General features: G+C 49.8%; 1 protein-coding gene and 1 long non-coding RNA gene across 6 annotated transcripts; one reads left to right on the forward strand and one right to left on the reverse strand.

Annotated features, from left to right (window-relative positions):
• Positions 1 to 884: 884 nt before the first annotated feature.
• On the reverse strand, positions 885 to 86,182 carry CHST15 (carbohydrate sulfotransferase 15). 4 transcript variants are annotated; one of them, XR_010382006.1, is made up of 9 exons: positions 84,312 to 84,904; positions 42,548 to 43,608; positions 41,524 to 41,863; positions 39,544 to 39,690; positions 36,308 to 36,464; positions 21,360 to 21,516; positions 16,314 to 16,461; positions 6,524 to 14,663; positions 885 to 1,405 (listed from the first exon to the last, which is right to left on the reverse strand). XR_010382006.1 is itself a non-coding variant. In XM_031461943.2 (8 exons), the coding sequence occupies exons 2-8, from the start codon at positions 43,091 to 43,093 to the stop codon at positions 14,473 to 14,475; spliced, it is 1,686 nt and encodes a 561-aa protein (XP_031317803.1). In that variant the 5' UTR covers positions 43,094 to 43,608; positions 86,065 to 86,182; the 3' UTR covers positions 12,232 to 14,472. The 4 variants fall into 4 exon arrangements, 3 of the variants coding, with proteins under 3 accessions (XP_031317803.1, XP_031317804.1, XP_031317806.1); XM_031461943.2 differs by lacking the exons at positions 885 to 1,405; positions 84,312 to 84,904 and adding an exon at positions 86,065 to 86,182 and having other exon boundaries at positions 12,232 to 14,663; XM_031461944.2 differs by lacking the exons at positions 885 to 1,405; positions 84,312 to 84,904 and adding an exon at positions 84,963 to 85,068 and having other exon boundaries at positions 12,232 to 14,663.
• A 17,487-nt stretch (positions 86,183 to 103,669) lies between these two features.
• Positions 103,670 to 113,613, forward strand: LOC135321849 (uncharacterized). Of its 2 annotated transcripts, none has more exons than XR_010382008.1 (3): positions 103,670 to 103,869; positions 110,059 to 110,172; positions 113,400 to 113,613. It is a non-coding gene; the product is annotated as an uncharacterized LOC135321849 (long non-coding RNA). The 2 variants fall into 2 exon arrangements; XR_010382007.1 differs by having other exon boundaries at positions 103,682 to 103,869; positions 113,403 to 113,613.
• Positions 113,614 to 143,345: the final 29,732 nt, after the last annotated feature.

Here is a 143,345-nt window from a genome sequence, read left to right on the forward strand (position 1 = left end):
ACCCACGGGATTTTAGCAAACATGACACAAGCAAAGGATTGAAGAAACGCTTGTACCTCTCCCTCACTCTCGTGCTCCTCATCCTTGGCCGTGAGAACACGCCTGGGACAACCCGCAGGAGGGTGAGTCGTGTGGAGTAGAGCTGAGTTCACCTGTGGTCCCAGCTGTGTCCATCCTGGGTCCATCCTGGGTCCACCCTGACTAGCAGACGTGGGTGAGCCCAGCCAAGATCAGAAGAACTGCCCAGCAGAGCCCAGCCCAAATCAGTGATCCTCAGACTCACCACCTGCTAAATCGATGCTGGTAGCATGACACTGAGGGTTTGGGGGAGATTTTTGTTATGCAGCATTCTTGTGGCAAGTGATGACAGATTCACTCCAACTCCAGCTGCTGGAGGAAGCTTTCGGTTTCTAGGAAGCCTTGGGATCCAGCAGGGTACCAGGTGGGATTTGAGGCTGAAGGTGCCGAAGGAAAAGAGCCTGGTGTCAGGCAGACCAGAGTGGGGACCTTGAGTGTGACTGTGGCCAGCTGGTCAACCCCTCTGTAGCTTAAGGGCGCTACTGATACTACTGTTCCTAAAATTCTACCAGCTACAATATTTTGAGCAATTATGTGTCTGGAATAATGTTAGGAGCTTTACATATAATAGCTCGTTAGATTTTCACCACAACCCTGTCACAATGTATCCGTTTTTCAGATGAAGATAGTGGGACCCTGTGTGATTAACTGGATGGGCCACAGGCACGCAGCATATGCTATATTAAGTTTTGTGTTATGTGTATTTTGCTTTGAGCAGCACATAGAATTTTCTAGATAATATGATCTCAACTAATCCAAAATATAGAGAAATAGGACTGGAAAAAAAATACAATTGCCTCAGAACGTAGGATCTTGACATTTTTTTTCTTTATTTTTGCATTAACTTAGAAATTTTTCTAATAAGACGCATCATTTTGAAACACTCCTCTTCACGCAGTATCTGACTACTTCTGTACCTTGTGATCACTGACAGTTTTAGAGTCGCTTCCTTTATATTTTCTAATTGTAGTCAACACTGAGCCAATTGTCTCAACCATCTGGAAGACTAATGATGGTGGATCATGTGCTCCTAAAACATATAGAAGTGCTGCTAAAGTTTGTGTGAGTTAGGATGGGCTAGGCTGGGGCCCCAGAATATAAAATGGCAGAAATGTAATGGAAAGAGACTTCTGTTTCCTGGAGAGCTTGCAGAGGGCCGACAGTCTTCCTGAGGATGTTTAGAAAGCTGATGACACACCAAAAAGCTTTTGTCTGAAGGTCCGGGAGAGATGCTGAGGCCAAGATGCTTGGACCCCCTAAGGGGCCAAGTCTCCAGAGAAGGAAAAACCAGGGGAAGATGCGTTTCTGCTCAGGGCACTTGGGAATCCTGGAGAGAGAGCAATAGGCAAGGGGCCCAGGTTGGAGCTACCAGGGGGACCAAGGAAACTGAAAAAGATGCTGAAAGGCTCATCAATCTGGAAAGATAAGAATGAGATTCCTGGGGGTGGGGGAGCCTGAACCCCACAAGATAGCACAGAGAGCTAAGCCCAGCTCTCAGCCAATTACCCCCTTAAGATATTTGAAGATTTCCGAAGCAGCCCAAGATGCAAACTAAAAAGGAACGCATGGAACCTGAGACAGTAAGTGACGTTTTTAATCATCTCACTGTGCTGAGGACACAAGATTAAAGTTCAGGACCTATCACAGGGCGAGGGCCCTGATGAACACACCAGCCTCTCAAAGGGAAACCCTTAAAACCACACTGTAAGAGTGGGTGTGAGCCCAGGGCAGGCAGGATGTTCCAATCCTGACCCCCAGCCCTGAGGATCAGTGCTCCACTAGCCTCCACGGAGTCCCTGACTGGATGCAGGTGACTGGCCCCCACAGTCTATTCCTGCATCAGAGAAAAGGAGGAACAATGCCCCGAATTCAGTGACAAAATGACTAGGGGGTAGGACGCAGACAACATAGAACACGTATAACAAATAGAAAGCAAATAGTAAAAGTGTAAGCTATGAATCCAATTATATTAATAATTATGTTAAATATAAATGGATTGAATACTTCAAATAAGACTAAAAGTGTCAGATCAGATTTTTTTAACCTTGATGATATGTTGGATACAAGAGACCCACCTCAAATATGAGCAAAAAGTGATGAAAGTGTAAGTTGGGGGAGAAAACTTTGCCAGGTAAGCACTAAACGAACAGGAGAAAGAGACAAATCTGTGAGAACGCTAGGATGCGTGAGCACGCTCCCCCGGACAGAAACAGAAGAGCAGTAAGGATGTAACCGTGACAGCACAATTAGCTTGAACTAATGAGCACTGCATCCAACGGGGCCAGAAAAGGCGTTCTTTTTAAATGCACAAACACTTAATAAAATGAACCACATGCTGGGTCATCCAGCCAGCCTCAACAACTTTTAAGAGAATTTGCATCATTCAGAGATAAGTCTTCTGACGGCCACAAAATTAACCTAGAGATTAATAACAAAAATTTAATGAGAAAATTCCCATCTCTGCCTCCTAAAATATGTCATTTCTTTGTAACTCATAGGCACGCTTGAAAGAAGGAAAGAGGGAAATTCTTGAGCCAGAAATAAAGTAGGAACTATAAGCCAGAGGATCTTTCTTGAGCCAACACCACAGAAGCCCAGGGAGCGGTCAAATGCAAGGATGTGCCCTAAGGGCTGGGGGCTGGGTTTTCATGCTCACAGAAGACAGGAAGCATGGCCCTGACATAGAAGAGGCAGAGGGAAACTGGAAACTCTGAATGAAGTCAGGTTCCTGGAAGACCAGTCTCTCCTTATAAGAGGGACTAGGAAAATCCAAGAGAAATTTCAGGAACAAAGCTTGACTCTGCTCAGAAAAGATGAAGGTGGATAAGGACTCCCATGAAAAACCAGAGCTCCAAGCCCACCGCACCCAATCAAATGGACAGTTTTAATTTATACTTCCCACAAAGCAAGGATCTCCCCAAACCAAAAAGTTACCACAAAATTTGTTTACAGAGAAGTGACCCTTTGGATCCAGACCAAAGCAAAGATAAATCCTTCCCTGGAAATACCTCCCCTCCCAGGGGAAAAAAAATGATAACACCATCCAAAAAAACTCAAAAAAAAAAAAAAAAAAGAAGAATTTTTAAAAATCACAAACTACACTGGGGAACAATTCACAAGGGAAAGTCAGCCAATTAAAAAAACACAAAATGATCAGATCCTTCAAGCACTTATAATAACAGATCAGTTCAAATGAATTTATAAATCATATTTAAATTTATGATTTATGTTCTATAATTTATGAGACTATAAAACATATTTGAATCACATATAAATTTAAATCATTTACAAATCACATTTAAATAACCGACCAGTTCAAATGAAATTATAGATCGTATTTCAAATGTTTAAAATGATCAAAGACATAAAGAAGGAATAAAAATCATTTTAAAAGAATAAGGCTCTAGGAAAAAATAACAGATAGACTTGAAAATGAACCACGTTGAAGTTCTATGACGAAAAATGACCCCCCAAAAAGTCATTTAAAAGCTAAAGACTTCGGAGAGCAGAATTGATGGTGTAGAGAAGCAGGGAGATTTGGTGAATGGAGACATAAATGTAAGGGGACCCCACAGAATGCAATGCAGCTGTAAAGAGGTGGCCAATCCAAATGAGCCTGAGAGATGGGAGACGGAGGGAAGAAGGGCCGGGCTGGGACCTAGCCGGGGTGCGGAGGGAGCAAGTGTTCCCGGACATCGGTTCTCCATCCAGCACGGGACAGACTGCCTAGCCCACGGCTGGAGGGGGCACGTGACAAGTTCTGGCCGCTGAAACATGAGCAGCCTGGACAACGGTCACCTCTCAGCTGAGGGGGGTGGGTTGAGATGGTGATGTGTCCCGGAAGGGGCAGTCCCCAGCTGGAGAAGGGGAAGACCCCAGGGAGCAGCTGGGATGGAGGAGCAGGGACCTAAGGAATGAGAGAGAGGGCGTGGGCGCGGAGGGTTACCAACAAGATCCTTTAAACCTGTCTCACAGCAGGGGCTAGCAAAGTGGGGTCATTTTCTTTAATCGTTAGGCAGTGTTTCTTTGAACGTCCCAGCAAGGTGGGCACAGGGATGTCTGGGTTACGCTAAGCTTGGCTTGTCATCGAGACCGTGAACATTCCCAAAGCTGCACTGTAGCATCTCCAGACTTGCCTGTTAGAACCCCAACCCCAGCCCAGCCATGTCCAGTCCAGTAAGCTCCTCACTGCTAGACGGAGAGCAAGCAGGGAGGAAGGAGAAACGCAGAGGGAGGAGAGAACAGAAGGAGCTCGAAGGCGAATGGGAGGCTGGCAGAGAGGGGAGGTCGGGTCTGCCCCTTAGACTAGGTCAAGCTGGAGGAGTTCCTGCCGCCACGTGGAGGTCCCAGACCTCAGCGCGTCTACACTGAGGCAGTTCAGGTGTCAGCACAGCGGGCCCTGGGGAAAGGGTCTGGGTGGGAGCCCAGCAGCCCCCTGGACCACTGAGCTCCTCCCCCACATCTAGGAAGGGATTGGCCTGAGGATGGGGTAGCAGACCCTGCCTGGGTAGGGCTAAGGGGCCACAGAACACCACTTATGGAGGTGGGGCTGGAGCCAGGAGGGCCATTTTGCAGGAAAGAGATAGGAGAGACCAGGGAGGAGGGGATGCTGGGCGGAGCGAAAGAGGCAGGATGCGGATGGCGAGGATGCAGCTCTGTAGGTCCGCAGGCCGATGCTGCAAGCCCCGGTCTTCTCCATCACCAGCACCGCCACCTCTGAGATGGGTGATGGCTCTCTCAGCCCTCTGGAGCCGTGCACAGTCCTAAGAGGGTGCCCAAGGCCAAAGTTCAGATCAACTCAGGGCAGAGTACTAGGAAGGGTGGGATGGGGGGTGAGGGTTGAGAAGGGGAGGCATCCATGTGAGAAGGACCAAGGTGGGGAGTGGCCACCGGTAGGGTCTGACTACTACCAGTACCAAAGGGGTGGACAGGTCTCAACGCAGCCCGTCAGGAGCTGAGTTCTGGCGGTACCGGATGGAGCGCAGGGAGCACCGGACAGGGAGTCAGGCTGGCCCTCTCCCAGCCTCCTTTTCCCTGTGGGCACTATGGGCATGATCCTGCCTGGCCTGCGGGCTGCTCAGCTGAGATGGGAGTGGGGGTGGGAAGAGCCTGGAGACCCTCTGGGGGCCCTACAATCACCCTTCTCTGCATATAGCTCACCTTCAGAACAACGCTCCTGATCAGCCGAGCTGAGAATTTAGTTCTTCCACCCTTGGACATCCTTTTACTGGGTTTACCCTTGGTCCCTGGGAGCAAACTGGCCCAAGTGAGAGGTGAGCAGGAAGACAATGGGAGGTCAAGTGCGCCGTCCAGGTTTGTGATGGGCACCTGCCCCCGCATCCCTGAGAAAGACTGGCTGAGAAAGGCTTCCTGATGCAGTGCCTGTTCTGGCCACATGGGGGCAGCGTGGGGCTGAGTTTCCGTGCCTTCAGCTTGCTGGGCAGCCATCCTGGAATCCTAAGAAGGGTAGGGAGGGCTTGCCACTCCTGCCCCAACCCCTTCTCCACTCACTTCCTCTGCAAACGCTTAGGGAAATTGATGAGCTTTCAAAACTCATTGAAGAGGTGGGCAGACCTGAAACAGCCCCTTGAAATCCTCCAGGCACCCAGCCTGCTCAGTAACTGGGGAAACTGAGGCTCAGAAAAGTTAAACCACTTGCCTAAGGTGGTCCAGTTGCCTAGCTCCCAGTTCAGTTGTCTCTCTGGGCACTCACTGCCTCGCTTTTAGGGTCATCACTCCACTGCTTGGTATCTGAGGGTGGGGTAAGAACAGCCCATGTGCCCCCAGGATTCCCTGTCTGGACGGGAGAAGAAAACACGCAAATGACTACAGTCACATAGAAAGCAATCAATGTCACACTAGACAGGAGAGAGACTAAGGGGAAGAGCCCTCACGCAGGTCAGGAGGTGGGAGGCAGGGTGGAATCCAGGAGGTAACACTTGAACTTGTGGCCTTGGGGTGGGGCAGGAAGCTGACTCAGTTGAACAGTGGGGAGGGTGGGCACTCCTGATGCTGTAATGGCTTGAGCAAAGGCAGAGAGGCAGAAAATCTGGAGCAGGGGTGAGACTTGTGCTCTCTTAGGGGAAGCAGGAGATTAGAAGCCAGACAGAGAAGTTTGCCCATATCCTGAGGTCTGTGCAGGCTGCCTGGGTCTCTGTCTTTAGAAATGGAGGCTGGCTTGGCTTTGGAATTTTCCTGAATTCCATTATGCTTAAAGTGCAGAAAATGGCAATCCTCCAGATTATCTCATGTGGAGGTGGGAGTAAACAAGTGATTTCCATGGTGACCATAAAGCCTAATTTGGGTTGTCCAGCTGCCCCTCTGAGATCTGGAGGCCAGTGCTGAGGAGGAAAGCGGCCGCTCCCCATTCCTTAAACATGACTTGAACCCACATTGGTGGCAGGAACTGCTGGCCACAGGGGGCCACAGAGGGCCCCTTACTAACCTCAGAACTGGCCGAAGCAGGGCAGTCTGAGAAAGCCCCAGAATGTGGAATGGAAGGGCCCACGGAGCAGCCGGTCCCTCCTGCCCGGCCTCCCCCGAAGTCACAGGCTTCTCTCAAGGGTCAGCAGACACTCAGTTCAGCTTCCTCTGTGCAGGTGGATGCAGTACACGGGAGCGACGCAGCAAGAGGGCGGCAGAAGCCAGGATGGAGTCTCTGCCCAAAGGCCCCTGCGAGGTAGGGTGCAGTGAAGTGTGAGGCACTGTCCTGGTCAGTCCGGCTGCTTCCACAAGGAAGTGACCTTGAAGATGCCACCTGGTCCTGGCCTCAGTGCCCAGTACCTGTGTTGGCCTCCCAGCCCAAACTGTCCAGAAGGTACCGGCACCCACCTAGCTTTACCTGGGCCTCTGCCTTCTCCACCTGCCTCCTTAGAAACTTGGAGACTTCAGGGACTCAGAGGTGAGAAGCACAGGGTAAGACTCGGGCTGTGGAGATCAGCAGACCCGAGACCACGGACCAGCTCTGCTCCTTGGTAGCTGGGGGATCCGGGGCTCATTGTTTGGCCCCTGTGATCCGCAGTTCCCCTACTTGTATGATGGTAGAACCAAACTATAGCCCCTCCTAGGGTGGTGGTGAGCATCCAAGGAGACACTCAAAACTGCACATAGCACAGGGCCTGGCACTCAGCATGTGCTCAGGAAATACCTGGCACCATTACTACGATGGTCGCCACCAGTTTCACCATAGATGCCCTCTTGTTCCGCCTCCCCACTGGCAGAGGTCTGTCTCCTGGTCCCCTAACAGCCCAGCCGAAGCTCAGGGCCTGCTCGGTGCCCTTGGCCATTCTGCAAAATGCCCTCTGGTCAGTTCTGTGTTTCCTACAAGTCAGTTACGTGTGTTTCCTACAAGTCAGTTACTTTTGTTCCCAAGCCTTTCTCGTGCCAGCTGAGCTTGATATTAGACATGTGGGATTTAATAACCATACAGAACCAGCAGCTCTCAAACTGTTTAGTATCAAGACCCCCATTATACTCTTAAAAATCATTGAAGATCCCAAAACGCTTTTGTTTATGTGGTTTACATCTGTCAGTATTCACTGTTAGAAATTAGAGCTGAGAGATTTTTCAAAGCACAGAAATGCACAAGCACATAGTCCCTCAGCCATCAGAGTGGGTCCTGGCCGCCTGTACATCTGTGAGGAAATGAGACACTAAAGGGCACATGATGTCTTGGTATGAAAACGAAGCATTTCGGCTCTGACCGGTCGAGCCCCTGAAAGGGTCTCGAGGGTCATCAGCATCCCGGGATCACACTTTGAGAACCAGTGACTTAAACAAATGAAATACGGGTGCCAGATATGAGCCGCTTTTTGAAAACCAGGTTGGAAACTCTGGGAAGTCCCAGCACAGATAGGGGAGATCGTTAGGGGAGGACAAGCACATAAAAGGTGGGAGACTGTGCCTTCCGATGTCCACCAGTGCCTCCCAGTTCACACGCCTCTTTAGAGAAGCCAAAACCAGAAACCAGCGCTGATTCAACGTGCCATGGTTCAGCAACCAAGATGACCCAGACCTGCCATCTGCAGACTCATGTTCGGGGAAAAGGCTCTGGCCCTTTTATCAATAGACAGACAAATTAATGCACTTTAAATATTTTAAGTAAAAATAAAGTATTTTAAAAGTGTATATGTGGCTAAGTAGGATTTCCCCACTTATCCAATTTGTCCAGTTAGCTCTATAATTATAGATGTTTCAGGAATATTGCCCCAGCCCAGCCCATCCTCCCCACGGTGGACACCAGCTCCACGTTCCAGCCTTCCCTCTGACCATCTAGCCTTTGGCCTCCCTCACTGCTTCACGCAGTCAGTGCTCCACAAACTCATGGTGAAGGAACCAGTGAAGGAAATCACTGAATGAGCAGATAAACGGCCCCCCACTCCATCCCAATGCCTGGCCCAGGGCCTCGGGCCAAGTAGATGTTCAGAGAATCCGTGCTAAAAAATTAAATGTTGATGCTTTGCACACTTTCTAGTTGGAGTGTGTCTCCTCGGTGCCTTTGAGGCCATCAGGTGGGGCTGAGCCCAGGGGCAGGCATCCACTTCTGATGTGACTCCACATGCCAGCCCCCTGGAGTCGGCCTGATCCTGCGAGTGGGAGGTTTAGCCTCCCCTCCCAGGGCGGGGAGGCCCCCTCTGCCAGCAGGAGTCAGCTGTGAGACCCTTTTGGCAGAACAGAATCATGTTTAGTTCCCTTTGTTTCCCCCTAGAAGCCCCAGTCACCACCTAGACCCCTAGATGGGCAGGTCTGCAGATGCCTCAGCCCAGAAGACCCAGAGTCTGCTGCCTCACTGACATTGATGGGGGGCTGACACAGGAAATGCAGACAGGCTGTGGGGGACAGGGAGCCTGTGGAGGGGTCGGGGATGTACACTGTGGCACCATGAATGAAAACATTGACTTTGAAGTTAAAAAGTAGAAAATCTGAGTTGACACCTTGCTCTTCCCGGAGACCAGAGCTGTGTGACCTCAGGCAGGTGTGCAGTCTCTCTGACCCTGTTTGTGCTTTCATGTGCTATTTCCTCATTAACTGCAACACCCACACACGAGGCCCACAGACCTGCAGATGCGGGAAGGGCCTGGCTGTCCCCAAGGTCAGGGGGTGGGCAGGACCCAGGCCTTGAACCCAGCTCATCTGGCCCCAGGCCCAGGGCTCACCCCTCCCCTCCCCACACTGACCTCTTGGGGGTCCGAGTTTGGTGGGGTGCGAGTCAGACTATCCCTTTCAGAGGAAGAAAGGGGAAGAAGGATGAGTCAACTCCAGAAGATACTGGAAGCTTTTCCCCCATGAGTCCCTGGACCCAGCCTTTCTCTGCTCTGGGAGAGGAAGGAAACTCCTCAGGGAGGTGGAGCGCTGGGTCCCCGCTGCCTCCTCCCTGTGTCACCTTGGGAAAGCCACAGGACTCAGAGAGGCCCAGGCTTCAGACCCACCGCTTCTAGATCTGACCAGAGACTGATCTTAAGGGGGCAGCTCAGAGCATGCAGAGCTGGGGGGTGCACCCAAAAGCCCCAGGAGCCCCCGGGGCCTCTGTGCTCCCCATGCTGCTGCCCCAAGCAAGGGGTCCTCCAACTATGGGAGAGGAGGGCCCGTGCTCTGCTCTGTGCTCCAGACTCCGAGCTGGGCGCCCACAGGGCAGGGCAGGGCAGGGCAGCGCAGTCACACGGAATGCACTAATCTTACTCCTTGCTTTGCCCCAAGTGCGCGGAGGATGAGTACGCGCAGACCTGAGGCGAGTCCCGGGGTCGCCTGGCAGGAGGACACAGCCACTCCCAGGTGGGCCTGCTGCAGTCACTGAGACGCTACCATTTCCACCTCTGCGGTGTCCTCGTGGCCTGCGGGCTCTCAGGGACAGCAACCCACAGGCCTAAGGGACCCAGGGACACCCAGTCTCTGCCCTGCCACCGGAGACCTGAGCAGAAGCAGGTTTGCAAAGGATGGAAAACGGACAGGGGGAGGAGCGAGAGGGCTGGGGACAGAGGCTGACGGGGCCGGGCTTCAGGAGCCGAGGCCAGCTGGGTGCCGTCAGGCCCGAGCACTAAATGTGAGTTTGGAGGCTGCCTTCCAGAGCCAGTCCCAGAGCATGAGGCCGGGGCCACTGGCCCCCAAGGCTCTCTCAGGGACCAGAAAACATTCTAACCATTTTTGTCATTTTCACAAGCTGCTCCTTTTGAAGCATGACTAACTCGAAAACAGCTGAACTTCAGAAACTCAAAACCGCCCATGTGGCTCGTATGGGTCTCCTGGGGGAACTGAGAAAGTAACTTAAAAAAAAAAATTTTTTTTTTGTAAGCACTCAAAAATCACTTCTACCCAAAGCTGTTGAAAGAATCCTATCTGGGGCTGGGGTACCTCTTGGCTCACCTGGGACATGTGTACGAAAGAGTGGCTGGTCATCCACTCTGTCCCACTGACTCCAGCCTCAGGGTCCTGCCTGGACAGAAAGTCTCAGCACCTCAGAAAGGACATGTGGGGGAGCCTGGCCCTCAGTAAGCACTCAGACCTGCTTGGGCCTCTCAGGGCACAGCCGAAAGGGACAGGCCAGTGGGCCCCCTCTCTATCCTTTGACTGCCCATCCAGCTCACTGGACCCACCCGTCTATTGCCGGCTGAATAACAGCCCCCCATGATGTCTGCATCCTAATTCCTGGAACCTATAAATACGTTACAATACACGGCAGAGGGGCTTTTGCAGCTGTGACCTTGCGATGGGGAGGTGATCCTGTAGGAGCATCCTGGGGGCCCGGAGTGATCATGAGGGTCCTTACAAGAGGCCAGAGTGGGAGGGTCAGAGGGAAGCAGGTCAGAGAGTCTGAAGATGGAGGAAAGGACCACAAGCCAAGAGTGTGGCAGCCTCCAGCAGCTGGGGAAGGCAAGGAGACAGATTCTCCCCAAGAGCCTCCAGAGAGGACCAGGCCCGCCCACATCCTGTTTCTCCCAGGGAGACTGAGTTTGGATTTCTGACCTGCAGACTGCGACGTGATGCACCGGAGTTGGCTTCAGCCGCTCAGTTTGGGTAGCTTGCTACAGTGGCCGTGGGACGTGAATGCAGCCCCCTGGGGCCTGTGGCCGGCTGCCCCCACTGCTGCTGCAGCCACCTCCCCGCGGGACCCGTTCTCTCTGGGCGGCTCTGCAGGGAGGCCTGCCGGGTGACGCTCTGGGGGAGTGATGTCGTCCTACGAGTCACAACAGGATCTGCCCACAGGATGAGGATTCTGGAGCAACAGAAAAACACCCGCCCACACATGATACCTCTCTCCCTGCTGGATGAGGCCTGAAATTCCTCTGCTAGAAGCCCGGCCTTTGCTTCAGTTGCCAAATAGAGTCAATCCAAGGGGAGGCTTCTAACATACCTGATCCTCATTAGAATGTTCCCCGAGAGCTGGTGCCTGTGTGGGTGAGGGGTGGCCGCAGGGCAGAGAGGGGTTTGGAGAGACCCCCAGGGGAAGGAGCTGTGTGATCCGCTCTCCAGGTTTGCCTGTCTGTGCTGCCCCCCCACCTCCTCACAGGCACAGCGTTTTCTCTGCTAAGCGGAGCTGTCCCCGGCTTTGCCATCAAGAAGGGGTCCTCGTCATTTCCAGGTCTGGACTCGCCAGCCCCTCTTCCCCCAACACCACTGTGAAGGGTAGTGCTGGGGAGAGGCTCACCCAGGGTGGGTCTTTCCAGAATTGTGGGACCAACTCAGGCTCCACACTGTGCCCGGGATGACTGAGGCTGCCAGAACCCCTAGCCTGAGACGCACATCTCCCCCGGGCTTGGTCTAGCTGCATCCAGGGGTCCTGAGTGTCCAGTGATGATGACATGCACCCAGTGACACCCGGGCTCTCACACGCCCAGCCCCCAGGGGCCAGGCAGCCGTGTAAACAAGGGAAGCAGTTACGTGACAGCAGCCTATCGGGAGCAGCAGGACTGCATCACCCGACCTTCAAATCTAAATGTCTGAAGACAACGTTCGGTCCGTCTGTGGGCAGGGACCTCGCTGCCCTCACATCCCAGCAGCCCCAGGAGGGCGTCTCTGGTAATGGCAGGCCCCCTGGTAGAGTGCAATGCTGGCAGGTGAGACACGGAACTACTGTGGTTCATTCGAGTGCAGGGGACCCGAGGGAGAGCCTTCCACGGGAGCCACGGCGACTTATGAGGAAGAGCGCGCACTCTGGGGTCCCGGTCACAGGGGTCCACATTTAATTATGTTAAATATTAATAAAAGTACAGCGTAACTGTGGTTCACTTAACATAACTTACACAACTAAGGGAGTACAATTTAATACAATCTGATACACAGCTTTGGGGACACAAAGGAACTTCAGTACCAGGTTGTGAGAAATGCTTCGTTTTGCTTTGGTTTGGGACGACAGGCTGGAGGTCGCCTGCTGGAAACGGCAGCTGCGCCGTCACTGGGAGTGGGGCCTCAAATGGGAGAGCGGAGGAACGCAAAGGCGACACACAGACAGACAGACAGCCCTTTGGAGAAAGGCCCCCGGAGAAACCGGGTCTGCATGGCACTGACTGGCACCAAGGGATGGGCCTGCGTCTATAAAAAGATTTGTATAATAAACCAAATAATATTGGAAATACGACTTCCAGTATCACTTCTGTAAGAAGCAGAATGACGCCGCATGTTGTTCACATGCCTAGGAGTGCGCGGGAAGAGCCCCGGTTGTGGTTACGGTCGGGGCGGAGGAGCAAACACGGGCTGCAAGTGACAAGCTACTTGGCAGAGAAGTAAATCCAGGAAGGGGCTGTGTCCCGAGCAGGGGAGGCCGTCAGCAACAGAACCGAAGGGGCCCGCTCGGAATCGCTCCCTCGCGCCGGCACACGCACCTGCCCTGCAAATAAATACGCACGCGCAAGCGATGCCTCCCCCCAGCACCCTGTGCTCAGGCCAGGGTTCCCTGCTGGCTGCTGCTCCGAGTGCCACAGCGGGAGGGAAGGCGGACTGTCCCTGAAAGCAGGTGTTCAGGACCACGGCTCCATCAGAAGCAGAAACAGCCTGGCCGTGCCAGGGAGAGCCCTCCGCTCGCTGTTGAATAGGCCGAGCACCGCACCTCTGACAGGGGAAAGACCACGGCGCCAGGGCCGGACAGCTGAGCAAACCCTCACGCCCATGAGCGGCGGCGGCTGGGCATGTAGGCATTGGCACTGTCTGACTGGTGCACCGCCAGGATCTCCACTTGAGCGCTCTGATCGGCAGGAAGCTTCCCTTGACAACGCTTGCACGCGAAGCTTGGTGGGGGTCCCGCCAGGGCCTCTGTGTGAGGAATGTGTTCACGCTTTCCCACCGTCTCCAGGAAATGGCAAGGCCTTTGGCCTGTTCGTCAGTAAACCAAGCAGCCAAGTGGCCCAGAAAGTTCTGTCAAGAACACAGCTCCTGGCATTCTCCTTCCGAATCCCAGCACACCCAAGCATACATAGCTTATGTGTTTCTGAATCAGGAAACCAGAATCTTGTAGTTCATCGAGTGAGGAATGACCTCTGGCCACACGTGGTGGAGAATGTGGGTAATAAGCTCGTTTGGGAAGAAGGCAGAGCAAACAGCCTGCTGCACCCACAGCTAAAACTTCCGAAGCCCTCAGTGTCTGAGGGCCTCAGGTGCGTGGCGCCTGGATGGTGCCTAGATTTCCCATCAACTCCTTCAAGTTGCTCAGTCTGGCATTAACAGCAAAGATTTCCCTTCCAATTTTAAACTGAATTTATATTCCAATTATAAACTGAAACAACTTTTGAGAAAACACCTAAAGGGGCAGAAAAGAGAGCTCTAGCTAGAGAAACACAGAAAGTGGTCTGTTTCAAACACGCTCGTCTTCTGTTAAACGTAAGTCAAGTCCACAAGGACAGACGGGGAGGAGGTCCAACCAAGACACAAACGTGCCGCCAAAATCTGACTTGGGTCTTTCTCCCTGGTTAAAGAGTGACATTAACAGGGTTTATATTTGAAGAGATGGAAGAGCTGACTTTGGGGTAAAAGGGAAAAAAAATAAAAGAGCTTCCATTCTCTGCCCAAATGAGGTTAGTGATCTGAACAGAGGGTTTCAAAACTCAGTGTGAAAAGTTCATCCCGGCCAGCCCCAGGGTGGGGCCTCCAGTGGATCCCAGACTCGGTGCTTCCCTCTCGGCACCGAGCCCAGTGCCTGCCGGCCTCATCCCAGAGCTCAGTCTCTCTTGGAGCAGAAGGGGACCCTTTCCTGAGTGGAATCTCCAACAGTCTCCATCTGAGACTCGGTGAAGGGACCATTGCTGGGCTGTTTAACATCACAAACGAGATTTTGAAACGGTTTCCATACACAGGTGCCTGGGGAGGGGATTTCTCCAAGCTCTAAGCAAAAAGGATCCCCACCAAGAGAGATTTCAAATCATGGAAATAACGGAAACCCGGCCTGAGCCGGCAGCGGGCCCTCGGCCCTCACGTCTTCTTCCACAAGAACGCCTCGTCGGCGAGAACCCGCGCCAGCTGTGTGTTGAAGGGCCCGTAGAAGTCCTGCAGGATCCTCTGTGTGACCGGCCACATGGGCCCCAGGTTCCGGTCCTCCGGACGCCGCGCGTTGGACGCGGGGCTCTTGGTCATCAAGGCCTCTTGCTTCTCACTTAAGGGCCCTGGAATACGAACAAAAGACCCCATGAGGCAGGAGGCAAAAGAAACTTTCAGAAAATCCCAGCCATGCTTTCTGTTGAGACAGGAGCTTCCTGAAGAATGTGTTCAGAGATCAAAATTCTTTGGCTGGAACCATTTCGGAGTTGCTGAGGGTGGAAGGTAGAAATTCCAGTAAGAAATGGCAGAGCTCCTGGGGCCTGAGGTTTTACATCCACCCTTGGGAGCACAGCTGGGACTTGGGACGCAGCCTCACCTGTGCCTCTCACCTCCTGGTTTCATTTCCAACTGCCTGTAAAGGGGGCCAGCCTGTCCTTGGATAACCGTGCGACCTGCCAGATAGTCCACGCACTTAGATTTTGCCTGCTAACCAGCCCACTAGAATTCTGCCATTTCTGCTGTGGGCCACTGATGCAAAGGGTCCCGATGCGGGGCCATATTTTACCGTGTTGTGCTGTGAGGTGGCCTGCGGGTGGGGAGTTCACCACTGGCTGAACCTCCACCTGCAGCAGGAAGATCAGTGGGGAGAGGCCTGGGAGAGGCTAGGTGCCACCCCGACCCTAGCCCTCACGACCACGAGCCTCTCATTGGCTTAACCCACAGGATCGCTGCCTCTTTGCCTATGGCCCCCAGAGTCAGGCTAAAGTCCTGTAAAACTATATCCCAGTTTCCTTGGGTTCTGTGAAATAGGACAGAGCTGGCCTTACTGTTCATCCTAGGGACTACAGACAAACTCATTAATGCCACAGCATCTACAGTGGCCAAATCAAAGAAAAATGGTTCTCAGCTTTAAAAGGCAAAAGTAATCATACTCCATCACATTGCCAGCTCTCCAAGAAAAGGAGAAAGAAAATCAAATGACAAAAGGGTCCTGATTCCTAGTGGTGAGCAAATAGATTTCAGGAAATATTCAATTAACAAAATTCCCAGGCGAGATCATCAGGCAGGGCGGCAGGAGGTGCCCCAGGAGGAAAGCAAATCCAGCTTCAGCCTCGCAAGCCGTCCCAGGTGCCGACCACGGGGCCGCACCCTGCACCTGAACGCACACCTCTACCAGCCGTCACCGTGGCCGGCAACTCGGCCTGTGGCCACAAAGTACCACTTGGGACTTGGGGGTGGCATCCTCTGGCTGGGGGCAGGCTCCCCCTCCCCAGAGGCCCCGGAGCCACAACCAGCAGCCCAAATCCAGCCACACGGCTCTGCCTCCAAAGGTCCCCAGCAAAGCACTGACCTGTCCATCCCCTCCTCCAGGCCCTGTGGTCTCTGCAAAACTGTTCCAGCTGCCCAGACCCCCTTTCCATCCTCAAGGCAGAGCTCACACCCTTCCTTCCACAATTCTTTCAGCAGCTGAGACCCGAAGTTGTGTGTATGGACCTCCTGTGAGGACGCTAACTTCCCCGCACGTCATTCTATCGGTTACTCAGTTCCTCAACCCTTGGCTTCCTCCGCTCCCAGACGAGAGGCTATCTCTTCCTCCCCCGAGACTCCTTGTCACACCGGGCACGAGGCCCTGTGCGCAGCTGGTGCTTGACAAATAGGCACTGAACTGGCCTCCCAGCTCGGCCCCACCCTCCCCAGCTCAGGGAGTCTGCGAGTGACTCAGTGTCCCCGCAGCTCCAGCCCTGCTCTGTGGGTCTCCAGTGAGACATTCATACCGAGGTTGAGAAACTGGAAGACTCTGTGCATGGTGTACTTGACGTTGGAGGCGTGGTCTTCCAGGCGAAGAATGAGGAACTGTTCTTTATTAAAAACAGTGAGCCAGTCCAGGAGATACACAGCATACAGCCCAACCTGGAGCCTCACCTAGGACCAAAGAAGAAGGCAGGCGTTATTTCAGAAGCAATTCCTCCAACACCTTAAGGCACTTTTCCAAAAGCGTCATGGCACATCATTATAAACCAACACTGAAGAGGTGTCCTCGCAAATAGCCTCCTTCAGAAGTTGGATTTTAAATGCTGTGCATTCCTCCTTCTACATGAACCCCTACAAAGGAGTCCCACACTCAGGGTCCCACCTAATCCTCAGGACAACCCTGCAGGTAGCTCCATGACACTTCACAGTGAGGGCTCAGGTGAAGGGAGAGGCCAGGTTACACCCACCAACGGTGCCAATGGTCTTTGCACAATATCCTGGCTGCCTCTGCTCCTAATGCCCAGCGCACAACAGCCGTGAGAAACAGCTACAAATGCCCTAGCAAAAAGCCACAAGAGGGAACCGCCAGTGCCTGGCGCCACACGGATGTCCGTGACCTTGAATGTGTATGCACATGCGAATACAAGCAGCATTGTATGAAGCCGCTCCCCCCACCTACATGTTGGGCGTCCTCATGTTCTCCAGGCTCCTTCTCTCATGTCAAACTGCGAGCTTGTGTGGTGAAGACTTATCCACACCCAGAGAGAGGTCTGGCCTTCGTCCCCAGCTCCTGGGAGGTGACCTCTAGGCCACCTGGAATGTCCTGCCTGACAACAGTGTCTTGCCTGCCCAGGGTGTCTGGCCACTGGACAGTCGAACAGTGTGAGCTACTCTGGGCCACGCAGTACCAGCCTGACCTCCAGGAGGACTGGACAGTAAAGGTCAGCCCAGGCGGCCAGCAGCTGATTGAGCCCCAAGAAACACTCCAGACACCGGCGGCCTGGGTGAGCTTCCCTGGGGGGGGAATATTCCAAGTGTATTGTCACGTGCACTGCTTCCCTCGGCTGATTCCCAGCTGCGCCCTTTCCCTGTTGTAAATCCTGACCCCGAGTGTAGCTGCTATCCGTGTGTTCTGTGATTCCTTCTAGTGAATTACTGCACCTGAGACTGGTTTGGGGGACGCCTCCCCAACTTGCAGATGGTGTCAGAAGGGAGAGCGGGCTTGGGGACTGTTCCCTGTAACATCACAGTTGGCTCTTAACTCTTGGCAAAGCTCCAAGATAAAACGGGCCCTTCCCCTTCCGTCCTGAGGCCCCCTTTCCCAGGGCCCCCACCCCCACGCGCTCAGGGCCCCTGCACTGTGTCCTGCCTCCGGCTCTGCCTTGCTGTGTCTTCCTGAAAGCTTCTCATCCCTTCTTTTCTCATCTCTTTGTTCAGGCCACATCAGCGCCTGCCTGGCACTGTCACAGCCTGACTAGTGCCCCCATCTCTAGTCCTGAGTGTGAGCTTCCCAAACCAATGGCCTGGTCACGGCCGGCCTGCGCTCCAGGCCTGACCCAGCTCTCCACGAGTGCAAAGTCCTTTGTCTGGCTTGACTCCCAGCCCACCCCTCCCACTAGAGCACCTCCCAGCGCCCAGTCTCAGTTCCTTAAGCAGACACTTTCACAATCTATTTCCTGCCCTTCCCAGTGTGACCTTGAGCTGCTCCAGGGCAGGGACCAGTCTCTCCCATCATCACAGCCACGCAAGGCTGTGCGCCCGGCACTTGTATTTTCTTGGGGGGAACCACTGAACACAGCAGTAACAATGGGACAGTGAAACGCTTGACAAATATGTACAGGCACTAACTAGTCTCGTCTTTTCGCTATTCTGTTTCCATTTCATTATTTTTCTAATCGTGTGGGAGGCTGTGGAGGAAGAAAAGTAGTTAAAGGGGAGAAGCTGTCTCCGAAATTCATTAGCTGCCTCCAGCCCCCAGGTTGTTGCCACCTTAGACACCAGCTCGGAAAGGGACCTCAAGCTGGGCCAAAGCTAGAGAGAAAATGAGTACCCGCCAGCCTCTAAAAAATTCATGTGCCACCTCCAACACAGACAAACCCCTGTGAGAACGTCTTCTTGTTAAGTCAGGGACCTCGCAGGGCTTTTTAATTCTCCATGAGCCTCGCAGGCCGGCCCCTCCCTGGGAGGACCAGCCTGATGAGGTTCATCTCTTTCAGAGAACCGCCTTTGCTACTGAGAACCTTCTAGAAGGCAAGGATCTGGGTGTCTGTGGCAGGATGAAGGGGTTTTGAAGTAGCCGCCGTCATCCCTGCACCTGGCCATGGGTGACAGTATTTCCCTGAAAGCGTGTCTGTGCCATCCTCGGAAGAGCCCCCTCCCCTGCCCAAGGGAGGACCAAGTCCTGCTGGCCCTGGCCTCCCCGTAGCAGAGCTGTCCCTCACAGAGGGGCTGGTCCAGGCAGGGAGGGGCCATCGGGGGCAGGGAACAAACCTGAGAGGGCTCTGCAGGGGAAGGCGGGGAGTCCTCCCAGGCACAGGCTGCTTCCCACAAGGGCGGGCTCTGCTGTCCCCCAGAACACTCCCTCCTCCGGCTCCCTCAACCCCCCCACCCCCACCCCAGTCAAGGGAAGTGCTGGTCACCTCCAGTGACAGTTTCTGGTGCATGCAGCATGACTACCACAACTGCACACCATTAAGACAAACCCAAGACAGGCCCACTCAACACTTTTTCCTCATATTTCCCCATATCAGCCGGAGAATCCAAGTGGAACAAGCATGAAGAGGGTATTTAGGGGAAGTGCCCAATACATTTAAAATGTAAAACCATCAGAGCTGAGAGAAGTCTTTGAGGTTATCGGCTCCAGCGAACTCTGAATGGAAAACCAGAGGCCCAGGGAGGGGCCGGAGCCTGCCCAGGGTCAGCTGAGAGCACCCGCCAGAGCCTGGTCCCGAAACCAGTGCCTTGCACTCGGGGCCCATCCCCCTACACTGGGAAACAAGCAAGAAGCCAGAACAGGATTCCCCCTGAAAGCACCTCACCAAACCTCTCTGCTCCCCATTAGGAATTCGGTTGGAGCCTCTCCACTAGTTCCACAAACTCCTCATTCATTCATTAATTCATTCATTCATTCTGCAAACAATCCAGTGCATCCTGCACGCCAGGTATCCTGCTAAGCAATGGAGATGCGTTGCTATGTAACAGACATGACCCCCGGCCACAGGGAGCCGGAGACAGAGCTAAACCGGTAAAGAAACAACGATCTGTAATCGCCAGTTGTGACGCACGCTGTGAAGATGGAGAGAGAACAGGTCAGATTAAAGCAAGCCTGGAAGGATGAGGGGCCCTGCAGCAACCGGGAGAAGCAGGTCCCAGGGAGGAGAGTGTGAAAGGCTCAGAACCGGGCTTCTCCAACCTGAGCACACAACACGCCCACACAACACACAAACCCGGTGGGCTTTTAAATAGACTGAGGGGTCCACCGACAAAGTTCCCGATTCTGGGGTCTGGGGCTGGACCTGAGAGTTAACATTCCTGACAAGTTCCGAGGGACGCTGATGCTCTTCGTCCAGGGACCACAGTTTGCAAACCTGTGCTCTGAGGCAAGAGGTGGTCCAGCTGAGGACCTACAGGACAGAGTGTGGCTGCAGAGCAGCGATGGGGAGGGAGGCAGGGGAGGCAGCTGAGAGGAGATGGAGAGGTGGGGGGGCTGGTCTGCACTCAGGTGCCGCAGAAGGCAGTGAGTGAACAGAAGGCAGAGAAGAAATCTACGGTTCTCCTGTTAAGACACCATGTAAGCTCAAGTCCTAACCACCCCTCTGAGTTACTCATCGCTGAGTGCTCCCGGGTGGGTGTGCATACACGTGTTCATAAACCTCTGTTTGCTTTTCTCGCGTTTATCTTTCATCAGTCTAATTTATGGGGCCCCAGCCAACGAACCTAAGATGGGTAGACGAAAGGATGATTTTCTCCTTCCCTACATGTGAATGAACTATCACTCACCTTACCATGGCCTGGTAAAGCCGTGTTATCACCGTTTTATAATAAGCAACTGAGTCTCAGAGAAACTAAGGTAACTACCCAGAGTCACCCAGCTAGTAGCTGCTGGAGTGGGAACTGAACCCACCACTGTCTGGCTCCAAAGGCCACTTCTTCCACCCCACACCCCGGGCCCGGATTCTGTGTTGATCTGTGCCTTTGTTTGCATCCTCCCTGCTAACTGTAAACTCCAGTAAGACAGCCTGGGATCCCACCTGCTGCCTCTGCACTTCCTGCCAGATTAGATGGCCTAGATGACAAGGAATAGGGAGTGAGCCCTCTTGACTTTGAACCCTACCGCACCTTGGGGGTCCCGAGCCTCCACCTCAGACAGATCTCACCACGTGGCATGCTCAGGAGAGCAAGGCTGTGAACCACACCTGGGGGCAGGTGACAGTATTAGCTTCGCTGAAGGTGGTTTACCCACTGCACAAACCTGCTGAAAAGGCACTTACGACAACCTCGGGCTCTGTGCAGCGGAAAACCATTCCTTAGCTAAACCGTGTTGAATTCATTAGTCACAGCTTCTTTTGCATAAAAAGAGGGCAAGAGATGTATAACTATATTCCTGAAGGCAAACGAGAGCAAAGAAAAAAAAGGATCAATGGAAAATATTTTTCCATTAAGACCCCATCAGAGAAGCACTGAAAGTCACTGGTGGGTAATTTTCCCACCATCGGAGAGAACGCTCTTAAGACAGGGAGTTGGGTCTTCACGCCTGCCAATCTTAATTGCAGGGTGTGTTTTCCAAGCCTCACTAAATAGTATCTTCCCAAATGCGCCCTCATTCTTTTGTGGAAGGAGGAGAGAGCGTAGTAACTGGGCAATCGACAGCGAAGAAAGCAGGGAGCTGGCTGAAAGGGCCCATCAGCTTTTAGAGTTTTTACATCCATGAATATTTGTTTTTCATTAGCCTTGGCACAAAGGCATGGGGAGAGGCATTTGCACATTAAAACGCTTCTCTGTTTATATGCTAAAATCCCGATCCACGATGCATAATAACCCCCAAGCGGGCGGGCCGGCGGGCTGCGCACCGGCATGGCGTTGTTGAGGGTGTTGTTGTAGACGCAGGCGCGCAGTGAATAATCCAGCATGCAATTTTCAAACAGCTGCAGAGCTTCTGTCACTTTTTCATGGAAGTCATCTGCAGATTTATTCGAACTTGCAAAGTAGAGATAGTCTGAGTACAACCTGTGAATAAAACAAATAGATATTTTTACCGCCGTGAATGTGAAATCACGCCCTTCGAGTGACGATGGAAATCAACAAGCAATTACGTTATCTAGTTTGGTTCATTAAAACACCACCATTCCTCTCGTTCCCTGGCAGACCAGCCACTTCCCCACCAACCCTGACACCTCCCCACCCTTCACAGGGCTACCCCTGCTCTCCTGGACTCAGATACGTCTACACTGGCCCCAGACAAGCCACTGGTAGTCCCTTTTTATTTTTTTAGTTCTTTTTGCTTTCATAGTAACAGTGAGCTTCAAAACAACACCAGATTACAAGGATCATACAACAGCAAAAAGAGACCATGAAAATTTTATGCTCCTTCCGGTTCCTTCCTGCTCTACTGGAGAGAAAATAACAATAACATCTGTCGCCCTCGCAGGGTTACGATCCTGCACGGATTTCCCAGCCCTTTCCACAGCCGTTCAGAACATTAAAACAAAATCATGAAATGTATCTGTCTAAAATGGTAAGGACCTACTTTTTAACACAACGTAAAAATACTCCCACATATGCAGGCAGACACCTGTAGGCCTTCATGTGTGTCCACACATGTAGATCCATTCACACAGACCCTACCACACGTATGCAACAGTGTTTTCACACAGTTGACAGCGTCTCTCTTTGACCAAACTGTACTCAGGCTTCTCTGAAATTTCTCCCCAACTCCACCTTGACTTTTAGACTTCCTTGTCTTTGTATCGCCCAGTTTTAGTAAGAATCCTGCTAGGTCGTTAGGCCAGAATCCCCCCTCACCCCTGATGTTTCCTCCTAGTAACTTTCCATCCACTGACCCACACTCTCCCTTGGCTATAAATTCCCCCTTTTCCTTGCTGTATTTGGAGCTGAACTCAGTCTCATTCCTCTACTGCAAGACCCCATCATAGTGGTCCTTACACCTACTGCTATATGTGGGGCCAACTGACATCCTTCAAAGTCCAATGAGCTCCATTCCTGGGCTCGCAGATGTCTGCCTGCCATCCCTCCACAAATAAAGTCCATTCTTTACGGCATGTTTGCCCGAACAAACTAATAGCCCTAGGGAATACCTAATCTCACAATAGCTCAGGCTGGCTTGGTTCAGCCACCTTATCAGAATCATAAACCCCACAGCCCTTTCGTGGACCCTAAACCTCTTCCTTTACCCACAACCAATCAAACACTTGCATGGTACCTGATGTGACCCTTCCTAATAAAAGACCCCAACAACCCACCCTTCGGGCTCACACAGGTGCCTCTTGTCCGTGTGGCCTGCTGTTGTCTGTGGCAGTGCACCTGTTAAACCCCTTTTCTATTTTCATCCTTTGTCTTTGGTAAATTCTTCTACTGCCCATAACACGGGCCATTTGTGTCTCACAACACTTTCTGAATAGTCTGCCTTTTACCACCCTTTAACACTTACCAGAATAATTTTCTTTCTCTTTTTCTAACAAATCCTCTGCAAATATATTTTATTGGACTTTCAACACTACAAGTCACTTTTTTACATGGGATAATTCTTTTCTTATACCACCAAAATAAACAAAAAGTAAATCAAAACAAGTTATAACATTGTAATAAGCACACTGTTCTTGTAAAGTCCACGGCCCCAATTTCCACCATGGTCCTAACTTACAGTTCTACTCCCCAGAGGTGACATTTGTTATCTATCTTTCTAGAAATTCTTGGTGCATACTTAAACATATCTGCATATTTTATATTTTTTTAAAAACATGGGTGTATCAGATTTTATCAGATAGGATAAGATAAAATATTATTGCAGGACCCTGTGCCCCACCCCCGCCAACCCCTGCGTCTTGCTTACAGAAATGCTGACGTCCCCCAGGTCTCCCTGAGTCACACAAGAGCAGGCTCAAGTAGCTGATGAGGACAAGCCTGCAGGCACTGGGGGATGGCGATGGCTCTGACCACCCATCTCAATGATGAACTGAGTTATCCCTTCCATTCCCTTTAAACCTTTCATGGCTGAACAGAATCTTCAGAGATGGGTTTTGGGGGGGGGGGGATGCTGGGTCCACCAGATTGCAGGCATTCTGATTAAAAGCAACTTTCCTGTTTTGGTACCAAGGCTGTTGCCCCCAGGATCATACCCCTGCCCCTCCCTCAAATAAAAACCAATTACTCTTATCTAAGTCTCAGGAGGCAGTGGCAGAGAAGAAACAAGAACTGGTTAGAACTGATGGAGCCCAAGATGGTGGAGGATTTGACTTCTAGTGGACTTGAGCCCCATTATATGCTCGTTGTAATGTATTAGCTGCTAATGACATGCCCACCAGCGCCATGACAGTTGACGGTTGCCATGACAACAACCGGAAAAGCCCATACAAGGACTGATTGGTTCCATAATACCCGGAAGGAGAACATGATGACAGAGCCTCTCTTAAAAACCCACGTGGCAGGACTGGGTCTGGAGCTATCTCTACTGCCCATCTTGGCTGACTGCTTCCTGCTCAAGTCCTTCTCCTTCCTTTTCCTCTTTTGAGAAATAAAGCAGCTTTTTTTTTTTTTTTTCCACTTTGTCTCTCTGTCTCTACTGAGAATTCTTTCACAGTCAGTGGCAAGGGCTCACACTTTGGTGGGCTTCCTAATTTGGAGGTCTCGCTATCCACTGACATTATCATGGCACTTTTCTAATTACTTGATTTGGGGGAATTTTGAGCATCCATAAAATGGATCAGGTAGTACACACACCGCAGCCTAATATAAACACTATTCCATTGTTACTCGTAATTTTTTTTCTTTAACAGAACTTACCCGTTTTGAGTTTCCTGCACCTTTTCCTCCTGTGTTTTTGCTGGCAGAGAAGATAAGCCTGTCTCTCCTTGGTTTTCAAAAATCCCCTTCTTCTTGTGCACATCTCCTGGGGACCCCCACTGCTCTGCCCAACACCCTTCCCTCACTCACAACACCCATTTGCCCCTGGAAACTGGGCTGATGCAGGCTGGCCCCCGGCTCTGTTTCTCTCTCCTCTCAGCTCCATCCTTATTCCCATCTGGCTTTCCTCTTTCCAGCAAAGTCAATTCAGCAAATTTTATTACGTATCCATATGTCTGGAGATTTTAGATATGCACCGCTGACTGCACCCAGGGTCCTGCCTGGGGCATTGGCCACACTCCCTCCTGCAGAGACCACAGTGACCTTGACGCCCAGGTCAACTGCAAACGCCCCTTCTCAGGCACCCCTCTCCTCTCATTATAGTAAGATATAATGTAGTAAGATCCAAAGATTTCCCAACAACAAGAGCAGTGCTGCTTAGGGACCAGATCTTCTTCCCCTCCAGCTCTTGGCATGGTGTCTTCTGCGCGGCCTTTTAAGAAACGACCCACTGCCAGCATCCACAGAGGAGCCAGCGTCCACAGAGGACACCTCTGAGAAGTCTTGAGATGTTTGGGATCTGCTCACAGATTGCCTAGAATCCGCACACACGCTGGAAAGGAATGTTCTGTACAACTCAGCCTGGCCAGCCAAACTCTGCAAAAGGACTTGCTTCAAGACTAGTCCTTACAGGTACTCAGGGACTGGCAAGTAGATCCTCCCCCGGAAACGTGGTCACCCGAATACAGGACCCGGGATGACGCTACATTTGTCTACTGCAGGCGTCCCCCCCCCCACATCAGCTGTGCCGTTTTCCCTCTTCAAACATAGGACATCGGTTGTGACTGAAACATGGCATCTATCACCACAGGGTCAGTCGTAGTACAATCTAAACGCTGATGGATAAACACCAAAATCAGATTTGCAGGGATCTCAAAGTGCAGTTGAGCCGGACGCAACAAGGGGCACCTTGTGGCAACGGGTCTGAAGGGGGCCCTTCCTGGCTCATACATCTTCTATGAGTGTTGGTGACACTACAGCTCTGCCCAGGAAAGATGTCCATAGAAAGTAACCGACGCCTCTGAAACTGTCATCAAAACCCGTACTTCAGTTAGCCCAAGTCCAGGGCCTTTACCAAGGACTGCAAAGAACTATGCACGTCCGTTGGTAGAACCGGAATTACATCACATGAACCACCACCTGAAAACCCAACCAGCAGCTCAAGCTTTCCATGCTGAGTTTATTTTGTGGTAATAACACCTCTTGTAAACGTTTGGCTCATAAATAAAACAAGAGCCTCTATAGCTGGCTTAATTTTAAATACAAAGCAACTTCACAGAGAACTTGCTGACGCCACGCGATTCTTTAGAGATCAAGAAGTAATTCCAGGGGACAAACTGACACGTGTCCAGTGGTCTAAACAGGCCAGCCCAGGTCTACCCAGGAGAAAATACTGATTTTCATCTTTTTGGGGTGCAAGGAAATGAACTCAGGACCCCACCTTCTATGAACCAGGTTCATGGCCTTTAGAACCAGGCCAGGCCCATCTCCTTGGCAGGGTGAGGATTTCCCTGGCCCCTCAGTCCCCTAGGGACATAGAACGGGTGGTGGGCTTCCCTAGAGCCCACACACATGCTGGGATGCAAACTCAGGATGCATTAATAGAGGTATGGCACTGAGGATGTGGAAGGGTGTTGCTCTGCTCCAGCCTGGGAGGTCAGAGCCCCACAGACCACTTGCCTTCAGTGCTGGATACCAAACAGTGAGGGAGAAGGAGCTGTTCCATCAGAAGAAGCAGGAAGGACACCAGCTTCAATGGCTACAAGGCTATTCAGAACTGGGAGAAGTCATGTCCCATACTCCCAAATGACTGGCCACTGGGCAGAAGGTTCAGGAAGAAAGACTGGTTTGATACAAGGGAAAATTTCTCCAGCTGGGGCAGTCCAGCATTGTGTGAGCAGCCCTGGTGGCAGGAGCAGTCAAGGCTGGAGGGGTTGAGGCCTCCTTGGCTGGGTGAGGACCAGCTGACCCTGACCCCCAGCCAGCCGAGTTTTGCTGCTGTCAAATCCCCTCCTACTGCACTACTTCATCTTCTGACTCTCAAACCATCCCAAACAGATGGGTGTTACATTTGGCTAGGATGGTTTCCAACAGCAATTCCAAATATAAGTCCAAATACATTCCTGGCCTTCTGCGCTGCAGTTACTTTAGAAGACTGCTGGGGCGGCCCCAGGACGGTGGGCTTGTGCTCAGGGAGGTAAGGAGGGGTCCCGGGACCCCAGCACTGCTGGGAAGGGGAGTGGGAGTAGATATGGTAGAGATCTCCCTCAACCTGGTGCCTCTGGAAGGGATCACGTCTCTTCCCATGGGGACAGAGGAGTGGCCATCAGTAAGCTTGAAGGTCTCACCATGTAAAATCTGGACGGTTACCCCAAGGTCACAGCTGAATTCACTCAACAAAGCTGGGTACCGCTCTGAGCCTCAGTGAGCAGTGGTCGGTGGACCAATCATCATGAAAACAGAGGCTGCCACCATCCTGTGAGCCTCTCCTCCAGGCCAGGCTCACCTGAGTGCTGCACAGGTCCAGCTCCCAGAATCCTCTCGGCAGCCACCCTGCGTGTGGCAGCTCGTGGCTACCAAGGGCTGCCCTCACCAGGCCTGGAGCAGGTACCGCACATATATTCTCTTTCCGTGTTCACAGCCACCCTTTGAGATGCACGCTGACTGTCATCACTGGTCTTCCGGAACTTTCCAAGATCATGTGGCCCAGGAGGCCTCAGGGTTGGCCCCAAACAAACCCAGGCCTGCCTGACCCCAAAGCCCACTGACCCAATAAAACATGACCCCTCGCCTCATCATTCCGGGATGGAGGCAAATCAGGAGCTGAAGAGAGTGGGGTACTACTAGCCATCGGAGCCGATGGTTTGGGAGTTTTGTTGGTTTTGAAGTTTTTATTATTTTAGCTGCAGAGAGATTTAGAAGCAAAAGTCAATTCTGTTACAGAGCAACTTACTAAGTTACGAGAGACTGAAAAGCAATTACACGTGCAACAGAGCAGCAAACACACATTCAGGGTAAACAGGAGGTGCTGCACTGGCACCATCAGGAAAAGCAGATGTGTTACGGAACGCGGTGCTGGACACCTCAAAATCACATCAACAACAAACAGGTGTTCGTTCAGGTGTCTGTCACAGTTTCAGTCCACACCGTGTGGTCTTTCATCACTTGAATAAGCTAATACGCACTGGTCGCTGCAAACAGCTCATTCGGTTTTACCAGCTCAGCTCTGAAATGACGGTGTATCTGTCGATTGGCCTTCCCACTCCGTGGGGGCTCTGGACGTTCTAGCTCAAACATCGCTAGTCTGGTGAGTCTGCCCCCTGTGGCTGGTTTCTCCTCCCTTTGTAACGTTTTTCTTCATACCATTTTTAAATCGAAATACAATCCACACATTGTAAAATTCACCAAACGTGAACAATTCGGTAGTTTTTGGTATACTCACAAAGTTGTGCCACCACCAGCACTATCTGATTCCAGAACATTTTCATTACGCCTAAGGGACTGATGGTTTTAACCTGTCAGTCCCCAGAGGGGCCGCATCAGAAGTCACTCAGGTCCCCCAGCCCGAAAGGCTCACGAAAGCAGGCGCCTCAGCGTCAGGCGCACCCAGTCACGTGTGGGCTGTCGGAGGCCTGGAGCTGCACTTCTCTGCCCGCTACTGCTCACCCATCGGACTGAGAGCCGTGCTTGGAGGAAAGACCCAGACAGACGACGAAGCTGAGGACGGCTGGGAGCGGCTGATCGCTCCTGGGCTGGCGCACCCCAGGCCACGCTGGTCCCAGCCTCACTGTGCTCCCAACGCTCCCGCCACTTGGCTTCTCGGTGACACGTGTAAACAGTCACATTCTATCAACCAGCAGCCCCCAAGAGCACAGGGTTCTGCGACACCTGGAGGGTTGCATGCATGTGATTACCAAAGTGACAGCCAGAGCAGAGCGTCACTACTCTCCATTTGCCGGCATCCAGACCCACGTCAGTGATCAGTAACTTCCCGACCTCTGATACGGTGTCATCAGTAATGATTATACACACACACACACACACACACACACGCACACGCACACACACATACACACATCTCTTCCTACAGGGCAAAAAGCCACGCAGTGCAGCTGGGAAGGAGGCCCTTCCGTCCACTGAACTACAAACCGTGACACATCAGCACAAGGAGCAATGAAGCAGGACTGGCCAGGCCTGCTTATTTGGAGGAAATATCTAGAGTCACCTCAGGCTGTACCTGTGGGTGACAATGACAAGGCTTACTTTCCACCAGAGAAGCCCACTCAGGTCTACGCCTAAAAGGGTCCACAGGGATGCAAAGCTCCTGGTTCTCTGGGGCCACCTGGGCTGGGTCTTCTCTCCCCCTTGAGCACGAGCAGCGTTCTGGGTCCATCTCCGTTTCTCCCTGAGCATCCAACCGTGGATCCTTGGTGAATGACCATGCATGGAGGCAATGCCAAGCACGCCCTCTAGCTACAGGCCCGGGATGGCTTACAAGGCACTTTCACATGAGGCCCCGGGGATCCCGGTACCAAGCGTCTCTACAGGTGAGAAGAGGCAGGCACGCATAGGGTGGGCGAGCTCTCCCTGATTAAGGCAGCAAAGCCAGGCCGAGATCTCCAGGTGGGCCCCACTGCAGAGCGATGGCCACTACCCTCCAGGCTGGCCAGTCTGTGACATCCTCCCTAGTCAGCCGCCGCACTCACAGGAGGCGAGGTCCCTGAACTCCCACTGGTGCTCAGGGCCCCATCCCTTCTCATCTCTGCAGGCTGAGAAACAGCAGCCTCTTCTTCCCCGTGTTCCTCACCACCCAGAACCGCCCTCTGCAAACAACCCCTGTGGGAATACTCAGGACTGCCAATGACTTTGTAAACATTTCCCAAAAAAATAAACAGTGTTAAACACAGGCGTTTTCAGCAGGATGGTTTTTCTCCCGCCAGTAACAAGATGTGCCTCCCTCAAAGCCGTCATTCCTGAGCGGCCTTCAGAGCACATGCTCAGACAGGCCCCCACTGCCCTGCCAGCTCCCCGCTGTCCTGGGCGGCTCACAGGGCAGCCCGATGAAGGTGACCGTGTGTCACTTTTAGGGCCCATACAAAGTGTGTCAGTGACACCCGGACTGGCAGCTTCTGAGAAGCAAAATGCCTGAATGCACCGGGAAGTTAACAAGCAGCTTCGGACATTCCGCTAAGTCTTCCTTGAGACCAATGCTTACACTTCTTCATCCCCCAAGGTCTTAAAGGGGAAAAAGTGAGAGCAAGAGCTGCAGGGAGGGCGGAGGGACCGGAGACAGACCCGCGGCTGTTGTCACGACCTTCATACTCCAACGGCCTTTCTCCCGCTCCATCTCTTGCCCACAGGGGAGCGCTCCCAACTTCCCTTTGAGATAGTTTACATTAATAATCCATCTGTCAACGCAGAGGAACAGCCTGCTTTTCAGTCCTTGTGCAAATCTGTTACAGAGAACACAAGGCACAGCCTTGGAGTGCCAGAGCGCCTCTCCTGCCTGAGAACATGTCTCTGGCACTGAATCGGAGCTTCCAGCAACCTGGAGAAGTTGGGCTTTTTCGAGATTTTCAGCGTTGGCTGAGCAGCAAGAGAGACTCTCATCTGGAGTCAGAGGTCCATGGCAATTCAAAAGCATCAATCCGGCTCACAAGCTGGTTACTGCCCCGGGTCAGTACCTGGCTCTCATTAACATGGGGATACGTGAATGAGCCAAGTCCAGGCTTAGGCACCTACACAAACCGACATCCTCACTGCTCACAGAACTCCGCAAACGTGGGGAGTCATCCTGCTGATGGCTCACAGTTCCATCCCACCACTGAAAAGACCCGCCCCACCCAAGGTTAACCCTCCCCAGGGCAGACACAGCCAGTGACTGGTGGGAGGGAGATGCCTCGCAGAAGGGCCATGCCAGCTGCACAGCTCCCGGTGAGGTTGGCTAAGACCTCCGCTGCGAAGTCATCACAGTGCTCTCCCTCTGTCTGTCCATCCCACCTGCTGCCCCTCACAAAGGTTGTCCTGAGAGCACTCCCTATAAACCTCCTGCATCAAAATGCTGCCTCAGAGTCTGCATCCCAGTAACTGACCTATGACAGAGGTGAACAGCTTGGATCCTCAGTCAGACCAGACTGAGACCAACAGAATCTCAGTGTGGCCACTCACCAGGTGATGGTGGCTAGGTGACTTAACCCCACTGAGCCCACACACCTCATCTGAGCCCACAGCCCTCTCACCTGCTTGCCAAGTTCAAAGGAGGCAATGCCTGAAAAAGGCTTAGCACAGAGTCAGGCTGGAGTACGTGCTCAATAAATATGAGGTCCTTTCCATAGACGGAGACTCCAGGAGGGCAGACAGGAGGGGCTCTGCTCTCTAACATGTGCACTGCCTCCAGCACATCAAGGGGGCTCGGTAAATGTTTCGTGAGTGAGCACGAGTGCTCTGTTTGGTTATTGTCATTATTATTTACGATTGTGGCCTAATAATAATAGCTAACAATCATATAATCTTTTCCATTTGTCCAGCACTGTTTAAACACACTACACACATTAAGTCATTTAATTCTTACAACCCTAGAGGTGGGACTATTTTCCCCCATTTAACTGATGAGGACATGAGGCACAGAGAGGTTGAGTAACTTGCCCAAGGTTGCACAGCCGGTGAGTGGCAGAGCTGGGGTTCAAATACAGACCATCTGGCCCCCGGAGGCTGGGTCTCTATCAACCACAATCCTGGTTGCCTGCTCACACCTACACTCCCACCACCCACTCTGGAGATGGAATGAAATTCATGAAAGGTTCAAGGTTCCAGTTCGAAGGTTCATCCCTGTTCATTACTCTGTCTGAATGACCAAATGCATATACGTGGATGCATTTCATTCCTTCCATCCCGAGTTCATAGTCATAAACAGGTTAATTATTTAACCAGTCCAGTGAGTTGTTTAAAAAGCCAGTTTATAAAAGCAGATAAAAAAATAACTCCCCAAGTTCCAAGGCTCAAGGCATTTGGGTCAAAATCAAGCTCTTCTCTTAACAGAGCTGAGTTCTCCTTCCCTTTTGACTCATCATCATAAAATGTGAAAACCAAATGCTCCTGACACGGTCACGTCTGTGCACTGAGGTACGACCACACGCAGATTTAAGACTAAGCTGCGGAGATGGCAAAGTCCTTGACAGATGGCGCATGAGCCTCCTCCAAAGGTCCCTTGAACGACCTATGTTGGAGGGGTTGGCCCCTTCAGCCGCTGTCCACATTTCTTGGGGGCTGTAACTGCCTCTGAGTTAAGAGTCAAACTCTAGCCACAACTGAAGAGGCAGGAGGCCAATGTAAGCTGCGTTGAAAAGAACAGTCCTTTCCACTTAAGAGTTGAAATAAGTGAAGAAAAACCCTGCTTGTAATCAGTGGCTTCCTTTTAATTAACTGGGCCAATTTAGTCTAGGAACTTGAATTTTAAATTGTCATTATCTCTTAGAAAAACTTTCAACAGAAATTCTTGGCTGGCCCTTCTGGCCCTAAGAACGACCTCAACCCCTTCTCACTGTTCTCTCTTCTCCTCCAGAAACACGAACGCACTTGCTGCTTTACACCCTTCTCTGGAAACCTAAAAGTGGTTGATTTGATTTTGCTTACGATTCCAACATTTGCAAACCGTCCACCTTTGATCAATTATAGAAATAAAGGCTCACTGTGAATCTAAAACTAGAATTGAAAGTTTCTCCGAACTCCTCTCCAAGCCAATTTGTAGAAGGAAGCAACAGCCTGGTCCAGTCCCACTGGCAGCAGGCAACCCAGGGAATCCCCCGCTTGCACTCGTGCAGCTCACGGAAAGACCGAGGTGGCTAACCGCCTGGGATCCAGTTAGACTGCTGGGAACTTGGGCCCTGAGAGTTTGTTTCTTCACGAGTGACCTCAGCACCCAGCATTTATCATCCTTTCTGGCTGGGATGGGAAGTGAGCCAGCCATTTCGGACAGGCCATGAGTCATGGGGTTCAAAAAAGAATAAATTCCTATTGTTACATATTTTTATAAATGTTTAGAAAGCAATGGAACAGCTGCTGCTGTCAGTCACCCATACAGAAAACCCACACACGCACACACACTCCCCTGTGTGGGTGGGGGCTCTGCCACCACACACGGTGCTGCGCTGGCACTGACTCTTCTGGCTGTAAGACCCCGGCTCCCCGGAGGAACAGACAACAGCAGGAGGAAGCAGGTGCGGTAGGTGACGTCTAAGATGGCCCCAAAGACCCCCACTTCTTGGCACTCACTCCCTGTGATCTCCTCCCCACGAACGTGGCCTGGACCTCATGACTTGTTTCTAATCAAGAGACCGTGGCAAAGGGGATGGGCTGTCACTCTTGTGATCAGATTACAAAAGATGGAGGCTTTCAAATTGGTAGCAGCTCTCCCCGTTGCTGGCTTTGATGAAGCAAGCAGCCTTTGATGTTAAGGCACTGAGGGCAGCCTCTAGCCAACAGCTGGTAACAACGGTGGTCCTCCAAAAGCCCTGGAGGAACTGAATTCTGCTAACAACCACGTGAGCTTGAAAACAGATCCTTTTCCGGTCAAGCTTTCAGATGAGATCCCACCCTGGTGATACCTTGACTGCAGCCTTGGGAAGACCCTGAAGTAGAAGACCCAGGAAAGCTGGGCCAGGTTCTGACCCACAGAAGACAGTGTCAGGCAGTGAGTGTGTTGTTTTAAGCTGCTAAGTTTCTGGGTGATTCGTTACGCAGGAGCAGATAACGAACACAGCAGGCAACCCCACAACTGGGTTAGCATCCTGATGAGGCTGTCGCCATGGCATCCTGCCCTTCTCCTTGGCACCATCACATTGATCATGAGAGTCAGTGCCTCACTTCCCTGACTAAGTGCAGCTGCTGGAGGGCAGGCACCTATGTGTCTGCCCAGCAACCAGCCCGGTGCCCAACATGTGATCAGGGATCAGTGAACATTTTCATTGATGAACTCTCTGTTAAGTGAGGACCAGGAAGGCAAGAACTTTCAGTTCCTAGTATAAATAGAGTATTTGTTCCTTAAAAAGAAAGGAAGCAGGACTCCTTGGGATGGCCATCTTGGGCCTGTGAGTTTTCTAAAAGGGAAACGTTGGGCTGGGGTCTGAGAGTAGAGTCAGGCAGATAGATCCTGCTTCTGGCTCAGCTGTCAGAATCTGGGCAGCACAACTACTCTCCTTGTAAAACACCGGCCTTTACAGTGCACATGTCCTCAGACGTGGAAACAGAACGAAAGGGAAGCTGGCTCCTCTCTCCAAGAGAACACGGTGACTTTGCCTTTGTGCTCTCCATTCTGCCTGCTCAGAAGGCATCTTCCCCTTGATCAACTTCTTTCTCTGTTTATTTGGCAAACTCTTACTCATCCCTCAAAACCCAGCCTGGCCTCAGCTCCTACAGAATAGCCTTTCTGCACCCCCTACTAGGAGCTCCTTCTCTCTTCTGCACCACACCTCACCCTCCCTCCCTGCTCTGGCTGAACCACAGATCATAAGGGCTGCAGCCATGCCTGTCTCGTAACTGAGACCAAGGCTGGCTCATGATCCAAGCCCAGACACGGATGGGCTCCCACCTCTGTGTCCAGGGAGTGACAAAGGCCGTGGTTTCATTCTCTTGGCCCTCTGCAGTGGAGGAAGTATGGCATTCCTCAGAATGGGGACCAGGGGGATGTGACAAGAAGATATTCGGTGAGCAGCAAGCACTCCTGGAAAATGTTCCAACCTTGGAAACTGCAGCTGGGGGCGGCCCAGGAGCGGGAGCAGAGCAGCTGTGAAAACACCTCGGGGGTGACGAGGGGTCATTTAGTTGCAAGGCCTTTCCTTTCAAGGCTGACAGTTATGTAATCCTGTCCACACAAGGGCACTGCTGGTGTGTGTCAACTGTTCTCAAGCCCAGGGAGACCCGCCCACTGCAGGAGCCAAGGGCCAAATGCCTGTGTCCTGAAGTGTGGGGACGAGTAGGTAGGACACGGCGAGCTGCTCGGAGGTCAGGGCTGCCTCAGAATCAGAGTGGATGCATTCCCAGGCTGCAGCGTGTGTAGAAGGCAGAGCAGAACCACCTGTGGCATAACAATGTGCCACGTGGCGTTGCACAGGAGGGCTGTGGGGTGGAGACAGAGCAGGGGTCACCCAGCTCTCCTCTGACCAGATCACATTTAGAGCACAGGGGCCACCACGGGGACGCGGAGGTAAACTCAGGGAGCAGTGACCAGGGCAGGACTCTAAGGTGTGGCCTTCTGCAGGCAGCGATGCGAAATGAAAGGAACGAGATGTAAGACTGTATATTCACACAGCTGTGTGTGCACACACACACACACACACATCTTTGCATAGAGAAGCAGCCTGGAAGAAACTACACCAAAATATAAATAGCGATTATCTGTGGGAATTACAAGCGCTTTTAAACATGGTTTTTGAATGCATTTTCTAACATGTCTATTTGTTATCAATGGCAAGAATACGGGCCAGGAGCGTATGTTACCCAAAGATGGACCCAGGGGCCTATCGGTGTCCTAGGGCCGCTGTAACACATCACCACCAACGTGTGGCTTATTACAGTAGGAATTTATTCTCTTGCAGCTCTGAAAGCCAGAAGTCTGAAACCCAGGTGTCAGCAGGGGCAGTCTGTGCCGGGGCTTCTGAGGGAGAGTCTGCTCGGGCCTCCCTCCCAGCTACTGGGGCTGCCAGCCGCTCCAGGCATTCCTCAGCTTCTGGCAGCATCACTCCAACCCCTGCCTCCAGCCTCACATGCATTCTCCCTGCGTCTGTGTGTCTGTGTCCAGATTTCCTCTTCTCATAAGGATACCCGCCACTGGATTAGGGCCCACCCTACTCCCGTGACCCCGTCTTAACCTGAGTCCATCAACAAAGACCGTGTTTCCAAACAAGGTCACATTCACATACATCTCTTGGGGGGATGTGCAGAATTCAGCCCATAGCAAAAGGCTGTTAACCCAAAAGAAGAGAAGACACAGGGCCATGGCTGTGTCTCCAGTATCCGGCAGGCTCTCCATTTGAGGATTAGACGTGGTCTACTTAGCTCTATGGAGAAGCAATGGGTTCAAAGTGGATGCTCCCAAAAGCCAGACGTGGTCTCAGAATAGGGAGAATGCTCACTCAGAGCTGTCTGAGCTGGACTGGCCATGCTGGGTGCGGAACTGCCACCCAAGAGTCCTAGACCTGACTGGAGTTCTCTTCTCTCTGGTGTAGGGGTACTGGTCGGGGTCGGGTGTTGGACTAAACAATTTTAAGGTCCTGGCAGCCCTAAGATTCTGCCATCCACACAGGCACCGTCAATGATTTAAGCACCACACAGTACTGGCCCGGCCACTCTCGACAGTCTGTTCAGTCTCATGCTAGCTTGGTGTCATCGGCACTGGGCAACTCCCACTCTTCACAACAAAGCAGCTCTGTCCGATATTTTCTGCCTTTTGGTCCCTCAAGGAAAGATGGAGTTTGCACAGTCAGAGTCAACGGGATAAAGACATCGATCAAGATAGGAGTCAAGGCATTCTAGGAGAACCCTGACACTCCTGATTCCAAGGGCCTTTCTCATGCCCAATAGAACCCAAGGGGCAGCCCCACTCCCCAGGTCAGACCGGCCAGAGGGTGAAGGCCCTTGGGCCAGAGGGTGAAGGCCCTTGGGCCAGGGTCAGAAAACAATCCACAGTTTGTTTAGACATAGTGAAGACTGCCCCAAGAATAACGTTTACATAAGAAATAGCAGTAACATCGCAAGTTGAGCTTGTTTATTTAAAAAAAAAAAAAAAAAAGGCAGCAAAATCTTGTTTGTGATGAGAAGGAAGACTGTTCTTCAAAACAGCCTTTTCTTTTCACCCCCAAAATGAAACATCTACACTGCTCACCTCTCCACGGGGTCCCTGAGCATGACGATCAGTTTCGCATCTGGCTGAAAGGCGTGGATGAAGTCCTGGGTCAGAAAGGGGGGCTCGCCATCCGTGCTGTTGTCATAGAAGAACATCCAGGCGTTGTTATCCCACATGGTGGAGGCGCTGGCCTCCCCTGGAAGGAGAGAACACCGGGAGTGAGCGAGGCTGAGTCAGAGGCTCCTGCAGAGCAGCCCGATTTAGGGGCTAAACCTGGCTGTGAGCAGGTGAGTGGGTCGCCATGCTGCCAGGCGGGACCCCAGGAAGGGGAGGCTGACGACCACCTCCTGCCGCAGTGACACCCCCCACTCCAAGGACCTCCACCTAGAAATCCAGGTGATCCAGGTGATCCAGGCAGCACGGAGCATCTCTACCTCCCAGCTCTTCTCATCAGGTGCAAAAAACTCTCTACTAGCATCTGGCCTCCCAATTTCACAATGTTTAACTTTGCTCACAGTGCACAGCTCTGTGGCATTTTAAGGGCCCACTGAGAATGTACTAGATGGTTCCCTTCAAAAAGCATCAAGGATGAAGGAGCACTTCGGGGAAGCTGATCCTCATGAGGAAACGGCATGCCACTTGCGTCAATCTTTCCTCGAAATCTCAAGGGTCAGTCCCAGTGCACACTCTAAGATCAAATGTGAGGAAGGCTTTGTGGGAAGGCTCACAGGACCTCAGGCCTGTGTTCCCATCCACCCAGTTGCCCTGCATGCAGCTGGCATTCCCTCAGGGCTGACTGGGTGAACAGGAAGTTGGTTCTAGCCCTTGTTTTATCGTGGTCTGCACGAATGAAGCATGATAGTGTTAAATATATATTTTAGGAGAGCGGTGAGGCCAGGACACAGACATTTCAACATTTCTATCCCAGATAACTGAACCAATCCCTGACTTTTTTTTTAAGGACAGTCTTCAGAGATTAGTAAGAAAGGCAAATCAAACAATTAATTATATATTCGATTTCCAGACACTTTACAGGGGACTACATGATACATCTCAAAGTCACTTGCTGGGAGAAAATCTGAGCCCAAAGACTAAGTTGCTTTGATCAGTGACGAGCACGTCACAGTACTGCAGAGAGCTAGCAGGGCCCTATTTATTCTGCTGGATGTGCAATCATGTCCAGGTGAGCATTTCTATTCTGATCTTTCTTTTTATTTTTTTTAAGAGATAATACCATAGCATACAGCGGGGGGAAAAAACAAGCCAATCAGAAGTCCTTTGAAAATTCTACTCACAATGAATAAGAGAATATTAGGACAAAGGAAGTATCTAAAATCAAGTTGATACAAATTCTGTCCAATGCCATAAATGAACTGGTTCTACATTTGTCCATCCACCTGTCCATCCATCCATCCATCCTCTATTCATCCTTCATCCATCCAGACAGAAAGCACTCATTTGGTGTCTGATATGTGCCTGGCACTGTGTTTGGCACTGGGGATAGATGTGAGAAACAAGACAGATAATCCCCTCCCCTCTCACACCTTACAATCTCAGGGAAGACCAATACTTCAATAAACAATCCGAGCCCCACGTGAGCACTTTGACAGGGCAGAGCAGGGGCCCATGACAGCAGAGGCAGGAGCCTTTCAACGTGTATCGATGCCCAGCCTAGAGAACCCAGTCACTTGAGTCCTTCATGACTCCAGCCATTAGCCCCAACCACTGAGAAAAGGCCCTCTCTAACTCACTGGCCAAGATGAAGAAAGACCCGTATGCTTCTACCAAGGATCTAACCAGAAGATGAAACTGGGTTGAATCACATTTCAGGGCTGGGAGGAGCCTAGAACTGATCTGGTCCAACAAGCCCATTTTACAGATGAGAAGACTGAGTTCAGGAACACAAAGATGGACTTGCCACACGGCACAGAGCTGGCTGGTGGTATGGTCAAGGGCTAGATGCCAGCTCTCCATTTGCCTCCCCACTACCACAAAACTCGCTGAATTCTGCTTCAGATAAACATCAGAGCAGTAAATTTATTCCTTATTTTCCATTTCTAAATCTAGAAATAAATAAAATTAGGAAACAAAAACTAAACCTTCCCTTTTCCCTTTATTACTTTAGGCTCTATTTCGTGACCCTAGGATGAATATTTTTAGCTCTTTCATAAGAACATGAGATATTCCCAGAGGCATACAGTACATGTGTCACAGACAAATACTAATCAGACTTGTAATATGGGGTGTTTGAACTCCAGGCTGCAAGGAAATAGCTAGTAGCCAATTCACACTGGGTGGGAGGGCATGATCTCATCTGGCTCCTGGGACTAGATTTCTTTGAGTTTAAAAATCAATCAATCAATCAATCAATTGGGACTAGATTTCTTTGAGTTTAAAAATCAATCAATCAATCAATCAATCAATCAGGGCTTAGGCATGTAAGCCTGTCCCCCTGGACACGGGAGTCAAAAGTAAAAAGACATCATTCAAATAGTTGATTACAATTCCTCTTAGTCACTAACAGTCACTGAATTTGGAGAATCAAAATATAATAAATTTAGGAGAATAAAAAAATAGATGGCTGCCTCAGGTAACCAATTTAAGCAAAATATGTGATTTGATTTCTCTCTTTCAGACGTATAAGTGAATGTCTTCTCAGCTGAATTCAATAAAGAGAGTGAATAGATATGTTTTTGATAAAACATCTTGTGAACTTAAAAAAATGATTATTAATCAAACTACCTCATTTTGAATGTCTACAGGCATTAGGCTGACAAGGACTAAGCTTTTTCAACAGTAATTAGTCACCCACGATGCACTAGAGCTGTGTCTATTTCAGGAGAGGCTGCCTCCATCTTCAGGGTCCCAGTGGCCAGAGAGTACAAAAGCCACAAGAATTAAACTGATGACTAACAAGTTAATTTTGCGTTCATGATGCCCCATCCAAACTTACTCAGATGGGTGTATCATGAAAAGAGATCATGCATGCAAGCGTAATTTACATAAAAGCAAAGAAATGGTTAACTTTTTTTAAAAAGCCATTTTCAGGTACACTTAAATCTCCATGGAACTAGAAAGTCCACTAAAGGTTTCTGCTTTATAGAAGTTGCACAAGCAATGTGAACATTTTACACAGGGGCAATAGTGACAGCCAGCAAGGAAATGCACACTCAGCAGCTGTGGTCAGGCATCACACAGATGTTCGCAGTGCAGTGAAGCTGGGCCTGGCCCAGGGCAGGAGCGGGGCCCTCGAGGGAGCTACACAGAAGCCATACCGATAATGATTCTATTTATCTTGCTCTGCTCCTTTGTGGAGCTGGCCTGCAGTCCTTGATGAATCTGGTGTGCGGCCAGATCAAAGAGGTCCAGATAATCTTCCACAGGATAGCGGTCCCGCAGCCCATCTCTTAGGCGGACGATCCCTACAGGAACCAAGAAGCAAAGGTTACTGAGGACAAAGTTGCCACTGCCGAGCTGCTGGCCTTTGGGGAGTAACCACCGAGGGATGGGAAGGTCCGAGGGCCTGGATGCAGCAGCCAAGGCTTGGCCCAATGAGTTGCAAGAGAGGGAGGGGTGTCTGTGAACTGGACACCCTCTTTTAACCCATGTGCACTTCGAGGGGGTAGAACGCACCACCATTAAGCTGCACAGCAGCAGCGTAAAGGATGGCATACCTGTTCAAGAACTATAAACCTGTCTGCTGGGAGGGCCAGAAAGTTCGGGGCTGGTTAACATGTACACCAGGCGAGGCCCTCAAGGGACTGGGCAGCAACGCCATCAGTGTACACACCCTGGATCAAAAGAAAAAGCAGCCCATCAGAGGGACAGTATCCTCTGAACCTCAGATGCATCTTCTTCGTCAGGGCACACCAGCAGCTTGTTGTGGTTCTACTGGATCAAGCAGCCTGTCCATCTGTCCAAACATGGGGAATTGATGGTCCCTAGACAGATACCTAGGCTACTCTGGCATCAGCCACAAGCAGCCTAAATTTGCCCCTTGCCTTAGAACTGGGTAAGTTTCACTTGATAATGTATTGAAAACACACCTCCCAAACCACAGCCACCAAGGTCAGTAGGAAGTGGAGAGAGAACATCCATGGGCAAAAGAGCAAGAGGTTCAAGGTGACACTGGACACCAGACTCCAGAGGCCCGCACGCCCCTGTGCTTCCCTGTCCTCTGCCAGCAGGAGCCTGGTTTCCAGTGGGGGAAATGGTGAACTGCATAGGGGAAAGCGCCCTACAGATGAGTACAGGAACCCTGGCACCCACAGCTGCCGCTGCCAAACCACAAAAGACACATTTACACTTCTGTTCACTCCAGGAGGAACATCAAAAGGATTAAGTCAAACGTTTGTCAGAAAACACATTCAGTGTTGGGTCTAAACTTAGATCCTACAAAGGAAAACTTTCAAAATTCCCTTCCAGGGACCCTAGGTCCTTCACATGGGAAAAACCCCTGAGGCCCGCCCAAACTTTGGCATTTGTCATCCCTTAGCCCCGGTGACCAAATGTCTCCTGGCAGAAGAGAAAAGTTTAAGGAGAGGAAACAGTGACCTGAGGGCTGCTGGGTGGCTCGGACTGGGCAGAGCAGAAACCAGCCTACAGGAGGGATGATGGGTGATGTCCGAGAACAACCCTGTGGGAAAGGGGTGCTGTGAGCAGGGTCGCCTAGAATTATCTCCGTGTGGTTTTCACTCTGACCCCATGATGTCAATGAGGTAGGTCAGAGAAAAGAGGCCCAAAGCAGCTCAGTGACGGGCTGACCATCCTGGACTGAACTGGCCTCTTTCTCCTGCCTCCTGCCGGTGTGGGCAGCTGGGAACAGCACTTCAGCCTGGCCAGCACTCACCATTCACGGATGGTGCCCAGGCCCGGGCCCTTCGGGACAAGAGCTGCGGATCCTGAACCCTTCCCCTGGCCCTGCACACAGCCGGCACTCAATCAGTGCTCACTGGGTGGTAGGGAGCTGGTGCCCGTCCTGTCGGTTGTCTGCCTGGCGGGCCCCAAACCAAAGAACTGTCTCATCTCCGTGTCTCGGCGTCTTTCCTCATCTCCCCGCCGTGCCCGACTCACGGGGCTTCACAGCGCCGGTCTGGGTCAGCCTCTTGGCTCCCACTCCAACCCTGGCCCTGACCCTGACCCAGACCCCAACCCTGACGTGGCAGAAGGAGCGACAGGACGAAGGAGGCAGGAGCCCCGCGCTCAGCGCGAGGCCCCCACGCCCCGCCTGCAATGGGGACTGCGCCTGCGCTCACCGAACCGCTTCCGGGTCCACCAGTGCGGCTCCTTGATGGCGGAGAACTTCACTTCCGGGTGCAGCCGCAGGCGGTCGTAGAGGTCGGTGGTGCCGCACTTGGGCTGCCCGATGATGTAGAAGTGCGGCAGGCAGCGGAGGCGGAAGTGCTTGCCGTTGGCGTGGGACAGGTGGCCCCAGAAGGCCTTGCGCAGGGCGTCGAAGGTGGAGCGGAAGCGCTTGGAGTAGAGCACGTACGAGTTGGTCAGGTAGGGGTCGGTGGTGTTCCTCCCCGTGAACTCCTCGTACCAACAGGGGCTCTTACTGTTGGGGAGAAATTTACTGGGGATCACTGAAAACATCTGCAACAAAAAAGAAAGAAAGGGAGAGACACACTAAGGGGAAGACATTAGCAAAAACACATTTGAACCAAGCGTGATCCTGCCCTGATACTTAGTACAGCATTCACATGGAGTGTTATGCGATGATGACTAAATACTGAAACAAAGCAAAACCTGGTAAACAGCCAATGACCATGCTTTTCCTTAACCCAGAATGAAAAATAAAATTTGGAGAAAATGAAGATAGAAGTTCAATCAAAATCCATTCTACCATGATTTATTTTACACACACACACACATACACACACAGAGGAATCTAAATTAAACAGTTGGAACTTTTTACTACGTAGTTGTATATTTAAATGGCCGTTACAGACAAACATAGTGATTAAGACAGACTAGAAACAGGATAACAGTAATCCTGTAAAAGCAACTTTAACTGCCATGACCACATTTCAAGCAAGAAGTCCTAGAAAGGAATTAACAGAAGGGGCATCCCATTCAGTACAGCATTGCCTTCTTGATGTTAACAGCATAAGTACAGCACTTCCAGTGAACTCTGATTCATAAGGCTGTAACAAATTACCCTTGTTACACTTGGGAAATTTTGGCTCATCTTCTTCCTGTGTTCCCAAAGATGGTGATAGGAAAGGAAGCAACTATATTTTAAAATCAGTCAACAGTGATGAGCACCAGGCTACTCACATGCAATTCCTGCTTCTTGAGATCTTCTACATCTGGGAGCTGTCTGGTAGTGAACTCAATCCTGGCTGTGATGCTGTTGATAATTAATTTAATGCTTGGATAGTCTTTCACGAGTGAAATATTATTTATAGAGGGTTGGTGATGATGCTCTTTCACGTCACTCGGATTTCCGCCATCCATCAAGCTGGGATTGCTGGGGAAGGCTCCGTAATGGAAAGGCGATGAGAGCAGAAGCTCTTGGTGGACCCCAGAAAGGATGTACGAAGCCATCACCAACGTCATTATTATCAATCCAAAAACAAGGCTGCATCGCTTTCCCTTCTTGAAGCGCAAAAACCCACCCCAGCTCTCATTCCCTTCAGCCCTCACTTCGAGAACAGCAAGCAAGTTCATCTGCTTACCGTCCACTCGAAACACAATTCTGTTTTCTCCTTTGCATGCAGGGCACTCCTGGTGACCGTGATGGGGGCCTCCTCGACAGCCAGCCTGCTGTGGGTGTGTGTCGTCGGGCGACAGCTGTATGCAGCAGTTAATGCAGTGCCTCATGGTAATGTCCTTGGACCGCTGGCCCACCGAGCCATGGGCGAGCCCCTGAGGAATCCAGACGCGTGCAAGTCGTACTGGAAAACTTCAAGGGCGTCTCGTGATCACATAAGATGATCGAAAGGCCCAAGCAACAGAAACAGACATAAAATGGAGCAAGCGCCCAAACACCAGTGACTGAGGAAGCACGTTCTTTGGCTCAATTCCAAAAGACAACACGAATGATCTCCAGTTGTCATGTTCTGTAAGAGCTACCGCAATCCTGAAAAAAGCCACAAGGTCGGGAGCAATTCTTCCTGTCCTTCAGGTTTTTCCCATGGCACAAAATGAAGTGGAAGAATTCTCACTGGAAAACATAGAAACACCCACAGGATTAGAAGAGTTCATGGCCGACGCAATGAGAGATGGATTGGCGTGCCATCCATGCAGAGTCCCTGAAGATTTCTTCTCTTACACCCTGTGTTCCTTTGAAATGTTTCCTCTTCGTGGGGAACAAAATCTTTTAGACATCAGATTACCTAAACAACAAAGAAAAGAGGTTTTATTACATTATGTGATTGAGACAGGAGGGCGGAGGGCAGGGCACAACCACTGGAGGAACGGCACAGCAGTTAAGGACAGGACAGACTAGTTAGAACCCCGATGGCGGAAGATTCGACTTCTAGTAGACTTTGAGCCTCAGGGCACACCCACAGGTGCCATGACAGTTCCCAGGCTGACAATAAAAGGTCAAAAAGTGGACCGGGGGTGGGGGGTGGGGGCGCCGAGTTCCCAGAAATCCTTGCCCCTTCCCCAACATAGTTAGAATAATCCTCCTACTCATTAGCATATGAAATGACCACGCCCATAAAAACTAACAACCCTGCACCTCGTGGTCGCTCTCCCTCTTGCCTTCTGAGAGGGCCAGCACTCTGTCTATGGAGTGTGTATCTACTTTTACTTCAAACTCAACACCCCCACACCTCTTGGCCTCTCTCTCGCCTTTGGAGATGGCCCACAATCTGCCTAGGGAACACGTATCTCTGAAGCCACTCTCCCTTCTGAGTGAGATGGACTACACTCCGTCTATGGGGGTGTGTATCTCTCTAAATAAATTTGCTTTCACTTTACTATGCCTCGTTCTTGAATTCTTTCCTGTGCAAGGCAAGAACCTACTCTCCAGAAACGTGATGACAGCACTAACCCTGGGGTCATCTTCCAAGGAGAGAAGTTCACAGTTCTTTTCCACTTCTAGGTTTCAGACAAACCTACTGGGTCACAAGCAAGTTACAGAAAGTCATACAGGAGAAAGGGAGAGGGTTCAGGCCCTTGGTACTCAGCTTTGGAGTTGAGTCTGTGCCACCGAATGCGGCCCCAGCACCGGCACCCCATCAGCACTGTGGCAAACACTTCTTCTTTTGCACAACCTACGTATTCTCTGATACCTCCATCTTGACTGGATCCCCCAGTCCTAGGACTTGCAGTCATTCTCAGATTCATGCATGGTCAGTAACTATGAATTGAGGGATGAACTGAAATATCGGTGCCTTTACGTCAACAAAAAAAATCCAAGAAGGAGGATAGTTCGGATGGGAGCAGGCAGAGAAAAAATTTCTTTCTTTTCCAGTAGAACCTGTAGTCTCTTAACCTAGAGCTAACGTTCATTATCAGTTTAGGATGCAAAAGTTAATGGAAGTTTAGAAACACTGAAATGATTCTCTCCTTCAGTAGAATGTACCGTATGAAAAAAAAATTTGACTTTAAGTTATTAAGCAATTAAATCCAACCTGCAGTATTCCCCTGAGTAACGGAACACTTCAGACCCCGAAACAATTTTTCACTTTCATCATCCTCGGAAAAACACGATTCTTAAAAATCCATTAATAGAATCCTGCAGTTTTAAAATGTATTGTTGCCCAAATGACACTTCTTTGTAGATGTTGTAAAAAACAGCAAAAAAAACAAACAAAAAAAAAAAAAAAAAAAAAAGAAGGACACCTGCTTAGTTGCTTAGTTTCCATCAGTGGTAGACCACTGCTGACTCGCTGGCTGTGTGACCTTGAACAAGCCATATAACCTCTCTGAGCTCTGGCTTCCTCACCAGTAAAATTAGGATAAGAGTACCCCTCTTCTAAGTGTGTAACAAGAACTAAATTAGTTAATGCATGTGAAGAGTTTGCATGATGCCTGCACATATTTAGCATCCCATGAAAGACGGATGACATGAATAACGATAGCATTATCAGTGACAATTAGTATTACGTTTTTTAGTTGTCAATGAATGCCAAGAACACCTGATGCAGAATCAAAAATGGGAGATTCCCATCACGTTATTCTTCCTTAGCATCCGAGAATTATCCAAGGGTGGCAGACTCACTTCTGACTCTGTACACACACCCACCAAACAATCCTTACTGTCCCCAGAAAAAGTGGTATTAACTAACCCTGCATAAAGCCCTCTCGTATTGGCTGAAGGGCTGAACGATCAGAACTCACCAGCAGAGATACCCACTTCCCTTTGACCGAAAGGCCCATGTTTTATCAAAACACGATGACCAAGAAATAGCCAAGCAGTTTCCCAAAATGTCTTCCACAAAATATTCTGCATGTTATGGATAGGTGTTCAGCGCTTAAGTTACCTGGAGAAAAGGTGAGGTTGACAAAATTACACAGACTTCTTTATAGCAGGACTCTTCAGGGACTTTAACATGCTAATAAGTCCTGTGAATCCACAGGAGAGGAATATATAATCTACACACTGTCCAAAACATATTTGGCCACGGGATTCTCACTGCTGTCTCAGGGAAGCAGTCTGAGGAATGCTAGTCAGTTAAGATTGTGATCCGGGTCAGAGCAGTTCTGACAAGAGCAGAGGAGTGGGAGCCGTGGGAGCAAACCACTCCAGAGCCAGGCCAACATCTCAGGCTCCCCCACCCCCCGCCATCCTTGAGAGCAGCTGGAGGGACGTGTCGGGAACCTCAAGGCTCAAGTCCCTGCCTCCAACTTGCTCAACCACCCCTGACCCATCACTTGGTACAAACAATTCTCCCAAACCAAAGAAACAAAAGGGCAAGCTCCCCTACTTGGAAGCCCCATCGCTAAGCCAAGAACATATTTTTTACATGTCGAAGACAAGGTCAAGTGGGGTTACAATGAGACTCCAACCAGGATCACCATGGGAAGCGAATTCGCACCCTCCTTTTCTCTGGCTGCAGGAAGCTTAATTAGATTTTTGTTTCCAAACATGGTCTTTGAAGCTCCAAGACAAGAATGTGCAGAATGGGCAAAACATTCCTCAACAAGAACAAAAGTTTCCGATTACAAGCAAAGTAAATAAGTAGACCTGGGTAGTCAGGGAAGCTGACGGTCTCAACAGAGAGGCCCCGGGACATGGTCAGTCAGAACATTTGTCCCCTGGGCAGGCTGTACCCTCCAGCCAGAGCTTCCACTCCACGGCTCACTTCTTAAACATAAAATGAGCTGCAGAGAACTGGGAAAACAATTCAGGATGCCCTAAGAGCCTTAAAAAAAAAAAAAAAACCACACTCAGATACAGTGTTATCTCCTATAACCATTCACTCATTCATTGCTTCCTTGTTTCACTCACCAGATCCCTTCTAAAGGCAGACTGTGTACTGGGCCCCGCAGAAGATACAAGTCCAGGTGTGGGGGCCTGAAACCAATACCTGATGGGGGGGTGTGATGTAATGAAAAAGAAACATTTGATCTTTGCCCCCAGTTCCTGGCACAGAGCTTCTAAAACCTTTGGAATTTCCTGAGTGGCAGGGGTGATAGGGTCCACAATGTTTCATTATTCATAACAAGCCCCTTTCAACCACACCTCAGTTTATGCCAGTGAGGTGACATCCCAGACAGCTTCAGGATGGGGCTGGTAGCCAGAAAGCCCCAGCCTGATTAGAAGCTTGAAACTTGCAGTGCTGACTCCCCAACCTCCAGGGAGGGGAAGGGACTGGAGACAGTTCATCACAAATGGCCAATGATTTAATCAATCTTGCCTACATAATGCCTCCCTAAAAACCCCGTAATGACAGGATTCACAGAGCTTTCTAATTGGCGAGCCCGTGGGGGTGATGGGAGGGCTGTGCACCCAGAGGGAGCATGGAAGGTCCACAAACCTCCTCCCCATTCTTGCCCCACGCATCTCTCCCATCTGCCTATTCTTGGATCCTTTATAATAAGTGGGTAATAGTAAGTAAGGCACTTTCCTGAGTTCTGTGCATCATTCTAGCAAATTATGGAACCTGAGGAGGGGGTTGTGGGAACTTCTGAATTTGCAGTCAGTTAGGACAGATGTGTGGGCAGCCTGGGGACCCAAGCCTTGTGGCTGGTGCCTGAAGCGGGGTAAGTCTCAGAGGACTGAGCCCTTAACTTGAGAAATCTGTGCTAATTTCAGGGAGTTACTGTAAGAATTCAGCTGAATTCCAGGATGCCCAGCTGGTGTCTGGGGAGTTGAAGATTTTGTCGGTGTGGGAAAACTCCCTATGGGGCTCTCTTTGAAAAAAAAAATGTGAAACTATCTTACATTTACAGATTTTACCAAAACATATGGCCAGTGCATAGTATGTAAAGTACTTGATTAAAAGTAACAGCCGTATGACCAGGTGAGCACATGGCTGTGAGCCCTTCTAAGTGCAGGGCCTGGAGCTTCAAGGCTTCTAGACCCATCCTGTCTACAGGGATGGCAGTGTGCGGGAGTGGCCGGGGCAGGGAGGCCTTTTCCCCACTTGGAGCTTGTGTTCCACCAGGAGTTGGGGACTGCAGGGCAACAGACAATAAAAAAAAAAAAATCACAAATAAATAGCATCATTTCGGACACTGATAAAGGCTAGGAAGACAATAAAAAGGGAGAATCCAGTGAAACCATTAGAACAGGGTCTCAATGCCACACAAGGGCCGGAGAGTTCTTTGTCGTCAGGGACCATTCTGTGCACTGTGGGAGGATGTTCAGCAGCATCCCTGGCCTCCATCCCCAGAGAGAACTGCCGCCTTAGAGGAAGGGAAGGTAGAGAGGGTGGCCAGGGAAGACCTGATTTAGGAGGGGACATCTGAATGATGCAAAGGAAGCCGGCCATGTGGGGGTCAGGGAAGTAAAGACCTTGTGAAGCTGGAGATCAAAGCCCATCGGGGCCAGCAGGAGGGCTGACCCCTGGGCTGTGAGGCAGGTGTGGGGCAGGAAGCAGGTGAGAGGAAAGGCAGGGACCGGACTCTGGAAAGCCGGGAGGGCCAGGTCAGGGCTGGGATTTGTCCAAGGGCAAAGAGGGAGGCACACTATGTATTCATTCAAAAGCATCTTTAAAATACTTACAACTCTTAACTAACATAACTCGGGGAAGAATACTCAAATTCATGTGACTGGATTGAAAGGAAAATGCATTGCTGCTTTGTTCCTGGACTGGCTTTTTCCATCTGCCACAAATTACCCCAAGAACAGTCATTCGGAAACCTAACACCCCACGTTGTTCTTTCTCAAGAAATAAGCAATGCCTATCCCCTGCACTTCATCTGTCTGGAATGTCCACATATTGGTGCCAGTGGACTCAGATTAGACAGGACCCTTGGCGCTCCCATTCAGGTATTAAACCAGAGTCCTCAGGTGTACATTTCAGTGAGATTGCTCCCCAGCCTGGGCTCAGCACTGTGCCCTGCGGATTCAGGCTGTAATGGTGGGAACCTGGTACCACAGTAAGAGATCAGATAACTGGCCCCAAAATAGAAAGCGTTCAATTACCCAGCCCCCGGCTAGGATGGCCCCTATTAACCTATGCACCCTAAACATCATTAGCAAGCCATTTATAACAAAATTGTAATCGAGAGACCTAGAAATACCACTTAAGATTAAGTAATTGAATGCCCCTTCAGTGTAAGATCGATAAAGGGCATCCAATTTCACCCTAGGAAAAACTTATTAAATTATTGTAGCTATAAGCTGATATAGCAGAAGAAAGATGTACAGAACTTCAAAAGAAATCTGGATGGATTTAAATAAATAGCTTCATTTAGGTAGAATATTTACATCTGCCCTCTGGGAGTAGAGAAGAAAAATTAGCTAAGTATATTATTTTACTTTAATGTTTTAAAGAAAAAAATTTGATGGGTTTTAATTAACCTTTACTAAAACACAAAACCTTCTTCTGATTAGTATGTCTGACTGCTGACATTTCCCCTTGGGCTATGATGCGTGTGGAAATACATTCTTTCGAGGAATATTAATCAACAAGTGGCAAAAGGAAAATTTTTCACATTTAGCTCAAAGGGATCCTCAGTTTGTCGCTGAGACTGGGAAGAAAGCTAACAAGGCTAGAGAGCTCTGTGCAAACAACAGATTATCAGCTTTACTCTCGTACCTGGATTTTATGCTGTTGATCACACCACAGTCAATAAACAGAATAAAGCCACGTTCCTCAATGAACACTCATTGGCCTACAGCCCAGTGGGAAGAATACAGTCAGTAGTCATGTGGGCCAGGATGCTGAAGTCCTGTCCACCTGGAGACTCGCACAAGTCACTCAAGTGGTCCGGGCCTCTGCATTCTCCAAAGAAGTCCTTGCCGGTAACAGATCACATACAGCACTGGAGCCTTGGTGCTAGAGCAGGGTTACCGAGCTTTGACCTTGAGCAAGTCACTAAACCTCTCTCCCCCAGCCCCACCCCCCTTTTCTTGGATGCAAACTGAGAATAATCACAGAGTCTATATCATAGCACTGCTGTGAGCATGAAGTAAGCCAATTCATGTCAAGTGCTTAGAGGGGTGTCTGGCCCACTGTAAATGCTAAATTAATGTTAGCTATTATTATCTATACATAGCCCTGACCCACAATAAGTATTTGATAAGTAGCAATTTGTTACTGTTTATGGCAGATTGCATTTTGGTACCAATTTATTATCTCTCCCTACATTCACACCCTCACCACATAAATGACTTTGTAGTTTGACTTCCCAATCAAACGAGTGGAATACATTTCTCCACCCATTGGCTTGAGTTTGGAGAATTGCTTTGGCCAACAGAACGAGGCAGCAGTGACAGCATGCCGGTCCCAAACCCAGGCCTTAGAACAGGTCAAATGTGTCCACCTGCCCCCTGCACCTCTACCATCACTGTGGGGAGAACATGGCGGCTCCAGGAGGAGGATGAGAGACACATGGACCAGAGCTACCCGGCTGAGCCCAACCAGGAGCAGCCATCACCCTGCTGGCCCCCAGCCAATCTCTGCAGACGCATGAGAAATAATAAATGGCTGCTGTTTCAAGTCACTGAGTTTTGAGGTGTTTTACTATGTGATAAAAACTAACCAATATCTTCCTCTACAGGTTACCAACAATAGATGTTACTAAGTTAAACCAGTATAATAGCACATTTAAGAATTCCAAAAAGTGTGTTTATATGACTAAAGTGAATCATGAGCAATTCAGGCCAAAGCAACTCATCCAAAGACCTAGGGATTCATTGAATCGATGCTTTTTCCTTAAAGAACCCCTTGGCTCACACCATAAGCAGATATGCCAAAATAATGCTGGAAACCCAGAGGAAGCTGCTCCCAAATCAAGACAAAACTATCCAAATGTCACACACCAGGTTATTTTCTGGTAAAAATGTGTATTTATGACAACCACAGCTGTTATGTTTCAGTTATCTGACGACTGACGCCACTCTCCCTACTCCCTGATGAAGAACCTTCCTCCTTGCCTATTTTTAGAGTCACTAAAATTTCTTTCTTGCTCCCTCTCCTTGAGCAAGCCCTTCCTGCAGCCTGATCTTACGGTTTCCTTGCCAGATTTCATCTTCCCTTTTGACAAAGACATCTCATCCCTGCTTTGTCTGAAACAGAGATTCTCAAACTGTGGCCTGCAGGATCTTCTTGGCTCACCCAAAACATACGTCACACAAAACACAGGCAGTTTTTAAAAGTGATTTTTTAAAGCATACTTGACTCTATGTTAAGTTCTTCATCAACATATTTGTTAATAATGGCCACTTCTCGTGCTTTACACTATAGAAATATTCTAAACTACATATATTCATTACATAGAATATGTCCACAGGAAACAGGCATTTTCTCTGAGATCAGATCTCGACAATATGCAGCCAGCTCCTCCTCTGCATCTGGTCTAAGGAACCAAATGATGTGCAACTTGGTGGGAAGTTGGGATGTAGCAAAAATGTTCTCTGAGCAGGCACAGTAAAGCCTTGCAGCCTTCGGCGTGAGGCAGACCAGTATTTCAACCCCACTTTCACTCTGTGCCAGCTTTATGATCTCAGGTAACTAACTTCACCATTCTGTGACTTTACTTTCTCATCTGTAAATGGGAATAAAACCATCTCCTCCCATCATGGATGTGAAGAGGAAATGAGATACTATACATAAAATGCTTAACGTGGCATCTGGCACACAGCAAGACTCAACAAATGGTATGTATTCTTTGTATTATTACAGAAGAGGCCCTCAGGCCTACTTGTTTTCAACGTTTATATAGTTCTCGGCATAGTGTCCAATTTTCCTGTCTGCAAGTGATCTGGAGTAATGAATGGGAAGGGGCAGGTGGCAGCTAGAGACAGGCTGACAAACGCAGGAATAACAGCCAAGTTTTGTAGAAGGAACAGGACATGAAAAAGCAGAGCCGGCTGGACTCATCCAGGTGCCTCAGTAACGAGGGTGGGGCGTCCCGGAGAGGCTGGGATGGCCACAGGTGCAACCTGGGAACAGCTGGCCCCTCAGAGCAATCACTGGTGTGTAACTTGTTTCACTGACTAACAGGGAAGGTCAGTTTTCAAGAAAGGTGTCCATCCCCAAAGGGCTAAAGGTCCGGGCGAAGTGAGCGACTTCTTTACAGATGGGAGGAGAGAGACAGAGAGAGGAACCCACGGCAGGGATCCCTGGGGACGTCTGCTGCCAAGTCCTTCACACTAAAAAACCTGGCAGACCTCGAAGATGATGGTGGGCAGCCAGGGCCACGTCCACACCTGTCCAGGCTCCAGTGAATCAAACCTGCAGGCCCCCACTCACCCAGGCCTGCATTTTGCAGACGAGGAAACCGAGGCCCAGTGTGGTTCTGTGCTTCCCCAAGGACATGCAGCTCATTATAGAGGCCTAGGGTCCGCATGCCAGGCTTCACCTGCACTATCAACAGGGGAGGGAGCCCTGTTAGCGGGGAAGCCTGTCTTAACCTTGACCTCCACCTCGCTACCCTGGGCTGGCCTTGGACAGTCCAGAAGTTCATCCCAGATCATCCCTTCAGGAATCTCCCCTTAAAGAGCAGATGTGCAGCCTTATTCAGAGATACAGGACAGGGAGCTCTGGGATGCACACAGGAGGCAACATGAAAGGCAATGCAGGGACTGCCTTCAGTCACCCAGCACTGAGTTCTAAACTGTCTTGATTCAGACTATTCATCACTTGGGCGTGTCTCCTCCAGCTGCGAACAAACTGTGATGGACAAGAGGTGCGGCACCAGGGTAGGGGCAGCGTTCGCAGGGGCTGGCTTGGCACCAAGTGTGAGGCGGGGAGGAGGAGGGCAGGAAGTGCAGCAGGACGGGGAAGGGGGCTGGTCCACTAGTCAGTGGACGAAACGCTGAAGCTGAGATGGTGGAGAGGAACAGGAAGGGCCCACGCACAGAAGGCGGGTCCAGAGCGCAGCCACAACCTCTCTTTTGTTCTTGCCCATCAAAGGGACCAGCCTGAACTCTATGACCAAGCTGGTGGCTTCCACAACCATCCACACTTTGAAACTTCAGAGCCACAAAAGTGGCACCTCTCCAACCAGGCAGCGTGCTACGGGGCGTGACCCCTGAGCAGAGATCCCCGAGCATGGTCTCCATCCAGATCTGACATTAAGCGGGCTGGTAACCTGGGCAAGCCACTGCATCCCTGAGCCTGTACCTTATAAGTAAATATGGAGTTGGGACTATCTCTTTCAGCCCTAACGCTCACGAGCAGACGATCTGAAGTTTACTCCTCCCTAAGAAAAACCCGTTGTCACCATCTATTCTGTCTTGCATGGCTGCTAAGAAGCCAACAAGTTTGCAGCGAGCACTGAGGAGCTGGTGCAGTACTTGCCTCTTGCGAGGCAATTAGTGTTGACAATTAACCCCAAACACACAGTGTTCTCTCCTTATAAGTCGCCCGCACCGGTTAGCACACATTTATCAAGCACTCACGCTATGCGGGGCACTCTATTTGCTGAGGCTACAAATATGAAAAAAACGCACAGCCCTCAGGAACGTCCGATCTAACTCCAGAACAAAGGCTCGAGAGGCTCCAGAAAAATGCCCACGCTCAGAATTACAGATCCCATTTCCAGGACAGCCCCGAAGCCCACTGGCCCCTGAGCATCTGCAGACCTGGGAGAACCAGCGCTGGTTCACGGAGCTGAGAACGCATCCTAACGACCGGGCTGCCTCACTGGCGCGCGGGCTCTCTGACAGCTGAAGGTGGGAGGGTGAATGGGATCCTTTTATTGTCCTTTCTGACGGCTCCCCCTCCCACAGCGTGCCCTGCTCCCTTGTGCAAATGCCGGATATATGGATGAAACCCAGCCAGATGCCCCAGTCTCTCTGAAAAGCACAGAATAATGAGGTTTCCTCAGCTCAGGGGCTGGAGGGAAAAGAGGCTTCCAACATGTCCACACGGCGCCGTCACCACATGATTTCAACATGCACGAGATTCTCAAGGTCTTTGTGACACAGCCAACAATTTTCTCTTTCTGAAACCAAATGGGGGGGGGTAGCTATTTCTAAACTCTCATTTTATCATTTCCAGTAGTAATTTAGATCGGTGCTAGATGTAGGTACTAGATTTTCCACTCAAGCCTGTACAGCTACGAAGATGCTTTTCCATTTCAGTAGAACCTGCCTGAGACAAGCTTACCCTGTGTGCTGTGGGACCCGCCCACCCACACGGCTCCGGGCCAGAAAGCGAGGACGGTCCTAGGACATAAGGACATAAAGCATGTCAAGGAGGCAGTGTGCAGTCTGTCTTGGGACATCTCAAGTTAGAAATTAGATAGCACTCTTTGTGCAGACTGAGATGTGTACTTCAAAACATGGGCCCAGTTTAAGGATTTAAATGAGTCCAGCGATGGTGAAAAGAGAAGGCAACAAATGTGGGTCCAGCACCTGCCATGGACAGAGCACCACACAAGGTCCCTTCTTTCTTCTCTGTTTCCCTCTTTTCTTTTTTCTTACCTTTTCTTGAAGTATAGTTGATTTATAATGTTGTGTTAGTTTCTGGTGTACGGCATAGTGATTCAGTCAAACAAATACATATATTTTTTCATTATAGGCTATTACAAGCTGTTGAATATAGTTCCCTGTGCTGTACAGTAGGACCTTGTTGTTTATGCTGTATATATTAGTTTGTATCTGTTAATCCCAAATACCCAATTTCTCCCTCCTGCCTCCTTTCCCCTTTGGCAACTAACCATAAGTTTGTTTTCTATGTCTGTGAGTCTCTCTGTTTTGTAAATAAGTTCACTTGTGTCACTTTTTTTTTAGATTCCACAGATAAGTAGTATCATACGATATTTACCTTTCTGTGTCTGACTTAGTTCACTTAGTATGATCATCTCTAGGTCCATCCCTGTTGCTGCAAATGGCATTATTTCATTCTTTTTTATGGCTGAGTAGTATTCCAGAGTGTGTATGTGTGTGTGTCTATTTTTTAATGGCAACCCTCTGAGGTCAGCACTGTGACCTCCAAGTTATATGTGGGAGCCTTAGGCACAGCGGGGTTAGAAACTTCCCCAGAGCCCCCTGGTCCTAGCCAGGGGCAGGACAAAAATCCAGCCACAGGTCTATTTGGCTGCAAAGCCTGTGACCTTTCCCCCGACACCACATGGTCACATAGGATGGCAGCTCTGAGAGAAACCGCTCAGAACTTGAGGCTCAAAAAGCAGTGGGGTCAGCCTTCACCCAGCCCACCAGCCACCTGTCTCCCAGGCAAGGAGGTGCGCCAGAGGAGGATGACTGTCTGGTTGGACTGTCAGCTCTACAAAGATGGAGTCAGTGATGCCCAGCCCTGAAATCAAATCAGGGTAGCTACTAGATTTCCCACTCCAGCTTGTACATCAGCCATGCCTGGCACAGGGTGGGACCTCACTGAGTAATTTTTAAATTAATGAGTAAAGGAGCAAACTCGCAGCAGAAATCCAGAACAGGGCTCTTGCCACTTAGTGACAATAGCAGTAAGAGTGAAAGGAGCTAACGTTTATTGAAGGCTTTCTGGTGACCAGACACCAGGCTGGGATTTATATGAATTATCCTGTTTATATATCATGATAACCTAAGAGGAAAGCACAATTAGTATTCCTGTTTTACAGATTAATTTAATGCTCTATACCTCCTCCACCTTATGACTTCGAGAGCAGGGGAGAGAGCCAGCGTGGGGATCAAGAGGCCTGGACAGAGCACCTGCCACACCTTTTAACCAGCCACGCGACCCTAAGCAAACCCATCACCACTTAGACCCTCAACCTCTTCTTCTCAAAATACAACACATCATCACATAGTCCAATGATTTCAGGAACCCAGCTATATGATACATTCTGTTATTATTCTTTTTGCATGCTTTCCAAGACTCAGACTTCTGCAACAACAAACCTTAACCACTGGGGGAAGAGAGTGACCCATTTTCAGACTAGAGGTCATTTTGGCTCTTGCCACTACTAGACCACAAAGATGAGAGGTAGATTCCAGCTGCCTTCCAACAGTCTTTCCTTAACACAAATAGGCAAATGAATGAAAAGAGGTGGCTCCATGTATAATGTAGAGACTACGTATTAGGGCCAAAAGAAGCAGGGTGGCTCTTCCCCCATCACTTGGTTCCCCAGAACCCTCTCACCTGCTTTGACACGATTTCCAGAAGAGTGAAAAAGCTGTCAAACAGCAGAAGATGCCCAACCCAGATGTCCTTCAGGAGGGGCGGAGGAGAGAGGTCTTGCATAGACACAGAGCTCACATGTTCAAAACCAACTGCGAATAATGATTTTGCAGATGTACGCCGGCACCCTACAACGAATAAATTAGAGGTGGCACAATTGAATGGGGAGCAGCTGCGTACTCCCCACCAGATGGCCTTGCTGATCTGAATAGTTTTAAACATTGTTTTATTTCCAAAGATAAGCAAAATAAGAATCTGGTTAACCCCTGAACAAGAAGAACTGCCTGAAAGCACTTCTTTGGAACTGATTTCTTTGGGATGGAAAGAGTGAGCAATCTGCCTGAATTACAATGTCCTATGGAGGGCTGCAGAACAAGGTGAAATGGGATTTTTCTGGAACATTCACTGTCTGCCCACAGAGAAGCCTAGGACTTACTAGGTGCAGCAAGAGGACGGCCCCTCCAGGACCGACTGTGGGGAGGTATGCCTGACCCCCAGGGGTGTGTGAAGGTATGCCTACCAGACAGTTTGAAGCCTCCATGTTTAAAATCTTTAAACAGTCCAAGCACTGAAAACATTGCTTTTAAATTAAGTTATACTCAGATACATCACTAAGTGATACAAAATCTACACAGAGTCGCAGCTTGCCTTGCTGTCTGCAAGCTGCTTGGGACCAGCCCAGGGTGTTCCAGTGAGAATTTAGTATCTTCTGCCTTCAGGGTACCCTGGAGGCGAGTTTGAGAAACACCGATAGAGGGCAGGGAGAAGGAGAACTAACAGGAACTGAACACCTGTTCCGTGGCAGGCACTGGATAGCTGTCATTGACTTTGAGGCGGTGTTAAAGGTAGATGTAATTGCTTCACTTTGCAGGTAAGAAAGCCAAGGTCTGGGCAGGGTAGTGGCTTGTCCTAAACCACAGCGCCAGTAAGTGGCAGAGTGGGACTGAAACATAAGTTGAAGCCCAAACTGCCCCTCCCTGCAGGGAGTGTGGGACCCACAGGCACATTACAGTTTCCTACCATCTTCCTTCCAATGTGACTTACAAGGAGTATTGCTTTTGTAACCACAAAGACAAGAAAGATGAAACAATTATAATAAATGTTGATTAAAGAGGAGTGGCAACTAGAAAACGGGCTGGAGTTCCCGTCTTTGAGCCTCAGTTTCCTTATCTGTTGAAGACGGATGCACTCTTGCCTCTCTCCCCAGATGGGGTGGCCGGGGGAAGGCAATGAGGCGGCCAGGGGATGGCAACGAGGCTGCAGGGCCGCATGAGGCAAGGTGTGCCACACAGAGGGGTTTGGGCTAAGTGCCACATGCCACTTTGGGAAGTGTCTCACTGTATCCCCTCATTTCTCAAGTTATCTTTGAATTAATAATATCTTCCCATGAGACATACTATGTCACACAATGTCATATAATGCTCAATGTTAAAAAAAAAAAAAAAAACCCTCCAATTCCCATTTAACTAAGAATGATATGCCTGGGGGTGAATCCGAAAGGGGCGTTTCCCTTGCCCTGTCGGCCACAGCCATGGAAATCCCGGAGCCGACCGCAGAACTCCCCAGGCGGGCATCCCTGTTCATAAACACTCACAGTGCAAAAGAGCACCAGGGCAACAAGCAAAAGGGACAGTGGGACCCTAGAGGACAACGTCTCATGACTCACTGCTGATGCCAAATGAGCCTTTGACATGGCTCACGCAGCTCCACACACGTGGGAATGGGCACCTCGCCCTCATGGAAGGAGAGGCGTGGTGGCCACGGCCAGGGATGGAAGTCCACACCCCGGAAGTATGTGAACACACAGACGCCCATCTGGTTGCTGTGTGCCCTGGGGCAAAGAGCTTTCCACTGCTGTGCCTGTTTGCTTCTCTGTCGAATGGAGACCAGGGTGATACCTACCACCGGGCAGCTGGGAGGGTTAAAAGGATGATCTGTGCAAGGTGCCTCTCCGGTGCCGCCAACTCCAAGTGCTCCAGCAACGGCAACCAGACCACCCCCTCCTCCCCCACTTCTCCTCCTTCTCTGCCTCCCATCTCTGCAGACAGGACCTCAGCTCAGCAGTGAGGACTCCAGCCGGGTGGACGAAGACCCAGCCAAGTCTGGACGCAAGGCAGCCAGAAGGAAAGTTACAAAGGCTGCCTGTCAGCAATGACTGAACAAGTCCGATTGAAATAGGGCGAGAGGAGCCGTTCCCTAAGGTGACCCGGTGACAGAGATGCTGGTCCCACCAGGACACCTGGAGCCAAGAGCTAGTTTTTGAATGGAAGGAGAAACCTAGAGAAGAAACTAATTTAAATAATGGTAGTTTTAGCCAATATTTTATACCTATAAATGAAATATAACCTTCAAAAGAAATTAAATGGCTAACAAAACCAAAGTACATCCAGTCGTACCAGTTAAAACTACAAAATAAAACTCTTCAGTATTCAATGATAAATAAACAAGTAATTTAAAATGGTAGTTTCAAGCCCTCCTTCAAACGTCCTTGACGCTTTTAGAAAACAGACCCAGTTTCTAACAACCCCACTCAAATCTGAAATCCAGATTCTCAACCTCTGTAAAGTAAATAGGTCAAGAAAGTATTTATTTATAGATACATCACCCAAAATGATGAACACAGGTACCCCCAGTCTATCAAAGAAATCTTTTCTTTTCTCTCCTGTGTTAAGCAGAGACATTCTGAAAGTGTTTGGTGGCATCTGATTTCTTTCAAAAAAATCTCTCCAAGTTTCAGTGTTTAAAGCTGGAGAGGTGGGCATTCGATAAACGTTGTAACAAAAGGATGTTCTCCCAGAGTAGCTGTTTCTCTGGAGCCTGCTAAGATGCTGCTTCAGCTGAGCCCTCCACGCCCACCTTGCGGATGGAAAGAGACAAGCCTCCTTTTGCAACTCGGTACAGCGGAGTGGGGACCGGAGAGGAAGCGATACAGGGTCTAAGGTCAGACAGCTGAGCTGCAAGGGCTGCTTTCTGAACTCAGTTCTACCTAAACAAGTAAACAAGTAGCCTCTTGGAATTAACCACCAAAGAGTAGAGAATTTCCCTAAAGATCTGGAAAGCGTCCTGGATTCATTATGAAAAGTCAGGACTTGTTTGCAGAAAACAGACATCTTCCTGGGCTAAAAAAAGTCTCAACTTTTTTAAAACTTGACTTATAAAAAAAAAATCCTTGTAGCTGACTTTCTATCAAGAACTGCTCTGGTCCGTTCAGGAAAATAAATATTCGGCCAAAGTACATAGTTGTTCACACTTAGACTCAGCTCAGAGTCAGTAAGAATGTCTCCTGACACCAGCCACGTGCCCGTCCTTCCAAAGGCCCAGTGGGAGCTGTGGAGCCGTAGGTGAGCACTGGGCGTGGAGTCCACGGGGACACATGGTGAGCAGAGCAGGAACACGGCTGTCAAGATCCTAAAACAACTGCCTGACTACGTGAGGACTTTGGACAGGCCACCTAACCTCTGAGCCAGGTCAGCCGCTGCACCGTGAATGGGGAAGTTCACCCGAGGAGAAACGGGAGAAACGAGGCTGTGCCCAGGCGGGTACTGCCTCTGCCCCTCTTGCTGTCTTTATCCCACCGCCACTGTTTCCATCTGTCTGCATCTGCCTCTCCCAGCCTCCCTGACGGCCACCGTTATCCCCAATGCTGGTCCGCTTAACCCATGAGCTCCTGCTCACCCAATGTCAGCCAAGGCCCCCCAAGTCCCCAGACCGAGTCAGCCCCTGCCCTCATCCGTCAGACCCTGTCTACTTCTCATCTTCGTGGGTGCATGTTGGACTGGCGTCTGCCTTGACTACTCACTGGACTATTAGCTCCATGAAGGCAACGCAGGCTGTTTTGTTCACTTTTAAAATAGTCGCTAAAGGAAGAAAACTAGAAAGGAAGGCAGGCAGCCAGCAACACACAGACAAAAAGAGCAGAGTCATAAACAGAGAATTCTCAGTAAATGGGGGGAGGGTTGGTGTTTAAAAATAGAAGTCTAAATTTTGCGGGTTTTAAAATTCTGCCTCTCTAGGATTAGTCCCTGTGGCACTGAAAACCCATTTCCTTGTATCTCTCAGGCCCGGAGCTGGCACTGGCTTCAGTGAAGGAGCTGTTTGGTGGGCTGGCCCCGGGCTTGTACCCCAGCTTCCCGACACCCACAGAGCCGCCCCCGCCCACCCCCAGTTCTGCGGGGGGCAGGGCCGGACCTCATCCCCCCGACCTCAAGCATGCCTCCCTGCCTTTCTAAATTAGCTTTCATACTTAGGAAAACACCAAAATGATACGTCTTAGCAAATTATATGATTCTTATCTGTGGCCAGAAGTTTTGTTTTTTCCGTTTTGTTTTTACCCATTTTCAGTTCTTGCAACCCCTTCAGGCAAATTTCTGAATGCACTCAGTGAACACAGTTTCTCAGCGCATGCCACAAAACCCTGGAACTGAGTTCAGGACAAAAGGAGAAAAAAAAAATCCCTCCTCTTTTTGGATCATTTTCATTCCTTCCCTGTAAAAGAAATCTGGAAATGTTTGAAAAACATCTAGTGTTCAGAGTTGACTAAAAATCCAAATTACCTTTCTTAATCTTTCTCTTTTTCTTTTTTTTCTTCCTTCCTCCCTCTCTTTCCTCCCTCCCTTTCCTTCCTTCCTTCCTTCTTTCTCTTTCTTTTGTCCCCTCAGCTACTTTTCCCCTCTTCTATATTTAAAAAAGATAAAATATCAATTACTTACGTAATTAAATGAGCTCCTCCATTTAACTAATTTGAAGGATTTGCTGGTTTTTACAGGTAGGAGAAACCAGATTTTTGGGTTAAAATCATTATTCATGGCATTACAGAGTGCTGGGGCTGGGAGAGTTCAAGTGTCCACTAGCTCCATTCCAGCAGGTTGGGGGCGGTGGGGGGACAGGGTGGTGCAGATGCTCCAAGAGCCTCTTTGGCTGACCCGAGACGGGTCTGCCCCTGTTTCTGCCTGTTTCCGGCCATCAGCCACTTCCCCTCCTATGAAATTGGCTGAAAGAGACAAGTGTACAGTGTCACAAAGCAATCAGGGCTGACCTTCTTTTTCTGAATGCTCATACGCATGCACTGCAGGTATTTTCACTTTCTGATGACAAAACTGTTTACGACGTTGCTGGACCCTCTTTGGTTAACTCAGTTCTTCTGAGGTTTTCACATCCTTTTTGCAGTTGTAAAACCTTGAGCAGAAATGAATGACTATGAACAAAGTCATAAAAACAAAGCTGCTTTCCCTACAACTGGCCGATAGCATTCACTTGACAGCTGAAGAAAGAGATGGAGACATTTCAGTTTGGGGAGGAGGGGCTCCCCTACCTGGACTGCCAATCACCTCCCTCCCAGAGGGGTGGGTCAGCACAGCCGCAGCTCCTCAGCGCTGCCTCTCCCTGGTCCCTTCCCGCTCTCGCTACAGCCTTCTGAGGCCAGGCTTGGCCTTTTGGTGACAGTAGGATTGTGTGAGTCCCTATCACAGGTTCAGCCTCCTCTTGCCCCATTCACCCCCACTCCCGCTGGGATCTGCTCACCCAAAAGGGGCTTTGCAGCTGGAGCAGAAGAGCTGTTTGCATATCCCAGAGTAACTGGCTGGGCTCCTCAACATCGCCAGGCACGCAGACCCCGATCCCCAGTGATGTGACAACTGTACCCCACGTGTCCCTTTCTGCACTTATGTGGGGGATCCAATAATGTGCGAGGATTCTTGCAAACAGCATACTAGAAGCCTCTTTAAAATTCTCTTTGGGAATCTCAAAGAAGAAATTAGGGAAAATTTTCAAAGGTAGCATGAAGCTCTTAGATATTTATCTTCTTTGGATATTTTCTGGCCAGTAATTTATATTCACATCATTCGATGAAACCACTGGCATCTTCACACTTGTCCAGACCCATCTGTTTGGTCATCAGCGCTCAGCTTTGAGGGGGGATGAAGACAAGGGCCAGCTTTCGTCCTGCCTCCTAAGACCTGCAGTCCAGTTAGGCATACAAGCCACCAGAACAGAACCTCAGAACCAAACCCAGGCACCTGAGAGACCGTCTTTTCAAAGTCTTCATTTTCCAGGTAAGGAAAGGTCAGTCAATCTGCCCCAAATCAAGGCTGACTTTCAAGTCTGGCAAACAGGGCATCTGGAGGAGGTTATATGTTGAACAACTGACTGGAAGTTGAAGCCATCAAGTAAACAAAGTTAGAAATACAAGTTAATATCATTTCCCCAAGTAGAGCTGGATTCTCAAATTTCATTAAAGGTTGTGTCTAAACATGTAAAATGAAAATGATAGATTGAGGCAATTATCCAAATACTTAATATCAAAACTCCCAGAACCTTTGCCTCCATTAGTGGAATAGCTGGAGCAAAAAATGAGCATATGGCTAATTCCGGGAATAGCTGCCTCCAGTTCGCCCGTCTCTGGGGTCAGAGGCAGAGCCAAGGGGGTGGTAGAGACTGACGAGGAGCCGTTCTCGGGAGCAGGGTGGTGGCTACGAACACGGGGTCATCCAGATGCTGGGGTCCTCGTCCTGGCTCCACGGCCTGACCCCAAGCCCTTTCAGTTCATCTGAAAAAAGGGGATGACAATGAGGATGTCTAGTCCAATGGACTTATAGGGAGGACTGAGACAATCTCTGGAAAGTGCTGAGCAAGAAGCCTGGCGCCCGGTAAGGGCTTGGCTTGCTGGCCACTACCTTTATTAGGTTTTTCATCATCATTACCGTTACTCCTATCACCACCTGCTCCTGGGGTTTGTGTTTAGGAAACATGTTGGGTTGCATCTGGTCTGGTCTGCATCACGCAGTTCCATGTTTCATTCTGGCCTCTTCTAGAAGGCCGGCTCACTGAAATGCATCTGAAATGAATTACTTCACTGTCTGTTGCAACAACTGATCCTTCATATTCTAATCCGGAAAAAGAAGATCAAAGCACATACATCTGAATGTCTTCTAAACCTGTTTAAAAAGAATTGCTATGCTCTTATTAAAAAATTCTGCTTTCATATCACCTACTTTGATATCCCTACTCTTAAAGACAAAAAAAAAAATCAGAAAGACAGGAGAACAGTTATTCTTTTCAAAAGACCTTATCTTGTGAATAGCTGCAAAGCATTCCATTTTAAAAAGAAGTATAAATTCAAACAATAAAAGCAGGATCATTTTTACTTTAAATGTTAGGTCTGATGGTGTTTGAGGACCCAAACCCACAAAGATGGCAGAGCAAGGAGATAATGCAAGCTAAGGAGAAAGTTTATGAACAGGTCTGAGCACATCCTTCTCTGGATGAAGACACAGGCAGACAGGAACGGGACACGACCAGCCAGGGTGAGGACCCTGCCTCTCAGAGGTGGTGAGACAACTTGTGTTCCTGCATCATGCCCCACAGCCCTTCCCCAGGGAGGCAGTGAGTCTGAAATTTGGGCTCCATGGGGCAAAGGTGCAAACTCCCCAAACCAACATCTCACCTGCATTCCCACATCCCACAGTACTCCCAAATACAGCAAGAATTGGGGTCAACTGAATTCTGCAAGTTTCGCACAAATCAAGGCCACACGGACCATAAATACAGCAAGAGTCTTGTGAAGGTCAAGCTCATCCCTGCAGTTTTCAGACACCACCTGTGGTGTGGAGGGTGTGATGTTGCAGGAGGCATGAGGGCTGGTCCCCAGGGGTTGTGTGCGAGAGCCCAGGGTCTCTGGCAAGTTGAAGGGTGTCCCCAACCGCAAGCTGTGATGGAAGGAGAAACCCAAACAAGCAGTGTGCAGGGCCTGCGGACCTGGGGAGGCTGAAGAGAGCGAGGAGTCGGGTATTTCCCCGAGACCAGCAGGACCGCAGGACTCAGCTTGTAAAGGTTTGAGTCACTGACTGTGACCAGATGAGGCAGAGCAGGGGACCAATACACCAAGACCAGTGTCCCTCCACGACCTCCTGCAGAGGGACACCTGGGCACAGATGCCAGCCTGAGGCCCTCTCCAGCCTGCCAGCTCGTCCCTGCCCAATCAGATCCCATCCTCCCCTCCGAGGGGCACAGATTTCTCTCTCCCTGTCTTGACTTTGACATTTCCTGTTTCCCCAGGCCTGACCAACCAGGATTTACGCATTGAATGCATTAGGTTGCATTAAATATGGGAAATAATAATCATGAGGAAGTCACCTCAAGATGGGCGTTCCCCCAAATCTAAGTTCCCTCTGTACCCCATCAGCCATTTGACTCTGGCCACGTGGCCCCACCTGCTTCCTGGGATGACATGAAAATACTGATGTCACCCAGGGCGCTGTCAGAGCAAACGACAGAGGGTCGGGGAGGCAGTGCTCAGTAGAGAGAAGAGCTCAGTACAGGCAGGGAGCTTTCCCTTTTCACTGCATAATAGTGATGGTGACATCCAAGAAATGGTTGTCAGAAGAAGAGAAAACCCTGCACTCAGAGTTTTAGCCTGAAGCACAATGCAGATCCAAAGTTCCCCACCACACCCGCGTCCAGTGCCCACTGAGAATAATTCCAGGGAAGCCAATCCCCTGACCCCCAAGGGCCAATTTGACCCCCAGATTAAGACAGCACACTCCAGATTAACCCACTCAACAAAGTTCATCAAGCCCCTACTACGTGTCAGGCCTCAGTGTAGCCAGGAACACAAAAGACCTGAACAAGGCTGTGCCCAGTGGGGCCCGGAGGCCAGTGGTGGAAGCATCCAGAATCCCACAAAGAAGATAAACGTCAGACAGGCTGAGTGCCCTGGGGGAACAAGCTGCTGACAGGCTAACGTGCTAACCTGTGTGTCACTGCCCACCACACCTCCACAAGGCGACCTCCGGGGACTCCCATCATCCCCCCAGCAGCAGTGGGGCCAAGGCAGGAGGCAGAAATGAAACCCGATTCACTTTCTGGACCACTTTCCTGCAGCGCAGAGTTTGGAGGGGCTCTCCGTCCCACTGGAGATTTCATTTAATAAAATATCAAGGCAGAATTCTCAGCCTGACCAAGGGCTGGTCCATGCATGTGTGACCACAGTGCAGACATGCTCATTCTTGTTCTGGTATTTCCTTCTTAGCAAGGAGCATCAGAGCAGATGTTCATCTCTAAAGGCACCACCAAGGAGAAGTGGCAGGAAGGACAGAGCCCCAGGACAGCTCCCTGAGGGCTTCCTCTCACTGGACAAGGTACCCTTGAGGCCAGGTGAGTAATCAGCCCAGGTGAGCAAAACAGTTGGGGGGAGGGGGTGCGGACTGGGGCATCACTCATCTCCTCCAACTCCCTGGCCCTCTGGCTCCAATCCCAGCAAGGAAGGGGAGTCCCCAGAGCAGTGGGGCCCAACACAAAGAGGTCGGCCATGCACCCAAGTGTAAGTGTTCCAGCTGAAGTTCACTTTCATATATTTTATTCAACCCAATATATCCAAAATATCATGATTTCACATGTATCCAGTATGTTATTAATGGCATAGTTTGCATTATTTTTTATACTAAGTCTTCCAAAATCCAGTGCCTGTTTTAACTTTATAACCCATCTCAATTTAGATGCCAAATTTTCATCAGAAGTACCTGATCTGTATTTAGATTTCATAAAATTTACAGTTGAAAGTGGAGTCACATGCCCAAGTTGCTCTAAACAGTCTTAAAAGTTTTCCAATAACTGAACTGAGTGTATGCTTTTAAATTTGAATTAACTAAAATTAAATGCGATTCAAAACTTCAGTTCCTCGGCGGTACAGGTCACGTGGAAAGTGCTCACTGGCCACACGTGGCTGCTGTTACCGTCCTGGGCAGCACAGACACAGAGCATCTCCATTGTCCCAGAAAGTTCTGCTGCCCAGGGCTGCTCAGGACAGAGAGCTTTCCTGAGGGTGAGGTCTGTCTCTAATTTCCTTCATTCCCCTCCTCACTCGGCCTCCCAACAAAAGAACTGGGAAATGACAGTTTCCCCAAATTGCTGTAAGACTCCACAGGGCACTAGATAAAACACAGCTTCCAGACCCTGTCTCAGATCTACAGAATCTACTATGGGCAGGGATAGGCAGGGGGGGCAACCACCCCAGGTGACTTTTAAGCCTCAAGCCAGTGGCCACAGATTTTCCTTCCTTCCAGGTCACCCTCATCCAGCCAATGGCCACTGCTGTGAGTTAGGAATTCAGTGGAGCCAGAGCAGAGCATACACCTTGGAACTCAGCCCCGACGAGGCTCTGCCCTCGAGGACAGAGTCCTTTCCCCTTGAGTTTCCTGTCTATAATAAGGACACCAGCCTGCCTGTGCGCACAGCACTTGTCAACATGCAGGGATGCTCAGGAAATGCCAGCTGCCTCTTCTCATTACTCTGGACCCCCAGTCACCCCGAGCAGCAGCCTTCAGGGAAAGAAAAGCTCTTTCCCCGCCTTGAACACAGGGTAGAAGAGTCTGGCTGGTCAAGCTACATGAAAGGAGGGAGTGTGCAGAACCAGTCAGTTCTGGGACTGGATTGATTCACAAATAAAATTTTTCTAAGTGGTGGCAGCCCCTCCTCCCTCCAGGAGAGAAGAACCCCAGGTCAGCCACTCATCTCAAGGACTAGCTTGGAGGCTCTAATTCAATGCAAGCAGCCATCCAGAAGGGCAGTGACTAGACCCTGGATTCTGGGCTCTTCCCAGAGACCAACAAGTCTGCACTCCCAAGTTCAGGCGCCAAGACCAGCTTCCAGTGAAACATGGCGGTAGGACGCAGAATCCCAGGAGGGAGGGCATCTTCCTGGGACATCACAGGGACCTTCTCTCTACTCAGTCCCCAGTTTATCCATCCAGCACAAAGCTGTGGAATGGTCAGCAGTCATCGCCTGGTGTCCCCCGTTCTGGGGCAGGGGGCAAAGAGGAGTCCCGTCAGTCTGTTATTTTCCAGGCTCTTATTTCATCTGTCAGGAGACTCACACGCTACTGGTGAGAACTGTATTTGCTACAGTCGCTTGGAAAACCAGTGGCATCCACTGCTGCCGAGCACCCTCATTCCCAATGACCGGAAATTCTGCTCCGAGGCATGTGCCCAACAGAAACGCATCCCAGTGCTGACCGAAAGCACCTGCTAGAGTTAGAATGCTCAGAGCACCAGCCGTAAAGCCAAACTAAAGCCGCAAGCAACACCCAGGGGGAAGAATCTCACACAGTACTGAGCCCAAGAAGCCAGACACAAAAGAGAACATTCCACGTAGTTCCATTTATATAAAGTACCCGTGTGAGATCAGCAGAGGCCATGGGTTCAGGATGGTGATCTCCCCTGACTAGGGGCTGGCGGGTGCACAGTGAGCAGATGGAACTGGGGGTTTCTGGGGTGCTGTCCACACACTTGACACAAGCATGAATGTTCCCATGCCATCCAGCCCTGTCGCTTTGGCCACTAAGGAGAATGTCCTTCTATCAGATTGATGCCTGTTTCCTTTCAAAGCACTAAACCAAAGCCACCTCCGTTCGTTTTATGACCCAGCTCACAGTTCGGAGGCTAATGACCTCCAGTTGCCAGATTCAGAGGGTTTCCAGGGCCTTAAATGACTCCTTCTGGGGTGGACCTGGGCAGGAGGCCGCAAGCCCCAGCCCCTCCGGGCCACATCATGGGGCCAGCTCAGCTTGGCGGCCACCTGCAGGCTGGACACATGCCGGGCAGGCGTGAGGTCTATAGCTCACAAGGGCTCTCTCCCGTGTATCCTCTTAGCCACTTCCCCTAGAAGACTTTCTGGGGCGGAAGCCGTGAGATCAACAGCAAACCCGAGCTTTCCTGCCGCACCCCCGGGGAAGGGAACGCGCTATTCGGCCCCAGGGGAGAGCTGGCCAGCAGTGCAATCAACCCACTCTCCAGGAACAAGGAGCCCACCACATTCTGAACCTCACTGGGACGTGGGTGCCCTTGGGCTTGTCAGACTCACCCAACGGCGCAGACTCTGCCCCTGCAGGAGGCCTTCCAGGACCTTCCCTCCCATCCTTCTGGACTCAGAGCTGCCTTGGTGCCCCCCTCTCCTCCAAGCTTCCTCCATCAGTCCCTGGAACTCTCTGACATCTCCCTGTATCCTGGGCCACACTGGCTCAATGCACCAACAGGCACACGCGTACATCGCCCTGCCCATGTGTCCCCCTAGCATGCATGACAGTTGAAATCACATGGTCATTTGACTCAGTGTGTGTACCTCGCCCACCCACTGGCACCCAGGCTCCATGAGGGCAGGGATGGGGCACGTCGTAGCCAAAGGGTTTACTTCCTTGTCTGTGTCTCTCTCTGGATTAGGGCTCACTGAGTGGGGACAGCAAGGCATGCCAAACACCTGGCTGTCCATCAGTGTCATTTCTCCCTCTCACTGACATCTCCTGCAGAAAGAGTAGACTGCAGCCATGGGGCATGTCTAAGAATCAAACCTCAGCCCAGCCACTGCCAGCTGGTTGACCCTGGGCAAGTTACCAAACCTCTCTGAGCTTAATCTGCCCCTCTATAAACCAGTATCATGCCGTTTGCCTCTCAGGGCTGGAGGGGAGACTGAGTTATATTAAGTACTAACCACAATGTCTCAAACATGACAGTATTATTTTCTTATATCTTCACAGTTTCCTTCCATTTAAGGCCATTGTCCAAGAAGGCCAACTCACTGGCCGGAACAGGAATCCAGAACCTCATTCACTCATTTATTAACAAGTTCCACTCAGTGCGGCTGTGCTAGGCAGGGGCCCAGTGGGCAGACACGACAGATTAGTTGGAGTTTGTGAGGTTTTGCAGAGGGGAGAGGTAGTTTTGGCACATCCATCTTTTCATGATTCTCTCTCTCTCTCTTTTTGTTTGTTTGTTTTGTGCATCGAGATTTTTTTCCTCTATAGTTTTAAACCCAACATATTATTTAAGTTATCTGAGACGCCCTTACCAGGTAATGAAAACACTGTGGGCTTTTTTTCCCTATTATTTTACTTTTCAAAATAAAAACAATGATTACAGAAGTCTTAAGAGGGGAAATAAATAAAACCAGCTTTTGTTTGCACACGAAGGTGCTGTAACTTGTCATTTGCTGAGTAAGTTAAGTCCCGGCTGAGTGTACTCCGGGAAGGAAGGCTCTGGTTCTGGACCCCCAGGTACAGCAGACTTTCCTGCCTGGTCTCCAGCTCAGCAAGGGCTGCTGCGGCCGCCAGATTCCTGACCGGCTCTCTCTCCCCAGCCGGGAGGTGTACAAAGGACGATTTCTTTTTTTCTCCCAGCGTCACAGCCCCATTCAGACCCATCAGCTTGTAACAATGAAAGGAGAGCAGAGCCTCCTGGCTCACTCCAAGCTCACATCCCCAGTGACCTCTGTACAAACTGAGAACAAAAGGACGGGAAATCCAGTGGCGGCCACAGTAACTCCCCGAGACGCAGCTCTGAAGAGCTTTCCTTAGGTATTCTGAGCAGGGCAGCAACCCCCAGGCTCCTCCGCCCATAAAATATAACTTTAATCCTCATTCAAGATCCTCTGTTTCAACTTAAAACCTGCATGTCCTGGCCCCTCTGCGGGAACCTCCCCTCCCTTTGGCAGCCAGCCCAGGATGCTGCTTCCCGCTTTTCCACTGGTTTCTAAGAGGGAAAGGGCACCCACTGAGCCTGTGCGAGTCTCAGCTCAACGTGCTGGAGAGAACAAAGACTTTACACAAAGAAGAACCAGCCCTCTGGGCCCTGCGGCCACTTGCTCCGGGGGAGGGATGCTCCAGGTTGCCGGAGTATGTGTCCGCCCCCTCCCACCCAGCTTTGAGCACTGGCTCTCTCCACGGCTGGTAAATGACCAGGGTGACTTACAGTGACCCTGAAATTCTGGAGTCTCTCCAGGGGCCTCCCACTCAGCTAGGAGGGCGGGGCCCAAGCAGTGGACACCGGAGACGAAAGCCAAGAGGGATGGGGCTGCTCCTCTGGGAACTGAGATGCCCAGGGCCAGCCCCATAGGCCATAACCCCTGCCGGCACACACGGCCCAGTGCTCAGACGGGCCCTGCACTCGGCTTAATGTTCTGCAATCCCCATTTTGAAGTTCTCAATTATTTTTTTTAATAAGGGGTTTGGATTTTCATGTTGCACTGGGGCCTGCAAATTATAGAGCCAATTCTGGAGATACCCAAAGATTTTTACAATCAGGATTAAGAGAGAAATCCCATCCAGAGAGCTTCTCTTGCTCCTGGTAGAGGTAACAGCTAAAGTACAATTGAATGCTTAGAAAACACCATTATGCCCTGGGTTTAAGCCCATCATTGGTTTAAGTAGGGACCTTTCCAGGATCATTTCAGAATTAGAATCTTCCATTATATACCAGGAGTGAAGTTAGCAAAAGCAGTTTCCACCAGCCCGTTTTTCATAACTCTAATCTGTAATGATATCTTCACTAATGCAGCTCTGCCTGACGATTTAAAAAATATGGGGACCTTTAATTTATCAAGCTAATGTGATTACACAGTCATCCCAGAGTCCAGCCATCTCTCAGGCACTCAACTGGAAGCCCCTTCTGTGAAATTTATGATCTGAAGATTACACTCTTCCGGCCCCTTTAAATGGGAAAATCTTTACCTGTGTTGAGGGGTGAACTCATTCCACAAGCTGAAAAGAAAATTAAGCCCTTCCACAAGTGCCCTGCTCTGTTAGTTTTTACAACTCGTCCCCAGGACAGCGTGGTTTAAGCACCATTTATAAACAAACTTAATTTTAACCTTCCTTTGTGGAGAAGGCAAAATCAATTACATATCTGCTGATAACGTCCTCGAATCTCGTTCCGGTGGCATCTCACAATTAACGTGCCCATAAAGCTGACAGTGAGCAGCTTCACATGACGCCTCCTGGTTATTACAAGCATCACTCTGACCCAGAGCTGAATGTAGGGGGTTCAGACACAGCACACTGCGTGGGGATTTTGCATCTTTAAGAAATCAGTTTGTAGACGGTTTAATTAAAACACACCAGAGCATAATTCAGTTGGAATTGAGGCTCCTATCAAGCCAAGTTAGGCAGCTGAAATTTTCCCAACCTTAAAAGCACCTACAAGGGACAAGGCAGAAATTTTACTCAGATCTTCGTAGTGTTTCTTGCTCTACTGATACAACTATTTTCACCAGTAAAACCAACTGCACTCAGAGATGGAAGGGACATGACATCTCCTCAGCCAAGCCCCTCCCATTGCAGAGGCTCAGAGAAGTCAAGTAAGGAGCCCCAGGACACAGAGCAGTCAGTGAGAACTAGGACCAGAGGTATAAAGGCCTAAAAAAATGAGAGGAGTCCTACAAGGTAAGAGCCAGCAACCTCTGTAGTCAGACTGCCTGGGTTCAAGTGCCAATTTTATTATTCATAAGCTACCAAAATTTGGGCAGGGTGACCCTCTCTAGCCTCAGTTTTCACTTCTATAAAGTGGGGGTGTTAATCGCATCTATCTCAAAGGTTGCCGAGAGTAAATGAAATAATGTAAAGTCAAGTACATACTAAGTACTCAAATGTGGGTTACTACTACCAGAAGGCAAGGTTCTCCATTCCCTGTCCGAAGTTCTATTTCACCAGACTGTTCTCCATGGGTCCTCATCTCTGAGAATCTCCCAGATCTGAGGAAGAAGGCTATCTGGGTGCACACACCCAGGAAGAGGCACCACAAAGCGCCAGATGGACACATGGAGACATGAATTGCATAAACTGTGGGTCTTCTAGTAGTTGTTGACCTGATAAAAACTAATTTTAATCGATGGCCAATTGGCAGGGATCCAGAAACAGTTTAAAAGATAAATGACAACACTGAAGTTCATGAAATTCTAAAATGTGTCCAAAGTGCTGCGGATCCCTATGTTTAATACAGTCAGATGGCAGCCGAATAAGGCTTAGTGATGTATGGCACCATCACGGTGTCACTTTCCTGGCTTTGATAATGTTCTGTGGTTATGTAAGATGTTATCATTGTGGGAAGCCGCTTGAAGAGTACACAGGAACTCTACCATTTTTGCAACTTCTGTGAGTGTAAAATTATTCCAAGCTGAAAAGCTAAAATAAAATGATGAGGTAGAATCTAGGAGCGCCACAAGACTAAGGGGACTCTTAGCAAGTTTTCAAAATGTCAGAGCAGTCACAGTTTCCAGGCAGTATGGCCTGGAACTTTGGGAAGAGATGCTGAATGAACATCTGGAGTGATTCTAAATCAAGTTATTCTGAAAAAGAAACTGTTTCTCTTATTTCCCCATTTCTTAAAACGTAGGGAAATTTATCCATGTATTTTGTTCCTAGTTGAAAAATTCATCATAGACAACAAAAATGGAGATGCACATTGCTACAACTACTGATAAACGTTTACTAGAACTTTGCAACGTTTAAGGATGTCCAGGGAGGAGCAACAGAGAGAGCTTTAAAGTTTATGAAAATGAATGATAGGAGTAATCTGTGGAGGCCCTACTATGCATCAGGTCAACCAGTTGGTCCTTGGACATGGTTCCCACAGAGGAAAGGCAGTCATTAACGAGGACTGACTACCTGTTGTATGGAGGGTCCCAGTGCAGACAAGGTCCAGAGTATCCTGAAGGGGAGAGCAGGTGGAGGATCTAGAAGGCCAGAGCACCAAATAGGGTGTATCCATGGAGACCATGGTACCTGGGTGATGGCGGGACCTGGGGTCCACTACCTAAGAGGTAGGGAGGTGACTGCCAAGAAAGAGACAACGAACAGCAGGGCCCTTAAGGAGCTGAGGTTCTCACAGACAATGAGAGAGAAATATCTGGAGGTAACAATGGGAGGGAGGAAGGACCCCCCCCCCCACCATGTGAGAGGGCACAAGAGGAAGTCAAGCCCTGAGGGAGGGATGGGACCTGGCCAAGGCCAGCAGAGGGAAGCAACTCAGGGGCCACGCCAGCATGGGAGTCTGTGATGCCCCAGTCCCCCTCCAAAGGGTCCTCTCTCCCCAAACCTGGCTGCTTGGAGTTGTCACCAAATTCAAGTGAACAGCCACATGCTCACCTTTAGGACTTCATAGACTATTTCAGTCTCGTTGTTATGAGTGTGGTTTCAGCTCCCACCCCAAGACTTCCCCTCTGAAGCATGTGCTTACATAAAAATAACTTCTGCGCACCAGCCAAACCTTGAGTGAGAGGACGAGGAGGATGGGGATTTTCTTGGCTTCTCACTAGCCCTGCTTTTTGAAACTGCAGCAGCCGTGGGCCAGCCAGCCTGGAACAAGTGTTCTTCACCCAGAGATGAGACAGTGAGAAAGTGAAGCTGTAATGATAATCTGAAGGGTGTAGAACAGAAAAGAATGGACGTGAACCCGAGCATGCTATGAACCAAGTCCTCTGACCAGCTCTCCCAAGCCTACCTGACCCCATGCCATCAACTGATCCCTCTTGGGATCTTGGCCCTGGCTGTTCCCTCTGCCTGGGATGCTTTTCCCAAGCTTCAGACAGTGGTGCCGTCTTGTCATTCAAGGGTCAGCTTCGATGCTGCCTTTGTGGAAAGGTGTCCCCCATCACCAGGACAGTCACTCCCCATCACACAGCATTTATTCCTGTCTGTTCTCCGAAACTTGCGAACTTGTCCGCGAGAAGACACACTCTGTGAGTGCAGGGACCCAGTCTAGTTACTGCTGGATTCCCAGCTCCTAGGACAGAGTCAGGCACACAGTAGGTCCTTAGTCACCAGGGGGTGACTCTTAAGGGAGATGCAGAGCTTGAGTCATAAGAGTTGAAGAGGAAGGGTCAGGCTCCCAAAGCTGAAGGATCAGGGGCAAGTCACTTTACCCCTTCAGGTCTCGGTTTCTCCAGCTTTAAAGGGGGGTGAACAGGATAGGAAAACAAACCAGACGACCAGTAAGACTCTTGCTGTTTCCATACAACAGGATGAGGTTTTCAATTAACCAATGTATTCCTGCCTTTCCTCCTTTCATCCAGTTCTCCATCCATCCACTCATTCTTCCCCATGGGCTGGACTCTGGGGATGTAACCTGGAATAAGACACACCTCCCGTCCTAAAGGGACAAATATAGCCTTCTAGTGGCAGAGACAGAAAGAAGGTCTCTTGCACTGACCAGCTAAGGGCCGAAGGAGATCCCTGGGCCTCTGGATGGGCCGCTATGGGGATAAGGGCTGGGGCCGTTCACACAGAGAAGGAAACCAGAGCTAAATCCCACAGACACCGCAGTGATGGAACATGTATGTTAGTGGCATCCAGGGAATCTGATCAAGAAACCCAAAGAGAATCACAGCTGGGGACAGACTGAGGGCAAAAGAGGCTCATTCCTGAGATCTCTGTGCAGATTATGTCTCCCATCTTTGCCACAGAACTGGAAATTCTCCTCCAAAGAACAATCATAATGACTGCTACCTCTCGTCTTAACTAAAGAGCTTAACACACGTGCCCACACAAGCACACGTGCACACACGCACACAGATGCCCGGGGCCCACCCCCGAAGAACTCACGTAGGACTGGAGTATGTGCATTTCTTTCAAAAAGCCCTGAGGGGGTTCCAATGCAGCACCCTGGACTTACAGCCAAAGAGTTTCCTGCCAAGTTTACTTCTGGTTTCAGTTGTAGCGGTGCACGGCGGTGTCAATGATCACAGCACAAAAAGTATCCGTGAGGATCCTCACCGAGAATATTCCGGTCACAAAACAAAAGCTAGTCTGGGGGCACAGCTCAACACCCTGGGATGCACCCCCAGCCCCTGCAACATGCCGGCCGGGGGAGCTGCCCGCCGGCCCCGCACGTTTCCTGCCTTGCTGTGGCCCAGCTTAACTCGGTAAAAAACAACTTCATAAAGGCCCCTGGAGTCACAATCGCAGCCCCGTGTTTCTGGGCTTGGCCAGATCAGATAAAATTTCATTCTCTGAATTGGTTCCTAATTTAATTACTCCCCGGATAAGCGCTGGCCTGCCGTTGCTGCAGGGAAAGAACGAGGAAGGCGCGGCGCCGCAAGCTGCAGTGCCTGCTTGGCAGCTGGTGGAGGATGAGCCGTCCCGGGGCCCCTGCAGGTCAAAGGGGGCTGGAACGGTGGGCCTGAGCAAGGCGGTCACCCTCTGTCCTCCCCACCAGCCTTTATTTATTATCCTCAGCCAATCAAGACGGTGACCTGCGGTTTTACTAAGCGCTTAGGGAGAGCATTCAGGGTAACTGGACTGACTCCAAAAACCTGGACTCAATCCTGACTTCATGTGGCCTCTCTGGGCCTCAGTTTCCCCATCTACAAAATGGGGCTGGATGATGTGTCCCTGAAGGCCTTTCCAAGCTCTAAAATTTAGGCAACTCGGGGGATCAGAACCTTATCTGAGAATCACGTCTTCTCTAGGGTCAGGGAAAGAGCACATAAAAAAAGCAAACGAATCTTATTATTAAAAGCAAGTAAAAATATCTCATCAGATTTAATTCCAGAAATGGAAACGTGTCCACACAAAAACTTGTAAATGAATGTTTATAGCAGCATCATTATTCATAAGAGCCAAAAGGTGGAGACAACCCAACAGACGAATGGACAAGTAAAACGTGGTCTACTCATACAGCGGAGTATTACTTGGCCATAAAAAGGAATGAAGTACTGACACACACTACCACATGGATGAACCATGAAAACATTATAGTAAGTGAAATAAAGCAGGCGGAGAAAACCACATATTATATGATTTCATTCCTATGAAGTCCAGAATAGAGAAATCAATAAAAACAAAAAATAGATTCTTGGTTGCTTAGGGCTGGAGGGTGGGGGTGAATGGGGAGCTAGGAGCTGATAAGTAATAGCTCCACAGTTTCTTTCTGATACGATGACATGTTCCAAATAAAATGTAGTTCTGGTTGCACATACCTGTGAACATACTAAAAACTACTGAACTGTATACATTCAAAAGGGGAATTGTATGCTATGTGAATTACATCTCGATAAAGCTGTTTTATGAAAAGAATAGGTTGAATGGGCAAAAAAGTGTTGCATGATTTTTAAAAATAAATCAGGAGAGAACTTTGTAAAATAAATATCTATACACATAAATATACATATATACATACAAGCACACACGTGCACACACACACACACACACACCCCTCCCTAAATGGTCCTGCAGCTTCATAACTGGTCCAAAGGTACAAAGTTGATTTGCAACAGGCAAATCTCCTTTTTCCATAAACCAAACTAAAACAAAACAAAACTGCTGACTCAGAACTGGGCAGGCCTGCATTTTTCTATTGATTTGTTTCAGTTTTAACAGCCAAAAGTAAATTTATCAGCCAGCTAAATGGCAACCGAGCTTTCATCTACTTTTTAATACATCATTGTTATTCTCTGAGCTCAACTGTGTACGATGCAAAAGATCCGTGGATTTTCAACTGTCATGGGCACAAATGATTTTTTTTTTTTTTAGCCTGGAAGATATTTCTGATGAGGAGGGTCACATTTGCAAAGCTCGCTTTCCTCTTTTGTACATCTCTCCACATCTAATTTCTCCCAGAAACTGTTCTAGAGTGAGTATAAATAGCTTTTCAAAGTTAGGACGACACAGAAGTCAGGCTGTTCCCACTCATTAATTGGAGCATCCTTCTATCCTCTCTTGGAGTCCTACTGATAACTTTCTTAGGCAAGTTCAACGTGTCCTAAAAGCAGCTATTTCCTCTGACTTTCAAAATAGTGCGCCTGGGTGGGGTTGGAGGGGGCCTTCCTGGAACTGTTACGTTTATCTCGAACTGTGACAGAATAAGGGAAGGGCACATTGCTGTGGGTCAGGCTAGAGACAAGTACGGAAAAGGCAATCGGGAGTTTCCCACAGTTCAAGAACACCAGGCTCACAGGAAGATGGTCCGCCCTAAGGACTCACCATATCTAAGCATGGACGACGTTTCTTCAGATAAGAAATATTCACCAATGGGTCAAAGTGAGAGGCAACTAAGGGAAGTTTAATGTTTAACGATGGCTGGTGCGTGGGGCAGCGAGGGAGCTACCACTTGGCTCTCCACTCTGTGGATGGGGTTCAGCATCCTGGGACCGCTAACAGAGAGATGCTAGAAACTCCTACAGCCAGGACACCATGCCCTTTGCAAGACAGAGGATTCCTGCTACCTCAACTGAGTGCCCGGTCCTAGGGCAACAGTGCTAAGTGGGACAGGAGGAGTCGGCCCGACCCGAGAGAAGGGCCCAGGGCTGGCTGTGATGCCGGACAAAGCGGGTTCTGGTACCAGCTAACCAGAGTTCAGAACTGGGGGGCCTGGGCCCTGCCAAGACCCTCCTGGGTGTCCTCTCATTTGTCCTTTGCCCTGTGATGATAGGGAGGTTCACAGGTGGAGGACGAGCCTGGATTCGGGGCTGGCTTATCCACCAAGTAGGCCCTCTCCAACAGACCAACTGACCCCTACTCTTTTTTGTCGAGATTCTGGAGAAAGGCTTTCCATCGAGGGCTGCCACAGAGAGTTTCAAGAATAAACCCCCCCCAACACCCACACACCTACACCCACACGCCCCCACACACACACCTACACACAATGCCAGGAGCAGAGGCCCTGGCCCAGCCCCACTGCAGCCCCCAATCTCTCACTCCAAAGAAGAGGGTGGAGACCAGATAAGTGGTGATATCCTGCCTCCGGCAAGTGTCTGACAAGTCTGTGCTGTTCTTCATGGAAAATTTAAAAGCTCAACTGTCCCCAAGAATGTGATGGAGGATGACATGGGACAGAGGCCCTCAGACTTAACCCTGGACCGGAAATGACAGCACAGAAAGAACGCCGATCCCTCATCCTTCTCGACATCTTCCTGAAGCAACAGCAATTCTGAAATCAGGTGTCTGGTTACCTGACCCAGAGACGAGTCAGCTGCGGTCAACCCCACCTGGACATCCAGGAAACTGAGGATGCGGAGCCGGTCGGTCCCCACAGGACCTGGGCCAAAATTTCACCCTGCCCGGCATGGCTGCAACGTAACAGATGGTGTGATCACAAGTGTCTGTCGGGAAACACAATTACTTGGATCAATGCCCTGAGGCAACCCCGCTTTCTTGTAATCCTGGAGATCCCTTATGTGCACAAAGCAAATACGGTTCTGTGTGTGTACATTTGGAAGACTCTTTATATAAACAGGTTCACAAATCAGAGGCAATAATCCTCTGTAGACCAATAGTCTGATTTTTGGTTTGGAAATTACGGTTCTCATAAATACACACCAGGACACACTTTTTATTTTTAATGCAAATATTTACATTCCAAACAAAGGAGCATGGAACTTAAAGACAAGCTATTTATATCAGCTATAAGAAACACTAACGGCCCCCACATTTCTTGCCTGAGTAAATGGCTCCTACTTATACTCCTGAAATACCAACCAAATTTCCATAAAGTTTATCCTTAAGACTCTCAAGACACAAAAAACTGTGGTTACTACCTTTTAATAGCCCCAAAATCTGTCCAAAAAGCTAAGGTTATTCCATTAAGCTCTTGACTCCCTCAGAAATTTAGTGACAAACGTTTACTATCCTGTACCATGCTACCAAACTAAAGATACTTTTCTGTCTTCTGGGTGCACACCGAGAGGCCCACGTGAAATCCATCACAGCCCTCTCTCCAGGACATAGTGGCTTTTGATGCATTAGTTCAACAAGATCAAAGTCTCTTACGACTGAGTCGGCCCCCAGATAGCCTCCTCACCCTTGAGAGGCCCTCCAGGCTGGACCAGTGGGCTACATGCAGGATGACCAGAACCTGCTATAAAGTGGGGTGGGGCCAAGGTTGAGTTCAGTAGAGTAGAACCGAGGATGCTCAGAGGAGGACAGTAACACTCAGATGGAAGGATGTGGAGAATGGTAAGAATGACTGGCAAAGCTTGCTGAAGGTGGTGAAGAGGGGGGAGCAGGGGGTTGATGAAGGCTCAGGACATAAGGGGGAAACAAGAAGAGACGGGAAAGGCTCTCCACTCAGCCTATCAGGTTACTGGTCAGGCAGTAGCTCCGCCCCTCCTTGTAAATTACACTTGCCTTACAGTTAGAATGCAGCCTTGAGGTCAAAGGCTAATCATTATCTCAGTTTGGCTAATCACTGCCATGCTCTAGAAATAACAATGCATAGTTGACAGGCTCACTTCCTAACCTCAGTGTCCCTGGTCCTTATCAACTGCACATCTAACGTCCTTATCAACTGCACATCTAACGTCCTTATCAACTGTAAACTTAAGAGGTGCCAGGTGTCAGCCCCTCCCCACCCCCATGACGGGCCAGGCCCTGAGCACTTATTATTTGCTGTTGGGGGGGAGGTGGGGTGAGGGGGGTTGGGGGTGGAGGCATGGTGGGGGCTCTTCTTGCTCACTCCTACTGTTTCCTTCTTCTTGGAGAGAGTTCCACCTGTGTAACAGCACCTGTGTCTACAGCTGGTGGTGTCCATGCCAACCCAGGAGTGTATAAGGAGTATCTGAACATTGGTAGTCTGGCCTTGCCTTTTCCCACACAGAGTAGCCACTGCCCCCTGCTGGCTGCCCCGGGGAGGAATGAGGCTGCCCTGGGGAGAGGCTGCCACTTTTCCATTCTGCCTGTGACTCAGGGGAGGTCACAGTTCTCACCTTCGGATTGCGATGCCCACTTGCCTACAGATTCAATCACATTCTCCAATGTCCACTTCAGTCGGGAACAAACATTTTTATCTTATTTTATTTTATTCAGAACTTGCCCAGGAAAGAGGGGTTCCATTTGGGCAGCTCCCTTGAACCCTAAATTGTAATATTGGTACTCAAACTGCACTGTAAGGTAGAGATTATTAACCCCATTTTACAGATGAGGAAACTGAGGCATAAGGAGATTAAACCACTTGGTCATGATAATGGAGCAGAGAAACACAGGAGGGGCTTGAAGCCAGGTCAGCGTGGTGCCCAGGCTCACTCCACCACCTATGCTGCCCTTCCAAGGGTCTACGGGATTCAACATCCAGGCTACAAAAACACCCACGCAGTGAGCACCAAACATTTGGTTGACTGGGAGATGAAGGTGCTGGCTGAACTTACGTCATTCAACCTGAGTCCCTTAACACGTGTCACCAAGGGCAGACAGCGCTGCCCAGACCCCTTTCAATGAGGGATGGAGACAACAGTACACCTTCACAGAACTCTCAGACTCTGCAATGCACCTTCCAACCTCATAGCAAATGTGCCACACGCCCAGGCCCTCGGGGCAGCTCCCTACAAGGGTACAGCAGAGAACAGAACTTCTCCTGAGATCCAGGGCTGCCCCGGGAGGGATGAAATCGCCACCTCTCGTGGCCTTTTCTCCCTCTCAGAGGGCACACCACTATCTTTCTGATCACAGGGGGCAAAGCAGCCAGCAGGTACATATTCTGCTTCAAGAGAAGCCATGAAACCACCAGATTCCTGAATAGTGTAGGAAAAAAATAATTACCCTTGCCCTGTAATCTAATTATTTGCCCATGTTGGGGTATTTTCCAGGCACCTGGGTGACTCGACTGCCTGTTTCAATATTTTTACCACAAAGACAATTCTGGAAAGCATCCAAGTTTCCATTATAATGACACTCTCTGCTTTTGAGGATCTGCCAGCCTCCCTTTCCTCAGAGACCCAGAAGGCCTGGACCAGATCGAACTCTAGAAACGCAGCAGAGGGGTCAGGGAGAAGCTGCTCCAGCAAGAAGGGCCCACACACCTGCTCAGGACCCTATTAAGCTTAGAGTGGGGCTCACGATGTAACGTTCAAAAGCAGGGACCCCAGCACGTTTCCTGGGCAAAAGCTGCCTGGTCTGCCCTCGGCTTAGTCGCGTCAAGGAGGAGCAGAGCCAAACTGATCCACAGCCTGTCCGCAACGTTAGCTGGAAGCATCTCAGGCGGCGGCTGTTTATCCAGCTCCCTCTTTGCACAGATGAAGAAACAGCCCAGAGAGGTGAAGCAACCAGCCTGACTAAAATCCAAGGTGTCCTGGGGAGCCTGGCCTCATGGGGTGTCAGAGAAGCCCTTGGAGGTAGAATATACTAGAAGCCATGCCCCTCCCCAAGAAATATACATATCTACATAAAAAAACTGTACATGCAATTTCAGGGAGATCAGAGACTTCCCCCATCCCTGGTTATGAGCACTAAAGAATAACACAAAAGCCGGTGTCTACGAAGCACTTAATGTATGTCAGGTACCACCCCCAGCACCTGCCAGGCATTAAGTCATGTAAAGGACACCAGCTCTCAGGCCAGGGGTGAAGGCTCCCCAGACCCCTCCAATCTCAAGAGTCGCTGAGCCAGGTTCCTGCCGCTCTCTCGGCAGCATTGTGTAACTCTGACCCGTGCAAGTTCTGCCTCGCCCGCTAATCTGAGTGCTGCCCTGGGCCCCCACGCACCTGGCCCTGGGCCTGCACCTGAAGGAATGTATAAATGCTGCATGTAGCTGCGGATGATGAAAGAGGATGCTTGCATTTCCTCCACAGCCCTTTCGAAATCAGCAGAGACCGAGAACCTGCTTCCCTCCGCCACCCCCCACACCCCCCCCAGCTTACTGCTTGCCGATTCACGCCCGCCTTCCCCTTCTAGAGCCACGACATTCGCCACCCCCGACCCCACTGCCCTCCTTCCTCCACTGCCATTCTGGGATCCTTCCTCCTGCACATCCCGATGGCTAAAAGCTTAGTTCCCACGATCTCAAACGGCCTCCCCATTCTCCGACTGAGACAAAGGGGGACACCTGTCTGACCTGCCTGGCACAGGGCCAGCTAGGAACCGGTAGGAACCCAGGAAACGACAGCTGTTTCGACCAAACGTTCTCCATCCCAACTCCCATATTCAAAAAAAAAAAAAGTCTGTATTGGCCCAAAGCAACACAAAACCTTTACTTTTCTTCCTACATATCGAGACTGATACCCTCATTAGAAAACTGCCACCTTTACGCTTCATTTCATGCCATGAAGACCTGGGTCTAACACGCAAATCATCTCGTCCCAGTGCTTCATTTTAAAGGAGGAGCGTCTCAGGAAGGAAATCAGACCCTGGCACTTGAGAACAATGAAGAAACACCCCGTGCAAGTCAAAACAGTCTCCTGGTACCTTGGCAGCTAAGCGAGAAGACAAGCTTTGGATTCACAGAGCGGCAACACGTTCACCATAGAAGTCAGCATCATCTGAGCTCCTCGACACTCAGACGGATGCACTGTTCTCACCAGTGGCTGAAAGCATCCCTTCTAAATCACGTGCTGCTAAAGAGATGCCCACTAAGGGAGTCCTCACAGAATGACACTCCCAGGCCAGCTCCGTTTAAAAATAGTTTCTGCTTTTAGAATTTAAGGAAACTCCTCTCTCATACAAATGGGTTCCAAATGGCACCTCTGTATCCTGGGCCTGCTGAGGCCTGGGGACAGGGACAGGGTCTGGACGTGCGAACAGGAAGGTAAAGCTGCCCACCACAGCGAGTGTCCATTCATCTGGCAGTTTCCAAGAGGCTCCAGCTGAGCAGGGCGGGAGGAGAGAGCTGCCCAGGAGCTGGAGAGAGGAGACCTGGGCTGACCTTCCACTTACAGGCGTGTGACTTTGGACCCACTGCTCTGAGACTCAATTTCCACATCAGAAAAAGGAGCCTCCTCCGCCCCCCAGCCCTCTCCTCTCCGGCACTTTTCCTTGCCTTATTGTCCTTCCCAGCTCTTAGCGCAGTTCACTGTTCATTTGTCCATCAGGTATAGGCATTTTTGCCTGCTCCCCTCCTATGAGGGTTGGGACTCTGTCTCATCACTGTATTATGTGTACTATTTGATAAATGAAATTATATGCAAAGTTTTATGCAGAGTGTCTCTTTCCACATGACAAGAATTCATCAAACAGCTCTTGAACGGATGCATGACACCCAGCTCGTGAAGGAGCCTGGCACATGGCCACAGGCACGTTGGGCACCCATCAGTTCTTAGTCCCTCAGCCTTCGGGGGGTGTGATCCCCATGCCTACCATGTGTCACATCTCTCTGACAGCGGGACACCCTTCCCAATGTACAAACACAGGGCCAGATGTCAAGCTTCAGACCTCTCGGCAGAGCACTCACCCCTAACCCTCTATTCCACTTCAAGAATTTAAGCACACACTTACATATCCAGGCTAGAGAATTCTCTTGAAAATTAACAAGACCTGTCAAGTTGGTTTTTCCCCTCAACTGACTGGAGCTGAGTCAAAGCTGCCCTCTTAGGCAGGGAATGCGCTCACCTGCTCAGGGCAGCCCCTCGAGTCCTCCTCCTCTGCCCGCTCCCTGATGCTAGCTAGGCTAGCTAGCCCAGATAACCTCCAGCCAGGCTCTAGGTGGTCTTGGACTATCTCATCACAACCCAGCACTAACCTAAAGCTCCCACTAGTGCACGTTCAGGCTCCCGTGGCCCCGCTGCTTAACCTGGAGTTTCTCCTCTGCTCTTTCTCCAGACACCAATTAAAGCAGAGTCCACTGCCCACTTACCAACCTCTCCCATACTTTCCTGCAAACATCACCTCTTCCAGATGCAGGGATTAATCATCTCTCTTTCAGGCAAGTGGAAAACCAAACGCCTCACCTCTCCTGGCCAGGGGCAGCAGCCACAGAGGAGGAGCAAGGTACAGACACAGCAGCCCTCACGGCAGCCACAGTGACCGTGCTGGGCTCCCTGGCCAGCTGATCATCAAAGAAAAGCAAGGCACACGTGGGAAGCACTAGGGACAGACCTGTCACTCCACCCCACACACAATATCCCGGATGAATTAACTCTGCTTGCTTCACCCACTGCAGCCTTGCAATACCCCGGGGGGGGGGGGAGCAAAAGCATTGGATTTCCTTTAGAGGGCCCTAGAGATGGTTCTCCAGGGGAGCTGGACCTTGGAGGGAAGACAGCCCTGCAGCTCCACTTGCGGCTCACCTACGCACCTACGTACTGGGAGGGAGACAAGCCACTTCACCTTGCTGGCTCAGTTTCCCCATCCAGCAGGAGGCAGGAAGAACATTTTCCTGCCAATCTTTCAGGAGTACTGGAGAGCACAATATATTTGATAAAAACTATCTAATTAAAAGGCAGTGTTATTCCCCTGCTGTTTCAAACTAACTCATATATGATTTGCATGTACTTATGTACCGATCAAGACATCCTGATTCAATGTACAGTTGGTAAAATTAATAAGTGCCACATTCTGGAAGGGAGAGTTCCTGATTTTGCCGCTGGAGTGGGGGTGGGGGAGGGGGAGTAAGAAAGCTGGGTTAGAGAATGGTGTGGGAGGTCCTAGAGGAACTTAGGGCAAATCTCCAGGCCTCAGTTTCCACCTGAGTCCCTTAGGGAAGCAGATGCCCCCGGGCTGACTTTCTGCTCCACTAGCGAGTGGCTGCCCTCCCAGGAAAAGCAGCTGATGAAGAGCAGCTGGGGCCCTGCGAAGCCCTCTGCTCAGCCTCGCTGAACGGCGCGCCACATCTCTTCGTGGGGCGTCCTGGAGATACAACTTCATTCCCCCAAACTCCGTGCCATCAACTTACCCAGCGTGAACACAGCGAAGGGCCTCGGGGAACGGGAAAATGGGGGCACGAGGACCAAGTCCCAGCCCCAGCCTGTGCCGCCTCCTTGTCGAACCTTCCTACTCGAAGCGTGGACGTCCAGACGCCAACAGCCGGCATCCGAGCCCCAGACTTCAGTCTACACCCGCTGCTCCAGCCGCGCAGGCCGACCCCGGACGCAGGGCGGGCGGGCAACGTGGGTACCAGGACCGCGGCTGGGCGGTCCAGCAGCCGCGCCCAGGACCCTGGAGGCTCCGAATCCTAAACACTCACGCATACACACGCGCGCACGCCGGCCAATCCGTTCGCCCGGAGGAGTCGGAAGGCGCTTCCACAGCTCTTCATTCATTCCCGCAAAGGCGAGATTCCCTTCTGCCGGGAGCCTCCATCCCGTGATCCGAGGGGTCTCCAAGGGGGCCAGCTGCGCCACGACCCGCCCCTCAACCGCCCACAGCCACCGAGTCCTCTCCACCCGCACACACAACCCAACAGTCTCGGGCTCCAGCACGATCGATCGCAAGCGTCGCCTCCGCGCAGGGGCAGCTGCCACCACAGCCCCCTCACAGCTTCGCCGCCCCTCGGTCCCCGCCGCCCCAGCCGCCCAGCCGCCCTGCCGCGCCGCTCGGCTCAGACCTGCAGCGCTCGGCTCGCCGTGCCCAGGCCGGCCGGGGACGCCGCCGCCGCCGCCGGGAAGCGCTGGCTACTCCAGAGTCACGCCGCCTCCTGAGCTGCGGCCGGGCGCTGGGAGGGGGCAGGGGGCGGAGGGCGGGGAGGAAGGAGAAGGGGGCGGGGAGCAAAAGTTCAGGCCGCTTCGGGCCTCGCAGCGCCCGGGTCTCCTCCCAGGCCCGCCCCCGCGGCCCCCCTCCCGGAACCCGGTCCCACAGGCTTCGGCGCCTGGGACCCCCCGCCCTCCGCCTCCCGCTTCCCGCCCGGAGCGGCCGCGGGACTGGATCCGGGGGCGGGGAGGCGGCTCTGAATCGGAGTCGGGGAGAGTGGCGGATGCCCACCTACCTGCCCCGGGCCGCGCCTGGAAACTTCCCCGAAGTGCGCCGGGGAGCGGAGCGCATGGCTGGGGAATTCCCCCCACCCCCACCCAAGGCGCGCTCATACGGAGAAATGTCCGTCTGTCCTCCGCCTGCAGCTTCTAGAGCGGGGCGGCGCGGGGGAGCCCCGATTCCGCTTCCCGGGACCGTTCTCCTGGACAGCCCGCCCGTGCGTGTCCCGTGGAGTGAGCTCCCTGCCGACCTCCGGCTGTTCGCAGCGCTACCACCCCACCGCCGGGTCCCCTGTCCCCGAGCCCCGGCCGCATTCTCTCGAGCCAGGGAGGGGGCGTGCGAGCCCTTGCGCCGTCGCCGGCCAGCTCCTCCGGCGGGGTCCCCGGCGCGCGCAGGGCGCCCCGAGAGCGACCAGGATCGGCGATGAGGAGACGCCCTCCGCTGGGGGCCGCGGTTGCCTCGGGGAGACTGGGCCGAGGGGCGCGGGGCCCAAACCTGCCTCGGCTCCGCGCGCTCGCAAGTTCATTGTCTGCCTGGGCCGCCGCCGCCGCCACCGCGCCGGGAGCGCCGCGGGGAGTGAGGCTGCGCGCAGCCTCCGCGGGCCCGGATTCCCTACGCCCAGCCCCGGCCGCCCCCGGCGCTGCCTCGCCGGAACACGGAGGGGCGCCGGAGCCCTGAGCCAGACTCCCACCCGGCGCTCGTCGCCGCCCCCACCGCCGCGCCTGGCACCCAACTTGTACCTGAGAAGCCCGAGTCCAGCCCGGGAGCCTCTGCGGCTCCGGCTCCGCGGGAGCGCGCCCAGCCCCGCGCCTGGAGCCCCGCATCCAGGGCGCGTCAACCTGACTCCCCGAGCGCAGGGAGGAAAAGTTTGGGAGTGACGTGCGGATGGCGAATGAAACATCCGAAGAGAGCCCTCCCCCCGCCCCATGTCGCGCTGACACACATCAGCTCGAGTCTGGAATGTGCGATCAAGGCGTGTGCGCCGAGCGGTGGGTTTGGTTCCCGCCCCCTCCCCTTTCAAGTAAACACGGTCTGTGCGATGCTGTGATTCCAAATAGAAAGCAAATCGAAATCCCTTAAGTCTGCCTATGACACCCCGCCAGAGACATTTTTAATGAACTTGGCGGTCTGGAGCCAGCCCATACATGGATATTCAAGGCCACGGCGTTAGTGGGTTCTGCGCCCTCTGTTGTATTTTTGCATCTCAAGAAGGCTCTCCTCGGCTCTTCGCCCCAGCCTGTTTGCTTCCACAGTGAGGGAAGGCTCACCGGGTCCCCGAGCCCAGCCACAGTGGCCCAGGGGTGGCTGCTCCAGGAAACCACCTGGGGTGTTCCAGGAAGCAGCACCAGGAGTCGACTCCTGGCCTCTTGTCTGAAGATACCATCAATTAACGAAAAGACACTTCGAATTCTGGAAGACTGGACTCAAGGGGCGCTTGGAGCACCAAGCCCAGCCTCTCAGGAACAGGTCCAAGAGACAGAAAGAAAAAAAAAAAAAAAAAAACAGAAAGAAAAAAAAAAAAAAAAAGCAACCTTGTCTTCAGTCACATAATCTTTTGCCTGCCCATGTCCCCATGGCCACAGTCCAGCATCCTGTCCTCAAAGCAACCAAACGTGGAGCTGAGAGTGCACCCTAAGTGTCAAATGCCGGCACCCCACTGAGGGGTGCCGCCTGAGGGTGCCTTTCCTCTCTTTGTAGAAAAATGTGATTGTTTTATTGCTTGAGGCTTCATCTCACCCCCCAGAAACTATACCCCACCCTGAGGTCCCAACCTTTTACTCAGCATCCATGGCAACTAATGCAGAGGTCACAGTCGGAGGATTATAACTGCAGATGGGAAGCTGGGATGAGAGGGGAATTCTTCAAAACTGTATCTTGTTTTCCTGCAAATAAGGCCTCCTACATAAAATCCACGAAGAAAGATTAATGTAGCAAAAAGACCAGCCTTAGAATCTCAGACTAGATTGCTTTTTCCATATAGACGCCACTTGGTGGTTTTTGTTCATTATTATTTTTTTAAACAAAAACCTTTTTCTGAAAATACAATGAGCTGCTTTTTGCAGGGTTCACAATTCCCAATAGATGATGATGCCATTTTTCAAGGTCTTACACACGTTGTGGCTTTGGGGCTTATTTATTAGCTCCCAAGAAAAGCCTGCCTTTCAGTGAGGTTTATATACTTAAGTAATTGCACCAGGGGACACAGTGCAGGGTGCTGTTAAAGAGGGTTGGTTGTGCATGCGTCTGCAGGGAAGGCCCTGGGCCAGGCAGCTGTCAGACCAGAGTGTGCAATGGGTTTAAACAAACACAGGGAAGGTTCTGTGGAAACACCGAGAAGGAAATCCCCTCCTGTAAGGGTGTGGGGAACATTATTCCACGGCCACACATACCTCCGCCTTTCCTCTCCTCCCTCCAGATAAACACATCACTCCGTCGTGGAGATGGCTCAAGGCCCACCCAGATCACTTTCAGATTCGGGTGTCAGAAATCACAGTTGACAGGGAGCAAATTGTTTTTAAGTAAAATCACGGTGCCGCTTTGATACGAATTCCACCAGGGACTTTCTAAAGGTATTTATACACGTGCCTCAGATTAACTGGAGAGCGATTTTTTCCTCTCAACTTGAGTTTCAAAAAATTACCCAAGAATTGCCCTTGAGTCTGTTATTCTGGAGAGCTGAGAGAACACCCAAATGCCAGACATACACAAATGTGTGGATGGATGGACAGATGGATGTGTAACCGTGAGTGAGGCTGGTGCCAATGTGACACTGGCAACTAATGGGGTGGGGAGAATGCAGGTAATTTAAGAAAACCAATACCCCCTCCCTACATGCACACTTAGGCTTCCAGAATTCTGGAAGTAAATTGTCTGGGTTCAAATCCTACTTCTGACACCTACTACTGAGTGAATTTGGGCAAGACACTTTTCCCTTTTGTGCCTCAATTTGGGGCTTATAATAGCCCCTACTAGCAGTAGACTGAATTATTGACCCCATGGAGGGCATTACACTTCTACATCCTTGTCACAGCTTCATAGTGTACAGAACATATGCCCCCATCCCTCGGCTTTGGACTCAGCCATACAACTTGCTTTAGACAATGAGATTTTAAAGAATGTGACCAAATCAGAAGTTTGACATGTGTTGCAGGGCTGGGCATGCTCTCTTTTGCTCTGGATCCATAATGAGAAGAACATATCCCAAGAAGCTGCTGCCTCTTCCAGCAAGGCTCCAAAGTAAACACACATGAAGCAGACCCAAACTCAACTTGCAGCCTAGAGCCAAGTTACCCCCACACACACACAACTGGACTCAGAACTGCCTCAGCTGACCTACAGACACATGAGCAAGGGGGCAAAATGCTTGTTGTAAGTCACTGAACATTGGAGTTTTGTTACACAGCTTTATTGTGGCAGTAGCTGGCTGATACATCCCCTCTGTGGACTGGTGTGAAGATTAATGATGCAGTGTTTGAAAAATACTAAGCACAATTCTTAGGATCTTAAGAGCTCAGAATTATTAGCTATTATTAGTAATCAATATCATTAAAAGCAGTTTTACATAAAACAGTCACATAATAACTGTTATTTAGCTGGTCAATTGAATTAATGAATAAGTATGACTTGAGTAAAGATTCTATGAGACAATGCAAGCACATCAGAAAAATGGAAGACCAAGGACCTGCCATGATCTCCAAATTACATTCGTTCCCTCATTCATTCATTCATTCATTCACTCATTTGTTCATTCATTCAGCAGACATTCCCTGAACACCTGCACTGTGCCACACACTGGAGCCACTAAGATGATTAAGTCTCTATATCCTCCTAAGGATGGGGACCTACAAAACTGCCCCCCCCAGGGGACAAACACTCTAAGCACTTTCCCGTGCTACATCTTTCGAGCTTCACAGCAGCCTTGTGCACCAATGTTAGTTAATCCCCATTTTTCAGATGAGGAGAGTAAGGCTCAGAAACAAAACAATATAGGGAAAGACCAAAGGCCACTCCCATACCTTCAGCTTGCACTAGTGCCAACGAGCTCAAGTTCATGGTAGGCACACCCTTGGGTCAGCGCAGTGAGAACAGAGTAAAGAGGTGAACACAGCTGTGTCAGGCTCCTCTTCTCGTACGTGCGAGATACTCAGGGAATACTGAGGCCCAGGAGACCGAGCTTCTGCTTCTGCCATCTGCTGCCTCTAAGACCCTGAGCCCCTCTCTGCCCTCCAGTTTGCCCATTTGGAGAGGAGAGGGACCTCAAAACGTGCGGCTCTGGCATCTTATAAAGCTGTGGGTTCAAGAGGCATTGCTGTTGGAAGTGCATCTTAAAAGGCTTGAGGGATGGGAATCACAGTTCCAGGAACTGGCCTAGTGATTTTAAAGTGGGGACAGCAGACCACTTAGGGAGGAAGGAGACAGGCCACAAGCACCACCCATTACGAGCCCTAGCTCAACAGCAGCAAACTTGCTCTTGGTCATTTTACCATAGGAGCACCAAGATTAGAGCATTTGGGGTCTTCCAAGAGCCTCCTGTCAGAATGCAACACCTGTTTTGGTTGTCAGAGACCTCCCGTATCAGCTAATGCTTTAATTTTCAGTTAACACTTTAGCAGAGACCGAGATGAAGTTTGATTCAACTACACCTTATTCTCAAATTTGAGGCTGTTTCTAAGGTTACAGCATGAGGCGTGGGGCTGCTGAAGTCAGAGTTCCTATGCTGGGAAGGGCGGAATTGAGTGCAAGAAGGCTCCCAATTCAGCCCTTGCACAGGCTTTCAAATTTGTTTCGGGGGACCTGGCTTCAGATCTCTGCCACTGGCAATGACCTGCCTCCAGCCCTGTGACTTTGCCGAATTTAGACTGCTTGGTAACCTGAAGTGCATTTCAATTTCATAAATTTAAAAATACTCTGGTTAGACAGATCCCTTCTGCAGTAATGCATCCATTAAGTGCACTTTAAGCCAATTTTGGGATGCTAATCCATCACAAATCGACATGAAATTTAGGTTCTTGTGAAAATTTCCTACACCCAATCCAAAACCTCAACCGGATTTAGGATAATAACAGATTCCTTAAAGCTGCAGACTTCAGCTCTGTATAGAAGCTTGAGTGAAGAAAGCAATGGGGCCAGTTTTAAACAAACATCAGAACTCGTGTATTTACATGAGAACTGTCTATTCTAACAGTGTCTCCCAGGGGGTCAGTTCGCTTATTCCAAAGATGTTGCCACAGACAGAAGGTTTTAGAACTCTATTTTGGAATTCCCTCCCTCCAGAGAAGTCTGAGGGACCATAAGCCTTTTGAGGGCAGGAACAGGGTCGTGTAATTCTCTGTTTTCCCAGCCTCTAGCTCTGAGCCTGGCACAGCGAATGTGCCTAGTAAATGTCCACTGAAAGACTCATTTAGAATCTCTTGGCTTGATTCGTGACTCGTCCACCAGACTGTTTTCTAAAATCAGATGCCTTCCCTGCCAGTGAAGGCTGGGGATTCTGAAAGCACAGATGAAAACCTCTGGAGGAAAATCAGATGGGGACTCTAAGTGGTTTTAACGATGACAGCATCGTTTAGTGATGACAGCATCTTCTGAGTGGTACACCTCTTTATCCTGCGGTGTCTGAGGCCAGGAGTCAGTGAATGGCCAGTAATTGGGGATACAAAGAACTTACAGGTGATGAAAGAGACATAATGTCATTGTTATCACCGCCTAAGACTCTGTTGCTACCCATTGTTGAAGCGCAGTGCCTATTAACTAGACATTTTTAGCTGCATAATAGACATTTCACCAGTGAGATACAGTTTACAGCCATTAGCATTTTCACTTGTTTCTGTCATAAGATCTACAACCCACCCAAGAGTAAAGACGAGCTGTTGACTTGGTGCACTTAGAGCAGCCCTGCCTGCCCTCGCTGTGAAATACCTGAGCCTTCTAAATGAATTTCATTTTCCTGGACCCAGACCTGCTTCAACCCTCATAACCCCTGGGTCTCTAAATGTTCCCACCACACAGCTGGCCCAGTGCCTGAGGCAGAAACCTCAGTGTCATCCTGAGCTTTTGATTCTTCTACCCCTAGCTCCAATTAGCCATCTTCTTCTCCAAGCCTGCTGAGTTCAGAAGCCTAGGGAGTTTTTAAAATGCAGATTCCTGGGCGTCAGTGCCAGAGATTCCATTTCAGTGGGTTGGGGTGAGGGCCAGAAGGAGAGTTAACTTGAGAAATGCCACCTCCTTAGAGAAGTTTCTTTGATGACATTAGAATTCCATGTGAGTGTGGCCCCTTCCCCTCCCCAGGCTTCACATCCCTGCCCAAGACATGAGGGTGGAACTGGATTACCTCTTTGGACTGTGCCCTCTCCAAAGTGTCATTAGAATCTTTATTACCCATCATGAAAAGTGACAGAAGGTGATTGGCTCACTCTTTGTATCAGTCTTCTATAGCTGCATAACAAATGACCCCAGACCCAGTGGGTTGAAACAGCACCTAGTAACTGCCTCAAGGTTCTATGGGTCAGAAGTCTGGTGGGTTCACTGCTCGAGGTCTTATGAGAATAAAATCAAAGGGTCAGCAGGGCTGGGCTTTTATCTGCAGGTCTTAGGGGAGAAAGTGCTTCCAAGCCTGTTCAGGTTGTCTGTAGGATTCATTTCTTTGTAGTTATCGGGGTCCCCACTTCCTTGCTGGGTGTTGGCTTGAGTTTTCTTTCTACTTTCAGAGACACCAGCACTTCTCTGCATGTGGCCTCCTCCACCCACTAGACAGCAAAAGCATTTCAAGTCCTCCTTGCTCTTAGAACCCCACTGCTTTCTCTTCTGCCTGCTTTTCAGGGCTCCTGTGATTACATTGAGCCCATCAAGGAGAGTCCAGGGTGTTAATAATGCAGGCTAATCTCCTTATCTTAAGGTTGACTGGTTAGTAACCTTAACTACATCTGCAAGGTCCCTTTTGCTGTGTAACCTACACATTCAGAGGCATGACACTGGGGCAAAGGTGACAGGGTCATTTAAAATTCAGCCTATCACACATCAGCAAACATTTCCTGGGTGGTCCAGGGATGCCATGCCCAAGCCACCAGGACTGCAGCCCTGCCCTTTAGAGGTTCTCGATCTAACAGGACACAGATGGGAAGAACCAAGTGCCCTGCCTGTGCCAGGGCTGGGGCAAGGGCCTGGCTGGGGTTAGGTTTCTCATGCACTCAGTTAGAGGCTGGCCTACAACCCCTAGTCATCCAGACCGCTTTCAGATTTTGCTTTATCTGGAATTTCCTGCACAGTGACTCACTTACCATGTTTTTTCAATAAACTCACACAGAAGCAATTTACAGACTGAAATGCATACAGATGAGGTTGTAAGGTGGCTGGGAGGCGCTTCCATAATTGGGTGTGGGAAGAGTGGGGTGCAGACAAGTGACACTGGCCACAGCTGCTGATGGTTGGAGCTGCAGGGTAGGATGTCCAGACCATCTCTATTTCTGGTCTATATTTGGAAGTGTACACAGTAAGAAGAGTTTGAAAAATGTATTTATAAAAGATGATTTATTTCATCATAGATGGGAAAACCACTATCATTTACTATAAAAAAATTGTCCAAAAGTAAATATAATTAAAAGAAAACAAAGGGGCTAAATTCCAGCCCGGTGCTGATGGGTTATTTCTCCCTGTTGGGAAAATTAGCCGGTGTCAGAGTTTAAGGGCAGAACCCAGCGGGCTTCTCACTGGGACAGTGTTTAAGACGACTTCACAGTTTTCCTTAAATCCTTCTGATAGCTTCCCCAGGAAGCAGCTTCATTGTACTTAATGCCCGGCCCGTGAATCCCAAAAAGGCCCCTGTGGTCCCAACAAGCTCTGAGGCCCCTCCAGACCCTGCAGTGTCCCAGTCTGTGACTGGTGTGCCGTATGGGAGTCTGGGGCAGAGACGGGATGTGGTTGGGGAGGGGTCGAAGGGTGGAGGGGAACAGCCCAGGCCTCCAGGAGAGTCCCCTTAGGTGAGGAAGGCTTGGGTTCCAATTCTGCCCCGCCTCTTATCTTGGCACCTGACCATCTTCTCTAAATCCCACTCCCACCCCCTCCCCCACCCCCCTCCCCCACCCAGACTCAAGATGCAAAGCGCTGCTCACAATCCAACCCTTGGCTCCAAGTTGACCCTGGAGAAGATTCTGGGGACCTCCACACCTCAACTGAGTGTCTAATGAAGGCCTTTCTCCTCCTGTCCCCGGGTCTCAGAAGAGACTGCAGGTAGCTTTGCTATCTCCTAAGTCTCAGGCATCCTGTACATCTCAGGAGTCTGTGATGAGAGGTACTCAGCCAAGGCACAGCTAGGGGGCCGAAACCTATGTGAATCAGTGGAACTTGAAGGAGACTGGTTTCATGGCTGGTCCCTCAATCCAGAATTGAACTGTGGGCCCTTGTGGTCAACCAGGAGGTAGGCCTCCTGACCTCAGGGCACCTCTCAGAGGCCTGATCTCCAACCTACACCAGCATCCCAAGGACACGGGCAGAGCAAGGAGATGGGCCAACTGCCTGGCTGTACTGAGGCCACAGGGAAGGGGAGGGGAGAGAAAAAGAGCAGTCTTCTCCAGGAACACAAGGTGCTCGCCCAGCCTCCCTGCTGCACAGAGACAAGGGAAGAGGATGCTAATGCCAGGCGCTGAGCTGGGGGACCTGGCACATTCCCTTTGGCCGAGACACTATTGAAGGGGACCAGAGGTGGACAATGGGGAATGGTGGGGACTGGGGCACTGTGGAGCACACACACCCATCCAAGGAGGCAGCTGGGTCTCAGCTCCTGCTAGCTGGGGCATGGGAACCAGAAACCTGAGTTTTATTGTGAAATAGCCCAGTTTAAAAAATAATCTTTGATTGGCAATTGAATCAGAGGAAAAACTGTACAACACAGTGGGAACCAACTCAGCCAGATTACACAAGGGATGTCCATAGGATATAAATTTTATAGCTCTGTACCAACGGCTCCTTCAGCAATCTGTTCCTATGAGGGTTTGAGTGGGACTAAGAGAATATTGTGCCATTTTACAAGTGGGAAAACTGAGGCTCCGGTAGCTTTGCAAGTGGCTTTGCAAATGGCAGAGCAGGAGATGGGATGGGACCCATTACCCGTTGAATCAGTGCTCTGTTCAGGGTACCCCCCCATCCCAGAAATGGGTCAGCTATCACCCGAGAGTCCCACCCTAGCAGGTTAGCACTGAGAAGGATGGAGCATGCAGTCAAGGGTCTCCTCCAGGAACCTAAGGGGCCACCAGTCACCTCACTCCTAATTTGCATACTTACGTACACACAGCACATGCCAACAAGGACTGTGAGCATTTTCAGATGACAATGATTATCAGGTTAGGCTGTCATTTCTTGTTTACTCCCTCTATTGCCTGGCTGGGCCAGCCTGTATCATGGTAGGTACAATGTATCTGGCCTCTGACAGGCCCACAGATGGGAGCACTCTCAGAGGGAGGAGTCTGAGACCCAAGAAGTGAGAAGGACATCTTCTAGACCCAGATACCCCTGGGTTCTGTAGCACATGCAGGCCTGCTGTCCTCCTTTCCAGAGTTGGGAGGACCACTGTCTTTATGCCAAGAAGAGAGAGGATCTATTTTTCTGAGTCCTGGTTTTTGCCTGCCTCCCACAGGTGCCCACCATGGGGGCTACATTGGACATGAAGCCTCGGGTTGCCCTCCCCATCCATGATCTCCCCGCAAGGCTGGGCCTCTGTGAGTCCTGGATGTCCTGCTGTGGGGCTCCCCTGACACCAGCCTCACACAGGGATCCTTCCTGCCTCCAGGGACCTGGGACCCAGAAGTCCATCCCTTGGATATTCGCCTCTAAAGGAGCGAGTAGTGCTTCTCCCCTTCAGGAACCACGATGCAGACATTTGCACAATGCATCTTGTCAACCAAACTGAGCCATCCCGTTTCCGGCTGTGATCAGGACCGTGCTAGTCCGTTAGGGTCCTTGTAAAAACAATTATTTCCTCTTTCAATTCAGCCCGAGAGCTGAGCCGATATTTGGAGAGTCAAGGAATCAAATATTCATAGAAACGACTGCATAATTCTTATTTGGAATATTAATTATGTGAAGGGAACAACAGAACTGGGTTTTTTTTTTTCCATGAAGTTCCAAGAAAGAAGCTGTCCCCAATCTCAGCTAAAAGCCTAACACAAATAAACAAAGTCCCACATGCAGCTGACTGACCTCAGTGGGGACCTGCCCCAGGCAGAGGCCACAGTAACAGCACTAAAAAAAAAACCATCATGCCTGGAGTACCTCTAGGGCGTCACAATTTACGCATCTTTTTTATTTGTCCAGTCCTTTGGGCCCCTGTACCTGTCTCTCAAAGATCCATATGGGACATATTAATGCACCATTTTATAAAGAAGCAGTGGATCCAGGAAGAGAAAGGGTTTTGCCCAAGGGCCCAGGTAAGACATCTTACTATAGTGGAAGGACTCAATCCAAGACCAGTGCCTTCTCTACTAAACCTTCTTTCCTCAGCAGAAAATCTCCACCTCATCACGGCCCTGGGGGGAGTGCATTATTCCACCCACTTTATAGGTAAGGTAACTGCCGCTGAGTGAGCTTCTCCTCGCAAGGGCCCCTTCCCAAATCCCCTGTAACATTCCCCCACCCATCCTTTCACCCAAGGAGGCTCCGGGCACCCTGGGATCCTGACCCTTTTTTTTTTTTTTTTCCAGGATGGGGTACCCATGAGGGTGATGGCATTCAAGGATGTTTTTCAGTCCTGTTGCTTTCCAGCCCGGTATTTAAAAAATATCAACACGCCAGAACCACGGAACACAAGGTTTTCTGCACCTTGGCTGATTTCCTGCTGACTCAGCCTGGCTGGGAAAGAGCCAGTTGTGGTAACTTTGCTGGCCGTGTGTGAGAAATATTTATTGTTGAATAGTCCTCTGTTTCATAAAAGGTGCTCAGGCCTTGCTACGGGGCAGAGAAGCTCCCACAAGCGTGGCTGTCCTTCCCAAGCCTGTCACTGCCGTGCGGGGTGACTCTCTTGTTCTAGCTGGGCTTTTGTCTTCTCTCTGCAGAGGCCGGGTGCAGCCACGATTTACAGAAACCAGAGCAGAACTTCCGTTCCCTATTTTCACCTTAATATGGTTTCCTCACTGAACCCGGCAAATGATTTAACCCCCCCACCTCCGTTTACCCATCTGCAGAATGGCTAGAATAAAATGCAAGTATTGATTGATTTGTAAAGAGCTGGCTTCTGATTCATCTACAGATAACCTCCCTGTTCAGGGCCAGGGGCTCCTCCTGGAGGCTGAACCATGGCTCTATGTTGACTTGAAAAGAGCCTTTGAAAAGCCAGACTGCAACAGAGAAAACAGCAAAGGACTTCAGGGCACACGGAAACTACCTCTCCTGTTCAACAATGCAGGAGGTTTGATGACGTTTATGTGAGTAGCTCCTGTCTGCAGAGGAGGGGCTGAGACAGCCAGTTTCAGAAGGAAGCCCTTTACAATATACTGAATTCCAAATCCCAAAGACCAAAGACCAGGGGGGTTAATCGTGTTTCGATTACCTCAACAGTTGTAAAGAAGGATATCGATGTAATGTGCCCTGGCTGTCCCCTGTGTTAAAAGTGTGCCTCCACGTGCCATAATCAGCACCATGATTTTTGTCCCCCACCCATTCCTGGCCTGCCCAGGCATTGGGTGCGTTCAGACTGGGAATTGACCACCTGCTTCAGCACTTCAGCGGCTGAGGTGACACGTGGTGCTTTTTTAATCTGTCGGTCTCCCTTTGTTCTTTCGGGACTGGCTGGTTTCCCTGTCTCCTTAAGCAGCGCCTAGCAGGGGTCTGTGGATGGGCAGCAGCGGAGAGGCGGCACTCAGCGTGGAGACAGCTCAGGGAGGTGGGCAAGGTGGCTGTGCTCCGTGGATTGATGGCTGCCTAGCAGGGGTCTGTGGATGGGCAGCAGCGGAGAGGCGGCACTCAGCGTGGAGACAGCTCAGGGAGGTGGGCAAGGTGGCTGTGCTCCGTGGATTGATGGCTTTTTAGCCCAGACCGCTCTCCCAAGCCCTGGAATCTTATGTGCCATGGCTGGGGCAGAGACACCACCGGGTTCATCTTCCCGCAGAGCTGCCCCAGCCGCCCTGATCCCATCTCGGGGAATGGCAGTCACCCAAGTGAGGAGGCTGGAACTTGCCCTGAACTGCACCCTTCTCTCTGACTTCCAACTGGTCTCTTGGTTCTCTTTGACGACTCAAGGCCCTGTCCCCTTCTCTCATCCCAAAACCATGGCCCAAACTTGGGCCTCCAGCCCCCTTGCCCAGATCCACGCAATAGACTCCAGGCATGCCCGCCAATCGGTTACAGCTAGAGCTCTCCAGGGCAGCCCACTGTCCCTTCCTCGCCACCTCCCAGCCCCCAGCCCCCACCTGACTGCAGGGACCCTGATCAGCTCACGGTCTCCCAGACACTCTTCTCCTGTCCCTGGGCCCTCCAGCCTGTTGCTCCTTCCTCCCCAGAGGCTCTCCCTACCCCCACCCTACGCATGCCTCCCCTCCCTTCCCCAGCCCTCCCTGCAGTTTCACAGGACCACACGGCGAGTTCTGGCCAGGGGACTGCCAGCGAGATGACACGTGTCATTTCTGGCTGCAGCACAGAAGAGCAGGTGGGCGCTCTCCACGTGGGGCCTGGTGAGATGGTGGAACCACTGCCCCCCTCCCCAGGCCAAAGCAGCCTCAATCACCGAGTCACTGCAGGATGGACACCTCATGTCCAGTCTCTCAGCATCCATGGCCTGCGTGTGAACAAGAAGCAAATCGTGTGTGAGATGCGAGCGTTGCGGTGACTGTAGCAGAGGCCTCGCCCACCCAGACTGACGGCCTGGGGAACTCCCTTCCCTCTTCCATACACTCAAGAGTCCCACCCTCCGGAAGCCCCTGACCCAGGTCCCCAGTAAAACTCAGGTCCCCAACCTATGCTTCTACCGTGTCCTGTGATTTACCTAAAGGGAGGGACTCAGTCATCACCACCATCGTGGTCACCATCACCGTCACCATCATCCTCATCTATCATTTCCTGACTGCTATCTAAATGCTTCGCACACGCTACATCTCATCTGATCCTAATTATCGGGCATATACTGTTTCTTCTGCCCATTTTGCAGATCAGGAAACTGAGGCTCAGAGAGGTTATGTGGCTTGTTTAGTTGCCTAGGTGCCAAGGGACGGTCCATCCAAGCCCATAGCTGATGTCCTTCCGCACCGCCCGACCCCTTCCTTATCCACTTCCCTGTTCCTGGTACTTGGCACTGGTTCTAGCACACAGTGGGTTCTAGCACACTAGTGGTGCTAGCGTGACATTTGCTGAATGATATATGAATGATGCTTGCTTTCTGGCCTTCCTTTTATGTAGTAGACCCTGGGGGAGAGGAGGGGCTGCCCACTGGACACTGGGACAAGTGGCAAGTTATGCCCAGAGAGATCCCCATCGTGCCTGCTCCCTCCAGACGTTTTCTCTCAACTCAATTTGCAGAAGACTTTTGTGTGTGATGGAGCTTGGTATTTTGTTTTGTTTTTGAAAGGAAACTGTGAATGACTGGGATGAATAAAATCTTCATCATCTGCTTCTGCTTGGACACTGGGACTCAAAGTCTTCAGCCTCTCCAGTCTTAGAATAGCCCCCTGCCTCCCATCCCAAAACTTGCATAGCTCTCCCCTGTGTGCAAAGTACTTTCCAAGTGTCTTATTTGATTCTGAGATACAGAATTATTATCCCCATTTCTTAGATAATAACACTAGGCAGAGATGTGAGACACTTACCGCTACTCGCCGCCTCCTGAGGATACGTGGCTTGAGCCCAGGTCCTCTGGCATCAGAGACCGTGTGATCTCCCAGCCCCACGCTGCCCTGCTCTGTTGGGCAGAGGAGCGTGCTGGGCTGGGCCTGAGCCTGCTGGGCCTGAGCAGTGGGAAGAGGGTAAAGGCAGGAGCTTGCAGGCAGCTCTGGTAGCCTGTCTCTGGTGTCACATTTATCACAAGGGAGCCATTATACTGACTGTCTTCCTTCCTGGGCAGAAAGAAAATCTAATCCAAGGGAACAAGTGAGAAAACTCTTTGGAAGTCCCCAGGGGAGGTCAGTTCCAGGAGGGGGCGTGGATGCAGGGAGGAGACTGCCAGGTGAACAGGCAGTTCGGATGCGGTCCTTTAATGGTTGGCTGTGTGAAGCCAGGCTCTGGGGAGAAGAGAGAGAGACTTAGCGCTGTCCACCCAGCAGGGACGTGTTAGAGCGACCGTGCTTAGCTGACCAGTCGCTTGGCGTCCAGGAATCAGCTGAAGGTCATCGTTTGCCTTTTCCACCAGCCTGGCCTGATTTGAGACCCACTGAGACAGCCAGTTGGGTTTGAATTCATTCCTCGTGATTGGCTCATGGCCTCTCCTGGGGATGAGAAAATCCACAGCCAAAGGCCACCAAAAGAGACAGAAGAAAAGAGGGTCCTTCCTCTTCCTTGGGACAGTGTGATGTCCAGAGTGGCCACAGCTCTTTGCCTCCAGGCTGAGGACAAAGCCATTGTTCAGGATTGGGTGGAGCCAATGGAATTGGGAAAAATGAAGTCAGAGCCTTGACATCCTGTCTAGCGTGTGCCCTGCCCTGGACTTCTGGTTCGTGAGATGACAAACGTCCTTATAGTTGAAACCAGTTTGAATTGAGGCCTCTTATTCCTTAGAGCAAAATCATCCTAAATTGAGGCACCAGGAGTCTGGGCCTTGTCCTGAGGCAACGGAGAACAGATGGACAATGTGCTGGTGGATAGATGGGTGGATGGGTGGATGAATGAGGGGATGGATGTGTGAACAGATGGACAGACAGCCACCACCCGGTCAAAAAGCACAAGACTGTCCTAAAGGAGACAGGCTCTTCCAAAAGGGACTTCAGGAGTCAGGAGCAGGAAGGACTGGCATCCGGTAGGGGCTGGAGGCCCCCAGTCCATGCCACCCCTCACCTGGCAAAGAACTTTTACCAGGTGTGGGAAGCCACCCATGGAGCAGTTCACCCATCCTGCCACTAGGAATGTGCCATGTCTAGAACGACATCAGACATCCAATGTGATAGGTACCCACCAGAGGCAAGATGCCCATCACCTCTCTGCCCACGGAGGCAGCACTGTGCCTGACTTGCCAGCACGCGGCCCTTGGAGAGCATCTTTTACTGCAAACCACGTGATCACAGCCATCACCTCTTAATTTCCTTAAACAATAAACAAAGGGAGAAATCTCAGACCAGAAGCCCAGGGAATGCCATTGTGGGGTCTTCGGAGAACAGAATGGATCAAGTTAGGACATTTGGTCTGTATGTGCTGCTCGGATGAGCCACACAGCCTGAGGCCACTTCCTGTATCCTAAGTGTGCACTAAATGCTTGGCAAATGGACCACGGGATGCTCAGGGCACTCACCGGACATTTGTGTGGAGTTAACCCAACCTCTCTTGGGAGTCTCTGCTGGGGAAGGCATGTGGATTCACACACCCTGAGGTTTACATCATGGCTCTGCCACTTCCTGGCCAGGTGACCACAAGGCAGTCACCTTACTTCTCTGCACCTCAGTTTCTGCAAACCCTTTTTGGTAAGAGTTAGAACCTCTCCGGCTAGAGGAGAAGGGTGTGGGTCTTTGGAGGAACTAAAAGCCAGGAATTCAGGAGCGGTGGAGGGCAGGGGAACGTGAGGGGAAGAGCAGGGCTGGAAGAGGGGGACTCGCTGGTTTATAATTAGAAATGAACATTTTCCCATTTTTAGCCTCCTAAAATTTTATTCTTCCATAAATTAACTATTACACCTTTGAATTCAGCTTAAATAGATTGTTTTAAAAGTGCTTCGCATGTTGGCCCAGCTAACATGCAGCCTCCTGAATCTGTGTTATCACAGTCTGAATACAGGAGGGGTCCAATGGATTCCTGAGGCTTCCTGCGATTTCTCCAGCACCATCGTGTTCGCCTGGCCATAGAAACAGGCTGGCCATTTACCTCCAACTTCAAACCTTTAAGGCTTATAGGTCTCTAGTCTCCTTTCTGGAATGGGCTGTGTGGTAATTTTTCCATCAGCTTTCAAAATCCCACAGCATCTCCAAGACAGCAGCTTATGTGGCCAGCGTTCTAGATTATAGATGAACCCAAGGTATAGGACTTCCACACCCTCACGGATGGTAAAGCCTGGAAGTACAGAAATTACACTGGTTCCAGTAGGAACAGAATCCTTGTATTCAAGAAGCCAATGCCAAAGATGCCTTTGTTCTAGAACATTCTTTACATTTCTCCCTCTGACCTGATTGCCCTATTGTTTCCCTCACCCTGTTGTCTGTAAATGGTGGTCTGAGATCGCTGTCCCTGTTAGCATATGAAAAATCTTCCTGTTCCATTGACTGCCATTATTCATGCGTGACTCCCCTCCCACCATAATTCAAGCAGAATTAAGAGCGGAACATGATGTGAACACAGAACGTGAGGTAGCAGTGGGTAGGACCCAACAATCAACCTTTGTTCTGTGTGCCGCTGCCCCCCACCCCCACCACACACACAGCCTCCACCCTGCGGAGGGCCCTGCAAGAGCTGGACAGGATGTCAGGGACCTTGCCAAGCGGGCAGGACACCAGCCCTTGTGACAGCAGGGACACTGAGACAGAGGCCAGCCCTGGGGTTGCGCCTGCACCACAGAGGGGAGGGAAGATGCCACCAACTGCTCCCGAGGTGCTCCTGGGAGGATGCCAGGTCTGTGGGCTCGGGGGGAACTTCTAGAATGTTCCACTACCAGATGCTTAAGGGTCTCATATCCCATCTCAAGCTCCAGAAAGTCTGGTCGGAAGGCTCAGGGCAAGGCAGCGACTAGCGTTCCTGATAATGTAAGCATCACTCACCATCCCACCAAGTAGGGTTTTCTGGGACTACTCCCAGCACCCTGGAAGGCGACATGGAGATGGATGGTCAGAAAAAGCCATATAGATTTCTGTGCCTTTGAAAAGACTATATGTTAGGGATGCAGGCAGGGGCTTCTGATGAAGATGGAAATAGAATGTCCCCCTCTGGTTTTGAAAGTACCAGAAATGAATAGCCTCCTGAAGACAGAAGAATGCTCTGCTGGGCAATATTGATTATCTTTGGGGCCAGAAATTGTTTTGCAGTTGTTCCTGATTGAAAGGTTTTCTATTAATTCCTACTGGCAGGCAGAATAAGAAATATCGAGTACTTAATTGCCTTTGAAATAATTACACCCCCCAAATGTAATATCTTAACCAAAGCATCACGCAATCGATGTTTTGCTGAACTAGGAGGGTTTGGGAGGCAATGGAAGGTCAGTCCTGGATGGGGGAGGAGAGGGGGTTAGCACTAAGGCACTGGGCCACGGGGTTAATGCAGGTCACCTGCAGCTTGAGTCCTGGCTTCCATCTGCAAAGCTGATGGCTCGCATCAGGGCCCTAGAGACGCAGAAGTGGAGGCCCTTTGCTGGAGGCAACTAGGGGAGGGGTAAAGGAGAGAGCACTGAACTAAGAGTCAGAGACATGCGCTGGGCCCACCACCATCCTGACCCAACAACCTGCTCTGTGCGCCAGTCTTCCAGTTGGAATGGAGGAAATCATGTTAGCAGGAAGGTTGACATGTTGCAAAACACATGGCATCTTTTACATCCGTAGGGGTAGGGGGGAAGGGAGTCATGATCGCTCTCTGCAAAGTGAGCCGTCTCCATCCAGGCCTACATCAACCTAGCATGCTTCTGTCTGCTCTTCTGCAGAATGAGACCAACTGGGACCAACCCCAGGGGGTTTTGTGAAAATCCAGTGTGATAACTCACCAATATAGATGGAAGTGCTTTGTCATTTGTGAATTCATCCATTCATTTATTTTAAAAATATTTAGTTAGGGGGAAGGGTAGGGTGTGTGCTTAGCAAGCACAAGTTCCTGGATTTAATCCCCTGTACCTCCATTTAAAATAAAAAATAAAAAATAAATAAATAAATAAATAAATAAATAAATAAATAAATAAGCCTAATTACCTAACCCCCACCCAAAAAAAGTATTTATTTAGCCCCTGCTCTAGACCAGCACTGTCCTAGGTAGTAAGTGACAGCTGTGAATAAAGTAGACTAAATCCCTGTGATCAGGGAGATTAACTGTAGGGAGGCAGCAGGGGACAGATGCATAAGATTCGTAGCCTGCCAGTGACAGGTGTAAGGAGAAAACCAAATGGGTGTGGTGAGAAATAAGAGGCCAGGCAGAGACACTGGAGACAGCGAGTACAGACAATGTTCTTCAGGAGTTTAGCTGTGAAAGGAAGGAGCAGAACGAGGTGGCAGACGGAGGGGAAGTGGGGTCATGAGAGCGGTTTTGGTTTACAGGGAGAAGGAGAGCAGGTGGGGATGGTGATGGGGGTGAGCCCATGAGAACGGAAGCTCTGACGTGGGAGGAAGTGGGGGAAACTGCTGCAGCAGTGTCTTTAGAGCAGGAGGGAGAAGATGGGATCTGGCACCCGAGGGCTGGACACAGACGTGGTCGGTCCACAGGACCAGGGGAGAAGACCAAGTGCAAAGGCAAACAGGCAGGTAGGTGGGGGGCTTGTGGCCGTCTCTTAGGTTCCTCTAGTTCTCCCCTTGAAGAAGGTGCAAGGCCATCAGCAGAGAGAAGAGATGGGGTGGCAATCTGCCCCTTAGGCCGTGCACTGAGCACCTCCATCGGCTTTCCTAAGAATAGACAGTTTGCTTTGCAGAGAGCCATCATGACTACCCTCCCACCTACCCCTAGGGATGTTAAAAGATGCCATGTGTTTTGCAACAGCTCAACCTTCCTGCCAACATGATTTCCTCCATCCCAACTGGAAGACCAGAGCACAGAGCAGCAGAGCTGCACCCTTCTTCCTCCTTCTGGCAGAAATCCTGCTTGCATTGATAATTTGATTGCACATCACTTTCAGAGCATTGGGGTGGAATATTTTAGGTGACTGTTCTAATTGCCCTTAGCTCAGCCCCCTGAATACTAAAAAAAAACCCAAATAGTCATATGTTCCACCGAGAATTTGAAAAAAGAATAGAAAATGAAGTCGCATTTTAAAAAACTTATTCAATGTTATCCTAAAAACACCTTCCATTTGAAATTTTCCTTCAGCCTGCAGACTAGGAGTGGAGGCTCCGGGAGAAGGGCTGGGCTGAGACTGGGGGAGGAGGATGCCCAGGGGGTGGGTGTTTGGATTCTGAGAGCCCAGTTCAGGTGTCTCTTCAGATAACAGGCTTGGCTCTGATCCACACTTGATTAAAATCAACACCCTTTTGTAAAGATGTTTCAGGGCTGCAACCTGAGGACTGCAGAGAAAATCTGTTTTCCACTCTGCTCAGCAGGGGCCATTTCAGAAGCAGCCCCCTGAAGCTGGTAGGAGAGGCTCAGGCTGGGAAGGAGGCCACGCCCTCCCTGGTCTCAGGCCCCAGGCTCAGTAGAGAAAGAGGCTGCGGGGGCAGGCACCTCTTCTGACAACCAGCACGGGTCAGGTGGGGTGGGGAGGATGTGAGGGTCCTTCAGCAGCCAGCCTGTGCCAGCATCTGTAAACAGGGGCCCGGGGCAAGGGTGTGAAGGCCCTGAAGGATAGGATGTGGGCAGGCACTGACCAAGGTCTGAACAAACACCTCCACCCACATGCAGCTAACAGCCTCGGCCCCTCTGGCCCTCAGCCTCCATGCAAAGTGTCCCCTGATGTCCCCCTACACTTTGTCCCTATTTTGGTCTCCTGGCACCGGTGGTCCCCCTCCTCCTGGAACTCTTCTCTCTCCCGCTCCATCTGGTTCATTTCCTCCCTCTCCGGCCATTCCCTGTCATTCTGCTCCTCCTCGAGCTGAGATGCTTTTTAAAAGATTTCTCCTGCAGTCCCTTCTCTACTCTCTGCGTGATGCCTGCCACCTTCCTGATCTTTGCTTATTCAGTCAACACATATTTGGGCACCCAGTGGGTGCCAGGCTCTGGCAGAGACAACCAGACATCAGCATTACATTTTCATGGAGGAGGCTGACAGTGAGGAAGATCATGGGTGGCTCAGGACTCCAGTCTCGAAAGTCCAAACTCTTTCCCCAGTTCTCCTAAAGTGGGGGATGCCCGGTCTGCCAGCCTCACTCGGCTCTGAGACCCCGAGCAAGATGCTTAGCCTCTGTGGGACTCGGTTTCCCCATCCATGAGAGGACAAGGCTGGGCTCCAATCTAGTCTCTAGCACAGGACTGCCCATGGAATTTTCCGTGCTGACGGACACATCCTATACCCATGCCGTCCAATCCAGCTGTCACTAGTCACGTGGGGGTATTGAGTGCTGAGGAGCTGAAAATTTCATTTTATTTCATTTTGATCAGTTTCTCACAGGAGGCTAGGCGCTGCTGCAGGGGACAGCACCACTCTCGCTGCCCCTGTGCTCCAGCTGTAATTTTAGGAAAGCGCTAGCCGATATCGCAGTAAGGTTATGTACATATCCTCTGAGTTGATGGGCAAGATAGAGAAACAAGACCCTCAGAGGTGAAAACAATTCTAACTTTCAAATCCATTGTTTCCCCTCCCCAAGGCAAGACCCCAGCCCCAGGTGAGACCTGGAGGAGCTTCCCCGCCCTCACCTAGAACCTTGGTTCTCCGCACTGGCTGTGCCTTAGGATCCGCTGGCGGAGACTTTTAAAGGCACAAATAACGGTCCCACGTCAAACACATTAAGTCAGAATCCCTGGGCCTGGGACCAGCCGTTAGTCGTTAGCTGTGTTTTTAAAGCTCCCCGGTGATTCCAACTTTTGGCCACTTTCTTGTCCCACATCCCCACTGAACTGATGGGGAAGCTGAGGTCGAGAGGAGAGAGCAGTTTGTTAGGTCACACGGTGAATTTGTCTCAGAGCCTGAGCCGGACCCCAGGTCCCCAGGCTGCCTGGGCCAAGCAGGCTTTGATGTGGGGCTGGGGGCACCAGACATGGGACAGGCGGGCCGCACCCACAGAGAGGGCCAACCGCCTGACTCCTCCCAGTAACTGAGTTGTGGCCCGAGATGGGATCCATCCTCTTGTGTCCTTTTAATTTCCCATCAGAGGGCGAGTCCACCAGTGCAGGCTGGCACTCTAAGGATGGCACGAAGCCATCTCTTCTCCCCATTGGAGTGAATTATTAAGACTGGGCCCCACAAAGTTGAGAAAGATGACTCTTCCTTGGCACATTGTAAAATAAGCAATTTTCTGCTCCTGGGGAAACAGAGTCACGGCTAAGCACATTCCAGACACTAAGCAACCCAGCATTACACTGCAACCCCACCGGCTTTGCCTGAAAGGAGGGAGGAGGGCAAGGCTGGGGTGGGGAGGTGGGAAGAAGGGGAGGGGAGGGGAGAGGAGGGGGCCAGTGTATGCTGGGGCAAGTTCCCTTTAGGCCACAAGGATGGTTCCCAGTGCAGGGCTGGTTCTGTTCAGCCTCTTGGACTCATGGGCAGGGACCTTGGAGCCACTTGGCTGGGATGGGCATTTTAATCAACTCAGGCACCTAGGTTCCTGTCTGGAGCCCAGAAGCAGGCACTTCATCTGGCTCAAGGCTTCCTCGGCCCAGGAGCCTCATCTTCACTCTCGGCTCCTCCCTGCACCCTTTTGTGCACCTTCAGTTCCAGCAGCTCGTGGTCTGTGACTGTTTCTTTCGCTGGTTTTGTTTATTTCCAAAGTCAACCCGGCCTGATGACCCAGCTGTGGCAGACCTGGGCTCAGATCTTGGCCTCCCCACTTCATAGCTGCATCACATCCTATCTGAGTTCCAACTTCCTCATCTGTAAGACGGAGCCCGCCTCCCGGGTGGCAGGGAGAAAAGGGCTAGGTGGGACCAGTCCTAGGCACACAGCGAGCGCTCCACAAATGTCCTCTGCTTTCCTTATCCCCCCCCTCCCCTCACCACCTGCCAGTTGTCAGCTTTCCCCAGGTGTGGGTCCAGGTCTTATTTTTCCTTGTTTTCTCCTGAGCATTTGTCAATGCCCGGCAAAGGGCTGGAATGTGAGCACTCAGCAAACACGTGTTCAGTGCATTAAAAATACCCAGGAGGCGAGGACACAGGATGCCCACCCCCAGTTTCCCCCTCAGGAATTAGGATTTACACCATCTTCCCCTCCCTGATAAACCTGACAAACTGACCATCTTGCAGCCATTTCCTCCGTTATAAACACACACACACACACACACACGCGCGCGCGCACACACACACACACACACGGCATTAAACGCATACTCTTCAAACAATAGGAGGAAATGAGGGGGGACTGGAACACTGCCTGAATTGTGCAGAATCATTCAGACGCCTTGTGTTTAAGATGCTGGCAGCATGAAGGGGAGGTGGCCCGGGAGAGGGCAGGCCTTACAGTAAAGAAAAATGGGAAGTGGCGGTGGTGGTGGTGGTGGTGTGTGTGTGTGTGTGTGTGTGTGTGTGTTTGCCTGCTGCCTGTGGAATGAGCTCCATTCACGCATGCAGATGGAACCAAGGCCATAGCAGCCTGGGTTGCTCTCTGACCTCCAGGGGTTCTTCAGGCAGAAGCACCCCCGCCCCCGCCCCAAGAACGAGAAGATGAAACCCATGTGAGATGGAAGATGTTAAGAATTCTACAGAAGAAACAGAATGCCCAGGACTTAAGAATCCTCTCTCGAGAAAGCTGATTTCTATTTCTCATAGAGGAGCCTGGGGTTTTGATATGGTCTCTGATGGGGAAAAAGATACTTGATTAGTAGAGAGTTCTGGGATCCTGAATCCTAATCCTTATCGCTCGGAAAGGGAGTTAATTTTAAGGGTTTGTGGAATTCAGGTGGAGTGGGGAAGCCATGAAGACTCAACGTGTCTCTGTCTTTCCACGAGTCTGTCTGTGTCTCTCTATCTTTGTCCCGGTCTCTCCTCCCTGGACCAGAGTCTCCCTCCTCTCCAGGTCTCTCTTTTCTCTTTCTCATCTGCCACAGTGCGTATGATCTTGCAGTTTCAGTGGCATCCCATGCTGAGCAGCCTCTAGGTTGCTTGGTTTGTCCTTCTGTTGGTAAATATCTATCAGGTGCCTACTGTTTCTGGGGAATTTTAAAGCTCAGGGACGCAGGATGAGCAGTGCAGGTTAACCTTCATGGGCTGACATTGTCATTCCAATTCTCTGGGGAAACCATTTGATTGATCTGTGGCCTTGGGTCACTGCCATCCTGGTCCAGTCAGCTAAGGCAGGAAGTCATGTGACACCAAAATGACTCAGCTTGAACCTTCCTACAGAATGCACTTCCCAGGCTGCCCTGCAGTGGGTGTGGCTGAGTGTCCCTGAGGCTGCGTTCCCATCAGGGGGGTGTGAGTGGCGTGGCGTGCCCCACGCCCAGGCCTGGCCCTCAAAGCCTTCCACAGTCCATGTGTCCACCATGCTCTTCCCTCTCCCAGCTCACTGGGATGCAGACGACCCCCTGTAAGACCACAGATGCAGCTGAAGATGTCACTGGAGATGACAAGACACAGGATAGAAGGAGTCAGGGAGGCTGAGTCAGGGAGGACTGCTGCTGGGATGTTTGCATAGACTGTCACATGACCAAGAGCCAACTGCAGTCATGCGGAACCAGTGACCTTTGGGGGCTGCTTGTCACAGGAGCAGCAGCATCTAACACAGCTGGCTCCCAGCTTCGTCTTGTGACTAAAATCACACGTGGGGCTTATTTGACGTTCAGGTCCCTGAACTCTACCTGGTTGTGCTGGTTCAGTAGATCAGGTGTGTGACCTGGGTGTGCACCCCGTGAAAACGCATCTAAAGTGATTCTGATACAAACTCTGTTTATAATCCATTGGTATTCAGACAAAATTTACAGATTTTATGGAAAATGGAACCCAGAAAGGTCATTGTACCAGGTCATACAGCTAGTCGGAGGCAGAGTGGGACCAAAACTTTAGTCTCCTAACTCCTAACTAATTCTATGACAGACCCCCCTCCCTGCACCCCCTGAATCATTCAGGAACCACATCTGCAAGTCCCTTACAATGTTTGTGACCCTCCGCTGCCACTGTTGGGACATTAGCAGAGGGGATGTCTCCTTGTTGACAGGGTTTGAATACAACCAAGTTGTATAAACATACTGTGAGTAAATTATTACCTGATTTGGGGTCAAAATAGTTAATTCATTTGCTTACGCCTCTTCTACTTCCAACGCCCCACCCTACCTTTGAGTTGGCCAAGTTCCTCTTCTCTGTAGAACACCACGTGGGCCTTTATCTCCCTGGCTGGCAGCCCTTTTGCACGTATTCAGTGCTCAGGAATCACACACACACACCACACACAATACACCCCCCCATCACACACAAAGCACATACACACCACACCACAGACACCACGCACACCACACACACACACACACACCACATACCCCACACACACCACACACATACACATCACACACACACACCATACACACGCACAGACATTCTCACACTCACCCAGCATGACTGGAGAATGTGTATCAAGCTAAATCAAATATCCTCAGCCAGTGAGATTCACCCGCAGGACATAAGGTTTTAAAATTTCAACCACTTTGGTCAAAAAGCTCGATAAAATTTTTATGTGCCTCTTGGATTCTGACATCAGTGGAGGCCTACAATTTTCTTGGTGATTTAAGGTCATCATTATGAGCATGAGTTTGTAGAGAGAGGCGGGCTTTGTCAGTGATGGTCTGTGGGCTCTCAACCCTGGGCCTCTGCAGGGGTCTTTTCTCTGGTCCTCGGGCTGCTGGCCGACGCCCCTCTCAAAACCACAGATGCCTCCTGCTCCGACCTGGAAGCACAAATGTTGAGGGAAGAGCCGCCAAGTGAAGCGCCTGGCTCTGCAGAGCCTCCTCCCTGCCGTCTGCACGCCCAGCTCCAGACTCCAGGTTTGTTCCAGATCTGAGTTTGCTCAAAGTCTGATTTCTGGATTAGTGGAGTATTAAAACACTTACATGTGGTACATTAACTTACCCTGGCTGTACACTAGCTAACTAGTCTTGGTTATATACCAACTTGACTTTGGAGTACACTAACTAGTCCTTGTCATAAACTAACTTGACCTTGTTGAAGACTAACCTGACCTGCTTGTACAGTAACTAGACCTGCTTGTACTCTGACTTGCCGGGTTATACACTGCCTTCTCTGACTGTACTACCTTGACCTGATTGTACAAAAACTTCCCTAGTTGAAGACTAACTAGTCCAGTTGAACTTGAACTTGCCCTGGTTGACATGCACCTTTGTGCATCATTTCTCTCGTCCATCTCCCAAACCCGCTGCAGGATCTGTGCGGACCTCACCCATCTGGGAAGCGGCCCTTCCCACCTCCAGGCCCCCAGCTCAGTGCCTGTGGGTCCCAGCACCTTGTGGGGGTTTCTTAACACTTATGAGCAGCTCAGGGCAAATACTGTCAGATTTTATGTGGATGTTTCTGAAAACACGAGCCTAGCTGCAAGTCGGTGAATGGTTAAGGAGAAGCAGAGACTCTCTGGGACTGTTATCCTCAGTGAGAGGATATGGCTTCATTAGATTTCAGCATTTACTAAGGGAAAAAATTTACCTTCAGGGGCCCTGAAGAAAATTCCATTCCATATTTTAAAGTCACAGCCTAGATGTTTAATTTCCTAATAGATTTATAACAGAACAAAAATTGCCTCTTAATACGGTCTTCTTGCCGGTTGCCAGATCTATTCCCACTTTGAGTTTGGCTGTCCAGCCTCTTAGCTACCGAGCCCTGGTCTTCCTTTGGCCTCTGAGCTGAGCGCGTTCACAGAAAGCTTATTCCCCCAGCGTGAGCTAATCGGGCAATGCCTGTGCTCCAGACCTCCCACCAAGGCCCCTAAGGGTGCCTCCTGCATCACTCCCACAGCCAGCAAGCATGCAGGATGGCAGTAGATGCCAGCCATCGGGGATTTAGAGCCCTGGAAGGAACCTGAGACCTCTTTGTCCCCTCTCTGGTGAGGGATAAGGAACCAGACACAGGCCTTGGATGGTGAATTGAACGCAAAGCCCAGAATGGACTTCAAAGCTCTTCCCCTCCACCACTTTTTATCCATTCATTGCTCGCTGGACACCATTGCCTGGTCTCACTGGGCACAGGGTCTAGCCCTGCCTCTTGGCCCCAGGCCTCTTGTGGTGGTGGACAAGGAGGAAGCAGTGAAAAGAAGGCAGTTCTGCCAGCATTTGCTGTGTCCATCAAGTGCCTTCTCTGCAGCTGACACCATGCCAAGTGTTTTCAAATGCCATCGATCCTCATAAGAATGGAATCTGTTTAGCTGTACCCCCAGAGTCACATAGCTGGAAAGAAGATTCCCCCAGAGAAAGGGCTGTGGTCTTCTGTTCTGAGCATATCCAAGCATAAATGCATGCTCTGTCTTCCTCTCTAAAATGAGTTGCCCACCACACAGAGTTCAGAGACCACTGAAGGCCATGTGGCATGTGTATTAGTCTGCTCAGGCTGCTGTAACAAAATACCATCATGGGGGCTGAAACAGATGCCGACAGGGTTAGTTTCTGGCAAGAAGGCTTCCTGACTTGCAGGTGGCCACCTATTCTCTGCGTCCTCACACGGCAGAGAGCAAGCCACTCTCTGGTGTCTCTTCTTATTAGGGCACTAATTCCTTCATGGGGGCCCCACCCTCATGAACTCATCTGACCCTAATTACTTCCATCTCCAATCGTACCACATTAGGGAATATGGCTTTAGCATAGGAATTTGGGGGAACACTAACATTCAGTCCATAATAGCTGGCAACGGGCAGAACCCTGACTGCCCTCTACATCTCCCACTACTACAGCTCAGTGGTCCTGGGAGAGACCAAAGTTGTCCCCCACCGGCCAGAGGATCCCTTAACCCTCATTCTCACCTTGCCAAGACAAGCACAAAGCCCCCTTGCAGCTGCTTTCTGGGGGCCCTGTTTCTAGAATTTTTCACCTTGCCCTCAAGCCCAAAGCACCCTGGCCCTGGGGACTCTGTCTCCTCGCCAGGACAGGCCATCAGAGCTTCCTCTTAGGTAAGTGATCAGCCTGGTGGTGAGCAAGAGAGTCGGGACTGCGCTGCCTCACCTTGCCCGGAGCCTCACCCCAAGAGACCCATCCAGCAGCACAGCCAGCCACCTGCAGAGATAAATGTCAAGACTTTGAATGACATCGAATCTGCATTGTGTGTATTCAGCAGACCACAGAGGGCACCTCCCTGGGGGCAAACACCCTCCTACTCCTGCACTGTTCCAGCGCTAAAATGATCACCTGCTCCAAGGCCTGCAGCCCTTGTGTGATCCCCGAAGATTCCCAGCTCCCCAGCCCTGAGCCTCCCCTCCTTCTAGCACTGACCGGCTGTCAGCCCTCCCCAGGCCATTTTGTTCTCTTCTCTGCTTGGCTATGGCCACTATTCTGTCCCCTTACCTGGCAGGGCTCCAGTGCCTGTGGATTTAAAGGCAACTTTGGTCAGAAATTGTTTGGGGGCACTCATGGGCTCCCTGACACCAGGATGCCAGGCTGGACACTGGCCCAACCAAGGGCCGATAGGAAAGGTCCTGCAGAGCCAGCCTCAGCACCCCGGACCCGTGGTGGGAGCAGGAGGCAGGGTCCCCTCTGCCTTGAAAGGCCTGGCCAGGAGGGAGCAGCAGGCATTCAGCTCCAGGCTTGTGATGCCGCAAGACTTACAAGGGGCATTAGAAGGGATACTTTTCTCCCCGCTCCAGACCCCAGTCTCCCCAAGAAGCCCCTCTGGGCCCCTCCTGTATTCCCGCATTGCTCACCTCCTCCCCACCACTGTGTGACCCTGGATCAGTCACACGCCCCACTGTGCACCTTCATCCCTAAATTGAGGGCATGGATAAGACATTCTCCAAAGCTTTTCCAGCTCAAACCTTCCAAGCATCCAAACTCCAAGGCCCAGAATGTGTGAGAAACAGGCACTTCCTTGTCTGCCTTCACGTGTTAACAAGCCCCATCTTGCACAGATCTCCCAGCAATCATTTTCCCTTTTAACCTTCACCACTCAAGTGATTTTTCTCTCTACTCCCAAGTCATTCCCGGGGGAGACGCAGCCCAGGTAGGGGGAGACCGGCAGGGCAGCTTGGAGATGAGCCATTTTCCATTCCTTCTCCCAGCAGATCATGATCCGAGGCTCAGCCGTCCATCCCCACCACTCAGGCAGAGCCGCATCCACCGCCGTTCAGACCATGCATAATTGACGAGCCCCATTCTTTCCACGTGGAGCCCTGAGACGCCCACGGCCATAATGCAGGATGTTAAAAGCTTCCTGGGAAGCCCTGCTCCTGTCTCCAAGAGGGGTAATTAATGTAATAAAGGGGTTTCCAATTATGATTCTTGCTGCACCTTTGATTTCCCTTGCAAATCCTCCAGAGATGTTTCCAGAAGCACCCAGGCCTTTAGTATCTATTTCCTCGAAGGAGTTCAATCCACTCGCATCTGTTCCTTTCATCATTAAAGAAAGAGGTCCACACCGAGGGGGTCCAGGCCTTTGTGCCAGAGCACAAGAAGTGAAGGAGCAGCTGTCGCCGGGGAACAGGCCCCACTCCACGCCCTGCCTCCGATCTCTCAGACGCCCGGGCCACCACTTCTCAGCTTCTGCTCTCTATATATCAACCGTTGCTCTTGCTCTCCAAAGTGGAACCTGTCTGTACCTAGGCTGCCATTCCGAGGATACTGGAGGGGCAGCTGGTCTGGTCCTCACTGTCCGGGAGCTTGGCCCAGAATGCAGACTTTAACCCAGTGCCGTCAGCATCCAGAACCTCCCAGCAGCCTTGAGAAGGAGGCTGTCAGCAGCGCTGTGGTTTACAGGTATATGGCCATCTGAGCCCAGGGAGGTTAGGGACCCTGCATGGTGTCACAGGTACATCAGGAATGGCAGGCCAGGACTCCAGGTCTCCAGATGCTGTTCTGCCCAGCCCCGAAGCTGCCAAGCTCTGTGAGCAAACCCACCCCGTGCTGAGAGAGGTGGTTGCTCTCCCCTCACATGCTGGGGGGAACCTGGGGGCACTGCTCCTTCCCTGGAAGAGGAAGGATGGAGGAAAGGAGAGCTTGACAGCCTCATGCACACGCACACGCACATTTGCACACACACGCACGTGTACACACACACAACGGGCTTGGGTTTGAGATGCACAGGGACCTCAAGATCCTCCTCTAGCCTGGAGGGACATTTAAGGGATTTTGGGAAAGAACTCTGCTGTGAGAGAGCCTGCTGTGTCTCAGCAGGAGGGGGCCCAGGCAGGGGCTGGGCTGGCCAGGGGCAGCGGGGAAGAACTAAGGGATGCCAGTACACTGGTCAGGTGCCAGCCAAGAAAGTGACAGCTCAGAGAAGGTTCCAGGATGGGGCAAAAGCCTGGAGTGCTGAGCAGGGAAACTGAGGCAGTCACCAAGGAATGCAGAGCATACCATCACCTTAGGGTGGGGAAAGGCTGTGCGATTCTGGGTGCAGTCACCCAGGGCTGGGGGCCAGCACATCAGAAGCCAGGTCAGTGCCATTTACCCAACTGCTGCCGCACTGTCCAGGGGCTGAAGCCGCTGCAGGGAGAGGCCCCAGGGACCCAGTGTCAGGAGGGAAGGGGACGGGCAGGTAGAGAGCATCTTTTCCTCTTCTCCCTCCCTCTTTGGCTTCCTGGTTCCCCTTTCACTCCGCTCCCAGCCTCCCTGTGCTCCCTGGATGTCAGGGCACAAGTAGAAATTTGCTGGGCTACTTAGTCCCTGGAGGAGTGAAATGAATCCATAAAATAGGAAATAAGGCACAGAGTCAGGAGGAAAGGAATGAGAAGATAAGGACAGAAACAAAATAGCTCAGGAAATTAAATAGGGAAAATAGTCTTTTAAAATAACACCATTGGTAGCATTTTACTCAGCATCTTGGGATTTCCTTGCAGACCCTTGGGCAGAAGCCATTCTTTTTTTTTTTTTTTTTTTTTTTTCCCCTGCTGTTATTTTGCCAGCTCTCTCCAGAGTCACAGATATTTCTAGTTAGCCTCAGGCTGAAACTTGGAAGTTCCTCGATATTAAACATTAACATTGGCGCATGCACTTCTCTTAAAGCAAGAACAAGCTAAAATAGAGAATTCAAAATTCGGCTGTTGTGTGATCATTTTTCCTGCCCCCAGTGGTTCAAGGGGTTGACGTTTCCACAACACAAACGTTATGGACTGCCCACGACATCCCTGTCTTGGTTCTGAAGGTAATGACACCACTTAAAGTTGCTGGAATCGTTTTACATATTTTTAATATTTGTAAACTTCCCAAAACACCAGTCAAGTTTAATCCTACAATTTGTCATCTTGGGAGAAAGAACAAAAAGACTGCTCTAATAAGAATTACCTCGATGGAGCCAGGCTGGGGGGAAAGAGTGTGAGCTGAGCTTACCAGCGGTTAGCAGCGTTGGATCCCTGGCCAGGGGCAGGGGCTGGCATAATGGGAAGGCAATCTGGTGGCACCCTAGCAAGCACTGCAGACCTGCCAAGACTGCCAGAGTCATGCTGGCTCAGGGACAGGGCACCAGGTGTCCCAGGGAGGGTCTGGCTGCTAGGGCAGGTGGGCACTGAATGGGTTGCCCTCCAGAAAGCTGAGTGGGGAGCTTTTCTGTGAGAGGCAAGACTTCTTCTCCCCACACCTGGGCATCCCCTAGGCCCAGTCACAGGTAAAGGCAAGTTCTGAGGCAGGAACTGGATCCTTCACCCAGAGCATCATAATCTCAGCCGTACAGGTGGACCTCAGAGATTGCCCGCCTGGTTCCAGACCATCCCTATAAAGTGGTTATCATAAAAGAGCGAGTCACATGAATTTTTTGGTTTCCTAGTTCATACAAAAGTTATGTTTACACTATACTCTACTGTATTAAGTGTGCACCAGCATTATGTCTAAAACAAAATAAGGTATACATCTTAATTTAAAAATACTTTACTGCTAAAAAATGCCAACCATCACCTGAAGCTTCAGAAATTCTTAAATCTTTTTGTTGACAGAGACACAAAGTGAGCAACTGCTTTTGGAAAAATGGCCCAATAGACTTGCTTGATGCAGGGTTGCCTCAAATCTTCATTTTGTAAAAAACAAAACAGAACAAAACAGCACAGTATCTACAAGGCACAATAAAACAAAGTGTGCCTGCAATCAGTATTTAAACACTTTTTTTGTAAATTGACGCAAAGGACATTTTTATTCTACTCCTGGGCTTTAAAAGCGAAAAAAAAAAAAAAAAAAAAAAAGCACCTATCTGTCAAATACTCTTTCCTGAAAAGTAAAACAAGATGCCAGCATCTAAAGAGGCATCACAAGGAGACAGGAAGGGTCCTGGACCAGAAGTCGGGGCTAGGCCTCTCCCCTTAGTTCCACCCCCAACCAGCCAGGGAACCTGGAGAACTCTGTTTCATTTTTAGAATTTTCTTTTGCATTTTGTACATGTAAGTTCATACCATTTGCTGAGCCACTTACTCAGTGCAGTTACTCCAATGTGCAGCTGGCGCAGACAACTGAGGCTCCAGCAGTGACGGAGACCCAGCCCCTGCCCCCGTCCCCCAGGGTTGGTTATAGCACAGAGCCCTCTCTGCTACTGCAGAGAGCACCCGAGCACGTGTGCTGGGGCAGCAACTGGGAGGATACCTCCATCACCCGTCCTGGGCCCCAGAGGGGCTGGGACAGGTAAAGCGGGACACGCTGAGGCCTGGGACAGGATCACTGAGGATTCCAAGTGTGAAATGACAAGGGGGTGATGTCTACCTGATCTCAGGACAGTGAGGATGGAGAAAGAATGAGCAGGACCAGATGAGTAACCGCATTCTTGGGGCCTGGGTTTTCCCATCAGAGCAATGGGGTAACTGTGTCTGATAAGCCCTGACCAGGACCCCCAGCTAAAGGATGGTGAAGATCAAAGACAAGAATTGATGTGCAAGCATCAAGTGCACAGCGGGGGCAAGTCCCATGGGATGTGACGATGAAGCCTGGAGTCTGCGTAGAAAGACAGTCTTATCTGTTTGGCTTTTGCTTATAAAGTCTATTTGATAAAGCGCTGTAAGGAATCAAAAGCTCTGACTAAATTTAGACAGAAGAAAAAGGCAGGTTGCAAGCCTCCCAGAGAGATCAGTCGGCGGTGGTTAGAAGGTACAAAGGAGAAAACTTGGAGAAAGTAAGAAAAGCAGCAGTTGTGGTCTCTGTTTGGAAAGGTTTTAGGAAGATTGCCTCTTAGGACGACCTTATTGTTCACTTTCTGCTCTGCCAGCCTGGCCAGGGAAGGCCAGAGCCCTGGGGGATGCTTCAGAGCCAGTGTGGAGGGCAACAGCAACCCCCAACAGGGTGGGCAGTGACAGTCCCTCCTGCCAGAGGATCCCAACGGATGGGTGCTGCTGACAGGGGCTTTGATCCCAGCATCCCAGGGCTGGGCATTCGTGTGGCCCCAAGTGGTTCTGGTAGCCATCAGGACACGGCTTGTGCACAAAGGTGGGTTTTGACTGAGCAGGAACAGTTGTTAACTGGAGTATCTGAGAAGGTATCTGCTTGATCCTACACATTTGCAATTCCTTAGCCTCTTTCCTAAATTGTCAGTTACTTTTCTTGTTTATAGTAGTTGGAGATGGCTTTTTAATTTTTGTTTTAGTAGAGGAGAGTTCTCTTATTTTGAATCTATGTCATACTTACTGAATTGTATCAGTAAGAAATTAGCAGGTTTTAAGTCTTAGAAGCCCATACTTACAAGGTGTAGATAAATATTGAAACGAGACATTGTCATTGTTTTCCTGACACCTCCAGACGAAGCTTCCCTTGTGAAGCCTTAGCCAAATGGTGCAGGTGCCCAAGCCCATCAACTCATTCGACTTGTCTGAGCAGGCCTGCGCCTAGCAAACTGGCAGAAGATGTCACTGGGACACTAGTAGGAAATGGAGAAACATGGACCTGCCCAGTTAATTCCAAATGCTGTCACTGTTTTGATGACACATCTCAGAGGAGGATGTTTATCTCCGTCTCAAGAGTGCAAATCATCCCATTAGTCCTATCAAACTCCCTGAGACAAGGTAGCAAGTGCTTATGCAATTTACATGCCTGGATGGCCAGGGAGCATCCCCAGGGGCTTTGAATGAGCTGGAAGCAGGGTTTGAATGCCGGGCAACGTCTGCAGGGGCAACCTTCTCCACAGATATGGCTCGTGTCCTGCCGTCGGCAAGGAGCCCAGCTGATGTGCCGGTGGAGTCTGGTCACCACTAAATCCATATCGAAGGCCCTGGACCAAGGATGACCCAGGCCACTGACACCACGTCCACCTTTCCATCCCACGGGACCTGGCACACACCAGCTGTGCACCACTGACTGTTTGGAGGCACAGCTCCTGGTCTACATCCACCCCACACATCAGCCTTTCTGTGCTGGGGCTGCTGGGGCCTGGACTCTGTTATGAATGAGAAAAAACCCATCTGCCTCCCCTTCTAGATTGTGACCCCTCTAGGGGAAGTTACTCTCACAACCTAGAGCCCAGTGCCAGGGACTGTTAGTCCTGATTGAATAGAGGACTGCTGTTTGCTTTATAAACTTTGGTCTGTCCAGCCAGCTATTACAAGTTTTCAAAGACCTTTCAATCCTTACACTTGATTTCCGAACAGTCAAACACACGTGTGTTGGGCATCTACATTGTGCCTGGCCCGATGCTAGGTCAGGGATAGCCCTCCAAAATAATTCATGATATTTTCCCTTGAGGAGCTCATAGACTAGAGGAAAACACAAGAGGTGAACAGACCATTTCAATGTGATGCTCGACCCAGCCGCGTCCTTCTCATTTTTTAAGCCCCAGCTTCAAGGCCTCCCGTTTCTTCCCTTAACACCCGATGCAATTCTTCCCTACTCTATCCCATCACCTACCAATTTCCTTCATCAATAGCTGTCATTTTTACTTATTTATTACTTGTCTCCCCACTAAAATATCAGCATGAAAGCAAGAAAAGTGTCTATTCAGTTGTCCATTATAATCCTAGTATGCAGCCCCTAGTATATACACAACAAATATTTCTTAAATGAAGGAATGTCAACAGTGACATCTCTGACCTCTGTGTCACAGCCTGTGGGCCCTCCTGCCTTGGCACCCTGGGACTGCATCTATGCTGGTTTTTTTTTTTCCTCCGGGATATCTTATTAATTCATTCATTTGTTTTGTTTATCGTCTGTCTCCCCCTAAGAAAGAGTCATTCTGTAAGAACACGATTTTGCCTGTTTTGTTCACTGTGGTTTCCCTTGCATGCAGAAGAATACCTATAGTACAGACTCAAAAAATATGTCTTCAATGAATGCATGTCACTGCCAGGTGGGAGTTAATGGAGGCTAATTTAGTCCAGGCAGGCAGGGGGTGGTCACAGAAGGCTTCTTGTAGGATACGACACCTGAGATTAGTCTTAAGTCCTCATGAATTAACTCACCAAAGTGGACTTGAGAGGCAACAGAAAACCTGAGCAGTTCTGTGACCCCTAAATAAATTGGATTAGGATCACTGAGAAACTGCCAGGCCCAGATGGGTTCATGGGAGAATCCTACCAAACTTCCAGTTCTAATCTTACTTAAACTCTTCCAGACAGTAGAAAAGGAAAAGTTATTTGTGAAGCTAGCAGCACCTTGATAATAAAACCAGGGAAGGACTGTCACTGGCTCACATTTTTCCCAAGTTTACATGTAAAAGTCCTAACAGGATATTAACAATCCAAATCTATCAAAGTCTATAAAATAATAATGCATAATCACCAAGTTAAGTTTGTCCTAGAAATGTGAAGATGGCTTATTTCATTATATTAAGAGATTAAAGAAACTTCATATTAGAATCTCACTAAAAGTAAAAAAAAAAGGGTTATATAAAATTTAACACTCATTCATGATAAAAACTCTTAGCAATCTAGAAAAAGATAGTAATTTACTTAACCTAACATAATAAATTAAAAATCTACATAAACATCACATTTGACAGTAAAGCATTTTGAAGCATCCTTTTAAAATGATGAATGAGGCAAGGATGTCTAAGTTCACTGCTTTTATTCAATAGAAAAAGTTGACTAGAAGAGTAAAGGATTGACTATCGGATAAATGGTGCTGGGAAATTTATTATCTATATTGGGAAAAAAAATGGATCCCTGCCTCCGATTATATAGAGGAAAAAAGATAACTGGCATAAATAATACAAGGAAAATAGAATAAGCTGACTAAATTTTTTAAAAAACTGCTATTCAAAGGTACCATAAGCAGAAAAAGGCAAACCACAAACAGGGAAAAGATATTTGCAGTAAATATATAGTCCCGATGGAATACAGGACAGCTATTTGCTTTATAAACTTTGGTCTGCCCAGCTAGCTGTCACAAGTTTCCAAAGATTATATATATATAATCTCCAAAAAAGATTATTATCCAAAATGTATTTTTTAAATTCCTCAAAACGTTAAAAAAAAAAAAAACCCACCAGAGTGAAAAATGAAACACAAACAGAAGTTACCAACAGGCATTTCCCAGAAGGGGGGACCATGGCAGTCCACTTATAATCAGGGAATGCCAAATCAAAACCGCAGAGAGATTTCATTTTCCACCCATGTGTTGTCAAAAATCTTTAAAATGTATGATTAGAAAGTTTAGACAACCATGTAGACGGGAAGGAATTTTCTTTATATGCAACTGCTGAGCGTATATACTGCTCCAACCATTTAGCAAATTACTTGGCAACACCAAGCAAAACTGAAAATGTGCTTGCCCTGTGATTTGTAATTCCACTTCTGCAGAATGCCCTTGAAGAGCTCTTGCCCACGTGCCCAAGGAGATGTGTTTATAGTGTTCATAGCAGCAAGGTTTGTAATAGCAAAAAAAAAAAAAAATCAGAAAGCAACCTAAATATCTAAATGTCCCTCAACAAGAGAATGGATATGAACACACGTATGTGCACACACATGCTAGAATATTCTACAGTACTGAAAATGAATGAACTAAGGCTGCATGCATTAAAGTGGAACATCTTAAAAATGATATTGGGCACACACTGCAAGCTATAGGAGAACACAGAGAATATGAGATTTATATGACGTTTTTAAACATTCTAAGCAACAGTGCATACTGCTTATGGATGCAAACCTATATTCATGGTAAAAATATAAAGATCTTTATAGATGTTAAAACACTGAATTCAGAATGGTGGTTACCTGGGAGAAAAGAGGAAGAGAGAGAGGATTAGGAAGGGGTGCAGACAGCCTTGACTGGGTTGGTATACTTTATTTCTTAAGCTTGTAAGGATATTCTTTATAACCCTTCAATGCAGATGTTTTGTTTTAAAATTGATGGGGAAAGGGATGAGCATCAGATGAAGAAGGAAGGAAGGGTATACTAGGAGAAAGGAAGAGCATGTGCAAAGATGCCGAGAGGTAATGGAGCAGATAGACTGAGGAAACCACAAGAAATTGGTGTTTAAAGCACATATGGAGGGGGATGGGCAAAGTTAAGGCTGCAGATGTGGTAGGAGGAACTGACCATGTGGTAATCTTGAGTGCCAGGCTGAGGAGCCAAGAAATTATCCTGAAAGCAAAAGGGAATTATTTAAGGGTATTAAGTGGGTGAATGATTGAGTTCTTGAAGCATTTTGGAAAGGTCATTCTCGTGGCAGTGTGGAGGATGGATTGGGAGGGGATAGGGTAGAGGAGGGGGCATTCTGGGAACAGATGACCCTGTAGGAAGCTGGGGAGTGGTCTAGACCAGAAGTAGAGGGGACTCTAGGCTAGAGGCTGTGCCAATGAGGAGAGAGAAGCTGTCAAGTATCCAGCGCACATTTCAAAAGATTTCTAACGCTCGTGGTGCGCCCCCATGGAAATGACTGCTCAGTGTGCAGCTGCCTTAAAGTTCAAAACACAAAGGCTGCAGCCTTCCCATGTGCTGCGAGAGGCAGCTTAGAATGGCAGGTTCCAGTGAGCTTGGCTGAGTTCTGCTGGCCTGCGCTGCTGTAATTATGTGTTGATTGGTACTTGGAATGGATTGTGTGAGCTGCCCACGTTGTCAGGTCATTGCTGAATCTGAGTGATGGCCTCTCTGTTCCATTTCTTCCTAATGAGTGCAGACACTTGAGCACTTAACAGAGAGCAGTGGCTTTCCAGGACAAAGCACTCTAAGGAATTAGTGATTTCTGGCTTTTATTAACCGGGCTGACAACTCTGGACAAGGAAACTCAAAATTTTTGAGTTATTTCCAAATTGGCTGAATTATTATAGTAATTGCAAACCAAAGTCACAGAATCCCAGATATTTAATCTCATACCCACAGAGAAAGCAGATCCCACACCAGGTAGTTCAATAGGCAATATGGAGTCAAGACCCATATGCTGAAAGGAGGGAGCCACGCAAAGGAGGGGAAGAGAATTTTGACCAAAGGAATACAGAGAAGGCAGGGCAGGGATGGCTGCACTGGACTCCTGACTTGTCCGTGGCTTTGGTCATCTGGTTGACCTCACTCATGATTCCCTTTTGCCTGTATTTCCCTTTCCATTCAAGCCTGCCTCTTTATTGCCTTCCAACAGAGTGAAGTGCTGCCCTTCAGAGAGAGGGGGGATCACGATGGAGGTGGGGGCCATTGGGCAGGCAGGTTATAGTCCTACATCTGAGCCAATTCCATGACTCATAATTATACCTCTCTCCATCTACTGACTATTCACTTTGTACCAGGAGCTGTGCAAAACCTTCGAATACATTACATCATTTGTTTCTTACAACAAGCTTTTTTCCCCCATTGGACAGATGAGAAAGGAGAGGCTCAGATTAGTCAAATCACTTGCTCAAAGATGCATCATCAATGGCAGAGCTGGGATTTCTTTCACTCATTCAGTTTGCAAATATTTAATGAGTGTCTGTCAAGGACCAGGCTGTGGGATTTAAAATGGTGAACAAAACAAGCATAGGACATGTAGTGTGATAGGGAAGACAGACATTAAATAAATAACTGCACAGCTACTAGGCAATTGTGTTTGTGATACCTTTGCTGATGAAATTATTCATGCCAGTGAAAAAGCATAATAAAATACAGAACCTGGCTCCCGTATTTCTCAAATATGGCAATTGATCCTTTTGTATTCCATTTTATGAATTTCTGCTCTTATATTTATCATTTTCTCTTTCTTTTATATTTTTAGGTTCACTTCAAAGTTTTTCTCTAGATACCTGAGTTGAACACTGAACTCATTTATAGATAAGACTATAAGTTTTCCTCTGAGCACTGCTTTGCTACATCTGACAAATTGTGATGTAGCATTCTTTTATTCTTGTTCCATTCTAAGTATTCTGTAATTCCATAGTGATTTTATCTTTAACACATAAGTTATTTGGCAGAACATTTTTAAAATTCCAAACATACTTTTAGCATTTTACCACTGATTTTAATTACATATGTTCAGAGACAGAGTATGATGTTAATTCTTCAACATTTGTTGAGACTTTATTCAAGATTTACTACATGATAAATTATATAATTATTCATACACAGCTAAAATAAGTTATAATATATATTGGCTACAGGGTTATTTATATATCCTTTCATAAAATTAAACTTAATTCAGTATCTGCACCAATTTCTTTGTCTGTTTGATTAATAGATATTTGTTTATTTCCCACTGTGAATGTGAGTTTAAGTTCTTCTTGTATTTCAGGTTTATTTTATATATTTCAAGACTTTTTTGGCCTTTAAAGTTCAATATGTGTCATATTGTAGCACCTTCCTGATGCATTATTCTTTTTTATTATTATACTCATATTATTCCTAGTAATTTTCTTTGCCCTCGTTCTCTTTGATTGGACATTACCATTGCTATACATTTCCTTTGGCTGGCATTTTTAGGGTATACCTTTTCCCATATTTTTTCTTTGTCTTTTCTAAGTTTGTAATTATGTTGGTTTTTTTCCTGTCAAACAATATATTAGCTAGATTTTGTATTTTTATCTAATGTGACAATATTTCTCTTAATAAGTTAGCTTCATTCATTTAACGTATACTGATTACTGACATGGTTACTCATTTCTAATATTTTGGTATGTTTACTTTTTTTCCCTCCTCACTCTCAGCCTTCTAGGTAGTCTAGGTTCCTTCTTGCTCTACTGAGTTGAGAACTTTAAATTATTATTATTATTAGTGCCTATCCTTAAATCTTAAACAAACATACTCAACTACAAATTTTTCTAACCAAGTAAAAATCTATGTAGATTTCCACCCTCCCCCAGAACACATCACAAATGTTAACATGTTTAACTGTTACTGAAAACCACTTTACTTCGTCCTTGTTTATTAAAGTTTTAGTTTTACTTTATTTTTTAAACAGAAAAGTAGTGTTGGGGTTTTATTTTTATAGTCAGTCACCCAAATTTGCAAACATTTAAATCTATATCTGTTACCACTTTTTTTCTTATATGCCATGTCTCCTGTAACTTCTCTCTTATATTTACTTTTCCTCTTGCTGAAACACATTATTTGAGTGTTCTCGTATAGAACCAGGTTCTATAGCCCTGGTTTCAGTCTCTATGTCTTAAGATGTCTTTATTTTCCCCTCCCTCTTCAGTGATCACTTAGGTATAGAATTCTAACTTTGCCATCATTTTCTCCCAGCATTTGTTAGATATAACTTTATTGTCTTCTGACAACCATTGTTACAAATGAGAATTCTTCTGTCAGTCTGACGTTGTTCCTTTTAGTTAATCTGCCCTTTCTTTCAGGGATATTTTTCCATTTTTTTCTTTAGCATTAATGTTCTGCCATTTTCCACTGTGTATTTAGATAGAGATTTATTTTTATTTAATCTCGCTTCACAGTTCACTTTGGTCTGAGGACTTATGGCTTTGTTCAATTTTGGAAAATTAACTGCTTTTATCCATTCAAATATTTCTTCTCTTTTCTATTCTTCTGGAACTCCTGTAAAGGAGTGGCTTCCTTTTTGCTTTGACAGCAAGAAGGATTTACACTGAAGCTTCTAAATATAGCCCCCATATTTCCTGCATTTTAACTCTTTGCCTCTACATACTGCTTTCTAAGTAAATTCCTCAGCACAGGCATATCTCATTTTACTGCACTTTGCTTTCTTGTGCTTTGCAGACACTGTGTTTTTTACAAACTGAAGGTTTGTGGCAACCCTGCGTTGTCAGATGATGGTTGGCATTTTTTAGCAATAAAGTATTTTGTAATTAAGGTAGGTACATTGGTTTTTTAGACATAATACTATTGCACACTTGATAGACTACAGTGTAGTACAAACATAACTTTTATATGCCTGGGAAACAAAAAACTTCATGTGACACCTTATTGTGATAGTCACTTTATTAGGGTGTCCTGGAGCCAAGCCCTCAGTATCTCCACGGTCTGCGTATAGTTGCTTCCAAATCTCAAATTCTCACCCTAGAGCTTTTCCTTTCAATTATCTTTAAAAAAATTTTTTTATGACCCTATTTTTTTTTATTTCTACGGTTTCTAATAGCTGCTTTTACATATTCTCTAGCTTTTTATTTTTACTTATTTTTGTTTAAGAGGCTCATGGAGAGCCTCTTAAATGTACTAATTTTACAGTTTTTGTCAGAATTCTGTAAAATTCATTCCATTTGTAATGATTTAATATTCTGATCTCTGAAATTGCTGACTGCATTTATTAGCATCAGATTTCTCATGATTTTCCATTTATTTATTTATTTATTTATTTATTTATTTATTTATTTATTTATTTATTTATTTATTTATTTATTTATTAAAAATGTGTTTTGCACACTCATTTGGACTTGGTGACTCAAAATTTTCTCTTTTATTTGTCCGTCGTGTTCTCTCTCCACGTCTCTCCCCTCTGCCTAGGGTTCCAGGTTGTTTCCGGGCAGCCTGCCACGTTCCCAGCCTAGGATCACATTTTCTGATGATTCTGCCTCGTCAAGGATCCCCGCCCCTTAAGATAGCTCAGGGTCATCACAGACCCAGTCACAGCACCGCACGGGCCTTGGGGCAGGTGCTGGTCAGAGGCTGACCCCAAGTGCTCTCTCTGGCCTGGTCCCTCAGCCTCCCACATGCCACGGCCCCGGGGGGGGGGGGGGGGGGGCGGGGTCACCCATGTGTTTGTATCAGCTCCCTTCCCAGGAATGTGCATATTCCCAATTGTTAAATGAAGATAAGCTTCTTCTGGCCATTTTTATGTCTTCTGTGAATTTTCTGTGCCTATCCTTTGCCTGCTTTTTTCTACTTTTCTTGGATTTTCATGATTTCTTCATATAAGCTGAATTGCTTCCTGTTTAATATTTTGAAAACATTTTCTCCTAGACAGCTGTTTGTTTTTAACCTTGTTGATGGCGGCTTTCACCATGCAAAGGTTTTTATTTGTATGTAATCAAATGTATAAATAAATCTGTTTCACTTATGGTTTATGTCCAAGAAACCGTTCCCTAGCTCAAGGGTGTATTGTTATTCTCAAGAACCATGCTTCTAGAACTTCACTAGAGTATTCCAGAAATTTAGAAATTCTAATAGCTAGACCACGGATGGCAAACTTTTTCTGTAAAGGGCAGGACAGTAAATATTTTAGGCTTTGCTGGTCCTACTGTCTCTTGCAACCACTCAACTCTGCCATTGTAGCCTGAAAGCAGACATAGACAGTAGGTAAATGAATGGGGTGGCTATGTTTCAATAAAACTTTATTTACAAAAACAGGTGGCAAGCTAGATTTGGCCCAGGGCTGTAGTTCACTCACCCCTGATCTAAATCATCTAATTCAAGTGTTGGAAAGTTGGAATTTCCTTACAGTCTTCGTAGGTGTCGCATCAAATTTATATAAGTTTGGGCAATTGTATTTGGAATTACACATGAGAAAAATTATATATGAGACAGACTTGATTTTACTTCTTTCAGTCAAAAAAAAAAAACCTATCTTTGTTTTTGTGCCTGACATCGTCTCTGGACAAGTCAGTAGGCTAAGTAGATCAAAGGTGAATGGTTAGTTCTTCTGAAAGTTAAATGGCTTTAGACCAGATAGCAGCACACTTGCCGTCAGTTCAATAATTGCTGGAGAAGATTGTCCTTGGGTTCATACAGGCTGCATAATGTTCAGAGCCTGGTACAAAATGAAAACACAGAGCCTCTTGTTCAAAAATCAAGACTTTTAAGATGGTGACAGGTGGACATGAAACCACACATGAGACCCTTCCAAGCAGATGATGCTGTGCCCACTCACGAAGACAGCCCTGCTTGGATCACCTAGGGTGGGCGCTGGCTGAGGAAACGGATGTCAACCTACACCATGAAGTTTGTAGAAATGGTTCAAAGTTTATGCCGACTGGCTGGTGTGTTACCAGCATCGATTTCATCTAAGGATTGGGAGGACTAGGGACCAGTTAGCATCATGGAATAGCTCATAAAGCTTGCTGCGTGCTTATTGTAAGTTTTAAAATACAAGTTTCTGAAACTTTTCATTTTCTCATTTGCTTTTGGTAGTTTGTGGATATTGCCTCAGCTGAAATCTGAGACTCTGAGGATTCTATTTAAAGTTACCATCCAAGTTTTATAGTAGACAAATGGTGTGTCCAGTGTGGCGGTTTACAGAGCAGAGTTTAAAGAAAAATCTCAGTTCTGATGCAGCTGTCTTCGGTTAGCACATATCATCCTTGGAAAGAAACCTCTGGGGGCTGAAAAAGTCAGTGGTTTCTGCTTCTGGGGTTTTGTTCTGAAACCCAGAAAGGAATAAATAGCGTTACTCCACAGTTACTCCTGCCTGGATGTTTGAACTCAGCCTGGCAGCCACAGCAAGGCGGGCTAGCCCACCCACGCACCCACCCACCCTTTGTGGGGGCCTGTCATGGGCTCAGTAGCTACAGGGATATTTGCAGCCCTTCATGGCTGGAGCAACTATAAAATCAGCTGGTGCAATTCCCTCAAATTACAGTAGAAGCCCAGAGAGGGTGAGCAACTCACCTAAAGGCACACAGCAACTAAGCTACAGAGCAGAGGCTTGGAGCCAGGCTTCCTGCCTCCCAGGCCACACTCTGCTCTTTCTTCTGCACTGCTCTGACCCCTTGGGCCTCCCAACTGGAAATGGTCATCTGCTGAAGCATGTTGCCTTTGGGGGGGGGAGGGGCAAAGCAATGGTCATCGGGCTGCTGGACCACCCTTTCTCCCCCACCACTGATACTAGAGATGTGCTCTAATAAGGCCACCGGAAGAGCCCTGGGGTGGGAGAAGAAGAAACTGTTATTACTTCCTCTTCCTGCGAGAATCACCAAGTGTGAAACCTGAAACAGCAGCTTCTGAGTGGGAGATGAGGGGGAGTCTTGTGGAGCATCTCCTCCAATCCCCCGGCCCAGGTGATGAAGCTCCGCCCCTGTCAGCATCCCTGTCGCCTGTCAGCCCGGACACAGGTGGTGATGGGGAGCTAGCGGGTTCTGCCTCCTGGCACTGCACAGCCCTTCAGCTCCCGTGGATACCCCAGCTAACTGTCCCTGCAGACGACCCTCTCTGGAAGAACCCAGACGCTGGGTCTGCCCCTTCATCACCACATTATCCCAGCTCCTGGCCCAGGAGAGGTGCCCCAGAAGTCTCGGACTAAGGAAACAGTCTCCACCCACCCACCGTCTTCCTAATGGGCCTCAGTTGGTGTCTGCCTTCATGTGTGATGGCCAGGAACCAGCCCAGCACTCAGGGCCATGTCTGATGCCATTGTGTGGGTGCGTCTATGTGAGTGTGTGACAGTGTCTGTGTCTTGTATACGTGGGTGTGTGTCTGCCTGTGTGAGAGTGTGCGTGTCTGTGTGTATATGTGTGTCTGTGTGCATTGTGAGTGTTATGTGCATGTGTCTGTGAGTGTATCTGTGTGAATATGAGTGTGTGTATATGAGTGTGAGCATGTCTGTGTGTGCGTGAGTGTGTGTACACTCATGTCCAGGTGGGGGGTCTCTGAGTCCCAGCCCAGACATCCTTCAGAGGGAGAGCTGGGTGTGGCTTCCATGGTGACAGTCACACGCATGGAGAGACTCTGATTCAGAAGTGTGAGCACAGGGCCTGGCACTCAGCTTTACTCAGCCATCTGTCATCACAAGGCCACAGTTACTTGTGACAAAGCCCCCACCCCCAGATAACTATGTTCTGTAGGAAGGGAGATTGCAGAGTGGGGATTTGCAGGGTCTTGCTACAGGCTGAAAGTTTGCATCCTCCCAAATTCACATGTAGAGAACTTCTAACCCCCAAAGTTGATGTTCTTAGTAGGTAGAGTTTGGAGAGGTGATTAGATCATGAAGGTGAGGGTGGAGCCCTCAGGATGGGATTAGTGCCCTTTTAAAAGAGACCCCACTGCTCCCTTGCATGGTTTCCAAGGTGCAGCCATGAGCTAAGAAGAGGGCCCTTGCTAGACTTGATCTTGGACTTCCAGCCTCCAGAGCCACGAGCAATCAACGTCTGGTGTTTATAACTCCTCCACAACCCCCACGTCGTTGGCACTGTGTCACAGCAGCCCGAAAGGACGAGGCAGTCCCTCTCCTGCCACTCCGCAGGCAGCAGAGTCTCCAGAGAAGCGCGTGACCAAGAGTTCTGTTAGGAGGAAAACAGCCCAGGGGGCGTGTGCCACAGCCACACAGCCCCGTGAAAAACAATTCTATTTTACAGATGGGGAGAGGAAATTGAACCGCCGCCCACAGAGTAAGGGCATAAATAAACATTTCTCATACGGCATTTCATAACTCTGAGGGGTCAAAGGAGAGTCATTTCAAAGGCTTCAGATCACCACCTCCCCAGGCAGGACCATTTTCACATCGGCCACCCATTGAATTGTGCCAACGACACTGCAGGCTAAGTGTTAGAGCCCATCTTTGAGGTATAGAAAGCTGAGAGGAGTTCAATGACCCCTGACGGTCACACAGAGCTCAGCCAGGTCTGTCCCAGGTCTGTCCCAGGTCTGTCCCAGGTCTGTCCCACTCCAAGACCGGGGCTTTCATCACTGCGCCCCAGGGGCCACCGTGGGACCGTGGGACTTCCTGACGCACCACCCAGCAAAATGAAAACCTCCTCAGCTGTCCTTGTATGTGAGGCAACGCACATCCTGTGGCCCAAGAGTCACCACCAAACCACTCTAAATTGGGCAATCAGCAGCATGATTTGTGAAAAGAGGAACAGGATATGCTCTGAGCCCTTGAATTTCCTCCCCACTGACCTCTCTGGTTCTAGCCGAGCTTTCTATTTTTTTTTTCTTTTAAGATGATTGGGAGATAATCCCTTAACCCAAAAGTTGGACAATCGCTGCTTCCTGGGGAACCATCTCTACCCGAAAAGTCAAGGTTTCCAAGTTGGATTCCAACAGAAAGAAAACAAGGCAAACAACAAACCGGGAAAAGTAGGCATGACCTTCACCGCAAACGTTGATATCCTTAATACACAAAGTACTCAAGAGAGAGGCAGCCAGGAGAGGAGTGGCCAATGTTATGAGCTGGCCACTTACAAAAGAAGAGCTACAAATGGTCAAAAAGCACAGGGGAAAAAGTTCCGTCTCAAAAGCTGCTAAACATTAAAAGCAAATTAAAACACTAAGATGCTATTTTTTTAAAAAAATGGATTGGCCCAGGTGAAGAAGCAAAGAAACGGGCCGTTGGTACACTGACACTGGGTGTTTAAATTGGCATCATCTTTCTGAAGGGCAATCTGGCAGCCTTTAAGATGTACATAAATTTGACCCAGTAATTATTTTAAGACTTTATCCCAAGGGACTTAGTCAAGATGGAGGCAGGGCTCAATATACAAAGATATTCATTGTGTTGATACTTATAATACTGAAAGTTCTGGGGGAAAAAATAACCCAAATGTCCAGCAATAAATTACTGCTCATGGAAATCAGAGTAAATCCACGTGAAGGGATATGATGCGCTATTAGCAATTCCACAGCAGCAGAGTCTTTGACTTTAGGTCCTGTGTCCTCCCGCGAGGGGCGGCTGCGTCTCAGTCTCCCCAACCAGCCTTTTCCTTCCTACGGCTGCAGGTCTGCTGGGAAGGCAGCAGCTGCTAACACCCACGAATTGATGCAAGACGGCATGGCTTCAGGTCTTGGAGGAACAGGGAATGTGGGCCAGAATGTTCCACTGGCACCCAATTTGAAGCCACATGTTTTCAAATATGAGGCTAATTAAGTAATTGTATCTTGCATATTTCACTCTTGTTTATCCCATCATCAGCCCGACCCTGCCACTTTGAAGAGGGCATGTGGTCCACATAAGGAAGTGAGCAAAGAGAAGTCAGGAAGTCCGGATCCCTGGCACCTGTCAGCTGTGTGACCTCGGACCTCTCAGAACACCAGCCCTCTCCTCTGAGACTGCCCCTCCCTTGGGGCCTGGCCTGTGTAGGAGCTCAACAAATTTCTGATTGGCCGATGGCTGGTTCTCCTCTGTAGTCTCCCCATTCGCCCTTTCGCTCCCGCGGGCTCCCACGATTTACACAGCAGACCACAGGAGCAATAGGATCCCAGAAAGCTGGGGAAGAGACAATGTTAAAGCCCAAATACTGGCTGAAATAGGAGGGGGAAACACTTACCCCCTGCGCACACCCCTCGGTCACTCTGAGTGAGCTTTAGAGTGGAGCTCTGATGCAGTGGCAATGCGGTTAACCCCCGAATCCCTCCCCGATTCCAACAGAGTGACAAAGACAGGTCATTCAGGCACAGGCCATGCTTGTTCTCCAGCCTGTGGGGCGCCCTGCTTTGAGAGTCCTGAGCACTTGCATGCTCTGCTACATCGCAGTAGATTGGTGCCTCACTTCAGTCCCCTCTACCTGCCCGTGCTGTCAGCCCCCAAAGGGGTCTGTGATAACAGCTCACAGCCTCCTCCTTCTCCAGAGAACCGACCATTGCCTGGGAGCCTATGCCCCAGACCATGGCCAATGCTGGGCAAGACACCTTGGACTGAACAGTAGACTGACCTCCTGCCTCAAGGATGCTCCAACACAGAGATACAATCTCTGCCCCAAAGCTCCCACTGCAGGTTCAGGCGGAAGCAAGTCTCCAGCAGAAACCACATCCTTGCTTAGCTCTGTGCCCTGCCCCATCTGCTTCCCTCACTCTTCTCCCAAGAGCTCTTTTCCAATAAAGCACTCGAATAAGCATCTCTGTTTCAGGCTCTGCTTCAAGGAACCTAGGCTAAGACCAGTTTGATTTAACTCTCCTGGCATTTCCTGAACACTTCCTCTCACGGATGCCCCACGCCCCATACAGCCAATAAGAAGCCCCCGCATCATTCTGGGAATGTCTGTCCATTGGGTAAGGTGTCTGAGATGTCAGAGAGGGAAAAAGCCTTAGTTAACATTTCACTCCGTATTTCCCAGAGTGTGTTCCAAGGAACATTAATCCCATTGCAGACGAAGACAAAAGAGATTCTGCCTGCACATACATTTATGGAACTCTGGCTTAAAAGTTAAAAGGACGTCTTTCCTGCTTATAGCCTTTTAATATTCAAATGGGTTCTGGGACCCTAGAGCAGCATTTCTCAACGCCAGCACTATGGACATTTGGGGGATTAAAAAACAAAAAAGAAACAACAGGCCCAGAATGGAAGCACTTGTGCTAAGCCTGCATCACCAAACCAAGACTTAATACCAAACTTAATTACAGTTTCAACCTCTTCCAGGAGTGGAATCTTAGACCAGTCAATCTGGAATTACCTGGTCAGCAGCAGTGAAGTAATCTGCTTGCTAGACCCCCGCCACCCCCTAAAGGAAGGTGACTTTGCCACAAACAATCCACCCTTTGCTAGTAACTTCCTCGCCCTGCCCCCTTCTGCCTATAAAAGTCTTTCGTTTTGTACAGCTCTTCGGAGCTCCTTTCTGCTTACTAGATGGGACACTGTCTGATTCATGAACTGTTGAATAAATCCAATAAAATCTCTAAAATGTATTCAGTTGAATTTTGTTTTTCAAGAGGTACTGAGTAAATCTTGTTGTGGGTGCTGCCCTGGGCATGTGAGATGTTGGCAGCATGCCTGGCCTCTGTCTACTAGATGCCAATAGCAAACCCCACCCCCTCCAATTTACGACAAACAAAAAAACATCTCCAGAATTGGCTAAATGTCCCCCAGGGAACAAAATCAGCCAGGTGGAGTATCTGCCCCAGAAGAAAGGTGTTCTCCACTAGGTCTTTTTGTTTTGTTTTATTAACATCTCTTGCAACTATAATTCTGCCGAACACAATTTGGGAAAGCATCAGTGGAAACCAACTTCCATTTTATAGTCAAGGGGACCAAGGTCCTGAGTGGGACAGGGTCTACCTGCAAAAACCAAGTGAGTCCGTAGCAAATCTCAATCTCAAATTCTAGTCCCCGACCTAAGGCCAGTGCATGGTTCTGTTTCCTTTGAGATGTGAGATTTCTCAAGGGCCTTTCCAAGCAGCACAGGAAGGGGACATGCAGGAAGGACCCAGTATAAAATGAGTGATCCCGCCTGACCAGGGGCCCCATCCAGCCACGCCTTTGCTGTTTTCCCAATGATCTGATCCTCTTTATTCATTTCCAGAAACAGGGTTGGCTGGTATTTTTTGTTTGTTTGTTTGCTTGTTTGTCTTTTGGGGTTTTTTTTGTTTTTTGCTGAGGATCTTTCTGATAAATACCTTCCCATAATTCTGGAAAAATCATGGTGAGTAAATGGGAGAGGCCCCATGGGCAAGTTCTGGGACCCAGAGAAAGCAGAGCCTCCTGGGGTATCACTCTTCTGCCCAGACGCATTTCACAGCCAGGCCAGGCCACAAGCACACACCTGTGTTTCTATATTCTGCCAGAGGAGCATCCCACGAGTTTTCAACTATGAAAAAGCTTTAATTCAAATCCCAGGAGGCTAAAAGTCATTAATTTATTCCATCCGGCCTCTCTTGCTTGGTGCTAGATTTTGAAAATTGTCATGCGTTGTATGGGTTCCTCCCCACCCCAACCGCCCCCGACCAAGACTGTTCTTTTCAAAAACGGCAGGGCTTTCCTGAACCTCCCTTGGAAATTAAGTCCCAGGAAAAGCCAGCATCTAATTCATTTCACATGCTAAATTATTAGAACTGAAAGGCAAAATCTCCACTGTGCAGCTTTAAAAACATCTGTGTTTTTCTTGTGACTTTTGGGGATAATTATCCCAGCTCATATTGTGATTGCTAATTACTAAGCTAAACTAACCTGCCGAAGGGCTGGGGGGAGGGGAGGGGGTTCTTTTCAAAGCATTTCCCCCCAGAGCATTCAATCATCTGAAAATGGAAACAGAAAACATAGCTGCAGGAGCAGTTCGCCCCACGCACTCCTGGGCTGAGCTGATGTCAGGCCCTGCGGGGATCTCACGCTGGGATCCCCAGATCCGGGGCCAGGGCAGGGCGCAGGGGATGCCAAACCACTGGGTGTGGATGTATTTTTTTTAATGAAAAAATAATTGATTTGACTAAGAAGTTTTACTTCTTACGGAAACTAAACCCAACAGGGATTCCAGAAACTCAACAAACTATATTTTATGTTGAACTTAAACCCCCAAAGTTTTTATTGTTTTTACGTTTTTATTTAAGGCAGGAGGTAACATCATTTAAAGGATGACTATCTAGAGAATCCTTCTGAACCAAAACCAAGACTTTGTCTTTGCTAAAAGTGCAGCATTTGATCCAAACAAGAGCCTTCATTCATCCACTCCATTGAGCTTTGTATGGGTCCCCGTCACATCGTAGGTACCAGGGACACATGGAGACAAGTCAGGTGCAGTCCCTGCTCTCACAGAGCTCAGAGTCTGGTGGGGGGACTCCAGAGAAGAAAGCAGGTGATTCTGAGCCAGGCCAAGAGGTGTCCTGATGGAACAGGACAGGCGTCCGTGACACTGGCAGGGGCCTCCTGAGCAGAGGCACGTGAGGCTGAGCGTGAAGAGCTGAATTGTGCGGGCGGATCAGGGCGGGCTCAGGGAGAGAGAGCCACAGGGAGACGGCTGCAGAGACACAGAGCAGCACACAAAGGGCCTTTGGTGAGAGTCCAGAGGCAGCTGAGAGGGAGCGCCGCCCGGCCCACCAGGGCCCTGGATGCCGGATGCTGTCCCGAAGAGCCAGGACTTTGCCCTGACAGTGCAGGGGAGCCAGCGAAGGCTCTGGAGAGCAGGTCGACCAGGTAGCAGTCCCACTTGACATCAACGCACTCTCCAAAATGAACTTGACTGGAAACCTGTGATTCAAGCATGGTAAGCCCGGATTCCCACCGGGCTATTTGGGCACAAGGTAGATGTGGACCCCTAATGAATCTTTGGGTCACGGCAGAGGCTCCAGACCCAGAGCGGAGCCCCCTGGCAGAGGAGAGCTGGGCTCTGAGTGCCAGCAGCTCTGCCTCTAAAGGCCCCCCCCCAACCCCAGGAGGGTGGAAGAGGCCCCTGGCCTGGGAACCACGAAGCCCTATTGAAAAGAAAGCCGCAGGGAGCCATAGGCTGTTGTGGACATACGTGAGAGCAGAGAAATAAAATAAAATTATGAATGCTTCTAAGCACCCCTTCCCTGTCCAACGAAGGAAAGGAATCCTTTGTTTACGCGATTCAGAAATCAGACTCTTGGAGGAAATGCAGATGGGGGTGCTGAGAAGGCAAGGTCGCTCACCTTAAAAGGCAGGTCAGTGGCCGGAGAGGGAAGGTGGGGGAGGGGAGCCAGCCTGGGCTGAGGGGCTTGCAGGGAGCTGGATTGGGAGGGGGAAGGGGGCTTTTGCAGAGAACTGCTCAGATGGGCATTGGGGGAAGCATGGCTGTATCCTACTGGATTAACCTCCTCTTGTGTGAACCCAGAAACCCGTGTAAATGTCTCCTCAGCATCCCCAGGGCCTAGCTTGTCTTCTGTGTGCTCTCCATGTGCAGCGCACAGGCCCTGGGCTCTCCAGGGTCCAGATGCATTGGAGTTGCATGGGTGTTTCTCCTTTAATCCTCACAAGCCTTTAAAATCAGTGCTGTCAATCCCAGCGCTCAGAGAAGGCGGGAAATCTCACCTTCTCTTAGCCCCTCCATCTTCAGTGTCCGCCTCCAGGGGGCAGGGACAGCAGTGATACTGCCCCTGCGAGGACGGCCTTGCTGTCCCCACAGAGGGGCGTCAGGGTCCCCCGCTAGTCAGAGGTGGAGCCACATTCAAACCTAGTCCAGCCTCTGCTCTGCCTGCTCCCTTGAGCCACTGACGTCCAGAGAGTCCCCGGACTAATTCATCTCAGGACGTTCAGAGGGCCGGGTACCAGGTTGGAGTTGAGCTCACAGCACGGCCTTTGTCGTCAGAAAGAGCAAGAAGCCAACATTCAGCACCTGCCCCTGTCGTGCTGTGGGTACTCTCTCATCACCCCACCCAGCGGCCCCTGAGGGTGATTACTGTTTCCACTTGATGCTCAAAGCATCGGCATAACCTTTCTGAGGTCACGCAGCTGGGAGTTGGCAGCATCAAGATTCAATTCCAGTGGGCACCCTCTAACCACCACCTCCATCCCAGGACAGAGCACGTACCCTAGTTGTGCCCAACACAGGGGGAGTGTGCTGAGTCTGGTGGCAGTTCACAGAAGGAATGATTCGGCCCATCAGGGAAGGCTTCCTGGAGAAGACACTGATGGATGAGGGAGAATCGCAACAGCTGCACACAGGCAGGGAGTAGTGTTGCAGGAAAAGGGGCACAAGAGGATGGCCATGTCCCAGGTCAAGGGCAAGTCCCTTGGAATGTCTATTTCCACGCCTCTCTCTCTGTCTTGCCTTCTCAGACGGCCCACACTCTGTCTATGGAATATATATCTAATTTCACCGTAACTAAACACCTCTGCACCTTGCGGCCTCCCGCCTTTTGAGATGGTCTGCATTCCACCTATGGAGTGAGCATCTCCCTGAATAAACTTGCTTTCGCTCTGCTATGGCTCACTCTTGAATTCTTTCCTGCATGAGGCCAAGGGCCCTCACCTGATGGGGCCCCTCTCCCAGAGTGGCAGAGGTAAATCTCCTCTCTGAGGGCCTGTGCCACCACCACCATGCCAGCCAAAAGCACCCACAGGGCCAGCCCTGCCAGTCTGCTGCCCGGAAGGCTGCCCACAGCCCAGCGGGACCAGGGCACTCAGAGCCAGGAGGTCACTCAGCTCCCACTCCTGTCTGCTCCTTTCCTCCCTCTTTCTCTCCTAAGGTTTAATTTTCCGGAGGGATCTCCAAAGAGCCAGTCCCGCCGCCCGCTCCCCGGAGGCCTAGGAGGGCCAGCAGTGGATCAGAAGGGAGACAGGGTGAGGGGGGGTCCCTTCTTCCCCAGACAATCACAGGGGTGGGAGCGCCACTGGAAGCCCCGCAGTCCCAGGCCCCCAACCCTGTCACCTTTGCCCCAGTTTTCTCGCCTCAAACTTTCTGGAACCAAACATTTTGCCTCCTCCCTTTGGCACAGGCTCGTTTGTTTCCTGTGGGATTTTTGATACGGGGTGAAAACCGAACATCCAGCTCAGCAGTCTGAAAACCTTGACAGCCGGAAGAGACGTTTTGTCAACACTTTTATTTCTGTAGGGGGCAAAAAACCCCAAGCCTGAATTCAAGTCCCTTTTTCCCCAGGTGTCTGCTCTGTAGGACGGGTTCGCAGATGCCTGGAGGGTTTAACGAACTGCTCCATTGTGGGGAGCACTTAGATTTGAGCCCCCTGTGCTACAACGCACAGACCCTGGTGGGTGACCACCCACACTCACTTCTTCAGAAGTTCAGGTCACCCATTTTACAGCAGAGGAAACTGAGGCTAAGGGGATGAAGCAGCAGCTGGAATAGCACAGGTTCAAAGCCAGCCTGCTTGTCTGGGGTCCTCACTCTGCCCCGCTCCAGCTCCCCATCCCTGTGCCGGGTTCCCTCTCCTGGCAGGAGTGATGGATGGCCTGTTAGCTCAGGGTTTCTGGCCACAGAGGGTGTGTTCTCTGTCCCTGAGGGCAGAAGGCTCACATTCTGCCCAGCCTTGTGTGACCGGCCATGCTCACCTAGAGCCAGGCTGTGATGAGAGCCCAGGTGTAGTGTCTGCCCTGTGGCATCCTGACCAGCTCTGGGGCGACCCAGAAGAGGGACAATGACAACCAGGGGCACTTCCAGTTGGGAGGCAGGGACAGAATGGGGAGGGGCTCAAATCTCCTCATCACAGTTGGAGCATCCTCCTGGGACAACACTGTTGCAAGCACTGTGGGTGCATTTAACCCTGCCCACCAGCCCACGAGGAGGGTCGGGTCCGCACTCCTGACCCCCCAGAGGAGCCATCCTGGTGGTGTCTGTGGCTCTGCTGAGGCCCAGACCACCTAGGCTAAGTCTCGGGAGCCAACAGTGTCCAATTCTCCGACGCAGGTGACCCGGGCCAGGAAGGTTGGCAGCAGAACGGAGAGACTGGACAACCACGTCACCTCCAACTCTTCATTTCAGATGTGCTTTTCCTCCAGTGCCGGTGCAAGCCACGTACTCTTCACAACCGGGGAGAAATTACAGACCTTTTACCACATTGCATGCTTGTGAACGCCATTTCTAAAAATAGAGCCAGGCTCCCGTTTATAGCCCCCATATTACATGTCACAGTGACGCTGTTTTACATGTGAGCCAGGAGGGAGCCGAGCCAGTGTCACTCCCAGCGTAGAGAGAGCCTGGAGTCCAGGGGGCCAGGAACACACACTTCTGGAAACCCGTGGACCGGGAGGCTAGAACTGTCCACGCTCCCACAGGGACCAGCAGGGATAACTCTGCTCCATGGGGCAGGGTCACCTGTGTGGTCCAGACTGACATGACTCGGGGGTCACATGGATAAAGGTCTTCTCCTTAATAACACCCAGAGGACTTCTTTAACCAGACCTTTATAAAACATTATTACAACTAACGCACATTATTTAATTCAGTAGTTACAACTGGTAAACACACCCACGATCCCCATTTCTCAGGTGAGGCTCAGAGGGCAAGGTGACTGATCACATGGCTTGTCTGGAGTGCAGCTGGCATCCAAACGCAAGTCCGGTGGCTCCCGAGCCCACCTGGTGCCCACCACATTAGACTTGTGTTGACTGAAAAAAAACACACACACAGCGTGAGAGCTGTGAGTTCAGTTTTATTTGGGGCTTACTGAGGACTCTAGCCTGGGAGGCAGCCACTCTGCCCTGAGAAACTGCTCCGAAGAGGTAGAGGGGGAGGTCAGTATATATATGATTTGGGTGAAGGGCGTACGTGCAGTCAAGCACACATCTCGGTGGAAAGTCACGAGGAGCAGAGGTCTCCGTTGATGATGGTAGTGAGAAGGTAGGAGAAGATGCAAGAAAATGGGTTCATAAAACTGTCTCCTGAAAACATCTACCAGGCCAGATTTCCCCAGAGCACAGAGCGCCCCATCCCTGATCTCCACCCTGAATTCTTTGCACGGTGTGGTGGAGGTCAGCGGCTGCTGTGGCTCGTGACCTAACCCTTGTAGTGCCAGGTGGCGAGTGACACACTTTAGCTGGCACTCAGAACATGGTGCACGCATCTCCCCGGGAGTCCCAGGGCACAGACATGTGCAGTGACCATGGGATAAAGGAGTCCAGCCTCTTCGCCACAGGGCTGGCCCAAGTAACCTCCTGGCTTTAAGCTGGTGCAGACCTTTCTTATGTGTCATCTCATGGATTCCTTTCTGGACTCCATGCTTCTTCGGTGTCCCACAATCCTCGTGTCAGAGCAGTAATTTCCTGGCATCCTTGTACACAAATGTCGGAGACTTCTCAGACGGTGTAGGACCTCTTCCAGGGCCCTGGTTCTCCTTGTTTCTGTTGCTCTGGTCCTCTTGGCTTTGTTCTGGCTGCTGCCCAGGACCATGAGGGATGAGCGGAAGTCCCTGCACCTTGCTTATTACAGAAAGTGTTCTCTGCGTCTCTCCTGGGGCTATGGTTTTGTTGCCCCGCCTGACTTTCTGACAGCTTGTGAGCAATGTCCTTACGAGTCTCCCCTGCACTGACTCCAGGGCTTTGGGATGTTTGTCCTGGACCCCAGACCCAGCCACGTCACTGGGACTCTCCATGGTTCTCTCCCTCTGGGTTCTAATGTTCACATGGGAGAAGGAACCACCTTGTCTTTCCAGGATCACACCTTCTGTTTGGGGAACAGCCCTGAAACCCTTTAACCTTCTAGAAACCACCTCTGGACACACAGTGGAAGACATTCTCAGTCAACCTGATGACATTTAAGCCAGCAACTCCTTGGCAAGCTGAGATGCCCCTCCTGGAAGAAGAGCTCTGACCGTGTATCAGTCGCAGCCTCTCAGACAGGGAAGCCCTGGTGGGGACACGTTATGGAAATGAAGCCCACCTTTAACAGGAGGCTGGGAGCTAACTCGATAGCCTTGAAAATCTCCTTTTTGTCTGAGACAAAATGCAATTAGGCAGATTTTGATTACAGACGAAATTCTAAAGTGGTCCTGTAGCCTTTTTCTTTCTTCTTCTTCTTCTTCTTCTTTTTTTAATATATAAGCAAATGAGGGCTCCTTGCACCTGGCAGCAGAGCAGGGAGAAGCCCCAGAATTTTAACGCGGTCCAGGCCTGCGAAGGTCAGAGCAGGGGGTGGGGGGAGAATTGGGATTCTGCTGGTGTCTGCCAGTTGGTGTCCCAACTTCAATCTGGAAACAGTTGACCTTGAGGTGTTTTCTGGAATAAGAAATCACCAAAACAGAAAATACTCTGTTACCATTACACAGGCTGCTCTTTGCATCAGAATGGGAAGATGGGAGTGGCAATTTATACTCCAAAATCTACAAATGTGCCCAGTTTTCCTCACCTCACCTGCTCCCAGCCCTTCCCACCTCCAGAGAGCCTTCCTCCCTCCTCCCAACTCCCAGCTGGAAGGCAGGGCCAGTGATTAGTCATTTGTTGTTACACAAGGGTGTGTTTTCTCCCTGCACCATTCCTGGGGGACTTGAACTTTGGAAGGAATAAAGCACTCATTGAGCACTTACTGTGTGTCTGATTCCTACACCCGTCCTTAACGCATCATGGACAAAACAACTGGGGAGTGCAGGAGTGACCGGGAGTGGTCCACACAGCCAGGAAGCCCGCAGGAAGCAGGACGCAAACTCGTGTCCTTTGCTGCAAAGCCTCTGATCTTCCCCGACAACCATGCTGCCTCACTAGAAGGGACGAAGGGGAGAACACAACAAAGGAAGGACTCTCTAATGGTGGAAATTTTGACATCATGGCTCCTGCATACAAACAGGCTAGGAGGCCACCTGGTCAGCCTTGGGCCACTCAGATCAGCTCAGTTGAATCCAGCACGTCCATAGAAGCCCACAGTGCTGGGCCAAGGTTGACCCCTCTGAGGGGTGTGGAGAAAAGGCTTGTAAATGAGCAACCGCACAGCTTTGCAGTTTGCAAAACAGGCTTTTACACCTCATCCCACTGAATTCACATAAAAACATTGAGGGGAGATAATTATGCCCACTTTGTAGATGAGAATACTCAAGTGCACAAAGGAAAAATAGCAATCTGATCTGAAAAACTTCATACTCCTCACCTGCTTCTGCACACACCCCCACATTATTTTTTTCACTAAAGCTATCTCCAGTACCACTTCCGACCTCAGCTGATGATTTATGTTTCCAAAAGCATATTTTAATGTTTACAAGACTGACTGATTTTAACTCCCAAGAATTCAGCACCAGACATCAAAAACTGTGTTTTTATAAAATAGAAGGGGGGGGGGGGATGGAAGGAATCCACTTACATTAGAAAGGTTTGTTGATTTTTTTCCCTGCAGTCAAGTGGAAAAAGTTGAAGGAATCTGTTAACATATTGATTGCTTTGAGCACTATTTTAAATTAGCTTTCCATTCCTCTCCATATGCTTTTCCATTAAATTTAAATAAATTAAAGTTCACGTTTCTGGAAGAGATATGCTGGAGCCTCCTCAGGATTTGAGATGAGTTTATCAGCCAGGTCGGCACTGTTAGAAGTCCACCAGTGACCGTGCTGATGCGTGCTGGCGACCCCCCAGGGCCACTTGCTCTCCGAGGACACTTTGTGGAACACAGATCTCACTCCCACCCTTAGGACCAGCCGAGCTGCTGCCCCCACACGCTGACCCAGACAGGGTTCCAGGTCCGGCTTGTCAGCTGCTGAGCCCACGTGGCCAGAGGATGCTGTGTCTTCCCCTGTCACCAAGATGCACAGTGGCCCCTGAGCTCTGCTTGGGCACCTGTTCCTCCTTCCAGGCCCCCACCCCAGGCCTGTGGCAGCCACACCCTCACCACCATGAGCATGCACAAACAGGTAAACTGGAATAGTTGAGAAACAGTAACAGATATCACTCCCCTCAAGACTCTTTTCATTGTATCAGAAACCTTACTTGGATAAGACTTGTGTGGGGAGGAAAAATAACTTTCCTTTTATCCTTCTAGGTTCTTGGCTGAAACTCCCCTGTAATAAGAAAGACAGACTAACAGGAGAAAAACCTTCAGAAGTTTAATAACATGTATGCCTCCTGTGTAGATGGAAGAGACCCAGGAAAACTGAGTAACTCCCAAAAATGGGCCAAGCCACCCTTTAAATACCATCCCCAGCTCAAGACCAGAGAAGATACCGGGAGTCAGGGAGCCAGTTTGGGGAGATTATCAGGCACAGCCCAGTAAACAAAGGTAAGGTTGTTGTGCAGATTTAAGCCCATACATTCTCCATTGATTAATTTCTAGATTTAGTCAATCTCCTCTTTCTGGTACAGAGAGGAAGACACCCTTACAAATGGAGATTTCCCTTATAAATCAAAATGTCTCTTACAAAAGATTAATTTCTACTCAGTTTTCAGAGCTTCCCCTGTGTCTGCTGTTTCTTAAAAATAATCAGCCTAAAATAATCCTTAGGCCAAAAGTCTGCTCCCCTTCATGTTCCCAAGATAAGTTTCTTGCATAAGACCATGAGCAGAGCTGGTTTCAGGCTTGACTGTATCCAGAGATTCATTTAGCATCTGTCTCCTGTCTCTCTCCCTCTCACTTCTGTTTCTCTTTATAAGTGTGGTTCCACCCTCCCCAGTGCAGCTGGTAATGGGGTTCAAGTTTTCAATCAGGCTGCTATGAGACAAAGGCCACATCTCCCCCAGGATCCTCTGTGCATCTTGGGCAGACTAGACCTTCAGCTTTCAC

Source organism: Camelus dromedarius, chromosome 8, assembly GCF_036321535.1.
Source record: "Camelus dromedarius isolate mCamDro1 chromosome 8, mCamDro1.pat, whole genome shotgun sequence".
Classification (NCBI taxonomy): Eukaryota; Metazoa; Chordata; class Mammalia; order Artiodactyla; family Camelidae; genus Camelus; species Camelus dromedarius.

Coding starts and splice junctions, on each gene's coding strand:
- CHST15 (XM_031461943.2), bottom strand. CDS start 43,093: ATGAGGCACTGCATTAACTGCTGCATACAGCTGTCGCCCGACGACACA. Junction 39,691..41,523: donor GTGGACCCGGAAGCGGTTCG/GTGAGCGCAGGC, acceptor TGGTTCCTGTAG/GGATCGTCCGCCTAAGAGAT. Junction 14,664..16,313: donor CTTCCAGTTTCTCAACCTCG/GTATGAATGTCT, acceptor TTCGTATTCCAG/GGCCCTTAAGTGAGAAGCAA.